The following is a 144,179-nucleotide window of genomic DNA, read 5'->3' on the forward strand; positions in this document are numbered from 1 at the left end:
CTTTAGAACTGCCAAGTGACCTATTAATGTGCCTACTGCTCAGATCCCCCAAGCAAGAGCAATGCCTCGTTTCTCAATCAATGCTGAAATTGAAAAATCGTGGTGCACAAGCCTGTCTTCAAACTCTGCACAGTAGAAGGGGACTGACCATCTGATGCATCTGAGAACATCTAAATCTACAACATTTACTCTGATTCTGGCAGAATAAAATGTCAGGGAGGATTTAAGCTTTGCAAGGAGAAAGGCAAGTCAATTAAAATCAATATTAAATAAAAACATTGCTTTTTCCCTAGCCAAAGTAAATAGTATTACTGTAAGCTTGTTTTTCTTACAGAGTGCTTTGTCCATGAAAGCACATACAATATTAGTTTATATATGACAGCTATTAAAAGCTCTTTTAGTTAAATCTTTGAAAATGTGTGATGGATTTCACTAGTCTAACAAAGAAAAACAATCAGTTTCTCACTAGGGTTACGTAGAATGGTCATGCTGGCATGCATCCTGTGGAAGAGGCTTTGTGAACCACCCCTTGCGGTCCACGGGGGGCCTGCAGCATGATGGAAAAATATGGATGTATTCAGAGGCATGGTGGTCGGGGCCAGGATGGGGCTGTGGGTGCTGTCAATGATCCCCCTGCAGTTGGGGAAGCCTATGGCGGCAAAGCCAGTGAAGATGGGGTCCATGTTGCCCAGCGTAATGACCTTCCGCAGCAGGAGGGCGTTGATGTCCTTGACCGCCTATAGAATTATAGAGACGTAGAATCATAGAGTTCCAAGAGACTTTGGTCACTGAGGTCCAATCCAGTCCAACCCCCTGCCCAAAGCAGGGTCAACCATTACTAAACCATCCCAGCCAGGGCTTTGTCAAGCTGAGACTGGAAAACCTCCAGGGATGGAGATTCCACCACCTCCCTAGGAAATCCGTTCCAGTGTTTCACCACCCTCCTAGTGAAATAGTAAAAAAGAGTCAAACCTGCACAAGCACAACCCTGACCGTGGGTCTCCCCATGCCAAATTGGTTCCTGATAGTGCAGTAGCTGTCTGGTGTGGCGAGCTTCCAAAGTGCAATGGTGATGCACTTCTGCAGGGGGATGGCAGTTCTCATCTGAGCGTCCTGTCACCAGAGGGCAGGGGTGGGCCAGTCACAGAGCTCCAGGATGGTGGCCTTCCACATGTGGAAGTTCTGGAGCCACTGCTGGCTGATACCCTATATGTTGCCCACCTCTCCTGGAAGGACAACAAGCAGATATCCATGTCTCACCTACCCCTGAGTGCCCAAACCCAAGGTCTGGTAGCCCATGGAGCGGTGTAAGGGGGATATTTCCCCCCCTTTTTATGACTCATCCAGGAGACAGGCTAGCCCTAAACATCTTCAAATCAAAATACAGAAACACTTAACATCCAGCAGGCTAGCAGAGCATGCAGGAACTAATTCAAGCACATTGAATCATATTGTTGAGTTAGTTTGGGGAATAATCACAAAGGGGGGCTACAACCAGCATGTACTTCCCTATCCCCTACAGTGACTGAGCTGACTGCACAGCCACCCTGCACATTATTACTGTAATTCAGCTTGCACCATGCACCTTAAGTCAGAAGGCAGGAGCTCCCAAGGTCAGACTAATGAGAGTTTTCTCTTTGCTGATCTAGGTTAAGCTCCTCTCAGCTGGAAGTTGTTTCTTTGCATGACTTACATTCATTTGCAAGTTCACAAGTATTGTTAGTGCTAATATCATCTCTTCAAAGCAGGGAACAGTTTCTGACCATGTACATGTGTTTGGAACAGTCCCACTTGGTTTTTAAAAATGTTTATTAACAGTATCCTGTGTCTATCCAGTGGTTGACATCGTGAATGATTCCAAAGCACATTACAAACTCATTGGCACGTATGTCAACACTCAGAGGGTGACTGGAGCACATGTACACCTTCCCAAGCTAGCTTTGATCTAGTTAGCTTGAATGACAAAGGCAGTGAAGTCGTAGCCACACAAAGCTAGCTTGAGTACACCTACACACGCTGCAGTCACTCCTCTGATTGCAGTGTTGATGTATCCTATGTGTATAGGAGCCACTTTTTCAGCCACCAAAATGAAGCCATCTCTGGGGTTGTATGCACCAGCTAATAAACAGAAAACAGCAACATTGCACAAGAGATTATGGCACAAAAAGAAGAAAGTGCAGTCAGTTGAAATCAGAAGCAGAAGGCTGTTCGGCAAGTAGGAGTTTACCTCAGAACATTTGCAAAAAGTGAGACGGAATGTTTAATGGACAAATGGTCAGGATTCCCAGTTTTACATCTCATCCAAAAGACAGCGTCTCCCCCAACGCAGCATTCCTTACCACTGGGGCACTGACTCAGCTCTGACTCAGAAGGAAGAGCTCCACCTACTGAATAACCAACATTCAAGTACTGACCAAGATGAATTGGAGGCTATGTCTAGACTGCAGGCTTCTTTCGGAAGAACCATTTTTGGAAGAGATCTTCTGAGAAAACTTCTTCTGAAAGAGAGCATCCACACACAAAAGCACATTGAAAAAGTGATCTGCTTTTTCGGAAGATAGTGTCCACACTGAATGGACACTATCTCGCATGTAAGTTGTGATTACTATGGATGGAGTGGCCACCAGGGCACCTGTGCTTTTTCCTCTTTCCTCTTCTTTCCAAAGAACTCTCTTTTTCCTGTCCACACACACCTTTTTCCGAAAGAGTTCTTTCGGAAAAAGGCTTCTTCCTCGTAGAAAGAGGATTACCAATGCCAGAAAAACCCCTCTGTTCTTTCGATTTACTTTCAGAAGAACGCAATTGCAGAGTGGATGTAACTCAGGTTTTGTCGGAAAAACAGGGTTTTTTTCAGCAAAATTCTGTAGTGTAGACATACCCTGACTTAGCCTAAGGTCAGAGAAGGGCACAGATTTCAGTGGTGTGGGAGATAATGACTTCACACCTCTTCCAGCCTTTTGACTGACGTCACTGGACTCTGTATGTGCCCAGCAAGGGTAGAATTTAATGAGATATATTGATGTAAACTCTGAATATATGCATGACCAAGTTACTGCTGTATATTTGCATTTTTATCTCAAAATTATGGGAGATTTATTGTTTCTGAGACATCTGTACAGGACATGAGTACTGCATTGAGAGATATGAGAAGGACAACTCTATTTTAGATATAATCTGGATGAATACTTTATAATTTATGAGGAATTATAAAAGTGGTTTGTTTTTGTTTCTGTCTTACAGTTTGTCAGAGTAATATCATCAACCTCATGCAGTTTGACATGAATTCTTCAAAACATTGCTGGAGATGCTACAGAAACTAGTAATACAGCTATTTCTTTCTGTATAATGAACCGATCATCGCATTAGTTTTCCTGAGAGTTACACAGCATCAACAAGCTAATGCTAGTTCTCCATCTGGATCTCAGAAGCAGCAAAGCATTTAGAGATACACAAAATTGCTCCAGGCACCCAGAAGAGTTAATCTGGCTCTGCTAGAGGATGGTCTAATTTGCACCAGCCTGCTTGGATTCCTGAAAGCACCATATACCCACTGGACACTGCTGGAGCACTCCATGTACGACTCATTCCCAATGTCTTCTGCACCAGGAGCTGGGAGAGGGAGGCCTTAGGAGCTGCCTTCTACCAGATCTGTGCCTTCAAGGGATCACCTTGCTCCCCACAAAAAGGGGTAGAGTGTGGCTGACAATCTCTCTCTTTATTGATATATACATACCTCATTCTACTCAATGGTATTATTTCAGAATAACTGACATTATTCCGAAATAACATAGTCTGCATCTACATAGCAAGCCATTATTTTGAAATAACATTGAGCAGGAGGACTTCTTATTTTGACTCCTGTAACCCTCATTTTACGAGGAAGAGTGCTTTAACTCGGATTTCCTGTTATGTAGGCAGCACCAAAAGCCAAAATAAGCTATTTTGACTTAAGCTACGCAATTGACATAGCTCAAGTTGCGAAGCTTATTTTGGCTTTAGCCCTGCTGTGTAGACGTGCCCTTATTGTCTTATTGTCCCAGCTGAAGCCAGTGGTAAAGCTCCCATTGACATTAATCAGCCCAGGAGTGAGGGAGGAATTTAATCAGAGTGCTGCTATAAGGGTCAGAGATGGAGAAGACTGATTAGTTCCCATATAATCCATCTCTGCCAATGCAGGATTGCTCTCAGCAATACATGATCTTGTATTTTTGGCCAGTCTAACTTAAATGTCCCATTGGATGGGGATTCCATAATTCTCTTTAGAGACTATTCTATAGACAAGTCAGTCAGTCTCTCAACAGTTTTCCTCCTCCTCATCAGAAATGAGATATCACTGTATAAACCAAAGTTGTTGCCATCCTTCCAGTGCTTGTATATTATTATTGCCATCCTTCCGCCAGGTGTTATCATCAGTGAAAAGAGCTAAACTCAGATATCATGGGGGTACCTCTTAAAGCTAATAAACAGCACTGGCTTCTGCTAACCCTGTATTCTATCCATGCCAAATGTGGATCAATATTACAGTCGAGGGATGTTGGTTGTACATGAGAGTGCACATGCTTTGCTTCCACTTCTGCATCACCTCTTGCCATGATGCTTCTTAATACTGAGTCTGAGTCCTCAAACTTCACCAGATCCAGATCAGTGGTGTCAGATAGGGAATTCCATAGCAAAGTTCACTCTGCACTATCATTAACCATTCTATGTTTGTGTGTGTGTGTGTGTGTGTGTGTGTGTGTGTGTGTGTGTTGTGGAATGGGAGTGAGGGGGTCAGTGGCATCATAGGATGCTTGAACAGTCTCCACCACCAGGGTCTCATTCCTAGTCAAAGGCAGCATTCCCTTTCCCCTGCCTCTTGTTTCTGTAGCTTATGTCCAGCTCTACTGGCCATCCATGCAAGGTTGGAGACTAGGACAACTCCTCACTCTTGGACTATTAAGTATAGTTATTTGCTCCCCGCCCCCTATAATATAGATAACAGCAGTTAACAACTTGAATGAATTTTAATCAAAACGACCAGAATGTCACAGTGGGAGGGTGGGTAACTTGCAAATAAGGCCGTCTGGTTCTATTCCTCACATTCGCCAACAGATGGCAGCAGACAACTGCGTCCCTAAATTACAGAGCAGCTGCAGGCTTGCATCTGTATTGGGACAGTGTTTAGGAATTCCAGTTGTGGATTGGGATGCATGGTGGGGGGGGGGGAAGGGGAGGTGCTGCACACTCTCAGAACAAAAAACACTCTCTATAGTGAATAGTTTACTGTGACTGTGCAATTAACAAAACCAATGATTGCCCATTCCCTGTACTTCTAGCTTGAAAAGGCTGAAGATAGGGTAGCAATACTAGTTACCCCAAACAGTGTATGTCGATGTTTAGGGTATCCACAATAGGTGATAGAATATTCCCCTTTACTTTGGTCACTGATTTCTAAAGCTATTGCTATTGAGCTCTTTTGATTTTTTTCACAAATCAATCCCTCCTTTCCCCTACTTATTTTAATTGCTGTTCTCTGAACTGTCTCCAGTGTTCCAATCTCTTTCTGATGATGTGCTGACAAAAGCCTTCACTATTCCTGATGCAGTTGCTCCAGAGGCAACTAGAGAGGACCTGTTACCTACCTGCTCTGCAAAATGCTGCTACTACCTGTGGAATCTAAATTTTCATTGGTCTTTTTTGCTTTCAGATTACATTGTGCACCTGTAGCTTTCTTCATCTCAGTCAGTATCTATGGTTGGTTTTGAATCTCAGATTAAACCTTGCTTGTTAATTTGTTTCCTGTATTTTCCCCATGTTTTTCATCCCTGCGTTTCATTTCTTACTCCTCACAGGAGTTCACAAATCCTTTTTAGTTTGTTATTTGTGTTACAGTAGCTCATGGGGCACTAACTCAGATCAAGGCCAGAAGGAGGAAGTGGGTGACAGGGGATGGATCACTTGATGATTATCTGGCTCTGTTCATTCCATCTGAGGCACCTAGCTTTGGCCACTGTCCCAAGACAAGATACCGAGCTACATGGTCCTTTGGTCTGATAGAGTATGGCTGCTCTTGGTTATTACTGAGCTAGATACAATACCAACACATTGTAAGAGACACTCCCTGCCTCAAGGAGCTTAGGGTGTGTCTAGACTACATGCCTCCTTCGACGGAGGCATGTAGATTAGCCAGATCGGAAGAGGGAAATGAAGCCGCGATTAAAATAATCGCGGCTTCATTTAAATTTAAATGGCTGCCCCGATCTGCCGATCAGCTGTTTGTCGGCAGATCGGGAGAGTCTGGACGCGATGCCCCGACAAAGAAGCCTTTCTTCATCGACACAGGTAAGCCTCGTGAAACCAGGTTTACCTGTGTCGATGAAGAAAGGCTTCTTTGTCGGGGCATCGCGTCCAGACTCTCCCGATCTGCCGACAAACAGCTGATCGGCAGATCGGGGCAGCCATTTAAATTTAAATGAAGCCGCGATTATTTTAATCGCGGCTTCATTTCCCTCTTCCGATCTGGCTAATCTACATGCCTCCGTCGAAGGAGGCATGTAGTCTAGACACACCCTTAGTGTCTAAGTAGGAGAGACTGACAAAAAGTGAGGCGAGAAGTACTGTTTTATCGCAGTGGACAGATAGGGAATTGAGGCAAGAGATTAGGAATTCAATTCTGTAAGGGGGGCTGAGATCCAAGCAAAGGTTTTAAATGTTAATGTTATGCATGTGAGTAGATCCACTGAAATCAGCAAATAAATTGAGCTAAGTAGGGCTGCTTATGTGTGTAGTTAAACCTGTGAATTGACTCTTGAGCAGAGGACAGGTTCCAGGAGGGAAATTTTTGGAGGATGGACTAATAATAAATTTCAAAAAATTACTTTTGCTCCTATGCAGAACAAAAATGAGACCTTGCAACTTTTTTTTTTTCAGGGACAGAGAGACCACCCAGTGTAGCAATAGCTAGATTGCTACGTAGGGGAACCAAAAGCCTGCACAGGTCCCTGGCAAAGTGTGTAGTGCCAGAAGGGGAGGCACCTTGGGTTGAAGAGGGGTTGCTGTGGGCAGCCAGATCGCCACACTGCCCGGAGTATGGCTGTCCCCCAGCCCTGAGTGCGGGGCTTGGTGCTTTGGCAGTGATTTAAAAGGCACAGGGCTCTGCCCACTGCCGCTTTGAATTGCCAGGCCTTAGAGCATCTGTCCTCTTTACTCCCAGCCCATTGACAATCCATCGGCAGGCCTGTGTTTTAGGTACTGAGCAGGGATGAGGGTGACACTGCTTCATATCCTTGCTCAACTGATTCAGGCCTTCCCCATCCCAGACAAGTGTCCCAAACACTAGGCTACTGAGTGACTCTCTCCCTTTGGGGCTATTCTCTTTTTGTCACTGGGAGGGAGAGGGAGAGAAAGAGAGAAAGAGAGGGTATGTCTACACTACCACCCTAGTTCGAACTAGGGTGGTTAATGTAGGCAACCGGAGTTGCAAATGAAGCCCGGGATTTGAATTTCCCAGGCTTCATTTGCATCTTGCTGGGCACCGCCATTTTTAAATGTCTGCTAGTTCGGACTCCATGCCCGCGGCTACACGCGGCTCGAACTAGGTAGTTCGAGGTGGTTCAAACTAGGGTGGTAGTGTAGACATACCCAGAGAGACTCTATAGCCTGATGCTCAGAGCACTTGCTTGGTTTATAGCAGACTCAGTACAAGTCTGCCTGATTTAGCACAGGACTTGAGCTGAGTCTGCCATGTCCCACCTGGGAACACTTGCCTGACCCTGGGAAATTCTCAGGAAATGGTAAATATTTTAATTTGGACAAAATGACCTTTTTCAACAGAAAAATGTTTTGTTAATTTTTTTATCTAGCCCTACTCTCCTGCCCTTATTTTTTAAGATTCTTTCCAGTGAAGAAGCAAAATGTATCTACAATGAATAGGGGCCTGCTTTCACTGAACAGCTTAATAAAATCCCACCACTGCCGGTATGTTAGTATAACCCTAAACCTGCTAGCAGAAATGTACAACGCTTGCTTCTCCTCTTACTTGCACTGGTATTAATGAGACGTAAACGCCATCCAAGTCAGTGGAGTCAGCCCATTTAAGAGCTGAGGAGAATGAAGCCCACAGTTCTGTAAGTAGTCCTTGAGCTGCGCTAGTCCTCCTGAGTACTATCCACTTATACCACAGGGAAAATGTAATCAACCATGTTGCAAGTGGAATTAAGAGAAAACATCTCCCTCAACTATATTAATTCGTTAGGCCAATTCTCTTAATTACAGCTAGATAAACCTTAACTTCATGTTCAGATTCCCCCTCAGGCCTGGCACTTAAGGGAAACTTCTTGTTCCACACTGCAATTTTTTCCTTTTCTTTTTGAATGGTGTTTTGCTCCATCTCATCCAGGGATGGAGAACTATGAAGATTAAAATGAAAAGCCTCCTGGAGTTCAGCTCCTCTATGCACTGGTTGCTGCAATGTTAGACTATCTTGTTGGTTGCTGGCACCAAGCTATCCTCTTACCTCAGGCTGATTGCTGGCTAGTTTATAAAAAAACAACCATTTCTCTCTGCTTCTGACACAGAGGCTTTTGGTGGGGAGAAGAATATATTAAACATGTAGAAGAAATAGGGAACCGTTTCAAGTTTCTTAAGAGTTGGTATAAAATAAAGGCAGGCTGCTAGCAGGAAAAAAAAATCAAGATCTTTAAAGGGCCCTTCTAAAGTGAATTCTTTCAAGTCCCACTTCTGCAGTTTGATATACAGTCCTAAGTGTGGGGGACTATAAATCTGGTCAACATACACTATTGCTGTGAGCAAAATAAGCAAGTTGGATCCACCACGTGATGGACAAGCTGTGGCATGCTGGTGAACTACTGTGCTGGCAATTAGCGGAGCTTGACTAAATATTCCATTTTTTGTAATGAGTTGTGGTGGAGGCGGAGCTAGAACTGAGTGTTTGGCTTTTTTGCCATCAGCTAGAGAAGAAAATAAAGCGAACCACGTAACTCTGCAGAAGGCATGGAAGAGGGCATCTGTGCATAAGGTATTTCACTCATCATCAATTATCCTAGAGTGCCATTTAGAACAAGGGCTGTACATTAGGCCTGAAATATTGGGCTTGAGAAAAGCAATTGTTTTGCTCCGATAGAAGATTAAATATAAGTAGTAGCGGTGGGATTTTCAGAAGTGCAGAGTAGGGATGTAATCAGTTACAGCCAAATGACTAAACATTAGGTTAACCGAATGTTTAACTGGTTAACCTACTAAGCGGGATCCTAGCCATGTGGAGTGAGTCACCTGCTGGGGCCCAGCAGGGCAGGAGCAGCTATCTACCCGTGACAGGCCATGGGTGGGGGCTGTTTCCAGGTAATGGGTTAACTGTTACCCAGTAAGCATCACCCAGAAAGGTTACCCATTCACCTCCCGGTTATCCATTCACATCTCTTGTGCAGAAGTGTTAGTCATTGAAGTTAATAGTCCAGCTCCCATTAACTATGATGGGAATGAGGCCAGTGCCGAGTGCTTTTGAAAATCAAAGGCCTAAGGTTCTGCAAATACTAACCATGAGGGTATTCCCCCTCTTGCACGGGTGAGTTTGCCAAGTCAGAACCCATTTCCTTGCTAGCATGTACATGATTTATTTACTTATGGGACTTCATTTAGCTTGTGCATTGATGCTAGACTAGTCTGCTTCTAATACGTTTCATTTTCTGGGGCTCATGCATTGGCACAATGCTGTCTTTGTGTTACAAGTGAAGTCATAATGTGCTGGTTTCCTGAAAAGTGGCACATTAAAACCCCCATCTGGACTTCTGGGTGATTTGAATATTTTCATTTCCATCTGCCCCTTCCTAAGAGCCACTCATTTACCATTTCAATACTGTGGTATCTGCAAGAACTGTAGTGCTAGAGCATGAGAAGTTGAAAAAGCACAGTGACTTTGAGGGGACCATTGTGATGGGGCGTTCCATATTCTCCATGGAGATGCGCTTATGAATATGACATCACTGGAAAAAGGGAGGAGGGAGGAACAAGGAGTCTGTGCAGCTCTCTTTACATTGAGAAAGATGGTGAATTTCATGAGTTTATACTGTGCAGATCTCTATCCAGCATAAGCCGGATTTACCTATGGTTCAGCTCCCAGACAGGCTGTGTACTGGAGTTCTGGGGAAAGGCCTTACACTAAGCTGCTTACAGTGAGTGTTTGCAGCCTTGGAAGTATGACCCTGTCCCTGTATCTGTGCTGAAGCAGGCTGGAGAGCTGGGCTCAAGAGAACAAGGTTACAGGGAGCCCAGCTGTCAGGGAAAGCAGGCTCAGTAGAGTTTCAGCACATCAGGTAACAGTCTCAAGAGGTATGTCTACACTACCCTCCTAGTTCGAACTAGGAGGGTAATGTAGGCATACCGCACTTGCAAATGAAGCCCGGGATTTGAATTTCCCGGGCTTCATTTGCATAAGCGGGGCGCCGTTATTTTTAAAACCCCGCTCGTTCGAACCCCGTGCAGTGCGGCTACACGGGGCACGAACTAGGTAGTTCGAACTAGGCTTCCTAGTTCGAACTACCGTTACTCCTCATTCCACGAGGAGTAACGGTAGTTCAAACTAGGAAGCCTAGTTCGAACTACCTAGTTCGTGCCCCGTGTAGCCGCGCTGCACGGGGTTCGAATGAGCGGGGATTTAAAAATGGCAGCGCCCCGCTTATGCAAATGAAGCCCTGGAAATTCAAATCCCGGGCTTCATTTGCAAGTGCGGTATGCCTACATTACCCCGCTAGTTCGAACTAGCGGGGTAGTGTAGACATACCCAAGGGGATCCTGACCTGTCACAACCACGTCGTCTTAACTTCTCCAAGTCAGAAGTCAGTCCAATGAAAGATATTGTCTCACCCACTTCATCTCTCTAAGCAGATGTCCTCACAGAAGCACTTTTTTGTTGGCTTCACTGCATGTACACTGGCGGTTTTGCCAGCATATCTATATCTGGTAGGTGGTGTAATTTTTACACACTTCTAATGAACATAGTTAGATTGGTAAAACTTTGCCATATAGATGAGGCTTGGTTCAATCATTGAACACATGTAGAAGAGCTCTACCTATCTCAGTACATCCCTGCAAGCAGAGATATTACCCCCGATCTATAGCTCTGGCTATTGCTATATTCCCTAAGACTGGGGAAGAGTTGTGGGCTGCTGTCTGTACATGCGCTACAATCAGGGTAGCTCAGGGAAGATGAATAAGTCTTTATTAACATACAGGCCCGCCAATGGCGAGGGGGAAGGAGGGAAAGAGGACAACTGCTCTGGAACCTGGCAATCTAATGGGGCTTCTGGTGACTGCTGCTGATCCGCTGAAGCCCTGGGACCCTTAAATCACCACCGGAGTCTAGAGTGGTGGGCTGCAAAGTCCCAGGTAGCGTACTCCAGATGGCACTGAGGGGGGAGGCAGTGCAGTCTGGGCAGCACTGTGGGCCCGCTATCCCAGCCCTGCCCCTTCCACTGAGGCTCCACCCCTTCCAGGGACATGGAGCTGGCTCCCCCCTACCTTGCCCAGTGAGTTTGTCGGCTCGCCTGTTAACATAAGCAAACTGCAAGGGGCAGATGTGGCACATTGCGTTGCACTGTGTGACCTTGCCTTTAGAACTTTCTGCCAGTGGGCAACTCCACAATGCTCTTGTATATGTGATTTTTAAAGCAATAAAATGGGAGACAGACAGCTATGATGCCCATCTTCTGTATATGTGAATGAAAAATATCTGTCATCCTGTGCAATGAAAAGTCACAAAACTTCATCCTTGTCTTGGGAAGGAACCAGCCAAGTCTGAGCTAGTTGATTTCTTTTTCCATTGCAGTTTTTCAATGATAGATTCTCAGCATGTTTTTAGGGGAAGCAGGTGGAAGAAGGGCAGCATATGTGCAGAATTGCAAAGGGATTTTTAAGTTGTTTTAATTTATCAGCGCCTACAGGAGTTGACAATTCAGGTGGCATTAAATAATGAAGTGAACAGTGCAAATTGCTGTACAAAAACAACTTCCAATCACTTGAATCCTGGTACCCAATTACTACCTGTGTGAAACATCTTGACAGCCCATATACTAGCCTTACACGTCATCCCATCAGAGACCAAAATTTTTCAGAGTTTAGAAACAAATAATATCACTGAAATATCTTAACCAAGAGAAATAAATCATGTCAAACCAAATAAATCAAAAGACATTCATTTATTTCACTTAATTCTCTTACAAATGCTCTAAGAAAATGGTGAAGAGGCGTGTTCTCTACCTGTGATGTATAACAGGCCTGTACGGTCTCAAGGCTGCGATGTTGACAGATTCCAAGGACAGAAGAGACTACTGTCATCATTTAGTCTGACTCCAGCACCTCACAGGCCATAGAATTTCTCAGAATAAATCCTGTTTGAACAACAGCATAGATTGTAGAAAAACATCCAATCTTAATTACCATCACAACCCTTAGCAGTTTGTTCCCACAGTCAATTACCCACTCTGTTAAGCCTTATTTCAAGTCTGAATTTGCTTCAGTTTCCAACTACTGGATCTTGCTGTACCTTTTTCTGCTAGACTGAAGAGCCCATTTACCACTTTTTTGTTCCCCACTTTGTTATTTATGGACTGGGATCAAATGACCCCATAACTTTCTCTTCGTTAAGCCAACTGGATATAGCTGTAAGTCTATCACCCCAAAATGTGATCAGATCCTTATCATTCTCATGGCTCTTCACACTTCCAGGATGTTGATAAATGGGAAACAGTTCAATGAACCCCAGGACTGGGACTGGCACTTGCTTTGCCCAGAGGGATATTGGCACATCCCCCATCCCTCATGAAGCCCCATCCAAATCAGTGGTCATTGATTTCAGCGGGATTTGGTTCTAAAAAATGGTTAGTTACAGTAGGACTAAGGGGGAAAGGAGAGCACAGGATTGATTAAGAAAACTCCAATAAAACTCCTTCCACTTATAACATTTTGGACTTTCCTTACTTTGAGAACAATTCTCATATGGATGCTTCATTTTTTTTCTCCCAGGCTATGTCTACGCTACAGAGTTTTTTCGGAAAAATAGCCATTTTTCCAAAAAAACTTCACTTACATCCACACACTGCAATCGCTTTCTTTCGAAAAAAAATTGAAAGTACAGAGGGGGGTTTCCAACATTGGTAAACCTCTTTCTATGAGGAAGAAGCCTTTTTCTAGAAGAGCTCTTTTAGAAAAAGGCATGTGTGGATGGAGAAGAGGGAGTTCTTTCGAAAGAAGAGGAAAGAGAAAAAAGCACGGGTGCTCTGGGCTACATCTAGACTGCAATCCTCTTTCGAAAGAGGCTTTTTTGAAAAAGAGCATCTAGACTACAACCAGTACTTTTGAAAAAGCAAGCCACTTTTTCGAAAGAGAGCACCCAAGCAGTCTGGATGCTCTCTCTTAAAAAAGCACAGTTTGCATTCAATAGTGCCTTTTTTCAAAAGAGCACTTTTGAAAAAAGGTGTTATTCCTTATAAAACAAGGTTTTCCGTGGTCGAAAAAACTGCTGCGTTCTTTCAATTTACTTTCGAAAGAACATGGCAGCAGTCTAGACGCAGGGGAAGTTTTTTTCGAAAAAACTCTGTAGTCTAGACACACCTGGTGACCACTCTGTCCATAATAATCCCAGCTGAAATGTGAGATAGCACCCATTCAATGTGGAAGTGCTTTTGAAAAAGCAGATTGCTTTTTGATGCACTTTTGTAGTGTGGATGCTCTCTTTCAGAAGAAGTTTTTTCAGAAGATCTCTTCTGGAAAAGCTTCCGAAAGAATCCTGCAGACTAGATGTAGCCCCACATTGTTATATTTGCCTGCAGTTCTGAAGATCGGTAAAACACTCAGACTTTTACCTTTAAGAGGGGGAGGGGAGGGGATTTTCTTACTCATCAAGAAACATCTCACTTCTCCAATCCTCCCGCCTCCTAAACCAAAAGAAACCAAAAAACCAAGCCCCGTGGTGTTACTAGCATTGCTTGTAATACTATTGAAAACACCGTCTTGGTCACAAATCTCTTGTTATGTTTGAGGAGCTACTGTCATATGCACAACTGCAGAGAAGTGGGTACATTCTGAGAACTGGCATTTGAACAGTGGTCAGAGCTGTTTGTGGTTATAAACGTCACCTGGATATCACATCCCCAAAGCCAGCTTACTTTGGGATCACACTGTGTAATGATTTTAATTTTTTTTTACTGCAGTTAATATGGCATGAACAATGCCTAGAGCTGCCATAAACTGGTAAAGAGAAGGTTCCAGGGAAAGTACAAAAATGAGGGCTTTGGCTTGACTGAGGTTTTCTTACAGTATGAAAGCTGCAAGCGACTGCTTTTCATGCTCAGACTGTCTTAGGGTCACCCTACTTTTGCTGAAAAGACACAAGGTCAAGATTCTCTGCTGTGGCTATGGGTAGGCATGGCCCAGCCAAGGAGAGGGCAATATGGCACTAAGCCACCATTGTGCCTCTGTGACCCTCTTCTAGAGTAATTTTTGTAGTAGCCCCAAAGGCTCCTCTAATGTCTCCTCTTTATACTGCTATCTATGGCCTGTCTATGGCCTGCTCCAACTCAGAATCCTCCTCCTTTTATTCATTGCCATGCCTCATTTGCATATCTTCTTGCGCAAGAATGCGCAATGTAGATGTAGCCTCTGAGTATAAGACATGTCCCTATACTTACACGAGCAAAGTGCTTCTTGTGTAGATTTGACTTTGATGAGCCTTGCAGGTTAGGTTTAATGCTCACTGAAAGAGCCAAAGTGTGTGGGAAACAGCTGCTGATTGTGTACACAGAGTAGCGATAGAAAACAGGGAGCTTCCACTCTGTCCATATATGCAATTCTTGTAGTGGACACACAGGGAACCTCCTGGAATTTAGATGCCATTTGAATTCAGACCTACCGTCTACTTTGCATCTCAGAATACTCTGCAAATACAAGCACTCCTGAATTGTGGAACCAGACTTCATAGCTTTTGACCCACTATTAACTGTGAGGGATAAAATATTTATCCAACATCATTTTAATCCTGTCATGGATTTTCCCATTTTGGAGGCTCTTTGCAACACTAATGATTAGCTTTATTCATTATATTTGTTGGAAACTGATACAGCTGTATCTATCAAATCTACCTACAAAGCCCAAGACACAAGAACATGTGCAAATAACGAAACAGCAAAAACACAATCAAATATACAAAGATCAAAGGAACTCCTTGAAATTCCACGTCTTATAGAAAAAAAACCTCAGGAAGAGAAAGAGAGAGAGAAAAGTGAGAGGAAAGTTCCATGGTTTCATATAAGTTAAGGCCAGAAGGGATCATTAGACTATCTAATCTGAGCCCCGGTATATCACAGGTCATTACATTTCCCAATGACTTTAGTTAAGCTAAAGCATTTCAGGACTGTGTCACAGCTGGAGAACAGGAGAGAGTGAGGGGTCACCAATGCCTGGGGCCCCTGCAATGGCAGGGAACTGATTAGATGAGATATGCCCTGATAATGCTAGCAGGAGATCTATGCTATCTATCTTATTTTGCAGAAGAAGGTGGAAAATGCCCAAAGTCCCTGCCAATCTGACCTGGGGGAACATTCCTTTTCAACCTTGAACATATGAGCAAGAGACACCAGGCAGGCATTTAAGACAGCAGATTCTCTGTAGTGCCTAAGCCAGTGTCCTGTCTACAGCTGTGGCCAATCTCATGCTTCAGAGATAGACAAAAACAATCCCCAAATACATCTGGTCTATTGCGCATCAGTTTTCTTGAATGATTTTCCTGTACAATTTTTCTAAGCATCTACTATTGTATTTACTCTCACTGGTGACAGACATGGTATAATAACGCTAACTCTTATTTAATGACTACTGCAGTATTACCTATAGACCACAGTCAAGTTGGGTCCCATTGTGCTAGGTGCTGTACAAACATAATAAATGACAGTCCCTGCCTGAAAGCACTTTCATCTACCTGTTACACCTTGCCTTTTAGATTGTAACACAAATACCCAGATAGGGCAAGAAAGATGGAGTCATAAATATAACAGGGTATACACATTTACAGCCACTCAGTAGTAGTGATCCCAGCTCTCTCCCTGCCCAGCAGTTATCAGAGTGTAATTTATGAGTTTTGAGAGGGAACCTGAAGGAAGACAAGGTGGTGGCTCTGCAGGGAACTTTTCCTACTTGTAAGTGACAGCATGGGAAAAAGGGCAGAAGTGCTTGTTGGAGAGGTGACTATCTGAGAAAGACACCATTGGCAAAGGTGGAAGCTGACCATTTGAAAAATTACTAGTCGAATAGGTAGTGGGTTGAAATTAATATTTTTCATCCCTGTGCAGAATAAATTTTATGTGCACCAAGGCATGCACAAGTGTGAACTGCCAGTAGAAACACATGTTGTTGGCAGTGGGTGCTCTGCTAATCAGCTGAATGGTATTAGAATATCTTCTGGATGGCCACCGAAGAACTGTGCTTACGGGAAACTGGTCTAAGTTTTGGATGGCTTTGTGAGGACAAGAAGTTTGCAGCTGGCACAATGGAAGAGGGGAAGTCAATGGAGAGGCTTAGAGAGGACTGAATAGTCAGAGCAGTGGGCCGAGATGATCTTAGCATGTTGAATGGATTTAACCAGGATTCAAGGCCTCGGTCAAGCATCAGTGCTGTGGAGTGGTTATACAGCTCCTGATCCTCTATAGCAGGGGTCTCCAAACTTTTCAGCCCGAGGGCCGCATTAACTATCAAACAGCAGTTCGGGGGCCGACTACACACTTGAGGTCCAAATAAAAAACAATCAAAACATGGATGTTGTTTTTAATTATTTATTTAATATTATTTTATTCAGTTATTATTTAATAACACATTGATACACTACACGTAAACACCTGTATTAGTGTGAATGGTGAAATTGTTTCCTGGATGCCAAAATAGCAGACATTTCTGGCTTTAGATTTGTTGTCCCTAACATCAACAGTGACCTGAGATTATCATCGGACAAGTTTGTTCTCAAATTGTTCTTCACGTATTTCATTCTTGAAAATGTTTGTTCACACAGGTATGTTGTTCCAAAGATTGAAAGGTACCTTGATGCAAAAGTTTTGACATTAGGAAAGTCTTCCTTGGGCAAAAACTGGTAAAAACCCACCAGTCCTATTTTGAACTTGTCCCTAAGGAGGTCATTTGCTTGCAACTCAATGACTTCCAGCTGCAGTTCATCTGGGCAACTGGCCACATCTGCTTCAAATGGGTTTTGAAACAATCTCACTTCTTCTGCCTTTGAATCCAAAAAGGTCTCCACGGGCCGGATGAGAGAGCCTCGCGGGCCGCATCCGGCCCCCGGGCCGTAGTTTGGAGACCCCTGCTCTATAGTTAGCAGGCAGGACCTGCTACTGGGGAAGTTTAATAAAGAAAGTTACTTCCTAATTAGGGAGTTTTCTAGTTACTGCTTAAGGCATGGCTCTTCATGGTTATAGCCTCACTATAAAGGTCAATGGAGGGAGCAATTACAAATAATCAAAGTGTGAAATGAGCAGGGCTTGGGCAAGAATTTTAGTAGCCTGGGCACTGAGAAACGGTCATATTTAGAAACATTGTGCAGAAAGAAATTGCAAGATATGGACACTATGTGCCTATGGCAAAAGTGCCTAAATGGTACAGTGTAAAGGAACATGCTCCTTGGACAAGAGAATTTACTGTCTGAGACAAAGGGAGTATTGGGCTGATTCAACTCCAGACAAGGGCAGTTGGATCAGAGTCACAGCCTGCACAGTTCACTGCAGAGCTGAAGGACTGCTGCTCATGATACCATTTTATGACTAATTCTATTACTATAGGGCTGTGTCTAGACTGGCAAGTTTTTCCGCAAAATCATCTGCTTTTATGGAAAAACTTGCCAGCTGTCTACACTGGCTGCTTGAATTTCCAGAAAAGCACTGATGATCTCATGTAAAATCATCAGTGCTTTTCTGGAAAAACTATGCTGCTCCCGTTCGGGCAAAAGTCTTTTTCCGAAAGACTTTTGCACAAAAGGGACAGTGTAGACAGCACAGTACTGTTTTCCACAAAAAAGCCCCGATCATGAAAAAGGCGATCGGGGCTTTTTTGCAGAAAACCGCGTCTAGATTGGCCACGGACGCTTTTCCGCAAAAAGTGCTTTTGCGGAAAAGCATCCTGCCAATCTAGGCGCGCTTTTCCGAAAACGCTTTTAACGGAAAACTTTTCCGTTAAAAGCATTTTCGGAAAGTCATGCCAGTGCAGACGTAGCCTAGTAGTACCTAGAAACCTCAACCAACAGGACTCCATTGTACTGGGCACCATGATGATGTAATTGTTGGTGAATATAGGGGACAGACTTTAACAAGGCCTGGCAATCAACATCTATTCTAACTCAGCTACCTCATTAGAGGTTGCATTTACAAGCCTTCCTGGTACGTAGTAGTTACTTCTTCTACTAACGTCTTTAGAGTGTTGCTATACCCTCTTCCAGGGGAACAAGATTTGACTACACTCTTCTCTATCTGGATGTTTGTTTACTGTTTAATCTGTGTCTGAGATCTTATGATGACAGAAGAAGTCATTTAGCTGACCACCATATTCCTCTTTAATAGCCTGACAGCTTCCTTCATACCCCCTCTGAAGCCTACCAAGTGCACTCCTTTTTCATACAGTAACTTAACTACTCCCCTTAAAAAAACCTAAAACCCCATAATTCTCCTGTGGGTCTTTTTTTATTTCCACAGTGATATTCTTAGTAAGATACTCTAATGTAGGCACAGGTGTCTAGAAGTAGTCTCCAAAGCACTTAGAACAATTTCCTCTGAGCTTGATTCCTCTTATACATAATGTAACCATAAACTGTATTGACAGTTTCATGGTATTATCTATTATCCATTCCCATTCTCATAGTCTGTGCATGAATTCTTAGCATATATTCTTTTCTCTGAAAACATATGAGCTCCTTCAAACCGAGGGACCCAGTGGTGCTGTAACATTTTAATAGTGGGGGGAGAGGCGGAGCTGAAAGCCAGCCACTGTACCCCTGTCTACCCCTCCTTCCCAAAGCCGGGGTCAGGAACAGGACTGTGTCTCCAGGTGCACAGGGGCAAGAGGGCCAAAGATGGGACCAGTAGCCAGGTGCCTGAGCAGCAGCTGGGAGCTTGTGTGTGGAGCGGCAGTAGAGCCCCGTGTAAAATGTGGGGGTGCTGCAGCACCTGTGCACCTAATTCCCAACCCTATGTATGAAATTGAGCAAGTCAAGTTGATATATTTGTCTGTCTTTGATAAGTTTCTGGAAATAATTTCTTCAATGTTGTTTGCTGGTCCAACCGGTCAGGAACGTATAGAATTCAATGCCACATTAAGCTGCATTTCCCTCAGAAGGCTTGCTCTTACCCCTATGGTGGGCTGTGCCAGCCCCACACCGGCTCAGAATGGGTTAACAAGAACTTGTAGGCTCAATCAAGGGGCTAATGGAAGCCTGGGCTCAATGAGACTTGCCCTTCTGCACCTGCAGAACTATCAAGACTGGAGGGGAGAATAAAAAAAGGCCTGAAGCCAGCTCAGCTGAGGGGGAGTGGAGCTGGATCTTTGGCTATCACTCAGTGAGTAAAGTGTGGTTGGAGTCAGGGAGTTGGGCTGGGCTTCTGGCAGACAGCACCACTCTGAAGAGAGTTAGGCCTGCAAAGAGGAACCCAAGGTAGTTGGGAAGGAAAACAGGAGGATGAGAGTTCACCTGGGATTCTCTGTGCTGGTGAGTGGAAAAAACTCCCCTGCAGCTGGATGGTAGAAATTGCCAAGAAGCTCTGCACTGAGCCTGTGAAAGAGGGAGGAGCTGATACTGAGAGTCTCAGACAAGGCACAGGACCCAGGCTGGGTAAGGTAGGAAGTGGGTGAGGGACTTGGCCAAGAGAACCTGTGTAGTCAGGCTTTGATATCTATCAACATGTTCCTGGTCCAGAATTCAGTGGAGAGAGGCCTGGGTTCCATTACCAGCCCATTGAAAAAGGAGGCACAGAACTCTGAAGGAACCTTAAACAAGGGGAAGGATTATTGAAAGCCCCCTGAAACTGGGCTAAGAACTAGTCAGTCTGGGCTTAGGCTGAAGCCTCTGTGGGAGGTCAATGGACTGATCATTTGTTGGACTATAGGTTTACCCCAGAAGAGTTGCAAATGTGATGATTGGCAGGGGGCTGAGACACTGGGGGGTGGGTTCTGAGGTAGGAGAGCCTGCTATGCCCAGCTGTGAAAATACACACTGACAGTTGAGTCATGCTTGCATCACTGTAGAGATCAGTGGCCATTTTGCTACTGACACTAGGAGCAGGGGCTGAGCTTTTAGAGCATGCCTACACAAAGAAAAAACCCATGGTGCTGAGTCTCAGCCTGGGTCAGTTCACTCAGGCTCATGAGCCTTTTGCTGCTGGACTGAAATTGCAGGGTAGACACTCCTGCTTGAGCTAGCAGCCAGGCTCTGAAAACTGTTGATCGGGGAGGGTCCTGGTGCCTGAGTGCAATATTTACACTGTCTTTAGTCCTGCACCCAAGAGCCTAGTCTATTAACCTTTACTCTTTAACCCTGTGTAACGGGTTTTTCCTTTCACGTAGACATACCCCAATAGTGACTCAGGTAGTACTTCACTTGTCACTCTTCCTCCTGGGCCCTGTGTTTATTGAAATACACCTGCTGCTTCCCAGCCATTCCTTAGTCACCCAAGGATAACCCCTTTCCCTGTTGTATTTTCTAACCTTATTAGCCTACTGTGCAATACAGTGTCAAATGCCTCTTTCTAATCAAACTAGATTATCTCTACAACATTGCCCTTTTTTCCCCCCCTCACCCTCTGTTATCTCCTTGAACAGTCCAGAGGGGCTTGCCAGGAGAGATTTACCTTTTATGAAACCTGGCTGAGTAGCTGTGACCAGCTCATTCTTTTCAGTGTTTTGCAATATCTGGATTTCTCCTGCATCTTCGATTGGATGAGCCAGTCAATCGGCTTTTCAGCATCTGCCTGTTCTTATCATGACTAGGTTAGGTTTGTCCCTCTCCAAAGAACAGCTCAAAATATTTGTTACTAAATGAGACCTTCTGGCATTTCCTTTGAGCTTCTAAGGCAGGAGTGGGGAACCTCAGATACACTGGCTGCATGAGGGTTAGCTGCTAGCAGGCTACCAGATGCTTTGTTTACCTGAGCGTCCATGGGTACAGCTGCTTCTAGTTCCCAGTGAATGCTGTTCACTGTTCCTGGCTAGCAGGAGGTGTGGGGAGTGGCGCAGGCTAGGACACTGCATCTTAAAGTGCCAATTGGCAAGAAATGGTGAACTGCAGCTACTGAGAGCTACAAGTGGCCATGCCTGTGGATGCTCAGGTAAAGAAATTATCTAGTGACCTGCCAGCAGCTACCTCTCGTCAACTGCATCCAGCTCATATGCCAGAAGTTCCCCACCCCTGTTCTAAGGAAATGATTTGCTCAGTATTGGGCCTTGACTGTGTGCAGTGATTTGATTTAGCCCCTCGAGGGGCATCTAAGTGTAACCCACACACCTAGTGAGGTTCACTGTCCCATAGTGGCACTTAGACCACAGCAACAGATAAGACCAAGAGACCTCTACAGCATGGGCTGAGAGTCAGCTGGCTTTTAGCCCATGCTGTAGAGATCTCTTGGTTTTATCTGTTGCTGTGGTCTAAGTGCCACTGCGTGGGACAGTGAACCACACTAGGTGTGTGGGTTACACAAGCATAGTGTAAGTGTCTGATGGTTTTTATACAGTGTTCCCGCTAAGATTTCTTTCCATCCATGAGTAACCAACATCCTCAGTTTATAGCCCTCTCTTAGACCCTCCCCCAGGATTAGATGATCTCTCAGGGTCCCTTCCCATCCTATGATTACTGTCAGAGTTCAAAATACCAAAAGGACATTGGTGGGTTTGCTACCAATATCATAAGTATGAGATCCAGCAGAAAAGTTTGAACTATAGCATCTCTCAACTGTTATTAGGATACCAAGATATGACCACAGTGTGTCAATGTTGCAAAAGTGAAAGAAGTATTTAAGCTTCCTCTGTACCTTCTGTATTGTCCATCTTGCCAGAAGCAAGTCCAGTTGCTGTTGTATGTTAGATTAGCCTCAAGGCTGCTCTAAGTCTGCACGACCCACAGTTCCACAGAAGTCATATGAGGCCAAAAATAAGCACAGTTCAGCACTGCTCTAGATTTCTTTAGAATGCCCCTATACTGGGAGCTTTGGGCAGGGGGCACCACAGACCCATTTCATTGTCTCTAAGAAAGCTAGGGTGGTCCCCTACCTACAGTGGGGGTAAGACCCAAGTAGTGAACTGAGATCAATGTCTTTAGGGTACTTTTGTGCCATTGGCATGCAAAATGGTTCTAGGGCATCCGATGGTGTGATGCCTTTGTGCCATTGGATCAAGAGCTACTGGGTTGTCCAGCCTTCTCCTTCACATGTTCACACTGCATAATGCTGCACAAATGGGGAGCAGGTTTAAAACTAATAAAAGAAAGTTCTTCTTCACACAGCGTGTAGTCAACCTGTGGAACTCCTTGCCGGAGGAGGCTGTGAAGGCTAGGACTATAATAGAGTTTAAAGAGAAGCTGGATAAATTCATGGAGGTTAGGTCCATAAAAGGCTATTAGCCAGGGGATAAAATGGTGTCCTTGGCCTCTGTCTGTCAGAGGCTGGAGAGGGATGGCAGGAGACAAATCGCTTGATCATTGTCTTTGGTCCACCCTCTCTGGGGCACCTGGTGCTGGCCACTGTTGGTAGACCGGATACTGGGCTAGATGGACCTTTGGTCTGACCCAGTACGGCCTTTCTTATGTTCTTACGTACAAGTAGCATGGACCCACTGGCACAACCAGGTGAATCCAGGGCAAAGCGCTCCTTTCCCCCCTCTGCAGTGGTGCCGGGAGCCTGGGGCACGCTGCTGCGGGAGTCAATGTCTAAAGAGAGATGCAGCACCCTACAAATGTAAAATCCAGATATTGGTACCAGCTGTACAGGAAGAAAAATAATAGTGAAACATATAGAAATAGCCCTTTTTCAATAAACATTCACACCATCCCCAAAGCCACATCCATCTGTAGGCCACTTCATATCAGGTATGGAACCTACACCACACCGAAGTTAATGGGAGGTTTGCTATTGACTTCATCAGTAAGGTCAGTATTTTTTTGCAGTCACACATGTTACATTATTGAACATAATGAGAGACAATAGACTGATGGCTAAAGAGATGGCTATGCAGAAATTGACATGTGCTGGCAGTTTGCTTTACTACACAAACACTTTTTTCTGCAATCATGTTAGTGCTTTAAAATTGCTTACAAGACACTGAACTAAGCACAGAAATAGCAGGAAAGAAAATTCAGTGAGAGGAAGTAGGGAATAGGGCAATGGTTAACTGCTTTCCTGGAAGCAGCCTCCCACCCATGGCAGGCTGCAGGCAGAGGATTGCTCAAGCCCCACCAGGCCCCCACATGGGGTTACCAGCCAAAAGCTGGTGGCTAGAGCCAGGAGTCAGACCTGGCAGCCTGCCCCATGCGGGGCTGAGAGCTTCTCCAGTAGGGTTGAAGCAGTCCCCCACCTGGGATCCCACTTAGTCGGTTAGCTAGTCAAACCTTAGGTTAACCTAACATTTAACTGGTTAACTGATTAATTGGGATTTTACATCCCTATCTCTAATCTGACCTCCCTGCATCATAAAGGCCATTGAATTTCACCCAGTGATTCCAGCAGTGGAGGGAACTGTTCTTCCCCTCTGTGTAAGACTTCATCACTGTGCTTGAAATTGTTTCATGCTTTACTTTCTGCATGTGAGGTGTTGATGAAACTGCTCACATCCCTAAAATTAACCTTGCATGCTTAAGTGCTTTGCTGAATCTGAGCCCATGTTGAACACTATGGGTATCTTAACAGGAAACCCAAATCAAGATTCTGTTTAACGCTTTATAAATCATGACTTACTGAGCCACTCAATTTTTTTAACGTAATGACCCTATATATTTAACCTCCAGAGCATTCCTTTTTCTTTTGCTTCTTTTATGGTGTAATTATTTTATTCCAGTTCCTTTGCCTGTATTACGCCACTGCTGAGAGGTTGTGTCACCTTAACTATCCTACAGTTAGCAGAAGTAATGCTTTCTGAAAACAAATAAGGATAGCTTCCTGCTATGCATCCCCGAAGGGAAAAATGGTCCAGCATACGGAATGCCATTATCGGATGGAATTCAGAGGCATATACACAAAGGGATTTAGCCAGGTTGCGGGGACACTATTTGCATATGAAACACTGAATCAGTAAAGCTTTACCAAGAAACCACTGCCCAGTAGATGGCATTAGTACCCTAAACACTCAGTCCTGGACTAAAAGTGCAGTGTGGTGCAGATTTTGCAATACATTATTTATGAAAGAAAATTAACTTTGAATCTGTGCATTTTGCCTCAGGCAATATTAAGCAATAAACAAGATTTTCACACCAACAGGTAACGAATAGTTTTCTTAACAAATTAGATGAACCCTGATGTCTCATTTCAGATTACTTTGGAGCTTGGTGTCTAATACATTTCTCTTATGTTCAAAATCTCTGTTTTACACAGAATAAAAGGAAAATGACTAGAGAGATACTGTTCTGGGCAAAGCCTCTTAGCACTTTGATGGCAAATATATTTTAGCTTTTAATATTGATTTGTAATCATAAGCATTTCAAACATGTAATTTTGGCTGCACTGTGCTACAGAATGGTAATTCTGAAATTATAGATCACCTTCCCTCAGGTGATTGAATGCCATGCAGATACCTCTTCAAAAATACCCCTGTGGCATACTCCAGGTCAGCATTACGATATACCCATTTTACAGAAGAGGAAAGCAAGGCAGAGAGATGGAGTGACTTGCCCAGAGACAGTGGCACAGCTGAGAGGGTAACTCAGGATTAATGACTCTTGAGCCCCTACTCTGACCATTAAATACAACTGCATCCAAATACCACATCCCTTTGGCCCTGGAACCAGTGAAAATGCAGTAATACATATATATACAAGAGGTTTGTTTTATCTGTAATTAAGACTATGGATCCAATTATGACATGACGTGGAAAAAAAGCTTCCTTTCAATATTCATTATTATTTTGAAACAAATGTTGGATACTCAATTCTGGTACAGCTACAGTTCTGTAGGATATTTTTACAGTTCTTAAAGCATGTTGGGTTATTTACAGTGCAAACAGAAAAACAGTGAGAATTGACAATTTTGTTGCTATGGCACTTGAATTCAGCCAAAGAAAACTGAGTTTGTCTATCTAAGGGGCTATTAGGGCTAACTAAAAAGACTATCAAAATCTTGGGATAATACAAATAAGTTTTCAGTCTGTTATTCTTTTGAAATGGTTCAATTTTCTGAAATTTCTATTGATTCCCTACCCCCCAGTATCTTTAGTTTCAAAACAATTTTCAGCCCAAGGTTCTGCTCACTCCCAGTGGTGAAAGTAATTTAAAATTTCTTACAGGTACTGTTGTATTGCAACCCGGGTCCCTCCTAGCTCTTTAAATAGCTCCCTGTTGTCTCTTGCTGAAGCTCAGCCAGCTCTTGCCAGAGCTGTGCACCAGGGAGTACCCACTTACTTCACTTCTGCTCACTCCCAGAGCAAAAAGATTGGGTATTTAAGAGTACTTTCATATTGCCCTTCTGAGATCTATCTCAAAGTGATTCTTTTATTGGAAGACCTCTGAGGAGGCAAGACTGTTACTTGCATCCTGTGTGACCTTCACCAAGTCACTTAACCTCTCTGTGCCTCATTTGTGTACAGAATAGATGGAAATGCTAGGCTAGGTTTTTGTTTCACTTCAGATCACTGGACCAATCTTTTGCTATCTTTACAAATGAAAGCTTGGCAAATACAAAAGTACACAAGATTTTTTTCCAGAGGTAGCATCTGGCTGCTTTGTAATGCACTGGCATCTTTGGTGTTACCTCTCAGGCCATCAGAGAGTTAGACTGTTAATGTCTTGTCTAGGCTGTTTCCCCTGGATACCACAGATTAAGGAATATTTAGTTATGCTAGATGTATTCAAGTCATTGGGGTGTGATGAAATTCATCCTAGTGTACTTAAGGAACCAGCTGAAGCTATCTCAGATCCGTTAGCAATTATCTTTGAGAATTCCTGGAAGACAGGGTGAGATCTCAGAAGACAGGAGAAGGGCAAACATAGTTCTCCTCTAAATGAGGAACAAAAAGGTACCGGGAAATTTATAGACTAGTCTGTTTAACTTTGTTCAATTTGTTCTAGTATCTTTCCAAGTATCAGTTTGTAAGCACCTACAGGATAATAGGACTCATATAGGACTATGAGGAATAGACCGCATAGATGTGTCAAGGGCAAATCATACCAAAATAACCTAATTTCCCTCTGACAGGGTTCTTGTTTGGGGAGAAAACAGAAAGACTTTATATATCTTAATTTTTAGCAAGGTTATTGACACAATGTGACATGACAGTCTCGTATGCAATCTAATGTAATTTCATATAGATCACTATAAGGTTGGTGCACAACTGGTTGAAAGACTATTCATGAAGTAGTTAGCAATAGATTGCTGTCGTTTGGTCAGTCCTAAGTTTGGTACTAGTGCACATTTTAAAAAAATGACCTGGATAATGAATTGGAGTGCATGCTTATAAAATTTGTAAATGAAACCAACCTGTGAGGTGTTGCAAGCATTTTGGAGGACAGGATTAGAACTACAAATGACATTGACAAATTGGAGAGCTGGTCTAAGGCCTTCAAGACAAAATGCAACGAAGACAAGTGCAGAGTATTGAAACTTCAGAAGGAAAAATCAAATGTCCAACTACAAAATGGGGAATAGTAAGGCTTGGTGGTAATGCTGCTGACAATGATTTGGTGCATATAGTGGCTCTCAAACTGAATATGAATCAACAAGGTTAATAAAGTTGCTAAAAAGGCTAATGTAGTTCTAGGCTGCAGTAATAGGAGTGTCATAGGTAGGACTCAATCTATTCAGAATGGGTGAGGCCTCAGCTGGAGTATTGTGGTCAATTCTGGATGCCACACTTCAAGAAAATTGTGGACAATTTGGAAAGTCCAAGGGAGAACCAGAAACATGACGCAGGTCTAGAAAACATGACCAGATTGGGCATGTTTGATCTTGAGAAAAGAAGGCTGAGGAGGGACTTGATAACTCTCTTCAAATATGTTAAGGGCTATTATAAAGAGGACGGCGATTAAGTATTCCTTACATCTGCTGAAAGTAGGACAATGTAATGGCCTTAATGTGTAGGAAGGGAGATTTAGGTTAGATAGTAGGAAATAGTTTCTAACAGTAATGGTCGTTAAGCTCTGGTATAAGCTTTCAAGGGAGGTTGCAGAATCCCGGATAATCACCTGTCAAGGACGATCTAAATTAACTTGGTCCTGCTTCAATGCTGAGGGCTTGACTTGACTTCCTGAGATTCCTTCCAGTCATAAATTTCTGAGATTCTATTATTTCATGCTGATTTTTGCAATTAAGGAAATTTGGAGGCTGCTTGTTTCATATAACTGAGAATCAGGCAAGGAACAAACTCATGCATGTATTATAATTAAAAATGCTGTGTCCTCCCTCCACCCCCAAAGTTAATGTACCATATTGATCTTTCTGTCCTGTCTATTGTCCTTAGAGCAAGATTCTCAGAGTAAGATACTTTAAATATCAAGATTAGAATCATGGACAGCACATGACTCCAGCATTTGGGGAGGCTGGGTCTGACCACTGGTGGGGGAGGGCCAATAGTGCCTGGACTGTGGCCCTGACCCCTGCTCATCCCTGAGGCTCATCCCACTAAGTCTTCTCCTGAGTCCCTTGTCAGATTTTTACCCCCACTCCATGCTAGGTCCCACTCCTGCTCAGCCACTTCCTCCGAGGGCTTGTTGCTTGTGCTCCTTTGCTCCCTAGAATCCTAGGGCTGGAAGAGACCTCAAGAGGTCATCAAGTCCAGCCCCCTACTCAAAGCAGGACCAATTCCAAGTAAATCAACTCAGCCAGGGCTTTGTCAAGCCGAAATATAAAAACCTCTAGGGATGGAGATTCCACTACCTCCCTAGGTAACCCATTCCAGTGCTTCATCACCCTCCTAGTGAAATAATTTTTCCTAATATCCAACCTGGACCTCCCTCACTGCAACTTGAGATGATTGCTCTTTGTTCTGCCATCTGTCACTACTTAGAACAGCCTCTCTCCATCTTCTTTGGAGCCTGCCTTCTGGAAGTTGAAAGCTGCTATCAAATCCCCCCCCCACTCTTCTCTTCTTCAGACTAAATAAACCCAAATTTCTCAGCCTCTCCTCATAGGTCATCTGCTCTAGCCCCCTAATCATTGTGGTTGCCCTCCGCTGGACCCTCTCAATGCATCCACATCCTTTTTGTAGTGGGGGGCCCAGAACTGGACACAATACTCTAGATGTGACCTCACCACAGCTGAATGAAGGCGAATAATCACTTACCTAGATCTGCTGGCAATGCTCCTCCTAATGCAACCTAATATTCCATTTGCCTTCTTGGCTACAAGGGCACATTGTTGATTCATATCCAGCTTCTCATCCACTGTAATCCCCAGGTCCTGTTCTGCCGAACTGCTACTTAGCCAGTCAGTCCCTAGCCTGTAACAGTGTTTGGGATTCTTCCATCCCAAGTGCAGGACTCTGCACTTGTCCTTGTTGAACCTCATCTGATTTCTTTTGGCCTAATCCTCTAATCTGTCTAGGTCACTCCTGATCCTATCCCTGCCCTCCAATGTATCTACCTCTTTCCCTTAGCTTAGTGTCATCCGCAAACTTGCTGAGGGTGCAATCCATCTCTTCATCCAGGTCATTAATAAAGATGTTGAATAAAACCAGCTGTAGAACCGTTCCGTGGGGCACTCCACTAGGAACCGACCTCCAACCTGACATCGAGCCGTTAATCACTACCCAACAGTCTAGCCAGCTTTCTAAGTGCTTCAAAAGAGGGGCAGGCAGTGGGGTGTCTTGAGGAAAGGGGTGAAGACACCTCATTGCCCCCCCGGTCTTCCCCTGCTGCTCATGCCTATCTGCCTCCTCCTTCAAGAAGCCCCCTTGCCCACACCTCTGCCTCTCAGGGGCTGAAAAGGTAGGAGTAGTGTGTGTTGGGAGGGAGAGGAGTGGAGTGAGGCTGCAGGGGAAAGCATTGGTGGAGTGGAGACAGGAAGGGTATGTCTACCCAGCAACATTATTTCAAAAGAACTAGTGTTATTTTGAAATAACTCAGTCCATGTCTACACAGTGGGCAGTTATTTTGAAATAATGTCGAAATACAGTCAAGCTGGAGGAATTCATGCTCCAACTCCCCTTACTCCTCATACAATGAGGCTAAGTCTACACTGGCCCCTTTTCCGGAAGGGGCATGTAAATTTCACTAGTCGTCGTAGGGAAATCCGCGGGGGATTTAAATATCCCCCGCGGCATTTAAATACAAATGTCCGCCGCTTTTTTCCGGCTTTTAAAAAAGCCGGAAAAGAGCGTCTAGACTGGCCCCGATCCTCCGGAAAAAGCGCCCTTTTCCGGAGGGTCTTATTCCTACTTCAAAGTAGGAATAAGACCCTCCGGAAAAGGGCACTTTTTCCGGAGGATCGGGGCCAAGTGTAGACGCTCTTTTCCGGCTTTTTTAAAAGCCGGAAAAAAGCGGCGGACATTTTTATTTAAATGCCGCGGGGGATATTTAAATCCCCCGCGGATTTCCCTACGACGACTAGTGAAATTTACATGCCCCTTCCGGAAAAGGGGCCAGTGTAGACGTAGCCTGAGGGTTACAGAAGGTGGAGGGCTCTATTTCAAAATAAGTGCTGTGTATATGCTCCCAATTTCAAAATAAGCTATTTTGAAATAAGCTACACAACTGATATAGCTCAATTTGCACAACTTATTTTGAGGTAAACCCTCATGTGTAGATGCACCTGAAGATGTGGACTAACAATGGGAAGAGGGGCACCATGGGTGGGGCTAGTGGTTCCTTTTCAATGGTGTTGCTTCAAAGACATCAGGCTGGTGGTGTGCCCCCAACATGTAACAGATTCACGTACTTTGTAGATCAGGTACAGAAGGTGATAACAGCTCCAGGACATTATGAAGTAATTGAAGCTTAACAAAACGTAAATTTTTTTAATCTCTCCTCGTAAGGAAGCTTTTGAATAGACTTAATAATGTATTAGCCCTTCTCTGTACTTTTTCCATTCTAATTTTATCTTTATTCAGATGGGTAACCAGAACGGCACATAATATTCAAGATGTGGGTGAACCACAGATTTTAATAGTGGCATTGATATCTTCCATCTTATTATTTATCCCTATCCTAAAGGTTCCCAATATTCTATTAGCTTTTTTGACTGCCGTTGCACATTGAGCAGAAGCTTTCAGAGAATGATCCACCATGACTCCGATATCTTTCTTGAGTGCTAACAACTAATTTAGACCCCATCATTTTGTATGTATAGTTGGAATTGTTTTTGAAGGTGCATTTCTTTACACTTATCAGCACTGAATTTCATCTGCCATTTTGTTGCCCTGTCACCTAGTTTTGTGAGATCTCTTTGTCAGCTTTGGACTTAACTACCTTGAGTAATTTTGGTTAAATTATTCATAAGTGAACACACTGAAAGGTTACTTACCTACTTAAAAGATAATGACAGCTTTTTACTTAAGAACTGCTTGTTGTGAATATAATTACTGCTCTAAGTGCTCTACTTCAGTGAGCTATTAATGGGACACTGTCAAGGTGTCTGTTCCAAAATCAGGCTTTTAAAAAAGCAAAAGCTAATGTTAATAGAAATATTTTCAACATTTATTTAGCTTTCGATTAAAATAGTTTAGTTTAAATATTACCATGCAGTATTGGGAGTCCAGAGAGCATCACACGAGGTCCTAGTGCATACAAACCAAGAAGCAACATTGACCATAAATGTACAGAACTTGCAACTGGATCTGTGCAGATGTTGCCAAGTGGTTAGACACTGACAGGTGTTTTAGAAAAAGCTGGCTACGTCTAGATTGCATCCCTTTTTCGGAAAAGGGATGCAAATTAGACCTATCGCAATTGCTAATGAAGCGGGGATTTAAATCTCCCCCGCTTCATTAGCATAAAAATAGCCGCCGCTTTTTTCCGGCACGGAGCTTGGCTGTAAAAAAGCGCCAGTCTAGACGCGGATCTTTCGGAAAATAAAGCCTTTTCTGAAAGATCCCGTTTCCCTCTTAAAATATGGGATAAGGGATCTTTCAGAAAAGGCTTTATTTTCCAAAAAAGGGATTCAATCTAGACGTAGCCGCTATGTATTGACAGGTGGATGGGAGCCTAATTAAGAGTATTATATGCTAAGATGTGTGGCTAATGCTTTTGGCAGCCTGGTATCATGCTAGAGAACACCCTCTTTTCGATGTGCAGTGTGAACTCCAGTAGATATGAGGGGAACCTGGGGACAAAACTCACACCTTGCTTGGCTACTTCTGTTCATGTTTACCTATAACAGGGATGGTCTGATACTGGCCCTTTAGATAGCACCGGGAAAGGAAATACTTTAGTTATTGTGAGCTGAGGTGCATCAGCTGATTGACAGCTGTGGTGTCAAACAATCAGACAAGCTGTTTACAGCACATGTCACCACTTACGTTTTGGAAAACTACTTTTCCTTACAAGTCAACAGATGGAAAACTGATTGACGGTGGAATTTCACCACTAACTATTAATATCCACTTTAAGGTGACCATCTTGCAATTGCCTTGAATTTTCTCCTGCTGTTGGCTGAGGGTTGTTAATAAAAAAGCAGGCACCCAAGAAAAGATCCTAATTAAGTCTCTTGGCAATATAGTTTCAACTCCACTCAAGTTAAGACATACTAATTTAACAGTGAACAGTTGCCTGAGGATATATGGACTCTTAACATAAGGTGAAGTTCATCCTGGCTCTGGTTTAAGCTAGTGTCTTATTTCTTTTGGCATAAAACCTAATGACTAAAAGTCTCATATTTTATGGAAAATGTACACGCATGCAACACCACCCTGAATTTGGCTAGGCAGAAATTGTGCCAAATTGGCAGCAGTGCATGCGGTGTTGCTAGGCATCTTAGAAATGACACACCATAGTGTAGGGCAGGGTTACTCAACTTTGGAAGCCCCTGGGGCCACAGAGATACTCACAGCACAGGCCGAGGGCCGCAACTTAAGTGTGTGATGTTGTTAAAGTGCAATATTTACCTGATTTCCACCCATATGACAACACTTTTAATGAGCATTGACAGTCCAGGAATTTAACTACTAAAATGCATATCAATAGAAGACCATTACATTGACTCACCGTTGTGGAGCGTGTTTCCAGTGGAGGCCAAAGGATCCCACCCGCAGGCCATGTGTTGAGCCCCACGTAAACCCGAACTGCACCGTAGGCTGCAAACAGATGGGCTGCGGGCTGCATGTTGAGTTGCCTTGGTGTAGGGGTAGGCAACCTTTTCTTCTGTGGGTCATGGGCCATTGACCCCCCAAAAATTGTGGGTCACTCATTGACCTGGGTGAGGGGTGGTGGTGGTGTAGGAGCTTGGGGCTTCCTCTTGCAGTGGGGCAAGCTGGTGCTCACAGCTCCAGCCGCATGGGGGGCACACAGGTTTGGGGCTTCCCCTCACAGTAGGGTGAGCCTGGGGGCACCACAGGTTGGATGAAATTATGACCCATGCTATAGTGATTTAACATTGTTTTTTTAGTCGTTGGGGAGAGAATGCTCTATTGCTAAGGGTTCAACGTGACCATGCAAGATGTAGGATTTACCCAAATACATGTTTCCTTTACTACATCTGGTAGCATTTGCTCTCATTTGAAGGGAAAAGCCCTCTGTGGTGGAGTATGATACTTCTGCCGTAGTGTGCTTATTTCATCACATGCACTCTGGTGGGCATTTAGACAATTTCACTAAATAGGAGAGATTTTTCTTTAAATAATCCACAATACTACTTTTGTTACTTCCAAAGAGCCATAGCTATTCCATTGAATACTGGCGGAGCGGGTTGTTGACTTCAGCTGGAGTTAAGATTATGAACAAACTTTTTGTTACAAGGTTGAGACTCACCACTGTAGTAACCCTTGCTGATCCCTAGGAATTAGCTTAGTCCTCAGCAGGATGTTCCCTTCTGGCTGGTGTCTCACACATCATTGTTCTGTACTCTCCCCACACTCTGCTTGAGACCCACATTGCTCCCAGGATCACGACATCCTCTTGTCTTCAAGATACTGTTCTCTGGCAGTGACCACCACACTGGTTTCTCACTCCCCCCCGCCTCAGGGGTATCAGCAGTCCTCTGTCTCTACCCCTTCCACTGTGGCCAGCTGCAGCCAGGGTCTAGTCCCTCACCTCAGAGGTAAGTTGCAACCTGTATCAGCAAATGTTCTTGGTGGCAAGGCTTGGTGTTTGGGGGGGGGGGGGAACGACCAAGCCCACTACTGTGGGGTCCAGGCCAGGGACCTCTGGTGGCAGCCTTATCCTGCCCTCCTTCACTCTTCCTTAACTGCCTCCTATTCTCTGTGACCCTGGCACACTTCTGGCCCCAATATCAAGGCCTTCAGCCTGGCAGGTATCAGGCTGGAGGGCCTCTCCTGCTCCCCTGAGCCTGCCCAGTACTACTCTTTCTAAGGTGCTTCTTCTTAGGATCCAGTCCTGCACCCTTCCTGGTCAGGACCTAACTGCCCACTGCTCTGCTGAGCAGCTCCTTATAACCAGGGCTGCCCCACTAAGCTGTCCTCTGATTGGCTTCTTACAAGCCTCTTCCTGATTGGGCCAAGGCAGGCTCCCTCCAGCCTGTCTTAACCTCTTTGGCCAGAGGGATGCATTTGCCCCACTACACTTGTAAATAGCAAGCAACCAACAGGGGAGGTCTATGGAGGAGTCCTCTAAGTGAAGAGTAGGTATGTGACCCTGGAGGTGAGCCTGTTTGTGTGCTTGCTGTGCACCTGCTTGATTTATGTTTATAATGTGGCCTGCTTGATGGGCTGTGTCCTGAGTCTAGAGACCTTCTATGAACAACTGGAGGTTTCCTCATGAAGCTCTTCTTCATTAGGAAGTTCTAGACTTCCATGCTTTGATTCCGAATCTCTTTAAGATCCTTTGATAAAGGGGTAAGATACTTTGAAGGGGATCAGGGGTTTAAAAGGCTAGCCCCTAAGAGATACTAGTGACCAGGAGCAGCAAATGAGAGTTTTGTGAAAGACTTTAGAGAGGGAGTGTGAGAGGCTAATGTACCCAATAAACATTCTTTGAACTTGGGCAAATCAACTCCCCCATCCCCCTGAAAAGAACCAAACAAAACCCTTTCTTAGAAAAAATAATGTAGGCAGAGTGGGGGCTATCCAGTTTATTGAACTGAATGCAGTATTGTGACGTAGTGGGGGTACTTGCTGGGCTGTGGTGACCCCTGCTGTCTGGAGCAAGACCCAGCAGGGAAAACCTCACTATGCAAAGGTAATGCCAAACTTGTTGAACCAGACACCCCCCATGGAGAGGAACAAAGGAAGGTGGATGCTGCCCTGGCTGGGGGGCAGGGCTGGAGGAGAGTTAGTTAGTTCCTGGCTGGAAGGCAGGGAAGAAGGAGCTGGGGAGGGGGACTGGGACTCCCCTATCTCAAGGGGGGCACTGAGGCCTCTTAGCCCCAGTTCCTGTAACCAGATTACATCTGTGCTGCACTGTGCTGGAGGAACAATAAACAACCTCCATTCTACTGGCTGGTGAAGTCTGTTCATGCCATTTCGGGGTGCAGGAGACGGGGGACCCCCAACGCGCCGTCACAAGTATGTATGATTCTTTGCAGTATGGGCAGATGGCATACGTGTGCATTTCATGAAAACAACACATCACCCTCAGACAGAGTACAGGCTGTTGAGATCACAATGGCTGAATTGGAGGAGCTAAGGGAGACTGACAGGAACATAGATGAGACTTTCTGGGACACAGTAGAGAGGTCCCAGCCCCAATCTGACAGTCTCTGTGCTCTTGAAAAGGATGAAAGTCTAGGAGACGGGAATACCAAGCCAGAGGGGAGGGAAACAATCTTATATTTGGGACCATCCTTCCAGATGATGTCATGGTATCCTCCTGCATTGAAGGTATACTTTGGGAGAAAAAACCCACTTATTAGGAAGAGACAGCTAATAACAATGGTGGATTCAATCACTAGAAATATAGATAGTTGGGTTTGTGATGGCCTGGATGGTAAATTGTCTGCCAGGTGCGAAGGTGTGGACTTCTCAAGATCCCTAGAAATACTTTGGTGCAGTGTTGGTGAGGAGCCAGTGATCATGAGCCAATATAAAACTAACATAAGAAAATACTTTTACATACAACACACAGTGCATCTGTGGAACTCATTGCCAGTAGACGTTGTGAAGGACAGAAGTATATATAGTCTCAAAAAAGAACTAAGTTTGTTCATGGAGGATAGGTCCACCAATGGCTATTAACCAAGATGAGCAGGGGCACCACCCCATGAGCTGGATGTCCCCAAACCTCTGACAGAAGCTGGAATTCGATGATAGGGAATGGATCACTCAATAATGGCCTTGTTCTGCCAATTCACTATGTAGCATCTGACACCAGCCACTGTGAGAAGTAAGGTTACTGGGCTAGATGGAGCATTGGTCTGACCTAGAATTGCCATTCTTATGTTCTTAATCTTGAAGGTGTATGTTCTTAATCTTGAAGGTGTACTCAGGACTAAGCAAGATAGTTCTAACAGAGCCAGCCATCCCAAATTATTGTTTTTCTTCAATGTATGTCTGTAAAGAGACATTGTTTGCAAACAGGTAGGATGTCTATTTTCCTAGTGGATGTTTCCTGTCTTTAGTAAAGAAATTATTTGCAAGCAGTTTCCTTGCCAAAATTCAAGGCAGGTTTTATCACTGCAAAAACATGTATCTGAGCAGAAGCATCATCCATGGATTGTCTCCAACATTATATGCCCTTTAACTTCAAGAGCTGTTGAACTGAGAGTTATCTCTGCTCCTATTGAAAACAGGACAATGTTGAACATTTCTGAAAATCCTACTTTGTACAAAGAGCTTCTCTCTCTCTCACACACACACACCTTCCTTTCCCTCTCCTCCGAAGCAGAGGTCTGTAAGCACATTAATCCCTGTATACTAAGATATTCCAGATGAACAACAATACACACTATTTTATGAATAATAATGCCTCCCATAGAGACAATAACTTTGGAACCACACTATTTACAAAGACACTTGCTTTAATACCAGCACCAAATATACATGAATCTATTTGCAATATGCTTAAAAATGTTACTGCTTCATTGATTTTTTGCTACACAGAATGAATGAATGAGACATCTGAGAATCAGACTTCTGGGTGGAGGGTTAATTAAATAGATTCTGTGGAAGAGAGATTTGGAAGTTAATAAAACAACTCGGTTTTTCTGCATTACAGTAAATGTTTATTCATACCATATAGGAGAATAAATGAAAAGGCATAAATCATAGAGAGACAGTACCAGAAGTAGAAATAAATTCAAATAATCCCTCCAGTCTGGAATATGGACCATATCTATAAATAATTCAGTATTTTTTTAAAGAATTTCTTTTAATCTTACCTATATACTTATAGATGCCTCACTTCAACCATAATATCTTATCAATCAGCACAGAAACACAGTTGAATGTTATCCTTACAATACTCTGTGAGATAAAGAAGTATTATCCCCATTTTACAGATGGAAAAATGAGGCATGGGTGATTTGCCCAGAGTCTCACAGGATGTGAACATAAATCACTGGATTCCTGCTTTGTTGTGTTAAGCACAGTGCTAACCTCCTCTGTTTTCATCTCCACCATAATCATACAATTAGGGAGGGAAAAATATATCCTCAAAGGTCTGAAGTTTACAATTTAAGCAGAGTTCAACTTACTAAATTTCCAACCATCTAGCATCATTCCATGATTGCTACGTTTGGGTCAGCTTGTTACAATGGTACCACCCCCTTGGTGCTGTTGCTCTCTAAATGTGATATCCTTTGTTATATTTACAAAAATCTACCTCTTCTTGATTAAAATGACCAGTTCACACGTGGACTCTAAAATAACTGGAAAAGACAATTCCCATACTAATGCTTTTGTTTTTATCAGTCAAGAGAGAGCATGGGAGAGTAGACGCCGTGAAAAGAAAAAGTCCAAGAACAACTTCGTTGCTATTATGGCGGATCTCATTACTTGTGCCACTTTGACTTGAAAAAATTTCCTAGGGGGTTAAATCAGGAAGTAAGGTACTAAAAGCTGATTGTTGAAAGCCTGATGCAAAGCCTCCAGAAGTTAATGGGAGTCATTCAGTTGAGTGCCTTAACAAAAAGACTTCTGCTAGCTAGGACTCACACCAGCCTGTCTCTTTGCAGCATATTTGGACCAGCATTGAGAAATGATGCCACTCTCATTCCAAAATAACCATTAGTCCTGTGACACCTTAGAGACTAAGGGCACGTCTAGACTATCCTCAGCTTCTGAAAGAGGATATGCAACCTCATTTTCTTTCGAAAAAGGGAGGGTTTTGTGCGAAAGCCCCCATCTAGACTGCTCTTTTTTTTTTTAAAAACCTCTTCTGAAAAAGGGATCAGAAGAAGATATGCAAATTTGTGCCAAATTTACATATCTTCTTTCGGAAGCCAAGGGTAGTCTAGACGTGCCCTCACAAAATATATATAGTATCATGAGCTTTTATGGGCAAACCTCACTTCGTTAGGTGAGCTGGAGTGGGATAACAGGAACCCAGAATTTATAACAGAAAAAGGAGAAAAAAGGTACCTGTCCATTGTAGGACTGGTGCTAATGAGGCTAATTAAGTGGCTTGGAAATTAGAAATGTTAAATATTGGGTAACTGAATAGTTGAATAATCACATGAATTCTTATCTGTTACTTAACTATTCTATAGTCCCCGGGGGACAGTGCACTACCGCACCACTCCCAGGGAACCCCTTGCTACTCCACTGATACCCCCTGTATCAGAGGCAGCAGTGCAGGATGCCAGGCAGGAGCCAGTCCTCAAACCAGCTCCCCGTGCAGTCCATCTGCCTGCCACCCTGTGTTGCTGCCTGTGATACAAAGGCAGCAGCAGGGGGTGGCAGCAACCCCTGTCCGTGGGGGGTCTGAGCTCCCCATGGACAGAGGCTGCTCAGTCTCCCATGGTGTAGCCTCTGTCCACAGCAAGCCCAGGTTTGCTACAGACAGAGGCTGCTCCATGGGAGGTTGAGCAGCCTCTGTCTGTGGGGAGCTTGGGCCTGTGCAGACAGATGCTGCTTTGCAGCAGCCCCTGCCTCTGTCTCTCCCCCTCCCCACCTGTACTGCTGCCTCTGAGTGATATGGATGCTTGGAACTGGAGAGAGGTTACAAAACTCATGCCATATGGTCAGTGTATAGGAACAGCTTTTGGTTATGACTGGCTTAGTCCTGCTTCTCATTGCAGTCCTCCTGAAGAAAGTTTTCACAACTCAGTACCCATCCCTTGACCCATCCACCCCAACCTTAGTATGGCTTAATAAAAGTCTTGGGGCAGAGGATTATGGATTTCTGTGCCTTAAGCCCCAAGATACCACGGTGGTGAGTGTGCTTTTAAAATGCAGCCAGCTATCGCGTGCTAGCTTTGCTCTCTGAAGTTAGGAAGGATGGGAAGTGACAGCTGGGCCTGAAACAGAACTTGTGTTCCTGAATGGAGGTTGGGTCCAAGGCTGAATGGAGGTTGGGTCCAAGGCTGATTTCTGCAGTTGGGGCCTAACTGTAGAATTCACACACAATGTAGCATTCACATATAAGAAATATCTGATAGGCCCAAACTTATACTCCTGTTTCAGAACCACTTTGGCCTTTGGGAATGTTCAGAACTGAATTTGAAACTGAACATTGTGGTTCATTATGTGTGGCACATTGTGGTCCCAGTTGTGGACCAGAGCCCTCTTTCAAAGTCCTGTACACATCTAATTAAAAGGAATAGTTCCTACCTCAATGAGTTTTCAATCTTAATTAAAGAAAAGTTGATAAAAGATTGACTACTGCAGGAGCTCATAGAGATCTCTCACATTAAAACACCCATACACAAATTTGAAAGGGATATTTTCCTTTGCAGATGAAAAAAGTCATTTGCATAAACTACATTTTATTTACAAATACACTATTAAGCATCCATTATTCTGGCCTGCTCTTCAAGTGGGTATTGCCACATGTCTGCTTCCCTTAGTCTAAATAGAAAGCAAGGCAGTGCTCACCAGGGAAATGCTAAGTGAAGTATGATGATTAGGAAGACATCCTAGCACAATGAGGAGAGAGATTTAAATATGATGGGATTTAAAGAAAATGGCATGTTAGTGTTTCTAAGTAGAGTATCTTTGCACTGTAGTGGAATGGCTGAAAAGTTTTTATGTCAGTGCTTGGATTTCAAAGTATCAGGAAGCAGAATTGATGTGAGGTCTTCGGAAATAAACAGAGATGAAGTCACTTCAGACCTGTTCCTTGTAGTGGTCTGAGAAACTGAAGTGGACTGTGTCAGTGGCTTGTAGCTGTAATTTTAATTTAAGAAAAATGGTAGTAAGAAACATAAGACGAAGCACAGGAAACAATGAGAAGACCTGAAATAGAGGACATTTTTTGTAAAGACTTGTGTAGAAAACACATCTGCTGAGGTCTTCCCACAAAAAATGCCTAAGCACTAGAGTTGGTTGAGAATGTTTTGACTAATTTTTGTCTGAAAATGCTGATTCACCAAAACCAAACTTTTCATGGAAACATAAATGTTGCATTGGAAAGCTTTCTCAATTCCAGGATGGAATTTCTGAGTGAGAGGGGAGGAGAGAGAGAGACTCCACCATCCCAGTATCCAATGTTTTGGTGGTTAGGGCACTCAACTGAGATTTGAGGGAGACAGGTCTGAATCAAGTGCAGAGCAGGGGCCTGTAGCTCTAACACTCACATCCCATGGGAGTTGTAAGCCTGTTCAGTCTCTCTTGGGATGGCTGAAAACATCAGTGCACGGTTTCTAGATCTGCTGTCGCTGCTCCCAGCTGTTGCTGATGGAAAGGGTTACTTCTTTGATGTCACCCTTGCCTTTCTTGTAGGCTCCTTAAGGCCATTCAGTATCATTTCTCATGGGCTGTGAACTGAAGAGCCTTGAATTCTTGGGGATAAAAGGGCTTTAGAGAATTAACGTGATATACCTGAGGCTTAAGGTTAGGGTTTGGGAATGCTATGAGGTAAGTAAGTGCTCCTATGCGCATTCGGACTGTGAACGGTCCATCCCATGATGCTTCCATTTTATTGGCCTGGAGCACCTTCAAGACCATGACTTGCTCACCACCCCTTAGAGAACACTCTCTGGCATGTTTATCATACTGGGCCTTCTGTTCTCACTGAGCATTCTGCAAGTTTTGTTGAGCATGGGCTAACGAATCTGATGGTGTTTTATAGTTTGCATATAAAATCCAAAATGTTAGTTCCTGGAGAAGGGATAGCCCTCTCCTATTGCTGTTTCACTAGTACAAAGGGAGAGACCTATCACACGGGGATGAATCACTTGATGATTATCGATTTTGTTCAATCTCTCTGGGGCATCTTGCATTGACCACTACTGGAAGACTGGATAGTAGGTTAGTAGATGGACCTTTGGTGTGACCCAGTATGGCCATTCTTCTGTTCTTAACCCAGCAGACATGTACTCTATGTTGAGGACCAGGTAGCCGGGTAGTACCTCAAGGAAGAAGGTCACCAAGGAATTGGGCAGTGAACAGGGCATCTGGACAGCAAGCACAGGGGAGTACAGGAAAGGAGAATAAGCAGGTGCAAAAGAGATATAAGACTGGAATAGGCAATCAGCCAGCAGTGTCTTCAGGGGAAGAGAAGGACCAAGCATGGGCAGGAGAAGAGGATGGCTAGAAAACTGAGAAGCATATGCTGAGAAGTGGGTGGCAGAGAAGCATGTGGAAGGGGAAATTAAATGAAGAGCAGAGGGAGATTTTCACCCTCTCTAATTACAATCAGTTGGACATCTGTCTATTCATGATGTTTTGGTGGGGGTCAATGATGAGCGATAATTTTGTCTATACACAGAGGGGTTTCATTTTGAGAAGAAAGAAGGTCTCTTTCCTTATGTTTCATACTTTTGGTTTAATTACCCTTAATGGTGTCTTCCTCAGCACATTACACAATAGAACAGCTGTCATGAGAGTAGGAACTTTCTACTTTAAAAGTTTAATGACATATCATTTAGCATTGTCTGTGGCAGTAGCAATATGCTGGAGTGAGCTAGTGCTAATTTCTTTGACTCTTTTTCGCCTTCTGTTATCCTGATGTAAATAGAAAAGTTGCCTCCTATTTTTTAAGAAATATTGTATAAGACTAGTTCAGTTAAGTTTAAACACATGAGCTGCTGTTTGCCCAGAAAACTGACTTCATAGATTAGGGTGGGGGATTGATTGCATGCCTTTTGATTTTTAAGTCCTACTTCCTCTGTCCTCATCGGGAGATCCATCGGGAATTAAGGAAAAGATAACTAATCTTCACCTTTCTGTTGAGGAAAAAGTAACACAAAGAAACTTCTCTCTTATATGAATTGTTGGTCGATATTCAGTCTTTTTTTAAAAAAAAAAACACTTACTTGCGTTGATGGTTTAAGAAAAAGCTAACATTCTTCGGTGTCTAAAAGTAGGGATATATCAAGGAGGTATTCGTAAGACTCTTCATGGAATATCGTGTCCAATGCTCAAAAAGGATGTTGGAAAAGTTAGTTCAGAGAAGAACTAACAAAAGTTTGTAGTTCAGAAAACACATCTTTCAATGAAAGACTGAAGAAGCTCAATCTTTTTTAGTGTATCAAAGACAAGATTAGGAGGAAAGACTGAAGAAGCTCAATCTTTTTTAGTGTATCAAAGACAAGATTAAGAGGAAACATGATGGGCTATAAGCGCACGTCTACAAAAGTGTTATTTTGAAATAACTCATATTATTTCAAAATAACAAGGTGAGCATCTAAACAGTAAGCCCATTATTTTGAAATAGTTTCGAAATAATGGTCATCTTATGCTGAATTCAGTAACCCTCATTCTATGAGGAATAACACCTATTCCGAAATAGCTACACAGCAGCAGCCATCACTGCCTTCCCTGCTGCTATGGCAGACCCCTGAGCCCTTCATGGCTGCCAGCAGTGCTGCAGGCAGTTCCCAAGCCCCTGTCTTGGGGCAGAAGAGATGGGCACCATCTTAAACTGGTGCAGTGATCCTGGATCTTGAGATCTGGGGAGAGGAGGCTAACATCCAGGATCTCTGCATCAGATGTAGGAATGTTGAGCTCTATGGCAGAATGGTTGGCAGCCTGGGCCAGAGGGACCATGTGCACCCAGGAGCTCAGGCAGGCCTACACAAAGGCTGGGGAGCGCAGCTCCCACTCAGGGGCGGCACCCCAGACCTGCCTCTACTTTGACCAGCTCCACCGCATCCTGGAAGGTGGGTCAGTTTCTTTCCCCACCTTCCCAAGATGTTGCCCAGGGATTGGACGAAGCTGGAGAAGGCCCATTAGGTGAGTTCCATCACTTTCCCTAGACACGCACAGGGGGAGGGGGCGGGCGGCTGCACACTTCTCACTTGCCCTTCTCAGCCTGGGCATCGCACAGCATTCTGTGCACGTGGAGTGCCAGTCTGGAGCACACAGCTATGAGGCTGCCTCAGAGGACCCTTGTGCTCCTGCTCACAGAGTTTCTGGAGAGGCTTGACTTACTTAGGTTTGCTGTCCCTTAAGGAGGTAAGCAAAGGTGGGGAGCTTGAGACACAACAGTATAGGGGTGTCCCTTTAAGCACGAGCCTCATATAGCCTCAGGAAGCAGCTACAGGAAGTGACTGTTGTCCTGATGCTCTGCCCAAAGTGCTTCCAGGAGGCTTTAAATGCAGTTGAGGCTCCAGTGAGTGTGGACTTCCTATTTTGAAATAGCTCAGTGCTGTTTTGATGGACATTTGCTTTGGAATAGCTTATTCCAAAACAAGCAGGCAGTGTGTATGTACCCTAAGTGTGTACACAGGAAGAATTTTTCTGGTATTTTCTAAACAGGCAGATTTTATTATGAACTGACTAAAAATTTATACTGGAAATAAGATGCAAGATTTTTTTTAACCATTTCTGTTGATTAGTCATTAAAATAACATACCAAGGGAAGGGGCAAGTTCTTCACCTGTTGGAGCCTTTATATCAAGGTGAGATGTAACTAGGTGATAGGTTTTAGAAAGACACTAAAAGTTATTGGGTTCAAAGCAGGAAGTATTGAGAGAATGTATATGGCCTGTGTTATGTGGAGGTCAGACTTGATGATCATATTACTCCTCTCTGGCCTTAAAAATCTATGAATTTATATATGAATCTGTGTCAAAAAGACAGTTAACCGGATCTTCTTCAAATGGCCTTGCCAGGTCAAAGGCAGACCTGTTGTTGCCTGATAGGTTATCTCCCACATAATGATAGCATGGCTACAATAAGTGAAAATGATTCCCAATGAAGTTTCTGCAACCATAACAAAAGACTAATTTTCTGTGCATAATCCCATCAAACTTCCTCTCCAGGAACAACCTTAGATGATGAATAAGTAGCTCTTGTGGCATGCCTTGAAGGTCACAGGTGTAACTGATATAAATAGATTCAGCCCCATTGACTTCTGTCTTCTCGTGACAAGTATTAATTAGCTAATGTTGTGCCGCTCTTTGAAGATGTAAAGCACTACGGAAACACTAAATAATAGTATTCAGGTACTTGTCAATGGGCTTAAGTGGTGCCAGCCATTGAATCTCATGATTAAAGTTGAGCACCTGCTCAGCAGCTTCCTGAATTTGGGAATGTATATCCAAGGGGTAGTAGTGGCAAGTGTTAGTGGGGAATCTGAAAAGAAGCCCAAGCAGAAATATAATTAATGAAGGATCTGAACTCAGAGGCAAACAATCAAGTATAGTAATATAATAAAAACCTTGAGTGAATCAAAGTGTTCCATCAATCTCTATAATAAAAACTTTATGCTTGAATCCGAAGAGTATAGCAGTATGAATCTACTACTGACTGCTTGTCAAATGGTCAGAGAGGTTAGAGAGACGATGGAAACAAAAAACCAAATACTAATGAGAGATTTCAGCTATCCCTGTACTGATAGAGCATACCTCAGAACTGAATACACAGATAAACTTTCTTGGCACCATTAATGATTGCTTATTGGAGCAGCCAGTCCTCAGTAATAGTGACTGTAAAGGAATTACATTTGACATTATTGCGGGAGGAAAATACTAAAAAATGCCCATCACAATAGCCTTTAACTTCAAAAAGGGGAACAGAACAAAAACAAGGAAGCTAGTGAAGCAGAAATTAAAAGGAAGTCTCATCAGAATGAAATGCCTGCAAACTGCATAGAAACTTTCAAAACTCCTAAAGAGAGGCTCAAATTCAATGTCTATCCCAAGTTTAAACATAAAATCATAAGAGGACCAAAAAAAAAAAAAGGCTATCACGGCTGAACAACAGAGGAAGCTAATTCCTTCTCCCCACTCCTCTCCAGTGACAAATCTGAACTGTTCCAGACAGTGGAGAGGAGGTTTTAGAAACAAATTTAAAAAATATTAAACATCAGTAAGTCACCAGGACCAGATGATATACCGTACTCAAATATGAAATTGCAGAACTACTGACTGTGATATGTAATCTATTGTCTAAATCAGCCTCCATACCTGCTGACTAAAGGATAGCTAATGTAACACTGTGGGTTTTTTTTGTTTTTTTTTAAAGGCTCCAGAGATGACCCTGTCACTTACAGGCTGGTATGCATAACTTCAGAGCCAGGTAGACCAGTTAAAACTATAGTAAAGAATGATCAGACACATAAGTGAACATAACATGCTAGGGAAGTGTCAACAGGTTTTCTATTGAGGATCCTCATCATTTTGTGGTGCAGTGTAGACCAGTGAGGGGCTATCACCCCTGCCTTCTAAACTTGGGTGCCTCACAATGCTATGCTGTGGTAACCGTTCCCAAGCCTCTCGCAAATAGCCTTCCAGCATGCAGGTAACATCCTTGATCTTTGTGTCTGGCTGCAGCCTGCCAGCCACACATCAGTCACACTCTGGCTCCCATCAGCCTTAGTTACTACTTGCAGCATGACCCAAATTCACTCCTAGCCCTGGATTTTCCCTCAAAACTTGTGTTCTGCACTATCTAGCCCTTCCCTTAACAGTCCAGATTTAAGAGGTTTATTGTCCCTCTATCAGTATACAACAGTTTGCTATACTAAATGGAGTTACCCACATAGTTCACAACACTGGGTAAGTTTTGATTAAAGCATAAAACAAGTTTCTTTAACTGTGTAATAAGTTTTAAGTGAGTGCAAGTATAAGGCATTAAAATCAAACATGGTTACAAAAGAAATAGATAAAATGCTTCCAAGGACTAAAAGGGTGTGTCTACACAGCAAAGTTATTTCGGAATGACAGCTATTATTCTGAAATAACTATGTGAGTGTCTAACTGGCAATTCTGTTATTTTGAAGGTTTCCTGACTTCTGTAAACCTCATTCTATGAAGAATAACGCCTATCCCAAAATAGCTATTTCAAAATAAGGAGTGTGTAGATGCTCCACTTCTGCTATTTCAAAGTAGCCCTTCACCTGGGCTATTCTAAGTTATTCTTCCAGGGGCTCTAAATCGAGATAGCACTTCTACATTAGGGAAGCCTGACTTGGACTAATTTTGAGGCTTCCCTGCAGTGTATACATGCTATTTCAAAATAAGCTATTTCAGAATAACTAATCCGGAATAATTTATTCCAAAGTAACTGTGTAGTGTTGTCATACACAAACTTAACATACTAGACTTAGTTCAAGGTGAAGTCCCATACCATATTTGACCAGAAACATTGCTGACCAAATTCTCTGACTGGTATCTACTCCCGAAGTCCAAAGACTATTTCTTTCGTCTTTGGTGAAAGCAAGAGAGGAAGAGGGAGAGACAACTAGAGGTGGTTTTCCCCCTCACTTTTAAAGCCACAGTATGGGATGCATGTTCTTGAGTGTTACCCCCTAGATAAAGATTATTCCTGCTATGAGGTTGGACTCATGAAGTCTTATGACAAAAGATGCTCCACACTCTTGTTTGCTAAGATGCAGATCGGCTTGTTCCTGACTTCCTTCTGTGCCAAAGAATGTCAACTTTGATTATCCCTGGCTATAGGTGTCAGCTTGTCCTTTGTCTTTGAGAAACTGGTTTACCCAGATTTAATTTCAGCTTAGGTTTATATCTTTATGTATAATGCTGCTACACACATTTCAGTGAGTTTTCAAATAACAGCTTACAAGGTGTGTTAAGTACAAGGATTATTGTAATAGAGTTTAGGTGTGATTACACGGATGCGTTCAGTCATAGGGTGTCAACAAGCACATGGAGAAGGGTGATCCAATAGACTTACTGTACTGGACTTTCACAGAGCAGTCACCAAAGGCTTGTAAGCAAAGTAAGCAGTCATGATGTAAGAGGGGAAGTCCTATCATAGATCAGTAACTGCTTAAAACATAGGAAACTAGAAGATTTACCCAGTACAACCTCTCCCTGACTTATGAACCGGTTACAGACCAAGCAATTGGTTGTAACTTGGTTTGTTTGTAAGTTGGACCCCATAGAGTTACACGCGACCGCGCTGTTTGTAAGCTCAGGGTCTGTCATTTACAACAGCTTCGGTCGTAAATGCAAACGGTCGTAAGTCGACCATTCACATCTCGGGGACCGGCTGTATTGCTTGGTCATTAATTCAAATATGTTTTTTTTCTTGATTTAAATCATCATTCTGGGGTGGGACTGAAGGGTTCAATATGTAGGCTGCCCTTGGGAGAGAGGACAACCCCCCCAGCCCTCTCTCTGAAGGAGCTTGGGGCCAGGCGAGAAGTGCCTGTCCATGGCTACTGCAGCAGGCACAGCTGGTGGAAGGCTACATGTTGCCTGGCTGGGGGATGGACACACAGACAGACAAACTCTCTGAAATATATAGTAGAGATATCTGTTCCTTTCTCCATCCTTGCCCCCTTCTGGGTTATAGTTGTCCCAGTCCCCATCTTTGGCTCCTTGCTGCTCTCCCTGTGGTCATTCTACAGTATAACTGTCCCTTTTATCAGACTCTTCCTTTCCATTTTATGAGAAACAATCAAATTCCATGAACATGCCATTATCCTGGCAAAACCAAACCCTTACCTTGTTATGATAAGAGGAAGCCGCATACCAAATTTGGAGATCCTAGCTCTTCATGTTTAGGAGGAGTTAATGAACAGACTCGCAATGGGTTGGAATACTTTGTCAGTTTTTCATGGATGGAGTAAGTAGAGGGGGTCCACAAGTATCTGCACTGAAATCAGTGCTCTTCAACATATTCATAAATGATCGTGGAAAAAGGGGTAAACAGTGCGATGGCAAAGTTTGCAGCTAAATCAAAATTACTCAAGATGGTTAAGTTCAAAGCTGACTGTGATGAGTTACAAAGGGATCTCACAAAACTGGGTGACTGGGCAACAAAATGGCAGATAAAATCCAATGTTGATAAATGCAAACATCCATTGGAAAACAATTTCAAAAACACATAGAAAAAGATAGGGTCTAAATTATCTGTTATTATTCAAGAAAGAGATCTTGGCATCATTGTGGATAGTTCTCTGGAAACATCTGCTCATTATGCAGCAGTAGACAAAAAATATCTAACAGAATACTAGGAACCAAAGAGACAGATAAGACAGAAAATATCAAAATGCCACTATGAAGTCCATGGTACACCCACAATGCATGCAGATCCGGTCACCTTATCTCTCTCACAAAAAAAGATATATTAGAATTAAAGAGATACGAAGTAGGGCAAGAAAATATGATTGGGGGTATGGAATGGCTTGCACATTAGGAGAGATTAAAAAGACAGGGACAGTTTAAGTTAGAAAAGAGTTGACTAAGGGGGAGCTTGATAGATGTCTATTAAATCAGGAAAGGTGTGAAGAAAGTGAATAAGGAAGTGTTATTTACTCTTTCACTTAAAGAACCTTGTTTCTAACTGCCAGAAGTTGATGACGGGATAAATAAATTGCCCTGTTCTGTTCATTCCCTCTGGAGCATCTGGCACCAACCACTTTTGGAAGACAGGATATTTGGCTAAAGGGACCAGTGGTCTGACCCAGTGTGGCCATTCTTATGTTAGATAATTCCTTTTCATGATATATGACAGCAGAGAATTATGTGTAGTCTATGTTGATATCATCAGAATTCTGCCCCATGTGAATCAACAGCTCAGATAATCATTTGAACGTCTAGGAAAGTTCCTTTTTATGGATTTTGGGTGTTTGTACTGCCATTACATGCAGAGAAATGGATCCAAAGCCCATTGAAGTCTATGGAAGGACTCCGATTGACTTCTGAGGGTTAGGGAACAGAGAGCTGATCTCAGGCCTCTCCAAAACAACTAACCCACAGGCTAAGCTCTTTCCTTGATCATCCCATGCACTTGAGCAGACTCCTCATCCTTATAAAACAGTGTTTCTTACCACTTTGAGGAACCTGTTAACTGGCCACTCTATTGTGTTTACTTACTGGTGCCATGGCCACAGTGCTTAGCGGTTCCTAGTGGTTCCATTTCACTGTCTGTGGCCAAGGGGAGCTGTGGGAAGCCATTCATGAAAGATATCTTGTAATTAAAATGAAATCCCAGGATGTTTAGCCCAGAAGGTCTCAGAGTTTGGGGAAAAAATTCCTTAGGCTCTTATGGAATTATTTTACTTCAGTGGTAGCTGAAAGCCCATACAGTTGCATGGGTGCAATTTGTAAAGTCAGGTGTATAAAAAAAAGCCAAAAAAGATGACATCTTCTTTCTCTGTGCTGTGTTTTAGTGAGCAAAGTTGTGTTTGTCCACATTTCCAGGATGTGCACAGAATTTCCTGATGGCTTGGGACATAACTACTTTTTTGTTAACCCACGTAGTTGTTATCCCCACCCTCCCTGATTGTCACATTACAGACTATCACGGTTCTCCTAGGACCCAGTGATGATTGAACATGGTGATGTCCTAATCCAAAAGCACTTTTAGCCTGCTTATAGCTGTTTCCATCATAAGAACATAAGAACGTCCATACTGGGTCAGACCATCTCTCTTGAGTAGTTGTAGCTAAATTAGTCCCCATCATATTGTATGTATAGTTGGGATTATTTTTTCCAATGTGCATTACTTCACTTTTATGAACATTAAATTTCATTTGCCATTTTGTTACCCAATCTCTTAGTTTGGTGAGATCTTTTTGAAACTCTTCAGTTTGCTTCAGTCTTAACTATCTTGAGCAGTTTGGTATAATCACTTCATGTTGATGATTCAGAATACATTCTAAGCCTCTGAGTGACACAGAGGCTGTGTCCAGACTCCATGCCTCCTTCGACGGAGGCATGTAGATTAGCCACATCGGAAGAGGGAAATGAAGCCGCGATTAAAATAATCGCGGCTTCATTTAAATTTAAATGGCTGCCCCGATCTGCCGATCAGCTGTTTGTCGGCAGATCGGGAGAGTCTGGACGCGATGCCCCGACAAAGAAGCCTTTCTTCATCGACACAGGTAAGCCTCGTGAAACCAGGTTTACCTGTGTCGATGAAGAAAGGCTTCTTTGTCGGGGCATCGCGTCCAGACTCTCCCGATCTGCCGACAAACAGCTGATCGGCAGATCGGGGCAGCCATTTAAATTTAAATGAAGCCGCGATTATTTTAATCGCGGCTTCATTTCCCTCTTCCGATGTGGCTAATCTACATGCCTCCGTCGAAGGAGGCATGGAGTCTGGACACAGCCAGAGAGAGTATGCAAGTCTTTAGAGATTTATGTTGATTTGTGCAGTGGTGAATCAGGGGTGTATACTCCTGTGTGTATGCTCGGGGTTATGGTATGTGATGGTTATGCTGTTGTGTTGGGTTATTTGGAAGAAATATGTTAGTTGGCCTAATAATCTACCATCTGTGCAGTCTCCTGCATACAACCAGTGAAATGATTGCATGCAAATTAGCTATAGAGTAAAGGTTGTGATTTGCTGAGAAACTTATGATGTTTCTGTAGTCGAGAACTCTTGGCATAGCCTAGATACAAGCTTTGCTGGTGCCAGGATGTAATTTGCAAAATCAAAATGGCTGAGGACTTAAAAATTGAATGGTAATGGACCACAAATCCAAGTGATGATTGAACATGGAATCATAGAATATTAGAACTGGAAGGGACATTGAGAGATCATCAAGTCCAGTCTATTCAACTTGCTCTTAAATATCTCTAGTGATGGAGATTCCACAACCTCCGTAGGCAATATATTCCAGTGTTTAACCACCCTGACAGCTAGGAATTTTTTTTCCTAATGCCCAACCTAAACTTCCCTTGCTGCAATTAAAGCTCATTGCTGCTTGTCTTATCAGAGGCCAATTTTTCTCCTTCTTCCTTGTAACACCCTTTTAGATACTTGAAAACAGCTATCATGTCCTCTCTGTCTTCTCTTTTCTAAACTAAACAAGGTCAGTTCTTTAAGTCTTCCTTCATAGGTCATATTTTCTAGATCTTTAATAATTTTTGTTGCTCTTCTCTGGACCTTCTCCAATTTCTCCACATCTTTCTTGAAGTATGGTATGTCTCAGAACTGGAAACAATATTCTAACTGAGGACTAATCAGTGAAGAGTAGAGCGGTACTCATTTCTAGACAGTCATTTCCCATTCTGTATTTGTGAAACTGATTCCTTCTTAAGTGAAGTACTTTGCATTTGTCCTTGTTAAACTTCATCCTATTTATCTCAGACAATTTCTCTATTTTGTCCAGATCATTTTGAACTATGACCTTATAGTCCAAAGCACTTGTGTACTCTCCCAGGTTGGTATCATCTGCAAACTTAATAACTGTACTCTCTATGCCGTCATCTAAATCATTGATGAAACTATTGAACAGAACAGATCCCAAAACAGACCCCTGTGGAACCCCACTTGTTATACCCTTCCAGCATGACTGTGAACCATTAATAACTACACTCTGAGAATGGTTATCCAACCAGTTTTGCCCCCACCTTATAGTAGCCCCATCTTAGTTGTATTTCCCTAGTTTATTGATAAGAAGGTCATGTGAGACCGTGTCAAATGCCTTACTAAAGTCTAGGTATACCTAGATTGGTTTGACATGATTTGTTCTTTGCAATTCCATCCTGCCTGTTATCTGTCACCTTATTATCTTCCAGATGTTTGCAGATTAATTTCATAATTACTTGCTCCCTTATCTCCCATGGCACAGAAGTTAAACTGACAGGTCTGTAGATTCCTGGGTTGTTCTCATTTCCCTTTTTACAGGTGGGCACTTTATTTGATAGCTAAAGGCTGAGATACCTCCTCTATCAGCTCCTTGAGTATTATAGAACACCAGAACATAAGAATGGCCATACTGGGTCAAACCAAAGGTCCATCCAGCCCAGTATCCTGTCTGCCAACAGTGACCAATGCCAGGTGTCCCAGAGGGAATGAACCGAACAGGGAATGATCAAACGATCTCTCTCCTGCCATCCATCTCCACCCTCTGACAAACAGAGGCTAGGGACACCATTCCTTACCCATCCCAGCTAATAGCCATTAATGGACTTAACCTCCATGAATTTATTAGGATGCATTTCATCAGGTCCTGATGACTTGAAGACTTCTAACTTTTTAAAGTAATTTTTAACTTGTCCTTTTTTATTTTAACTTCTAAACCTACCCCCTTCCCACTAGCATTCACTCTGTTAGGCACCCCTTCACCATCTACCATCAACTTGTTTTGGTTTTCACCAAGAAATTAAGCACCTCTGCCATTTCCGATTTTCCTGTTATTGTTTCTCCCTTTTCACTGAGCAACAGGCCTACCTGTCTTTGGTCTTCCTCTTGCTTCTAATGTATTTGTAGAATGTCTTCTTGTTACGCTTTGTCTCTAGCTAGATTGAGCTCATTTTGTGCTTTTGTCTTTCTAAGCTTGCCCCTGCATACTTGCATTATTTACTCATATTAATCCTTTGTAATTTGACCTAGTTTCCACTTTTTATATGACTCCTTTTTATTTTTAGTTCAGTTAAGACCTCCTGCTTAAGCCAAGGTGGTATCTTATACACATTTCAGGAACACCTAGGAAGTGCCATTATGCTTGCACCATCCCTACAGATATTAAGAGCGTGTACTTGCCCTGAACCTAAATAAACAGAGACAACAGTTGGGAAAAAGAAAGCATTATGAGCCTAATTTTATAGATGGGAAACTGAAACACAGTGACTTGTCCAAGATCACAAAAAAATCTGTGGCAGAACCAGATATTGGCCCTAGATCCCTGGCGTGGGAGATCAATTCTTTAACTTAAGGCCATCCTTCATCTTAGTCCATATGAAACAGTTCTCAGTGAGATTATGCCAAACCAGAGTCCTTTTATGATTCAGTGGTGTACCCCCAGAAAAGCCCTACTGCAAGTACACCTCTAGCACTTGCTAGTCTCAAACACGGTGAGCATGTGAGCATGTTGAATTAATTTTCCACTTGGAGCTAGTGTTTTAGAAGATGGGAAATTAAAATAAATTGCACAGTCATACTGAATATTGGTGGGGGTCAAAGTGCTCTTTAAGCTGTGCAGCAGCTCAGCCCCCCAGTTGCTTAGGGGCTCAGGGCTCGGCACACAGAGCTGCTTGGCTGGGTGGGGCTGATTAAGCAGCTGTTGGCTGTACTGCCGTTAAGTTTAGAGGGAACCTAGGTGAGGGTGGTTCTCTAAAGATTTTGACCTTTAGCTTTTTAGTTTTGTAGTGACATTTCACACTTTGTTATTAACCATCTAAAAAATCAGGTCACCTATGAAATTTTACATTCAACCAACACTTCAATTTGGAGGACGGCAGAGTCTTTCTGGTGTCCTGTTTGGATGGCATGAGATATCAGTCTTGCTAAGCACCTGCTATCAACGCAACTAATCATGCATCACATCATTATCGTTCATTAAGGCCAGCAAATTAAGAAAAACCCTCCATGATTTCAAAATGATGCAAAGCCATGGGTCCTCCATCCATCTCAACCTTAGTAAACAAAGTGTTTTTTCCTGAACTACACAATTATTGAGCAGCGTGTCCTTTTCTTTGTGATCTGCACATGCATTATTGAGCATAACTGCCTTACAAGGGAAGTATCTGGATAGAAGATTAGAAGGACTGTGTTTAGAATCTTAGATGAGGGATCAGGGTTCTCGGGTTATATTCCTAACTCTGTCGCTTGATCTTGGACAGAGCTGGATAAATACATGATGCAATAGTGTTAGCAAAATAGTCATTCAGCTTTCAAATAGTTGCTTGGTATGCTGATGGCTGAGCCACCCTTTTATGTGCTAGAAATAAGGGTTCAGGTTTGTGTGTGGGGAATGACAGAAAAACATCTGTATTCCCATTAGAATAAGGACCTAGCTGCATGTAGAAGATGTTTTCTTACCTGTGATAGGATTGCATTTGATTCAATATGAACCGTGCTGCTGTCTTAGGGTATGTCAACACAGCAGCGTTATTTCAGAATAACTGACATTATTTCAAAATTACATAGTCTTAGTCTTCTACACACAATCAGTTATTACAACAATGTCAAAATACTGTTGAGCTGGAGGTCTTCTTACTCCAACTCCACTAACCCTCATTGTACGAGGATTAAGGGAAGTCAGAGAAAGAGTGCTCTCTTTCGAAATAAGTGCTGTATAGATATGCCCAAATTCTAAATAAGCTATTTCAACTTAAGTTATGCAATTAGTGTAGCTCAAGTTGCATAGCTTATTTTGAGTTTAGCACTGCTGTGTAGATGTACCATTCATCTTCGCAATAGCTGCATCTAGTCTCCTGTGTGAACTAAATACTGCCCTTCTTGGGGCTTGGTTTATTAAAAAAAAAAACCCCACCTTTTAAATGTCTGTTTAAAACAAGTATTATCCTGACACCATAGTCTCTTTAGCACCTTCCTGGGCTCAGTAGTTCTTTTCAAAAGCCCAGATCCTACTGCCCAACATTTCCTTAAAACTTTTCACTTCTGGCTTCTGCTCCTGCTCTTTATTGCAGGATGCTCCACCCAGGTCTTTCTATCTGGCTAGAGCAAAAAAGACCTTCTCCAGTCCTCCTTTACTCTACACTCGATTGCAGGAATCTTCTCATTTCTTACAGGTCTTTCTTCTCTCTTCTCACTTATGGATCAGGGTCCCGCTTACTGTGAAATCCTGCCCCAGGGCTACTACCAGATAGAATCATAGAACTGGAAGGGACCTCAAGTAGTCATCGAGTCCAGTCCCCTGCCATCATGGCAGGACCCAGCACTGTTTAGATCATCCCTGACAGGTGTCTGTCTAACCTGCTCTTAAATATCTCCAGTGATGGAGATTCCACAACCACCCTAGGCAATTTATTCCAGTGTTTAACCACCCTGACGGTTAGGAAGTTTTTCCTAATGTCCAATCTAAACCTTCCTTGCCGCAATTTAAGCTCAGTGCTTAAATGATCCTGGTCACCTGAATCAAGCACCTGCCCAACCTCTAAACCATCATCTGGGAATGGTTAATGAGACAGTGTGAGAATAATGTCACGTTTGTAAATTGTTCTGTGTCCCAAGTTGATCAGGTGCTGGCCCTGAGGAGACTGCTTAAACAGTCTGAATAGGAAAAAGTAGGAAGGGTTGTTATTTATTTGTACAACCATGGCAGCTATCATCTTCACATGAGATTGGGGCCCCATTGTGCTAGGCTCTATATAGTGAAAGATGGATCTTGTCCTAATGAGCCTACTGCCTAATCAGGGAAGACACATAATAGATAGGAGGAAATTCAGGAACAGAGAGTAGAAATGAGTTGCCCAGGCCAACACAGCAGGTCATGGGCAGAGCTAAAAATAGAACTCGTGTCTAATACCTTAGCCACTGAAACACATGGTCTCTCAAAATGGTTACCTTCCAGACAAGAAGGGGGAGTGTTTAAATGTGTTTTTAATAGTTAATATACACAAGTCCTTTCTTCCAGATTGTTTCCTCCATTCGTACCTACAGCCGTTGATTAAATGTGAAGCAGGCGCGACAGATCCATCAACCTGATGTGTTTTCAAGGTGTAATCCCTTACCAAAAGGAGTCTGTTGCCATTTATTAATAAAACATTCCTCTTAACTATACCTTCTCATAGCAAAAATAATATAGTCTTTTATGCCCAGTGGTTTATCTTGCCCTTATAGCACAATCTACAAATTAATTTTGTAATTTGTTCCTGCAATATTCATTTTATTTATAACCCAGAAGCAATTACATTTGCTTTTATACCACATTGTCCTGGTGATAGATATGTGGTTGCCACTCAGATATTTGACAGCTGACATAAATCATCCCACGATCAAAGTGTCTGTCGACTCGAGAGTCTGTATTTGCAGCAGATGCCTCCACAGAGTGAAAAGGAAATTCTTCATGTGAGTCTCATTTGAGTTAACCATCTTGCTTAGCTCTGACTTTGCAGTCTGACAGCTTGGTTATCTTATGACAGCCGCGACTCTTCAAATGTACATTTACAAAGCTACCAAAAGTGTCACGTTATCACTTATACCAAATAATGCCTCTGATAGAAAAGTAATACATTAAAATATATAGGGTCACAGTGCTTAAGAAGCAAGAATAGACTGCATGTTTAACCATTCAACTAATTTATCCCCAAAATGAATGATAGTATTTTTACACACAACTTGGCACTAGTTCCTTCCCCCAGAGGGGAAGCCATTGCGCAGCATGGGAAATGAAGTCTGACCAACAAGCCCGGGCCAAAGCAGAGAAGGAAAACCATTTGCTACACTACAACTTCTGTGGGGCACAAAGGCAGCATTTTTAAAATGAAAGTATTTTGGTTTTTGGTCGGAACATTTCAGTTTTCATTTTTTAGAAACTTTCTGGGACAAGAACATGTCTATTTTTCACCAGGTGGTATTCAGTGACCTGAGTTTCTGAGGTGCTGAGAAATCTCAAATTTCAATAGATATGAGTGGGAACATCAGGAGCTCAGCACTTTCGAAAAATCATAGACAATAGCCTCTCCAGCTGCTTTACATGTATGGCTTTGTTAGGAATTCCTGGCTGCTGAAAAAAGGGACTTGTCCTAAAACACTGTGATCACCTCAGTAGATACTGAGTGCAGGGGAGGCTTCAGCATATCCATGATCCTTAAACCAAAGAGACTATTTTCTGCTTGACTGAGCGCTGTGGAAATTGGAATGTGTATCAAATTGAATTAGTACTGCTTTATGATGGCATGTGGCACCATAGTAAACAAGACACTGTAAATCTGTTTAATTCTCTCTTCATAGAATCCGCACAGGCACATCTAGTGGCAGAAGAAACTGTTCTGGGTGATAACAGTTCGATTGGCACTGTTGGACATTGTGTGGGTGATGCATATGATATTCAGGAGCCAAGTTCATTGCAATATTGTGAGTGAAGGAAGTGAATTCAAGTTGGATCTGATCGTTTAGAAGACAGATAAATATAGCTTCTGAATTAATATATCAATCTGCAATAAATTGCTTAATTTGTCTTTGTCCTCAGATGAATATTCCTGAGACAGACTACAGAAAATTAATTCCCAGTTAAACTACATTTAAATTCCCTTACAGCAGTCCTGTTTGTTTGCTGACCTCCATATCAATGACTTTCTAAACTTCCGAAAGGAAAAACAACTTGCAGTCATAAGTAAACATACAACATGTCTGCTGGAAAAGAAGCACAGTGTAGTGGTGATAGCAGGGCATTAGAAGTTACTGGAACTGGGTTCTGTTTCCTGCTTTGACCCTGATTTCCCATGTGACCGTGGACAAATGACATAACCATTCTGTGCCTCAGTTTCTTCTACCAGTCAAACAGGTATAATAATACTCTAGTGTACTTTAAAGTGATAATGAGTCTGGATGAGTAATTATGAAATCCTGAGATCCTTTGGTGATATAGAAGTGCAAGATATTATTGTTCTAGCCTTTAAAAGTTTAGAGTTCAGCTTGTGTCGAGATACGCACTTCAAGGTCAGAACAGTTATTCAAAATGCATCTAACCCTTTGGAGTCTGCAAAATTGAACTAGAGCTTCTGTAAAGAACAACCTCTATCAGGAGATTTCTTGGCCTCCCTGCTCATGGTATTTCAGAAAATCTAGTTCCAGGCCTGATGGGGACCATGAGATGTGGAGACTCAGAAATGACAGGTAACAATTATAAAAGTTCACCAGGCTGCTCAGATGATGCCAGCAATAGCTTGGCCTTTTACCTTTCAGCTAAGGCACTCTGATCACGCTGATGTTGAGCATGGGAGGACCGGGATATACTTTGGATCAGGCCCTATGTTCTGAATGGTAGGGAGTGGGAGATGGGAAAAGGGAAGGAAAATGGATCAAACTCAGGGCTTGTCTGTACTTAAAATGCCACAGCAGCACAGCTGTACGGATAGTGCTCTGCCATGATAGTGCTTCAGTGGCAATGCTACCTATGCCAACGGGAGGGCCTCTTCTGTCGGCACAGGTTGTTCCCATCTCTGAAAGGCAGTAGCTATGTTGAGAGAGTTGTCTACACTGGGGGTATGTCTAAACTACATGGCTCCGTCGACGGAGCCATGTAGATTTGTTGATTTGGCAAAGTCAAATGAAGCCGCGATTTAAATGATCGCGGCTTCATTTAAATTTACATGGCTGCCGCACTGAGCAGACAAACAGCTGATCAGCTGTTTGTCCACTCAGCTCACTAGTCTGGATGCTCCCCTGTCGACATCAAAGCCCTTTGTCGGCAGCCCCGTTATTCCTTGTGGGATGAGGTTTACCGGGGCTGCCGACAAAGGGCTTTGATGTCGACAGGGGAGCATCCAGACTAGTGAGCTGAGTGGACAAACAGCTGATCAGCTGTTTGTCGGCTCAGCGCGGCAGCCATGTAAATTTAAATGAAGCCGCGATCATTTAAATCGCGGCTTCATTTGACTTTGCCTATGTGTCTAATCTACATGCCTCTGACGACAGAGGCATGTAGTCTAGACACAGCCTGGGAGTTAGGCTGTGTGTCATGCAGGAAACTTAATTATGGTGACATAAGTTGCTAGTGTAGATGAAACCTCTAAGTTAATTAAAGAAGAAGAATCTGTGAAAGAGGGATCCTTAAAGAGTATCTTAGGGCAACTTTTTCTCCAGTGTGCTTCCCCTTTATCATTTTATTTCTTTAGGAAATCCATTAATTGTAGTCTCCCATTGAAAGACATGAATTTTTAACTCAAAGAGCAAAATTCCCCCTGCCTAGCATGATCCTGAGCTTCAGAGTTCAGATCTCCTTGAATTTGTGGATGAGAAGATCTCAGATATTACTTTGGAGCAATGTTTGGCAAATGCTGATTCTTGCATGTTGTATAATTGTGGTGACAGCAGTGGGCCAGATTGCTCCCTGCCCAGGAATTTGGGCAGAGGGAAACTAAGGGCATGTCTAAACTTCAACTAAAAACCCATGGCTGGCTTGTGCCAGCTGATTCAGGCTTACAGGGCTGTTTATTTGTGGTATAGTTATCCAGTTTGGGCTGGAACCCTGTGAGGTGGGAGGGTCCCAGAGCTCAGGCTGTAGTCCAAACCAGAGCATCTTTACCACAAATAACTCATTAAACTGAGTCCTGCGAGCCCAAGCCAGCTGGACTGGGTCAGCCGTGGGGGTCTAATTGTAGTGTAGACATACCCTGATGTGTAGTGTAGACATACCCTGATTTCCTCATGTGGCGTATTCCAAGCAGTTGTCCATTGTGGATGGGATTATAGGTAGTTCTGCATCAACTCATGACAAAACAAATCTTGGGGAACAGCTAGGAAGGGACCATTCACTATGCAGGACGAGGAGTTGCCTGTGGCGAACGTGGCATGGTCCAAATTATACTGAACAATAAGCTCTGAGACCAGGCCTACGAGTCCAGCTGTACACATTGCACAACTTTCCCAATTAACTAAAACTCAGACGTATTTTTCTTTCTCAGCCATTTTATGATGCCTGCTCTGGTGGAATCATTGTGGTGAGCTGTAAATGATGTATGAAATGGAAAAACTCCTATCCAATGCCTTCCCAGCGGGGCTCACAGGCAGGCCTTTGCAATAACTGCCTATAGCACTATTGGTTTGCTATTCACAGTAATCATCTCATAGCTAGATGGGAAAGTCCAGATGCCTCAGATAAAATGAAAACATTTGTAAGCACATTTTTGTGTCTTTTCCCACGTGCTTTTTATTCCTCCTCTCCTATTCACTTTCATCTAAGCTGCTGGCTATTTTTTTTTCTTTGAGGAGGGAAACACCCAACATTTCTATCTTTTCCAACTCATTGCATAGGTTACGTGTCTATGAAAATGCCTGGTCAAATTCTGCCTTTCATTTGCACTGATTTTTAAAGTCTCTCTCTCTCTCTCTCTCTCTCTCTCTCTCTCTCTCTCTCTCTCTCTCTCTCGTGTGTGTGTGTGTGTGTGTGTGTGTGTGTGTGTGTAGATGTTCTAGTTCAGCCACAAGTTATTGATGCTGTGTGGAAAAATGTTATGGCCTCTGTTACAGAGGAGTTTAGACCAAATGATTCCATCTGTTGTTCACATCTCTTAATGTAGATATGGCCCAATGAACAAGTTGGCTCCTCATCCCTTTCTAAACATTAGCATCCTTTAAAGATGCCTGAGTGATGGCTCCCAAACATCAAGGCTCCCTAGATTACAAGTTTACTTTTGAAAATCTTGGCCATAAGTGTGTATAATTAGGAGACTGAGAAGAGCATAGGGCCAGATTGAGAGCTCGCAACCTCATTGGTGATTACTTGCTCACTATTTGCATAACTGCTGTCCAGTAAGAGTCCAAGGTTCGCAATCTGATTTGCAGTGAACTATAACAGAAAATATGGCATGTGCAAATTGGACACATACAAGTCGCCCAGCCTGTGACTATAAAATCGGAAATAAGTTACTGAAATCCACATAGGATACAATCAGAAGCCAGGATAAGCACTCCAAGATAACAGCTACGTGTTGGATGAGAAGGCTGGCTGATGAATGCCGAATAAATTGGATTCTGCCAATCGATTTTGTAGGGAGGCTAGCAAACAGGGAATTACAGTAATCAAGTTCAGATGTTATCAAGATGCAAGTTAAAATCTCCCAGTCATATGAGAGGAGGAAAAAGTGTACTCTGGCAATATTCTTGAAATTTTTTTAAGAAAAGATCAAATCATAGCATTTTTAATAAGACTCAGCAAAGGCCTCCAGCCAAAATTAGATCTCGATTTATAATACAAGAATCCAATACTGTATCAAAATCAATAAATAATAAAGAGATTGAAGATGTAAAAATTAACTACATAAAGGAGCAACTAGGTTTTATTGTCATTTGTTTATAAAATGTATAAGAAATAGTCATATTTTTTTAAAAACTTGTCGTCATATAACTACTACAGAACTATGACTAACAACTATCAAGAGGAAAACATTAATTGGTGCAACTTCATTTTATGTTCAGAAAGAGAAAGTTCGCCTATCAAATTCAATGTACATTATAAGATCAAATAAAATTTGTATGTTTTATGCAGAAGAAAAAGTACTTAGTGTATGATCTTAAATTATCTCCTATTCGATCAAATTTATTTTACTGAGAGTTTCATAAGGCCTTAAATTAAGATCAGATTATACTTCTAAAAAGTCAGTAATATGACAACAACCACTTCCAGACACACTGATCCAAGCAGATGCAATGAGAGTGCAATTTAAAATTATAAGGCTTTTTAGTCTGTCACTGGGCATCTGGGGTTTGGTATGAAATTTCAGGGTCAAGCTCTGGTTATTAAAATGATGGTGTTTTCAATTTTTCCTTTCAAAATGAGATTACCCTGTGAGATGTCTCAGGTTGAGCATTTGAACTCACTAGATCTTTTTGAAAATGATTACTCACATGAAAATGATTTGATTACTCATATAGAAATGGATGCTGTGGAGTATAATTGGTATGGATATGTACGCCTTAAAGATGGGAACAGGTCAGTGCCCCATTGTGCTGGACAGTTGAAACATAATAAATAAGTCTTTGCCCCAAAGGACTAATACACTTTATCATTGTTTTTAGTTTATGGAAATAATAGCTTTTTATCGAGTCATAAAGTTAAAACAAGAAGCAATAGTTAGATCATCTAGTCTGACCTCCTCAGTACCACAAGCCAGTAAATTTCACCACTGTGTTGAGCTCAATAACTTGTGTTTGGCTAAACAAAAGCATCTCTTCCAGCAAGGCATCCATTCTTGATCTAATGTCATAATGAGATGGAGAATCCCCCGCTTCCTTGGTAGTTTGTTTCAAGGGTTAGTCATCCTCACTATTAAACATTTGTGCCTTATTTCTAATTTACATTTTTCTAGATTTAGCTTCTAGCTACTGTTTCTTGCTGTGTCTTTTAAACTAGATTGAAGAGTGCTTTAGTACCCTGTACTCTTCCCCCACTGAAGGTACTTATATAATGTAATCAGGTTATTTCTCAGGGCTCATCTAGACTGCGCGGAAGATTCGAAAGAGGATATGTAATTTCAGCAGGAATTTGCATATCTTCTTCCAATCTCACTCTCAAAATCAGTCTGGACGTGTTTTTTTGGCAACCCCCCTTGTTTCAAAAAATGTGCTGAAAAAAACCCTTGTCTAGACTACTTTCACTTTTGAAAGTGAGATCGGAAGAAGATATGCAAATTCCAGCAGAATTTGCATATCCTCTTTTGAATCTTCTGCGTAGTCTAGACATAGCCTCAGGCCTTGTTTTCACTACTGGTAGATTAACATGGTGGTGATTGATCCATCAAGGGCTGATTTAGAGCAGTGTTTCTGAAAGCGTTCCATGAAATCACTTTCAGAAACACATTAACTGACTGCCCTGGTTTGTTTATTTACTGATGCCGCGGCCATGGAGCCTTGCGGCTCCCTTTTGCTCTATTTCATCCTTTGCAGCCAAGGGGAGCCACGGGAAGCAGTGGCCTGGTCCACACCACTTCCCGCGGCTCCCCTTGGCTGCAGAGAGCAAAACAGAGCCAATTGGAACCATGAGGCTCTGTGGCCATGGCGCCAGTAAATAAATAAACTGGGGCGGCTAGTTAATGTGTTTCTGAAAGTGATTTTGTGAAACACTTTCAGAAACACTGATTTAGAGGGTCAAGTGAAGACTCACTAAATAGACCACCAAATGTGCTCCTGTCATCCTTGGTACAGTTTAAGGTGTGCTAATGGGAGAGTTTCTGTAGACACCACAAGTTATCTAAGTTATGTCAGTATCAACTACATTATTCATGTGGCTTGTTTGGAAAGGAGAAGACAGAGGGGACATAGTAGTGATTTTCAAGTATCTAAAAGTGTGTTACCAGGAGGAGGGAGAAAAATTGTTCTCCTTGGCCTCTGATAATAGGAGAAGAAGCAATGAGCTTAAACTGCAGCAAGGGAGGTTTAGGTTGGACGTTAGGAAAATATTCCTGTCAAGGTGGTTAAACATTGGAGTAAGTTGCCTAGGCAGGTTGTGGAATTTCCATCTCTGGAGATATTTAAGAGCAGGTCAGGGATGGTCTAGATCAGGGGTCTCCAAACTTTTCAGCCCGAGGGCCGCATTAACTATCAAACAGCAGTTCGGGGGCCGACTACACACTTGAGGTCCAAATAAAAAACAATCAAAACATGGATGTTGTTTTTAATTATTTATTTAATATTATTTTATTCAGTTATTATTTAATAACACATTGATACACTACACATGAACACCTGTATTAGTGTGAATGGTGAAATTGTTTCCTGGATGCCAAAATAGCAGACATTTCTGGCTTTAGATTTGTTGTCCCTAACATCAACAGTGACCTGAGATTATCATCGGACAAGTTTGTTCTCAAATTGTTCTTCACGTATTTCATTCTTGAAAATGATACACGTAAATTTCCGTAATTTTTTTTCCGTAGACAAAAAGGTCTCCACGGGCCGGATGAGAGGGCCTCGCGGGCCGCAGTTTGGAGACCCCTGGTCTAGATGGTGCTTTGTTCTGCTGTGATGGCAGGGGACTGGACTTGATGACCTCTCAAAGTCTCTTCCAGTTCTAGTGTTATGGAGTTGGGTAACTTATGCTGACTTTAGCCTGTAGTATAGAGTTGCCCTCAGTCTCCTTTTTCATATGATAAACAGACTGAGCTAGTTAAGTCTCTCAGTGAAAGGTCTTTTCTCCAGACACAAGTCATTTTTTGTGACTCTTTTCTGTACTCTCTCCAGTTGTTCAGAATCCATTTTAATATATGTGCTGCAGCTAAATGTGTAGTATTGTAGGAGTAAGCTCACCAGTGCCATAGAGCAACTGTTCCCAATCACTGGTCCGCGCACCAGCAGTGGGCTGCAAGCCCCTCTCTGCTGGGCCATGCCATGTACCTGGGCCATGCCCCCAGCTTTTATTTAGCCCTCCCTCTAGGGTTCCCCAGGGAATTCCCTTCCCATCCACTTACCTATGCAGCAGCAGAGTGAGTGGGGCGGTAGGTAGCTGGGTGTGTTGCAGCTAGAGCTGGGACCATGGTGAGGCTGTTCCTACTGGGGAAGCCTCACCATCGCCCGCTCTAGCTCCATGATGGGCAGCTGCCCCTGTGACCCTGTTCTCTTCCCTCCCTGTTCAGCAGGAGTCTCCCTCTGACAGCAGATACACACATTATTATTATTATGCATTATTAAGTGCATAGGAAAGTTTGAGTGTGGAGAATATGTCAGCACTGTCAGACCTGTTAACTTCTGCCTCTTTAATTCGGGCTGAAATTGAGGCAAAAGGTTTGCGCTGGAGAATACTCTTTAACAAGTATTAGCAACTATTTTATTGTTTTTTTTAAATGTGTGTGCAGCAGTTTTTCAGATTCTTGTTAACCATGTCACCCCCTCCTTTGATTTGCCTGATATACCGTGGGCTAAAATTACCACCATGAATATGCAAATAAATTAATTACAATAAATATGCAAATAGTTCCGTGCCAGTCCTCCAACAGTTTTTTAATCAGTTTGACGGTCCACAGTATAAAAAAGTTTGGGAACCATTGCTGTAGAGAGAAGTAAAATCACCCCTCCCTACTCATTATCCTGTTTTTATGTCTCAGGATCTCCTTAGCTCTTTTTGCCATAGCACCCCATTAACACTCATGTTCCACTTGTTCACTATGACCCATAAATCCTTCTCAATCACTTTTAATCAGTGCATAGTTCCCCATACTGTATGTATTGCCTGTATTCCAGATGTATACATTTGTATTTGTCGATTTTTAAAGCATGTTTTGTTTGAATGAGCTCAGTTTATCCGGGGATCCTGATTGTCTCATACAACTGCTTGTTCTCTGTGAGTCTTTGTGCCAGCTGCAGGCTTTATCAGCTGTGATTTTATATTTACTTCCAGATCATTGATGAAAATCCTGAGTAGCATGAGGCTTGGCACCAAGCCCTGGAGAACGCTACTAACCAGTTCTTAACTCAGTTAACACATTGTAGCAAATCTCTGGCCATGCCCCAATGGTCCTACACTTCCTGACAGTGTTTACCTCATAGACTTTCTGTGACCCTCTACACAGCCTTTGGCCCTTTACTAGAGGCAGGAGTCACAATCTGAGCCATTCTCATCATAGGCTAGTTCATAGTTTGGGGTGAAACCCCTCTGTAGTCCTGGTCCTTCCCTCTCAGACTCTGTAGTGGCATAGGGAGGGTTGAGGGGAACCCAGGCCCACCCACTACTTGGGTTCCGGCCCAGGAACCTTAAGGCAGTGGCAAATGGCAGTGTTTCCTCCACTCCCAGTTTTGCAGCCTTTCCCTGGGCCACTTCCCTGAACAATCCCTCTCAGTACCTTCTCCCTAGTAGCTGAGCAATTCTTCCTGCTCCTCCACAGCACTCTACCATGTTCCCAGTCCTTAGCTCTCTCCATGCACCTCCTCACTCTCAGTCCGTGGCCTTCTCTCCTGCCTTTCCTGAGGGGAAGCCTTTTAAACTGGCCCAAGCAGGCCTTAATTGGCTGCAGGTACCCTGGTTAGCCTACTGCTTCAGGCAAGCTCTTAACTGGCCTCAGGTGCTTGCCTGCCTTGATTGTGTGGCAGCAGTGTTTGTCCAGGTCACTCAGGGAACAGAAAACTACTCTCCCAGTTTCCTGTATATTTGCCCTCCATCAAGATACGGTAGCCAGCTGCCCGAAGTCTGTCACAATATGCTCTACTGATATTTATAGTGCTAATTTTTTAATCAGAATATCATATGGCATTAAGGCAAATGACTTAGAAAAGTCTGTGTGTATTATTTGTGCGCCTTTACCACCTTTATCAATCTGACTGAAAATCTCATGAAAAAATGCAATGTATATTTTTTTAGAATACCTATTGTCCCATAAACCCATGGAATCTGGGATTAATTATATTCCTATTCTTTAATTCCATATCACGTGAATCTCATATCAGCCTTTCCATTATCTTGTCCAGAATTGTTACCAGCTTAACTGCCCTATAGTTACCCAAGTCATCTCATTGTGAATATGGGCATAACATTAACACCACTCCAGTCTTCTGGAATTTCCCCAACATTCCATGATTCAATAAATATTTTAATACATTTATTTATATTCGATTATAAAATTTTCACTGTGCTCTGTCTGCCTCTGTTTGCCTTATTTATTATTATAGAATGAACAATACAATAAAAAATTGAAGTGAGCACAAATCTTTATAATAAATAGTAATGGGGGAAAAGAAAACCCTATTTTTTCTGGCCCCAAATATAGATACATTTGAGTGGGGAAAAAATCAATATCATGAAACCATTATTGACTAACAGGATTCAAATCAAGGTCCAGATAAAAAATTCACTCAGTTATAGATCACAGAATTACTTGGCTGTAATTTTCATCCCTGCTTCCTGGTTAGTGAAATACATTGCACACTGGATTCTTTAATTTATCATTCACTTGTCTCTTGGGAATAATTGCTGCTGTTAAATCAAACCAATTTTCCCTGGGAGATATACTACATCTTCTCAAAATAGCTTAAATATATATAACAAATAATTCACTCTATAATGCTTTTATCAGTATGCTTGATTTGTACCTTTTAATGGGTTAGAGAGGTGTCTAACGTGGCTTATTCTAATAATAGCGCTTTCTTTCTTGCCCCACAATGCTGTTTAATAAGCCAATTTTAGTGTCATCTTTCTAATTCAAGAAGAGAGATTAAAGACGGTGGCTTACACATGTTGCTAGGCCATAGGTTTTTAATTTATTATGTTCCATCAATAAATGTTGAATACTGCTTTTTTTTTGAAGACCTATGTCTATCATGTATGCAGTGTTGTTTTAGGCTGTGTCTTCACTATGAAATTATGAATTTATTATGGTTGATTTCTTACCACCCAATTTTGTAATGCTGAAGGTTCATGTCCCCACTGTGCGCAAGAATTCAACATAGTACAAAGTTGTGCATCCCCAGTAAAGAGATTGCCATTGACTTTGAGAGTGATGCACTATGGGTAGCTATCCCCTAGTGACTGTGCTGCTTTGCATTCTGGGTTATGCTCCCAGTATGCATTGGGACCAAAACTATAGCCGGTGGGTCTGGGTTCTTATCACTAAAGTGCTCATCTACTCCCTCCCTCCTTGCTTAGGATGAATGCAACACAGTCTTTTCATGTCCTTTCTGGCTTTGGTTACCCACGCAGATGCAATAGCAGCATGAGCATGGCCCCTGTTATGAATTCTGTTCTGCATCAAAGGATTGTGATACTGATGTCTACCTTAGGCTGTGTCCAGACTCAGGGGTATGGAACTGGGTGAGGAGGGAAAGTTGTTCTGCAAGAGGTGAGAGGGGACACTCACCTATCACACCACCATGCACTCCATCATTCCCATCAGGGACTAAAAGACATTCTCTTGGTGCTTCACTTGCAGCTCTATGCACGCTTTCCTCTCCTGCTGCTTCGCTGTCCTATCCTGTCGTTCCACTTTCATTTCCTCCAGTAGCATATTCCCCACTCCATTTGATGGTTACCTGTTCTGTTCATTTCCTTTGGGACAAGAGGCATTGGCCACTGTCAGAAAACAAGATACTGGGTGAAATGGATTTTTGGTCTGACCCAATATGGCTGTTCTTATGTAAGAATATTGAGTGGTTTATAAGCATCTCACCAAAGGAATTTGATCCAGTAAAAGATATTACCTCACCCACCTTGTGTCTCTGTCTATTGTGGTGAGATGGTGATCCTCAGAAGTGGGGGAATACATTTGTTTTCTGCTAACATTTGCTTGTTATTTTTCATTTGGAAAAGTAAAAAATTTAATAATTTTATGAAGTTTTGACCTCCCCCTTCTGAAAAGTACATGAACATATTTCTCAGTGTTAGGGTGTTTGTGAAAAAGCAGGGAGTCGCTTTAGCTCACATTCATCTACAAATGCTACAGCTGCTAAAAAATGGTGGCTATAAGTAAAAATCTGAAAAATACATAGGCTTAAAATTGTCCACAACCTCATATAGAGAGGTAAGCAGCATTATTCCCATATTACAAATGAGAAAATTGAGAGTGTCTTCAAGTGCCATATAAATGCCAGGAGTTATTAAGGCTGGTCATTAGGAATAATGATATTCACCACCATTGCAATACTGACCCATTACTTTATCATCAAATGGGGGTACTATTACCTGATATCAAAAAGATTAATACAGAACAAGGGCTGAGTATTGAGGCATATAGTCAAATCAGTTAGCTCCAATCCACAGCCCATTCTATGCCTGAATGAGAAAAGCTTCATTTAGTTTTTGTATGTGTTGTACTTCACCCTTTTACTTGAGAATGTGGAAGAAATGTGCTGGGGGAATGTATTTAGGTTACAATATGTTTGAACATTTTAAAGTCAAATCCGACATATGTATTTATGCAAAGAATGTGCCATAAAAAAAAAAGAATCTGACTTGAAAAGTTGTTATAACAGTGCACCACAAAGACATTCCTTCGAGACTGTTTAGTCCAGATTAAATCCACAGTTCATCTGCTCAATCCACATCTCCTCAGTGCTTTAATCACAAGGACTTTTTTCCCCTTTTCCTCAAAAAAATTGAATCCAAATGTCCACTAACCCCCTTTGTAAAAACTGATTACAAATCTCTACCAGCACATACAGAGTTAACTTCTGGCAGGTCAAATCTAAGATGAAAAATTAAAGTTTAATGTCAAATTCTCCTAAGTACAAGCATCTAGTCCTGAGAATCAATAGGTGAATGTGAATGGGACTTCATTGTAGAATAAATACATTTGCAATGGTGTTTAGCTGGAGACTATAGAAAAAGCATGAAGAAATTTCTTGTTTAACTGCTTACTTATTAGCCCAGAGTGGCATAATTGAAAATCCTTGAAATTACAGCAGGAAATTATTGACATTTAAAATGTAATTTCAGTCCCTGATAACCTGGCAGTAATGACCAGCTTCAGTTTTTTAATTCATGTATGTTTTTTTTAAAATCTTCCACTGGATGGTTTATATGCAAACACCTGGCTTAGGGCATTTAGCTATTAGCATACATGTGGCAATACAGAACAGCACCATCCCAGCGGGGTATTGGGGTGGGAAGCAATTTAGCTACTCCACTGTAACCAGCTCACTCAATGGGCTAGAGTAGAGTGGAGAGGATGGTCCTTTCCCAAATATCAGTAATTCGAATCCCTTATGTGGCAATTGCCATGCTGTCTAAGTGATAATCCTTCCCCTTTTCTCCATTATTCTGGTCCCATTGTTTCATAACAGATCTGCTAAAGATAGTTTTTATATTACAAGCATGTAATCCACATCTCTGAAGGGATTAATAACCCTGACAACTGGATACTTAGCTTCATTGTAGCTCTTCGTAGAACTTCTTTATTTGATCTGAGTTTATGATGATAGCTTTTTGGTGCATAAGGTCAGAGCTACAGCTAGTGACTTCAATGGACTTAGGCTGATTTAAACTATCTGGGATCAGGTCCATAGACTTCACATCAGGTTGAAATCTTTTGAGCCTTCTTTTCCTAGTTTGTAGTTGGTCATTGCCTTAAAAAGTGCTTTAGAAACACACAATAGTTTATTTTGTTAAGGAAGTAAAAAGGAAGATCTGCTTTAGTTCAAACAGAAATTAACTCAGGGAAGTCTTATGTCCAGGGTTACAAAGAAAATGAGACTAGATTAATAGATTCCAGGGCTAGAAGGCACTGTTGTGGTAATCTTATCAGATCTCCTGCATAACTCAGCAATAGAATTTCCCCCAAAATAATTACTAGAGTAGATCTTTTAGAAAATATCCACTCTTAATTTAAAAATTTGTCACTTTTGGTATATTGTTCCAATGCCTAATTACCTTCACTGTTAAAAATGTATACCTTATTTCCAGTCTGAATTTGTCCAGCTTTAGGACTACTCGGTGTTTTTCCAGCCATTGGATTATGTTCTACCTTTCCTAGTTGACTGAAGAGCCCATTATTAAATATTTCTTCCCTATGTAGGTACTTAGAAATTCAAGTCACTCCTTAACCTTCTTTTTGTTAAGCTAAATGAATTTAGCTCCTTGACTTTATCAAGGCAAGGCATGTTTTCTAACCCTTTACTCATTCTCGTGGCTTTTTTTTTCTGAACTCTCTCTAATTTATCAACATTCTTCTTGAATTGTAGGAGCCAGAACTGGACACAGTATTCCAGCTGTGGTTGCACCAGTGCCAATCACAGAGGTAAAATAACCTCCTTTCTTCTTGAGGTTCTCCTGTTTATGCGTCTAAGAGTCACATTAGTTTCTCTGGCTATAACTGTACATAGCTCATATTCATCTGATAATCCACCACAACCTCCAAATCTTTTTTAGAATCACTGCTTTGCAGGATAGAGTTCTCCATCCTATGAAAATGGTCTACATTCTTTGCTCCTAGATGTCTCTAATTACATATAAACCGTATTATAATTCATATTGTTTGCTTGCATCTATTTTATCAAGCAATACAGATTGCTCTGAATTAGTGACCTGTCTTCATTATTTACCAATTCTCCAATTTTTGTGTCATCTGCAAACTTTATCAGTGATAATTTTGTTTCCTTCCAGGTCATTATTAAAAATGTTAAGTAGCTCAGGACCAAGAACCAACCCCAACTGTACTTCACTGGAAGCACATCCACTTGATGTCAATTTATGACTACATTTAGAAATCTATTATTTAGCTAGCTTGACATCAATTTAATGTTTCCCATGTTAACTGTGTATCACTCTAGTTTTTTTAATCAAAATGCCATGTGGTACTAAGTCATGTGCCTTAAAGAAGTCTAAGTATATTACATCAGCACTAATACCATTATTATCTTGAAATATCAAGTTAGTTTGAGAGGATCTGGTTTCCATAAACCTATTTTGGCTGGTATAAAATATATTACACTCCTTTATTTATTATTTGCACCAGCTGCATCATCTTTCCCAGATTATAAAAATTGTAAATTTGTAAGACTGGAAGGGACCTGAAAAGGTCCTTCAGTCCCATACCCTGCACTCATGGCCAAACTAAGTACAGGTGTTCATCTAACCCTGCTCTTAAAAATCTCCAGTGATGGAGATTCCACAGTCTTGCTAGGCAGTCTATTCCAGTACTTTAACCATCCTGACAGGAAGTTTTTCCTAACCTAAACCACCCTTGCTACAATTTAAGTCCATTGCTTCTTATCCTGTCATCAAATGCAGCAGTCAAAAACCAGAATGTCGGGATTCATCAATAAGAGATTATCATATTGTCTCTATATACATCCATGGTATACTCACATCTTGAATACTGTGTGCAAATGTGGACACACATCTCAAAACAGATATATTAGAATTGGAAAAGTTTCAGAAAAGGGCAACAAAATGAGTAGGGGTATGCATTGGCTGCCATAAGAGGAGAGATTAATAAGACTGAGACTTTTCATCTTAGAAAAGAGACAGCTAAGGGGGGATATGATAGAGGTCTATAAAATCAGGACTGGTGTGGAGAAAGTAGATTAGGAAGTATTATTTAACCCGTCTCATAACACAAGACCTAGGGATCACTGAATGAAATTAATAGGCAGCAGTTTTAAAATAAATAATGGAAGTATTTTTTGTCAATCTGTGGAACTCTTTGCCAGAAGATGTTGTGAAGGTCAAGGCTATAACAGGGTTAGAAAATGAGTTAGATAAATTCATGGAGGATAGGTCCATCAATGGCATTTAACTAGGATGGGTAGGGATGGTGTCCTTAGCTTCTTTTTGCCAGAAGCTGGGAATGGGTGACAAGGGATGGATCATTTGATGATTACTTATTCTGCACATGCCACTGAGGCACCTGACATTGGCTACTGTCAGAAGAAAGGTGGACCTTTGGGCAGCTCCAGAATCGCTGTTATGTTCTTACCCTGCCCCTTGCTCTTCCTCTTGCTTCTAATTCATTTGTATTCTTGTTATCCTTTATGTCTGTAGCTAATTTAATCTCATTTTGTGTCTTGGACTTTCTAATTTTGTCCCCACATGTTTGTGTTATTTGTTCATATTCATTCTTTGTAAGTTAACCTAGTTTCCACTTTCTATAGGATTCTCTTTTGAGTTTCCTATCCTTAAAGATCTCTTGGTTAAGCCAGCGTAGTCGCTTGCCATGCTTCCTATCTTTTCTATTGAGTAGGATAGTTTGCTCTTGTTACTGTAATAATCTCTCTGAAAAATTGCCAGATCTTTTGAACTCTTTCCCGCCCTTTGACTTGCTTCCTTTGGGATGTTACCTATCATCTCCCTGAGTGTGCTAAAGTCTGCCTTCTTAAACTCCATTACCTTTATTGTACTGTTTTCCCACCTACCAATCCTTAGAATAATGAATGCTACTGTTTCGTGACCACTTTCACCTAAACTGTATTCCGTTTTCAAATTCTCTACCATTTCCTCCCTATTTGTCAAAATAAAATCGAGACTAGCCTCTCCCTAGCAGCTTTTTCCACTTTTTGAAGTAAAATAACTTTCTCCAATGCATTCCAAGAACTTGTTGGATAGTCGGTGCCCTACTTTTTAATTTCCCAACAGGTGTCTGGATAAAGTCCCATATCGCCACCATGTCTAATTTATGCTTTGGATGTTTTTGTTAGCTGTTCTGGAAAAAAAAAAGCCTCACCCACGTCTTCTTTCTGATTAGGTGGTCTGTAGTAGAGCCCCGCCCTGACATCACCCTTAGGTTTTTACCTCTTTCATCCTTACCCAGAGACTTTTAACAAATCTATCTACTATTTCCACCTCAACCTATATCTAAGTGTATACATTCTTAATGTATATAGCTACACCTCCTCCCTTCCACCTGTCCTGTCCTTCCTGAATAAGCTGGATCCTTCTATGCCAATAATACAGTCATGCATATTATTCTTTGTGATGCTAACTATCTCATAGTTGTGTTTGTTATTTAGTACTTCAAGTTGTTCCTGCTTATTCCCAATACTTTTTGCATTAGTATTTGGACAATTAAGATATTGATTTGATTTTCTTTTATGTTCTCCCTTGCCTCTCCCTAGCCCCTGCAATAACAGCTCATGCTCCCTCCCAGATTCTGACCATTCTCCTAGGACTCCATGTTTTTGACTTACCTGTGGACTTTTGTCTTCTGCCCCCATCAAAACTAATTTAAATCCTGCTTCACTAGGATGGCCAGTCTGTAACAAGTGGATCCCATGTCTACATAGCTGTCTTTCTTCCCGGGACAGCATCCTGTGGTCAAGGAAGCTGAAGCCCTCCTGGCTACACCGTTCTTACAGGCTGTGTCTAGACTGTAAGCATTTGCTTTTGCGGAAAAACTTGCCAGCTGTCTACACTGACCGCTTGAATTTCCACAAGAAAATTGACTTCTGATTGTCTGAAATCAGTGCTTCTTGAGGAAATACTATGCTGCTTCCATTCGGGCAAAAGTCCTTTTGCGCAAAGCTTTTGTGCAAAAGGGCCAGTGCAGACAGCTCAGATTTGTTTTGCGCAAAAAAGCCCCGATGGCGAAAATGGCGATCGGGGCTTTTTTGCAGAAAAGCGCGTCTAGATTGGCACAGACGCTTTTCCGCAAAAAGTGCTTTTGTGGAAAAGCGTCCATGCCAATCTAGACGCTCTTTTCCGCAAATGCTTTTAACAGAAAACTTTTCCGTTAAAAGCATTTGCGGAAAATCTTGCTAGTGTAGACGTAGCCACAGTCTTTGCCCTATAGTCTATTAATCTAGCAATATACTAACAACAGTAAATGGCTATATTTTACTCTGCCTGACCATTCAGAGCCCAGAGCTTGTGGGACAAATGCACCTGGATATCTCCAGGTGAAATAATCCAGTAACTCAGGACAAACCTGAGAGTAACACATTTCTAGAATTCTGAATAGAATAAAAACAGTAGATTTATATAGATACTGAAGGATCTAGGGGTCATAGTGGACCACAAGTTGAATATGAGTCAACAGTGTGATGCTGTTGCAAAAAAAGCAAATATGATTCTAGGTTGTATCAACAGGTGTGTTGTAAGCAAAACTCGTGAAGTCATTCTGCCGCTCTACTCTGCACTAGTTAGGCCTCAGCTGGAGTACTGTGTCCAGTTCTGGGCGCCACATTTCAAGAAAGATGTGGAGAAATTGGAAAGGGTACAGAGAAGAGCGACAAGAATGATTAAAGGTTTAGAGAACATGACCTATGAAGCCAGGCTTCATGAACTGGGCTTGTTTAGTTTGGAAAAAAGAAGATTAAGGGGGGACATGATAGCGGTTTTCAAATATCTCAAAGGGTGTCACAAGGAGGAAGGCGAAAATTTGTTCCTCTTGGTTTCTGAGGACAGGACAAGGAGTAATGGGCTTAAAGTGCAGCAGGGGAGGTTTAGATTGGACATTAGGAAAAAATTCCTAACTGTCAGGGTGGTCAAATATTGGAATAAATTGCCAAGGGAGGTGGTGGAATCTCCCTCTCTGGAGATATTTAAGAACAGGTTAGATAGACATCTGTCAGGGATGGTGTAGGTGGAGCTTGGTCCTGCCTTGAGGGCGGGGGGCTGGACTCGATGACCTCTCGAGGTCCCTTCCAGTCCTATTATTCTATGATTCTATGATTCTATGATTCTATGATATTGGTGTCAGTCTCAATATGTGGATTAGTTCACCTAGGCTATGTCTAGACTGGCATGATTTTTCGCAAATGCTTTTAATGGAAAAGTTTTTCCGTTAAAAGCATTTGCGGAAAAGAGTGTCTAGATTGGCACGGATGCTTTTGTGCGAAAGCACTTTTTGTGGAAAAGCGTCCATGCCAATCTAGATGCGGTTTTGCGCAAGAAAGCCTCGATCGCCATTTTCGCCATCGGGGCTTTTTTGCGCAAAACAGTTTTTAGCTGTCTACTCTGGCCCTCTTGCGCAAATGTATTGCGCAAGAGGGCTTTTTCCCGAACGGGAGCAGCATAGTATTTGTGCAAGAACACTGACAATCTTACATTAGATCATCAGTGTTCTTGCGCAAATTCAAGCGGCCAGTGTAGACAGCTAGCAAGTTTTTCCGCAAAAGCAGCTGCCAGTCTAGAAAAACTTGCCAGTCTAGACGCAGCCCTAATGCTTTATAATTCTGAATGCAGTAGCATGTAGAGACAAGAAAACATAACATATAGTGTTTCCATTTACAGTCCTGGCCTTTACATTAAAATATGTTATATAGTACAGGATAGAAATTTGGATCTCCATGGAAGTATTTTCTCATCTGTAGTATTATGCAGATTGATAGGAGACAGAGTGAGACCAGGAAAAACATTAAGAACATCTTTCTTGAAATGCGGCAGATGGGGTTTAATTTTACTTTTCCAGGTTTTCGTCTCCACAGAGCACAGAACTAGTGAAATATTTTAATTTTTTGAAATGTCCTTCAACTTGTTAATTTCAAGGCCCAGAGTTCAGTGTGATTCATTGCAGCAGTGAATAACGAATGCCACTGAAATAGTGAGATTGCTCAAACTATTTTAGAAATTAATGGACTGACTGTGATATACTGGAGCCTCTTTCATGCATCTATAATTGGAGTGCCAATTTATTTCCAATCATTTTAAGCACTGTAATTATAGTGCCTCAGTATTGCCTGTTTAACATTCATATGGGAAGCTAGCAAAATAATGCTGGCAGGAGACCAAATATATTACAACAGAAATAAATAATAAAAATGGGAGGTAACAGATCTGATTTTTTTTTTTTTTTTTTAGATTTTGTTTTGGTCAACATGCAACATGGTCATGATAGAATAAAAAGGAACAGAATAATGCTCATGAAATAGCATAAAACTGTCTTCTAAATACATTGTAACTCATTGTGGGGAGAAAATGGAAAACTTACAAATCTTATTTCTTAAATAAAAATCCCATAATCTGTAATATACAAACAGCCCTGTTCTTGCCAAATTCTGTAAGCAGATTCTAGCTCATACCAGGCCTCTGATACACTTACAAATTTCAATGGGTGCCTAATGGGTTGTGGGATACATAAAGCAATTTAACAGGTTAGGTTAACATTGATTGCAATACAAGTTAGTCACCAGAGTTGCTTAGGTGCTTTGCTAAATCTCACTAGGAAATTTATCTGCATCTTGAAGCACTTCAGTACCATGAGCATGAATTGCTGAGTTCAGTAGCAATATGAGTTCAGTAGCAATGCTTCACGGTTCAGGCAGGATATAGGTGTAAAAAGACAAAACATAGGTATTAAAAAACAAACTAAAACAAAGAAACCAAAACTAACAAACCAACCTCCCTCCTCCAAACAAAACCGTACTTAGGAGAACAGTATGAAATTTGTGAGGAAAGAAAAGATCATGCTGTGTGGCATGGCTGCTGATTAGAATTCAACTGCTGTGTTACCTAGCCCACAGAGATCCCACTTAAGGTGCGGCATAAGGTTATTACAGAGTTTATAAAAAACCACCACTACCATTATCGAGAAAGGTCACCGAAAGAAGCCAATTAGAATTCTGAAGGGCATGAATCGTTAATAATATCCTCCTCCAAGAGATCAGCCAAGAGTTCTGTAGCAGTCTCCTGTTCCCAAGCAGGTGAGGGCTGGATCCTTGCAGGGTGTAAATGGCATAACTCACCAGGAGCTTCATTGATTTACACCAGTGGAGGATCTGGGCCAATTTTTCCAAATATAGGCAACTCTTGACTGCATCAAAATTGGAAACAATAAAACAAAACAACTGGGAGGTTTTGTAGGGTTAAACACAAAGTATCTACTAAAGGATACACATTGAATTACAGAAAAACTGTCATTATCACAGAGCATCCAAGTAAGAATATCGAATATTTTCCGGCATGCTGGACATCCAGTAGGGTCTGCATCTTTCAAACTTTCTTGATGACCCAATGTTCAGACTCCTCATTGGACCAGGCAGGCTGGCTTAAGGTATGCCATCCATCTACACAAAATGCATAGCTGTGTTCGGCTTATCTTAAGCCAAGCTTCTGCAGTGTCTACACTGTGGGAGGCTCATGGGAGCACACACTCCCCTCAGCTTCCCTTACTCCTCAGAGAATGAGGAGTATAGGACGCTGCCCTCAACATTCAATTTGGGGGTATACACTAGAAACGCTAAATCAAATGCTAGAAGATCGGCTTCCAGAGGGTCAATCTTCTCTGTAGTGTAGACATGCCCTTGGAATTTTGTAGTAATTTTATTTTTTGGGTTCCTCCTTAAAGCCACAGAGACATATCCAATATCTTCCTACTGTGATGCCAGTAGCACAGAATCTCTGCTTGCTTTTTACATGCTTTTTTATTTAATTTTTAATGTTCACACTTATTAAAAGAAAGGGAATCACTTTGCCCACCAGTGAAATCTTAGTGCGATAGGAAAGAAATAATTAGGTGTGTCTTTTCCCTATTGCAAGGTTCCCTGTTTACAATGCTGTGTTTTATGTGGTGCTATGGACTACCAGCTCCCTGCAGTGACTGTACTGTTATTGAGATAGTTTATGGGAGTAGCACAGATACTTCCCTAGAGGTTTAAGTTCCCTAAGGCTGGAATGGTCAAAGATGATGAGAAGAGGACATATACAGATGGCAGAGCAAATAGACAATACTGTGGGTATGTCTAGACTACATGGCTCCATCGACAGAGCCATGTAGATGAGGTTTCTAGACATAGGGAAATGAAGTGGCGATTTAAATAATCGCCGCTTCATTTACATCAAAATGGCTGCCACGCTGTGCGATAGTCTGGACGCTCCACGGTTGACAAGGGAAGCCCTTGTTAACCGCCCTGTTAAGCCCGTTATGCCTCGGGCTTCCCTTGTCGACCGCGGAGCATCCAGACTATCGCACTGCGCCGCCAAACAGCTGATCGGCACAGCGCGTTAGCCATTTTGATGTAAATGAAGCGGTGATTATTTAAATCGCCGCTTCATTTCCCTATGTCTAAAAATCGCATCTACATGGCTCTATTGATGGAGCCATGTAGTCTAGACATACCCTGTATGAGCCATTTATCTAGATACAGCATAAGCACTCGAATTAGTCCCTTACCCATCTCACAGATGATTTTTGATGAGATGCCTCTCTCCTTGATAGGAGAGGAGATTTGATGGCAGAGGGAGGTACAAATGCTGTGAGATCAGGTTCAGGATTGGTGAGATTTATAGACAGCAATAAAACTCAAACCCATGTACGACTATGTACAGCCCCCAACACAATGGGCTTTGATCCTCACCAGGGCCAGTCCACAACATTTTGGCCCCTGAGTCAGGGAACTCAAATGCCCCCTCGCTTGGGCCCAAACTTTGAAAGGTCTCAATTCTGCCTTCTCCCTGTTCTACTCCTCTCATGGTACTGCTCTGCTCATTGGTGTCAGACCCTTGAAGGATTGGGTCCAGGAGGAACAACCCAAAGAGGAACTGTTGGGAGAAAGACAGGAGATGCTTCTTTAAACTCTATTGAAATACACTGGATTAAGGGAATTCTGTGGTGCTTTCTATAAAGGAAATTACATTGAAAAGAAGCTGTATCCTATCATGTAGTGGCTGCTGTCTTCACCTACATGGGCTTCAAGTCAGTAAAGAATGTAAGGAAATGCTTAGCTTTCATCATGTCCTTAAGTCCCTTTCTGAATCAGGCCCATAGTTTCTGTAGCGCCGGTACATAAATCATAAATCCTTTGGTATATATGGTTGTGACTATTTTCTTCCACTACAGGCAGTCCCCGGGTTAGGTACAAGATAGGGACTGTAGGTTTGTTCTTAAGTTGAATCTGTATGTAAGTCGGAACTGGCGTCCAGATTCAGCCGCTGCTGAAACTGATCAGTTTCAACAGCGGCTGAATCTGGATGCCAGTTCTGACTTACATACAGATTCAACTTAAGAACCCCAGGCATCCCCAAGGCAGCTGCTGCTGAAACTGATCAGCAGCTGATTCCAGGAAGCCGGGGGCAGAGCAACTCTGCCTCGGGCTTCCTGTAGTCAGCTGCTGGTCAGTTTCAGTAGCGGCTGACTTGGGGACGCCTGGGACAGAGCAGCTGGGGTGCTGCCGGGTTGGTCCAGTAGCGCCGAGGAACGGCGCTGCGGGACCAACCAAGCAGCGCTCCAGCTGCTCTACCCCAGGCGTCGTGGGCAGAAAAGCCTGGTCTGCTGGGGGGAGGGGGCACTAGCTGCGCCCCCCCCCCCCAGCAGACCAGGGAGACGCGAGCAAAGCCGCGGAGGACGCCCACAGTGGGACAGCCCAGATGCACCATGGCTGTCCCGCTGCAGGAGTCCTCCGAGGCTTTGCTCCCCTTCTCCCTGGTCTGCTGGTCAGACCAGGGAGACGCGGAGCAAAGCCACAGAGGATGCCCGCAGCGGGACAGCCCAGGCGCGCTGTGGCTGTCCCGCTGCGGGCGGCCTCTGAGGCTTTGCTCCCTGTCTCCCTGGTCTAACCAGCAGACCAGGGAGACGGGGAGCAGCTTTTCTCGCCCTGGAGAATGCGGGCATCTGGGCGTCCCGCCGCTCCCGTCCTCCGGGGCGAGAAAAGCTCAGTTCGTAACTGCGGATCCGACGTAAGTCGGATTCGCGTAACTCGTGGACTGCCTGTATTTGATCTGAGGAAGTGGGTCTGGTCCACGAAAGCTCATCATCTAATAAACCATCTTGTTAGTCTTTAAAGTGCTACATAGTCCTGTATTTTGTTTCAGCTACACCAGACTAACATAGCTACATTTCTATCACTATTCTACATAAATTATGTTGTTATTCAAAAACCCTTTTAAATACCTTGAGCATAAAAAGGGGTAAGCAAACTAAAACCTAGGCAAAAGCACATTCTAAATGGCAGCATCAAATTGAGTGATAATATGGTGTTGCAAAGCATTAATATGCCTATTAGTTTAGCATGCCCTTTTCTGCCATTCATGTTAAACAAATTTGCAGAAATGGCTCTTTCATTCGTCTATTTGTCACTTCCAACGTAAGCTGCCCCGGAGCCAGAGTAAGAGAACATTTCACTAAAAGATGATGCCTCATGATGTTCTCCAAAGGACTTACAGACAGTGAAGAGAAGGCAAATAGAATGCTGTTCTGTCCGTTAAACATAAGTATACTGAGGCAGAGAGTGAGAGAGAGTGAGTGGACTTGTGGTTACCTCAAAGGACAGGACTAGAATTCAGTAGACCTGGTTTCATTTCCTGGCTCATTTCCTAGATTGTCTGTGTGGCCAGAGGAGCTGACAGCTATGCTGGGGCCATGGGCAAGATGTGTATGTGGGGAAGGTGGGGGTGGGGTCTCTGTACTACTGGAAGTAGTGGGCCCTCAGGCAGAAGGGGTAGGGAGTGGGCATCGAGTGCACCATGCTGCCTCCCCACAGCCCTTAGAGCTGCTTGGAGTGCCTGTGTGGCACTCTGGTGGTGATTTAAAGGGCCCAGGGCTCTGTGCACCACAGCTACCATAGTAACAGTGGCTGGAAACCCAGGTCCTTTAGAATTGCCAGGCCCTGAGGCAACTGCCCCATTTGCACCCCCAATGGCAGGCCAGTGTGTGTCCTTGGGAGATTGTGGGTGCTTCAGCTGTACACCTGTAAAATGTGGTTAATATTTATTTTCTCCCACTCTTACTCTGTCCTGCTTCTTTACCCGCTAGTCCTGCCAGAAGTTCTGCACTGATGCAGGGGCCAGCCCCGCACAGCGCTCACTGAAGGGTCAGCCTCCAAACTCAGGGCTACTGTAACACTTGCAATATTACTAGACAGACTGTGACCATTCCTCCCAAAGCCAAACTCCAAGTGGATGACACAGCTGGGAATAGGACCCATGAATTTTGATTCTAATTTCCCCATAGTCTAAATTCTAGAAAATCCAGCTGCTCACTTATAAGTGTTCTATACATGTAAAGTGATCATTCAAAATGCAATTGACTTATCCCTGTCTAGTGAACTGCAACCATTGCTCTTTCTTTAGATGATGTTCACGGGTTATTTAAAAAAAAAAAAGGGAAAAGAAAAATTCATTTATATAAAATCAGTACCTCCAAAGAGCTAGTGATAGGCATTCACTGTAAGATCACTGGATGACATTAGAGTGCATCCCTGAAAAGGACTTCATAGTAATCAAGCATATAATTACTTAATTTTTATGCTCAGTATATGATTGGTCAATTAATGATACTGGAGCAGAAAGTTTTATCATTTATCAAATGCCATCTATGGATTTTGTAGACACTCATTTGAGGGGTTATGCTGCTGCTAATAAATTGCCTCCACGATACCAGGTTTGTCTGTTCTGCTAGTCATGCAGCAATATTTTTTATTTACATATTAACTTAGCGAATTAAGGAATGCCTAATATGGCATGAAAGCAAAGTAAAGCCGCCTTTGGGAACTAAAGAAATAAAAATGTTCTTCCTCAAAAAAGGCTTTTGAGCTACTTTTTATGTGGCCATAAACATAGAAACCATTTTTTGATCAGGAAAAAAAGTGTCAGAGATCAGAAAAAGCCATTTTCCAAAGAAGTTAGCATCTTTCGTCTGGATTGTGTTACTGCAGCAGCATAGCAAATAACGTATAATGGTTTAAAACATAAGATACACTATATTTGAGGCCAGATTATAGTATTACCAGCCCCAAGCATGCAAAAATCATAAGGTTACTTTCTCCATCTGCTAAATTAAGTTTTAAAAAAAACCCTCGTGATTTTAAGATAATAATAACGTGTGTGTTTTTGTATTTGCTTTCTGGGGTTTGTGCCTTTGGAGTTCATGATTCATGCTTTTCTCCACAACTGCAGTAGCTTTTAACATATTCTTTTAAAAAATTCTGAGATTTTTCTGCCATCACATGACTCCAGGAGCTGTGATATTTATATTTTTCTTAAAGTGACAAGTATTGGCGACAGTAAAGTTATCCAACCTATTGGTGCAGCTATAGAAGATGGAAAGCATGAAAATCTTAACCCTGCCCTCCATGAAGAGTGGGCAAACATTAGAGTAAATTACATCCACTGAACTTCACCAGAGCTACCTGCCATGCATGTCCGGAGGTATACTTGGCCCAAACTGGCAAAGCAGGTCAATGAGTCTACTCAAGCCAGCTGGTGGAGTGCCTAAACAGGCACAATTTACCCCTTAGACTTGAAGCAAATTACCTGAGTTTGGGAAACAGTGGTGGAAGGGTGCTCTTGCAAAGTTGTGAATAACTTTCCTTGCTATCAGTGTTTCTGCTGATATGTTGGGCATGACTTTCCGTCATCTGTTTGCATAGAGCCTAACTTTGCTTTGCCCAGTTCCTTTATAGCAGGTATAGATAGCAACTGACAGTTTTGAGCAGCATGTGGGGCTGCAGCAGGCAGGAAACCTGCCTGGGCTCCCTGCTGGGCTGCTGGGCATTAACAGCATGGAGGGTCATGGCAGGCTGGATCCAAATGTTTGGCAAGATGGATCTAGCCCATGGGCCACATTTTGCCCACCCTGGGCTAGATGGACTATTAATCTGACCCAATATAACTGTTCTCTTGTTCTTATGAGATTTGGCTCTGACTTAAGTCCAGTAGGCGTCACATCCACTGTGGTTCACACTCAGTGGGAGGCATGTGGCAGTGTATTACACAGACATCTTTATTTTGGATCCAAGGCTTACAATTTGTTGTTTGTTTTTCCATGCTGAAGTAGATGGATCCCACATGCCCCAGAGCAGTTACTGATGGGTCTAGTGGAGAAGAGGTAACACGCCCTATACTCAACACTCTACTCCTGGTTTCTAGTGGTGAGGCTACAAGGGACAGAACGCTATCATGGAATCTACACTGCCCCTAGGCAATGAACATCCACACTGAAGCAAGCCACAATCTGACCCTATGACTGGTGAAAACTGACACCACATTCTAAATGCAGTCCTGGTGTGACTCCATTGATGTCAGTGGATTTCCATCCGTGTCCACCAGCGCTGAACTTAGCCCTATTGGGTTAGGAGCAAATCAACAAGACATCCACTTCTGGGTGGTTCATCCTCTTGGTTGTTATTTTGTAGTCCCAGATTTATCTTTTAATTACTATTGAAATGATTAGAATTGTTCACAAATAGCTTATTTCCCTTTTTATAGTTCATTTAAGAGATGCTTGTGGAAGCAGTATATAGCAGCAATGATAAACAGACTTTCAGTGCAGTTTCCTAAGAAGCTTACCTTAATACACTCATAAATACAATTGCTGGTTGTTAATTCTTCCATTACTGGGAGCTGTGGTTTAAAAAAACAAAGCTCCAGTTAATCTGCAAATATTGTCATCTATATTTGAAAGAGGTTTTAGAAAATGTGGCTGGAGGTTGTCTCTAGGATTGAGGTTCCAGACTGAGCTTGGCAAACATTTTCAGAGAAGAAGAATGAACTGCCATACTGGGTCAGAGAAAAGGGCCATGCAGCCCAGTAACCTGTTTTCCGCCATTGATCATGATCAGGTGCCCCAGAGGGAATGAACTGAATAGGTGATCCATTCCATGTTGCCCATTAAAAATGCAGTCCTTAGTTGAAACTGTTCGTGAATTTGCCCAATAGTTGTGGCTGGGTAAAAGTCAGGGTCAGTCTCGGAAAAGTATGTGAAATTTGTGCCCTCCCCTTGTCCACTGATTAGGCCTCTTGGCAAGGATGTGGAAAATGCAGTTTTGAATTCCCATCCTGGAACTAGCACTTGGACTCAGGTGTCTCCACTCCCAGAGCAACCTGATTATTGGGCAGGCTTTTGTGTTCTCAGTTGTTCCTATTGTAGCTGATCCCCTGTATAAATATTGAACTATTTGCTGTGCCAAAGAGAAAAACTATATCCTGTGTTGTAGCTGTGTCAATCCCAGGATATTGGAGAGACAAGGTGGAGGAGATAAAATCTTTCATTGGGTTAGTCCAATAAAAGACATTGCCTCACCCATCTTGTCTCTGTAGTTTGGTGATTAAGGTACAGAACTGGAAGGTAGGAGATACAGATTCAAGTTTTCTCTCTGCTCGATTTAGAGGAAGAATTTTAATCTACATCTCTTACCTCCCAGGTGAGTGTCTTTATCACCAGGCCATACAGTTGCTCTCTGAGTTGTGTGTGTACAGAACTTGTACAATGGGCCTCTTGCTGCTACTACACTACACTTCAGTAATAATGACAAATTATAATATGCCAGGGCTGACTGAAAGAATTTTTCTTTTCAAATATTTCTTCCTCTCCATTTCTACTCCTCTCTTTGCAGAAGGTCTCTTGCAAGATCTTTGGAGAACATAAACAGTGACATGAGCTGCACCTATTCCTCCCTTAGGGTGTGTCTACCCAGTAGTCTTATTTTGGAATAACTGATGTTATTGGGCAGACATAGTCCGCGTCTACCCAACAAGCAGTTATTTTGACATAAGGCTGAAATAATGTCGAGCTGGAGGACTTCTTACTCTGACTCCTGTAACCCTCATTTTTTGAGAAGTAAGGGAAGTCAGAGGAAGAGTACTCTCTCAGACTTCCTGCTGTGTAGACCGTGTCAAAAGCCAAAATAAGCTATTTCAATTTAAGCTACGCAATTGATGTAGCTGAAGTTGCATAGCTTATTTTGGCTTTAGCCCTGCTGTGTAGACGTGCCCTTAATCAAACTCCTGTCCTCTCCCTCAGCAGGATGGGAAAAGCTGCTTTTCCTCATGTTTAGCCACTTACCTTATCACTGATATGCTCATTTTGTTTCCTTTCCCTTTTTCTCGTGTTCTCTTGCTCTCCTATTGATAAACTCATTCAACTGTTCCACTAACTTAATGTTAGCTACTAAAAAGCCTTGAATTTCCATCATTCCTAGAAATCTTTAATGTACCCGTTGCATGCATAATTGTCTGCTACTCGTGACAGCTTGGCCATGCTGAACTTTGCACTTACATAGAGGGAAAAATGCAGGACCTTATGTTCCCTAGTCCCAGAACTCTTCCTGAAGCTAAAGCAAAATTTCTATTAGTTGTACTAATACTAGGGCTTAAATCCTCTTTCTGGTCCAGTGAGCAGAGGACAACATGACTATGGAAACTTAAGCAAGACTGACGTTCTGCCCAGTAAAATAGATCTGCATGAACTATTCATTGTGAACAGTTATTTTCCCTCCAATTTGGTCCTTTTACCTGTTCATAATTCTGAGTTTTGCAAAATTGCTCCTCATTAACTGTTTTTTAATAGATTTTAGCAAAACATTTGGTCCTCTCTGTTTTTGTGCCCTGGTTACTAGAGCATGCTCATTTGAATATTCAGCGTCAGGCTAGAATTAGGTTAGTAACTCTTTGTGATACTTAAGGGTTTTTTTTGGTGTCCTTAGGCTGTGTCAACATGAACATTTATGTTATATTGTAGACAGCATGGTAAAGCATGTCCTGCATGGCAAAAGTCCACTAGCTTCAGTATGAGCGGTGAATGTTCAGCGCAGGCAGTGCCTAAATAGAGTAGACCCCCTACTTGTAGGCATTGAGGTTAAAAAAATTGGCCTATAAATGACTTATGCAATGGCTCTGTGGAAGTGCTAGGAACTCAAGAATCCCAATGCCCTTTCTCCAGCTTCCTATCAACAAATTTGTCTTCCCTCCAGCTGTAAGCCACCCAGTTTGTTCCTTTTAATTACCATGTTACCTGATTTCATGTCAGCTGATGAGTCTGATTTAGGGAAACCCATTCTTTCTGCAGCAGGCACTGCCATAGCAGGCCTGTGTGCACAATATTTTTTGGTGTGTGTGTGGTTTTTTTGTAAATGTGGACCTCAAGAGTGCAAATACACCTGTCCATGGTCCCCCAAGTATGCAGGGAAATCAGCCTCAGCCTTCCCCCGGCCGGCCAGAGCATGGGGAATGGAGGATTGGGTAGTGCGCTACTCCTGCCTTCCTCCAGCTGGCCAGCCGGAGCTTGCTTACTTGGGGGACCGTTCTGGGGGGATGCGTTCCCACCCTTTGCACAACCCCTCTGCATATGGGCCTGATAGATTGAATAATGGGAATACTGATTTTCCACTAGTGTCACAATTCAGACACATGCCTTAATGCCTTTTTTGCTGGCTTCTTTCTTATATGGCATGAACTTCGAGTCTTGAAGGAGTAAGCAATGCAGGCTAGAAAAACAATGGAAAGCATCTGGGCTCTGTGTACACAATACTATGCAGAAATCTCATGTCTCACTTTCAAAAAGCCCTGACAGCTGCTAGGACCAACTGCTTTGCTAACAGGATTGTACAGAATAAACAACAGAAAATATTATTATTTCCAACTATTAAAAGTGTTTGGATTCCTGCTCTCTCTCTCAAAGGTATCAGTACACTTTTGGAGAGCAATTCTACATCACCTCATTTCTTTTTTAATTTGGAATTTGAGGCATCAGATTTAGAATAGCGCTGTGCAAATGTGTGGGCTTTTTTAAAAATTAATTGGCCAAACCAAAAAAAAAAAAAAATTCATTTTGAGTTGCCCTGAAACAAAGATTTTTCAAATTTGATAAATCAAAACAGTTGGAAAAAAAATAATGTTTGTTTAACAACAAAAGAACAGTTGAACTGGATAAGATCAATGGTCCATCTAGCCCACCGGTGACACCACCACTGCTTATCTTGGCCAGGTAGCCAATGATGTACCTTTCTTTCATGAACTTATCAAGTTCTTTTTTGAACACTGATACAGTTTTGGTCTTCAAAACATCCCCGTGCAAAGAGTTCCACAGGTTGGCCTATGCCTATGCCTGTGAGAAGATGTACTTTGTTTATCTGCTGCCTATTAATTTCATTGGGTGACCCGTGGCATTTACTTGTTCACTTTCTCCATACTAGCTAAAATTTTATAGACTTAGTTGTTTAGCAGTTTCCCATTTGGAAAAAAGTCTTTTTAATCACCTGAATATGGACACTATTCCAAACCTCTAAACCTCTAAACCTTTTACTTACCCTACTCTGTGCCTTTTCCAGTTATCTTTTTGAGAGGGGGTGACCAGATCTGCGTGCAGTATCCAAGACGTGGGCATCCCATGGATTTATGTAGAGGCACTATGATATTCTCAGTCTTATTTATCCCTTTCCTAATGGTTCCTAACATTCTGTGTTTTTTTTATTGCTGTTACACAATGCATGGATGCTTTCAGAAAACTATCCCCAATGGCTCCAAGATCTCTTTCTAGCATGCTAACAGCTAATTTAGACACAGGGACTCAGAAAATGGGTGTGCTATACCCAGTACGACCACTGCTCCACTGAATTACCTTGAGGAAGTCATTTCCCCTCATGCTCTTCAACTGTCTTCTCTACTAAGAGTTATGTCTTCAGGGCAGCTCTTATGATGTGTATGTACAGTGCCTGACACCATGGAGCCCCATATCTTGTTCCAGGTGCTACTGTAAAATAAATAGCAAATAATAATCCATTTTTAAACAGGACACTTCACGGGGTACTCTCTGCACCCAGTCCAAGAATGGTGCATCTACAATGCTCCCTTACCCTTCTGCAGACAATGGGCTTACCTGAGGCACACCGGCTCCACAAGCCCATTCTGTTGCTGAGCCCTCCCTTGTCAGCCATGTTGTATTGACACTTTGAACTCTGGGTCTGAAATGGTAGCAGAAAGAGTACATCTAAACTACACCCTCTGTCGGCAGAGGGATGTAAATTAGACGTATCGAAAGTGCAAATGAAGCCGAGATTTAAATATCCTGTGCTTCATTTGTCTAATCACATAATGAAACTTTTGAAAAAAAGCGCTATTTCAAAATTGAAACCACAGTCTAGACGTGGTTCTTTCGAAAACGGGGCACTTTTTCAAAAGATCCTGTAAACCTCATTTACAGGATCCTGAGGTTTACAGAATCTTTTGAAAAAGCACCCCATTTTTGAAAGAACCACGTCTAGACTGCAGTTTCAATTTCGAAATAGCGCTCTTTCAAAAAAGCGCCATTACGTGATTATGCAAATGAAGCATGGGATATTTAAATCCCAGCTTCATTTGCACTTTCAATACATCTAATTTACATCCCTCTGCCAACAGAGGGATGCAGTCTAGACGTAGTCCCGAGGAGTACAGGATCTTTCGAAACAAGCCATTTCTGTCGAAAATGCCCTGTCTAAACTGCCTTTTTTTCCCCAAAATCCCCATTTTGAAAAAAAGCGGCAGCCGCCATTATGGAAATGAAGCACGGGATATTTAAATCCCAGCTTCATTTGTACTTTCGATGTGTCTAATTTACATCCCTCTGCTGCCAGAGAGGTGTAGTTTAGACACACCCAAAGTGACTGGAGGGAGTTGGCAGCAGCCATGGTTATTTTCTCGAGAGCAGTGGAATGACAGAGCTGGGTGTGAGATGCTTCTACTTGAGTTTGTTTGGCTATGGTGGTACAAAACAAGCCCCTGGGAACCGGGTACGGACTGACATTTTTGTTACCCAGTCCCTCTCAAGTTTCATCTGAATCATAGAATCATAGAATACTAGAACTGGAAGGGACCTCAAAAAGGTTGTCAAGTCCAGTCCTCTGCCCTCACAGCAGGATCCAGTACTGTCTAGATCAGGGGTGGGCAAGGTATGGCCAATGGGCTGGATCTGGCCCCCAAGCTGTTTGATCCAGCTCCTGGCCCACCCTGCCACTCCCCATCCCCCCAGGCCAAGTGAGACCTGGAGACAGGGGAGTGCACAAAGTCATTCACTGTTCAAAGTAGCTGGCAGCTTCCTCACCCTGCCAGAGGAATGTGGGACCTAGAGGGAACTGCCCCTTTCTACCTGAGGCCCTGCCCCTTCCAGGGGGCCAGAACTGGCCCGCAACTGCCAATCAACATTTGTGAAGTGGCCCTCTGGCAAAAATTATTGCCAATCCCTGATCTAGATCATCCCTGAAAGACGTTTATCTAACCTACTCTTAATTATCTCTAATGATGGAGATTCCACAACCCCTCTAGGCAATTTATTCCAGTGTTTAACCACCCTGACAGTTAGGGATGTTTTCCCTAAAGTCCAACCTAAACCCATCATCAGAGGTCAAGGGCAACAATTTTTCCCCCTCCTCCTTGTAACACCCTTTTAGGTACAAGAAAACTGTTATTATGTTCCCCCATCCCTCAGTCTTCCCTCTTCCAAACTAGACAAACCCAATTCTTTCAGTATTCCCTCTTAGGTCATTAATCGTTTTTGTTGCTCTTCTCTGTACCCTCTTCAATTTCTCCACATCTTTCGTTAAATGTGAACTAGACACAATACCACAATTGAGGCCTAATCAGTGCAGAGTTTCACAGCGAATCAAGGTGTCCTAATACTACACTGCTGTGCCTCCTTGGAGTGTCTCTGCATCTTGGGACAGGGACAAAGGCCTTCATTTTCACAGCCTTTGAATCAGTGGATTTTTCTGTGATAGTTGCAAGTGGACTAAAAATCAGCTGGTATCTCTTTCCCATTCTTTGAGGTCACTGAGCATAAAGGCAATAGAAATCCCTTTTGGGGGGTATGTTAAGCCTGATCCAATGCCTAGTTCATGTACTGGAAATACCCTCATAGATGTCAGTGCACTCACTGGATCAGGCACTTGAACGGGACAGGTTGTAACTGTGTCAGATAAGTGGCATCTTTGTTATCCCTTGTTCTTCTCACATCCATCCCTTGTGGATGGATTTCATGGGAGGTAACAGCTCTTTTCTAGAATATATTTGTATGAGCAGCAGCAGAGCATGTATGTTCCTACTGCCTGCAAAAGAACATTCAGCAATGTTCAGGTAGGTAATTTCTGTACAAGAACAAAATCCTTGTACATCTCCTGGATAAAGTCAGGTTCCTGGATGTCAGTATTGCTGATGGACAGAAAATGGAACCAGTTTTTAAGCTTTTCTAGGGTGGCATTAGTCTCTATGATCAAAAGGGAATCTTTTTAGATGTAGTTTGCATAAGCATCAACTGAGAAAGGGGAAAGATTGTTTTATTGGTGATGGGTTGGAGGGTATTACAGTAAAACTCCAATAGTCTGGCATTCAATAGTCCGGCACTCCTGATAGTCCGGCATCAAAATGGCAAGAGCCTAGTGAGTGAGCTTCGGCAAAAAATGAGTCAGGTAGCAGCAGCAGCAGCTGAATTGAGCAAAAAGGGTAAAAAAGGCTTAAAAAAACTAAACATTACAGTATACTGTATACAGTATGTACAATAAAAAGGGCTAGGAACACTTTATATACAGTATATAATGTATACAGTATATATATAACCATCTTATAGTACCTCCTGATAGTCTGGCATATCTGATAATCCGGTACCACCTCGGTCCCATAGGTTCCGGATTATCGGAAGTCTACTGTAATATGAGAGCAGTAGAGAATCCTTAAATAAATAACCCTGGTGTACTAGAATGAAACAGAAACATTTGAAAGCTTGCTACTAAAGGGAGATTTGCCTTATGCACAACCGATAGCTGAACAAAAATTTGTTCAAAAAACTACTATATTATTATGACCTTTAGAATTCCTTTATAGTTCATTACCATATATTCCTTGATCAAGGAATCTGTTTTAAAATGGGCGTTTTTCTAAAATTAAAGAAATATTTGGTAGATTTCACATTTTAGTCCAAGCTTTATAAAGACTGTCTGAAAACACTAGGCCAAATCTGCAGAGGTATAAATCATCATAGCATCATAGACAGGGCTTGACAAGTGGTGGCGAGCCCCGCTCACCAGCTGCGCGGTTTGGCATGCTGCTCATGCACTGATTGCGCTGCGGCGCCGTGCCGGCTTAAAATCTACTCACGCCGGGCAAGTAGATTGACTAATTTGTCGAGCCCTGATCATAGATATCAAGGGAGCTATATGGATTTATATCAGCTCAGTATTTGGCCCAATGATTGATCTAAATTTAAGCCTCCTCAACTAAATCATTTTGAGGATCTGCTTTCAGATCTTTCTATTTCAAATTGAGCCACATGAAAAATGAAACAAAATAGTCACAAAATATTCAGAAATTCTCTTTTTAATTTAAATTCTAAATTTGCTATGGAAAAAGTCAACAAAATTCTGAATTTCTAAATGTTTTTACTATCTTCAGTGCTGCTTGGGGGAAAAAAACACCTTTGATTTTTTCACAAAAAAGTTTGGTTTCTGTGGGACTTTTTATTTATTTTTATTGTTTTTTGTAGAACATTTTGAATTTTTAGATTTTTGTCCTACTCTGTTTCTCATCAGCTCCCTTCATCTGTCTGACTCACTCTTTCATAGCTGCCAAAATCCACAGAGAAGGTGGATACAGAAAGACAAACTTTAGGATTTGTATATACACTATATTGTGGACACTATGAATTTTTCTTTAATTTCCAAATTAAATAAATCTTAAAAATGTAAAATTCAGCTGAAATTTCAGATTCCCAGTTTGGGGTTTCAACAATGCAAGCCCATCAAAATTCCAATTGGATATCGTAAACCATCTGTGAATCATCTCAGTCTGGTTGCGTGTTCACTTAAAACTTAAGGTAGGCTTGTTTACAGTTCAAACCACTTTTGGTTTTCTTTAAAAAAGAACAAGTAAGCATGAAGTATTCATAGAAATGCAAGACTGGAAGTAACCTTGGCAAAGCAGTCCAATCTTCTACACAGAGGAATGATTAAGTATTGTTGTGACTGGGTTGAGTTTGTGGCATAAAATGTTTCTAGATGGGATTCAAATTAATCGAGTTATTATTACCAATGACTGTATTTTACAAGGCCATATAAAGGGACACTCCTTTTTTCCTCCTTTGTACTCCGTACAAGGCTCAGGCACAGTAGGAGCATTTAGGTCCTGATGTAATTCCTCTGCCCACCTCTGTTGGGTTGGGAATCTATTCATTTGCAATAGAACTTAGTTCTGTAAGCCCCCGGGCATATGATGGAATAGGAAGCAGCAGGAAGTGGCTGGTACAGCTGAGAGTTATTATCTAATAAAATAGTACAATTGCCTGAAAGTTGAAGTATTGAAGTATTATAAAGACCTAATATATATTTATTTCGCTGAACGTTTCAAATAAGGATAATACTGAGTTTTGGCTACAAAACCTTTGAGGAAGTCTATTAAGTTTTCTTCATTGAGAGGCAATATGGTCTAGATCGGTGATGGGTAACCTACGCTAGTGAGTGGGCTGCATGAATGATCCTCCTTCATCTCCGTGGCTTGCAAGATTTTCATATTCAAGACTGTTTCCCAAGACAGGGTAGTTTTGCTAACTGCTCTTGCATACTTAGCATTTGTAGGATGTGAGGACTGAATTGTAGCAGCACTTTGAATGGATGCAGAGGGAGTCTCTGCTAGGGTTGCCAGGTGTCTGGTTTTGAACCGGACAGTCCAGTATTTGAAGGTTCTGTCCAGGAAACAAATTGAGAAAATACTGGACATATAAAATGTCCAATATTTTCTAATTAGGTAAGTTTTATTATCATCAGGAGTATCAGTACCTAGTTGCGCACTGCCTGGCTGGCAGACACGCAGCACACAACTAGGGAGGGAATCCTCAGGGCCAGATTTACTCATGCTTCACCGGGACCGTGCATGGGATGGGCAGCACCTGGGATGTGTGCACCCAGTCAGTCCCGCTCCCTGCTGGCTGATTCTCTCCCCCCCACACTTCCCTCCCAGCCAGGCCCGCTTCCCATGACCCCCTCCTGGCCAGCCCTGCTTCCTGCCAGCTGGTTCTCCCCCCCCTCCTGCCCCGATCTCCCCTGGCCAGCCCCACTCCTCCCGACCAGTCCTGCTTCCCGCTGGCCGGTTCTCCCCCAGCCAGCTCCACTCCCCCCAATCCCCTCCCCACCAGCCCTGCTTCCTGCCAGCCGGTCATCCCCCCCATCTCCCCTGGCCAGCCCCGCTCCTCTCCTGGCTGGTCCCCGTCTCCCCATCTGAGATCAAGTATGTCCGGTATTTTTTTTGAAACCACCTGGTAACCCTAGTCTCTGCATTGCTGTCGCAGTCAATGCTGTGTGCAATCAGCGTGCTTTTCCCTTCACAAGCCCTTGCTTTATGTGTGTGTCACTTCAGTAATACTGGTAGGAAAAAAACTACGCAGACAGAAACCATAGGAACCTGTCAACCCTGCATGTAGAAAATGATAAACAAAATGTCTCATGGGCCATACGGTGGTGTAGAATCTACTGGATAAAGCACTCTAAGGAGACTTAAAGTCTATTTCTATCTTTGTCACTGGTCTGCTGAGTAACCGTGGCAAGTCATTTCAATCCCCGTGCCTCAGTTTCTCTGCCTGTAAAATGGAGACAATGATACTTCCCTTATTTGGAAAGATAATTGAAATCTACTCAAAAGAAGAGCACTTTATAAAAGTGTCACCCTTCTGCTAGGTGGAGCCAGCAGAAATCAGGGCCAGGTTTAATATCTAGGGCTTCTATTTCACTGAAACAACACAGAACCAGCTCAAGCCCGCACCCACTAATCTGGGGGAATTACACACAATCCATGGGCACCTCTGAGAGGCAATGTTTCCCTACTCACAAGCACGGAGTCCGAGTGTAGAAGAGAAACTTTCAATAAAAGGTGGGAGGTAACTTGGCAATAATTTGGGAAAATGTTGCAAATAGAGTTCATAAACATCAACCACAAGTACAAGAATTTCAGCTCTGATTGAACATTTTTGAGCCTCCTAATTAACCCTACTTAACCTTTTCTATAAAGGGGGGGCGGGAGGAGGGGAAGGGGAGGGGAGAGAGACAGGGTTAACCAGACTAGGGGCATCCTTGTAGAAAGTTCACAACCTCTTGGCTGAGACTCCTCTCCCACCTCCCTTTATTTTTATAGTGTATTAAGCCCTTGTTTAATCAAAATCTTTTCCGCTGAGGTTTGAGCCCCTCTTTTGGGACAGCTTAAGCATATTCCTGCTTGCCTGTATTCCTACAATAATTACAACATTGGTAACAGTGTTCACTACCCCTGTATTCAATCATAAATTGATTTGTAACCCAAAGTTGATTACTTTGAGCAAAACACTGCTCTATCAGTTGGCTATCTAAGCAGAGCAGGAGTAAACTGTATTTATATAAACACATCCAAAGTCTCTTCTGTCAGGGAAAAATTCATTCAGATCCTGAGTACAAAAGCTAGGTGGTACAAAGTGGAAAAAGAAAATGGCATTGTATATATAGACCTTATAGCAACAAAGTGTTTGTTGGGAAACTTAACAAAACTCAAACACTTGGCTTTTTCACTAGAGTCAGCTCCATATTTCTTTTTTGGCTCTAAGGCTATGTCTACACAGCAGCTTTATTTCAGAATAACTGACATTATTCTGAAATAACATAGCCCGTGTCTACACAGCAAGCAGTTATTGCAACATAATGATGAAATAATGTCGAGCTGGAGGATTTCTTACTCCAACTCCTGTATCCCTCATTTTATGAGGAATAAAGGAAGTCAGGAAGAATGCTCTAATTCAGACTTCCTACTGTATAGACAGCATCAAAAACCAAAATAAGGGTATGTCTACACTAGCTCCATAGTTCGATCTAGGGAGGCTAATGAGGGCGACTGAAATTTCAAATGAAGCGCAGGATTTAAATTATCATGTTCTCGGCTGGTCGCCATTTTAGAAATTGACTAGCTCGAAGTAACTGCCTACGTCTACACGCGGAAGTGAAACGGGATTCTGAATTAAAGCCCTTAAATTGAATTGGCTGGTTAACCTCATTCCAGGAGGAATAGCAGCTAATTAAATTTAGGGCTTTAATTTGGAATCCCGTTTCACTGCCGTGTGTACATGTGGGCAGTTACTTCGGGCTAGTCAATTTCTAAAATGACAACCAGCCAGGAACATGCTAATGAAGCGCAGGATATTTAAATCCCGCACTTCATTTGCAATTTCAGTCACCCTCATTAGCCTTCCTAGATTGAACTAGAGGGCTAGTGTAGACATACCCTATGCTATTTCAACTTAAGCTACACAATTGATGTAGCTGAAGTTGCATAGCTTATTTTGGCTTTATCCCTGCTGTGTAAACGTGCCCTCAGATGAGAGTTTTCCTCCTGTGCAGTTATCCTTTACCGGGAGATGGATTCAGAAGGCAAGAAGAAACAAAAGACGAAGCAAATGGCCCAGATGAGAGTTGGGAGGGGAAGACAAATCATGGAAAAAAAAAACCAAACAAAATAGGAAGTAAGAATGAAATAACAGCTGAGCATGAATGGGAAAGGAAAGAAAGAAGGATAATGGGAAAGAGAAAATGACTGGGCTATATCAAAAAATCAATCCAAGTGCTGTTTAAACTAGCACCATTGTTTGGAGGACAGCTGTGGGCCAGATTCTGATAGACTTGTTAAGGTAACATCTAACTGCAATGATATTATAAGAGCATTGCTAAGGAATAACCAGAATTTCTGACCTGTGGGAAATTCAGAGACTTTGACACTGATGTTGCTCTAAATTAGGTTTCATTTTCAGTTCAGCTTCTAACTTTTTGTGTGACCTTGGGCAAGTCAGCCTTTGTGTCTCAGTTCTTAACTTCTGCCTGCCGAGTTCTTCAAGTAAATGGTCACGTTGCTGTTTTAGCACCTGTAGCCAGACAGACCCCGCCCCATCTCATCCATCTTATTTGCCTCTCTGAGGTTCCTGAAGCATACAGGACAGAAAAGGAGCAATAAAATCAGCATAGTCTATGCTGGCTCATCTGATCCTGAGAAGCTGAAAACATAGATATGAGGAGAGAGTGATTAAGGCAATAAGCTGACCTCGAGGCTGCGAGAACTGCCCCGGCTGGCACCCATGTTGATACGATCACACACAGTCCCTGGGAGAGGAATCTCCCACTGAGAAAAGAATCCCCAGTACTTCCAATTTAGTTCTGTCTTACAAGTGTAAATTAAGTTCACAACTCCCTTGTAAGAACTGGTCTCACAAAAGACAGACCAGCACCATTTGGCATCACAGATAAGAAAGAGAAATACATGACCCCATGGATATAAAGATGGGTCCAGCAGCACACTCACTTTGAGTGTCAATCTACCCTCTACCTGCTGGTCGGGTTAGGTGTTTGACCTCCCAAGGTTCCATGGGGACGCCCACCTCGTATTTTCGTCTTTCCTAGGAATTGAGGGACCGGCCCTGGCCTGACACGCTGGAGTCGAGAGGCACAGAAGGGGGTAAAAATTGTACCTGGATGTGGTCCTTTGTCTTAAGTGTACACATAGACAAAGCTCTTTAAAGATTAAGCTGTCACTTGGTACCATTATTTCTATTTTCTATCTTTATTTTCTTTGTAACCATTTTTAAGATCTATATTTGCTAGCAGTTAAGAAATAGAGCAATAGCCATTGTAACCATATGATTTATAAGCTTCCTTAATAAACCTGTAGCTGTTTAAGCTTTAACCTGACTCCTTCAGTTGCTGTAACAGAACCAAGCACAATTTAAAAGAACTTCAGCCGGTCATAAGGGACAGGTATAGGAAGAGCTTGGGCATTTGGATCGTGTCACTCCCAGGTGACAGATCTGTTGGGGCATCTCTCAGTCTTCCCTAGACTGCCCGCTGCGAAGGGATCCTGTATCCTAGCAGCTAAAATCTGAGGTGTAATTTGCTCTTCCTATAAACTCAGGGCGTCTGTCAGCCTGTTGGCTGCCCTCTGCAACAGGACCCCGGTCCTAGCAGTAAAGTCATGGACGTTAAACCTTTTCCTCTGTCACACACACACACACACACACACACACACACACACACACACACACACACACACACACACACACACACACACACACCCTGTCCTGACCATCGGCTGACAGCACCTGACTCACCAGTGCCTGTCTAAATGTTGCTTTATTTCCCATCTAGATGCAAAAATGAACCTTCCGGTCTCCCTTTTCCGCTACAAGTTCTAAGCCCCAGCATAATCAATCACATTTACTCCTGTACTGTACTTGACTCACATCTCTGCTGCGTGCACTCCATTTCTCCACATTTCTGGTTCATAACATGCTCTGTTGCTATAAAACTCAGCGGCTATGCATTTCATGAGTCAATGTATATTCACAATATATTGGTGAGAGACCAGCACACATTCTGCATCCTTGACTGGCCAATAAAAATTACCAGAGACGTGACCCATCTATTACACTGACACACAAAATCGAGTCCCAGGCTGTCTATTATTCTGAGTTTGTCTACAGAGATATGAATTCATTGGTATTTGTTTTTCCCCTTTCCCTTTGAACAGTGGCTGTTTTGATCATTATTTGAAGGTTTTTGAATGCATAGATATTAAGTCTTGAAGTATTTTGCTTCATAATATTTGTGTTCTGTATTTATTATGATGATTATTATTATTAATAATAATTTTCAGTTTGAGTCTTAGCTTTCCTGGTGCTTTAGTGATTTTAAATATTTTTGTTCTTAAATGCTGCTTACTGGGAGCTTGCATTCAGAATGTGACTAAACCTTCGGATCACTACCTCTTCCTGCTTCTCCATGTAGGAACTAACGATATGGCCAAGAATGACCTTGAGCGTGTCACAGCAGATTATGTAGTGCTGGGAAGAAAGATCAAGGATTTGACGCACAAGTGGTGTTCTCGTCCATCCTTCTGGTTGAAGGAAAAGGTCCAGGTAGGGATCATCGACTTGAGAAAGTAAATGCGTGGTTGCTCAGGTTGTCGTCGGAGTGAGAGCTTTGGTTTCTTCGACCATGGGACTCTGTTCCGGGCACAAGGATTGTTAGGAAGAGATGGGATCCATCTAACCAAGAGAGGAAAGAGCATCTTCGCGGGCAGGCTTGCAAACCTAGCGAGGAGGACTTCAAACTAGGTTCACTGGGGGATGGTGACCAAAGCCATGAGGTAAGTGAGAAAGTCGGATACTGGGAAGAATCACAAGGAGGAACAAGCAACAAAGGAGGACCCCTGATTCAGATGGAGAAGGTAGGGTGATCAACTGGTTATCTAAGGTGTTTGTACACAAATGCGAGAAGCCTGGAAAACAAACAGCAAGAATTAGAAGCCCTGGCCCAGTTGAAGAACTATGATTTGATTGGAATAACGGAGACTTGGTGGGATGACTCGCATGACTGGAGCACTGTCATGGAAGGGTATAAACTGTTCAGGAAGAACAGGCGGGGGAGAAAAGGAGGAGTTGCATTGTATGTAAGAGAGCAGTATGATTGCTCGGAGCTCCAGTATTTAGAGGGAGAAAAGACTGTTTAGAGTTTATGGGTTAAGTTTAGAGGTGGAAGCAACAGGGGTGATGTTGTGATCTGCTATAGACCGCCAGATCAGATGGATGAAGTAGACGAGGCTTTCTTTGGACAACTTAGAGAAGCTTCCAGATCGCAGGCCCTGGTTCTCACGGGCAACTTTAATCACCCTGGGTATGTCTACACTACCCCTCTAGTTCGAACTAGCGGGGTAATGTAGGCATACCGCACTTGCAAATGAAGCCCGGGATTTGAATTTCCCGGGCTTCATTTGCATAAGCCAGGTGCCGCCATTTTTAAATCCCGGCTAGTTCAAACACCGTGCCGCGCGGCTACACGCGGCACCAACTAGGTAGTTCGGACTAGGCTTCCTAGTTCGAACTACCGTTACTCCTCATTCCACGATCGGGAGAGATCCAGGAAGATTGGAAAAAGACAAATGTAGCACCCATCTTTAAAAAAGGGAAGAAGGACAATCCAGTGAAATACAGACCTGTCAGCCTTACCTCAGTTCCCGGAATAGTCATGGAGGGGATCCTCAAAGAATCCATTTTGAAGCACTTGGAAGAGGGGAAAGTGATCAGGAATAGTCAACATGGATTCACTAAGGGCAAGTCATGACTGACCAATCTGATTAGCTTCTATGATGAGGCAACTGGCTCTGTAGATATGGGAAAGTCAGTAGTGATATACCTTGACTTTAGGAAAGCTTTTATATGGTCTCCCACAATATTCTTGCCAGCAAGTTAAGGGAATATGAATTGGATAAACAGACTATAAGATGGATAGAAAGCTGGCTAGACTGTTGGGCCCAATGGATAGTGATCAACAGCTCGCTGTCAAGTTGGCGGTCGGTTTCTAGCGGAGTGCCCCAAGGATCTGTTCTTGGACCAGTTTTGTTCAACATCTTTATTAATGATCCGGATGAGGGGATGGATTGCACCCTCAGCAAGTTTGCGGATGACAGTAAGCTAGGGGGAGAGGTAGATATGCTGGAGGGCAGGGATAGGGTCCAGGGTGACCTGGACAGATTAGAGGATAGGGCCAAAAGAAATCTGATGAGGTTCAACAAGGACAAGTGTAGAGTCCTACAATTTGGATGGAAGAATCCCAAGCGTTGTTACAGGCTGGGGACCGAAAGGCTAAGTAGCATTTCAGCAGAAAAGGACATGGGGATTACAGTGGATGAGAAACTGGATATGAGTCAACAGTGTGCCCTTGTAGCCAAGAAGGCTAATGGCATACTGAGGTGCATTAGGAGGAGCATTGCCAGCAGATCCAGAGAAGTGATTATTCCCCTTTATTCAGCTCTGGTGAGGCCACAGCTGGAATATTGTGTCCAGTTCTGGATCCCTGTGATGGGGCTGGCCTGCCCTGCACTGAACGGGGGGCAGAGAGCCCGTCTATTGGGTGGAGTATGCCCCTCCCCCACAGCCCTGTATAAAAGGCTGCCGGGCTGCTCAGTTGGGGCTGACCTCTGGGGAGAAAGGAGCTCCTGCCCAACCCCCCGAGCCACAGCTGGACCTGCTGCTGGAACCAGAGCCGTTGGGACTGCCGCCGTTGCTGCTACCATCCCTGGGTCGAGCATGCCCACAATGCCAACTCCGGGGGGCTGCCTGCCCTACCGCAGTGGACAACCCCTTCACTGCTGCCCCAGCCTCGGGACCTGCCAACATTATGGCCGCCACCAGCCCAGCTTCGCCAGGTGGGGTCTCTGTCGGCCACAGGGCTGGGGTAGGAAGCAACCCAGAGCAAGGGGCAGGGAACCCCTCAGTGGGCTCAGCGCATTTCGGGGAGAACACCCCGCCGAGCTGGTAGTGGGAACCATCCACCACTAATAGGGCCCTGGGTTGGGGTCCGGTGGAGAGGGAGGGCCTGGGCCCCCCATACTCCATCCACTCAGGGCATGGACTAGGCCTCAGGGCCTGCTTTAACCTTGGGGAGAAGAGGGCGGGGCTGGGGCCCCCGCCACAATCCCCCATTATAGAAAGGATCTGGATGCATTGGAGAGGATCCAGCAGAAGGTGACAATAATGGTTTGGGTGCTGGAGTGCATGACCTATGAGGAGAGTCTGAAGGATTTGGGTTTGTTTAGTCTGAAGAAGAGAAGAGTGAGGGAGGATTTGATAGCAGCCTTCAACTTCCTGAAGGGAGGTTCCAAAGAGGATGGAGAAAGGTTGTTCACAGTAGTGATGGATGGTAGAACAAGGAACAATGGTTTTAAGTTACCGTGGGGGAGGTCTAGGTTGGATATTAGGAAAAACTATTTCACTAGGAGGGTGGTGGAGCACTGGAATGGGTTACCTAGGGAAGTAGTGGAATCTCCATCTCTAGAGGTGTTGAAGTCTCAGCTTGACAAGCCCAGGCTGAGTTGATTTAGTTGGGATTGGTCCTGGTTCGGGCAGGGGGCTGGACTTGATGACCTCCTGATATCTCTTCAAGCTCTATGATTCTATGAATATATAGCTTGTTGATTTTAACGTTTCCTAGCATCATAGGTCAATATTCAGGGCTCAGAAGCTGGGAAGAATCAATCCCAGCAATAGGTCCTACTCTATTTTGGGGGAATTTGTCCACGCAGTAGTAAATCAAGCACAGAAATAGCACTGAATAGCCACATATGCTCACTGAACACGTATGCCTTCTTACATCTTGAGCAAGATAGAGGTTAAAAAGGTCCAAACTGTAAGTTAATTCAAAAGAAATCCAATGCACTTTATGTAAATATAGCTTGCTTTTTTTAAAAAATGTTTATCACAAACTGTTTCACCATCTTTGGCTTTGACATGCTCCTGCTTACTATTTTTTTTGTTTGTTTGCAAGCAGCTGTTTTCCTCCTATTGTGGTTTAGCTGAGAAATAATTTAACAAATATGATGCTAAACTGAACAGAAATTATGCTCCAGCTAAGAACTCCCCAAAGAAATATCAGAAATATTTACATCATAAACATACAGCATTAAAGCAAGCGCACATCTGCTTTTGAATAGTACTAAATCCTCCAAGCTATGTTCAAAGACATTGTCAACATAATTAGCATACTAACAGCTAAGTCAGGTATAAACTGATTTTTCAGGAAAAAAAGGACTGGTTGCTTGCTGTGAGAGATTTTTAAGAATAGAAATCTACATTTATAAGCAATATTACAATTGAAACCAAACATTTGTTTATATCTTAATGGGTTCTAAACTGTGCAAATATCTCTTATAGTAATAATCCCCCTTTCTGGTGGGGTTACAACCTGAACTTTCTGGATCTCTCCTGCTTAAGTAAAATGAGTAGTTCCATCAGCTAGTAGTAGTAATAAGCTGCTATCAGTGTTTCCTCTAACATTTTATATCCTTTGGTGGGATGAATCTTCTTTTGGGCTGCATGAATTTTCTTATGTGCAACACCAATATTTGAGGTATTATGTGGATGTGTATCACCAATACAAACAGAACACACACACATTTATTGAACAGTCTATATGAGTGAAAGAAAATATATTAAAATGAGATACCTGTGTCTAGTTGATGTAAGGTACCCTTAGTGACTACAAAGGTGCTGAACAAAGAGAGGAAATTAGCCTTCTTTCACTCAAGGAAGAGTAGAAGGCCCAGAACATATTAACACATGGCTTCAGGGTTTGTAGACAAATGCATGTTTCAAGGAGCTTGCAAACAAGGTTTCATCCTAAACAACTAGCATCACACCTCTTAGTTGCTATTTCTGACTCAGAAGAGCCAGAACTCTACCACATAGTAAAGATCTGGCCTTAATGCAGTACAATTTACCATGTATTAATTATTAACACAAGATTTAAAAAAATCATTAAGTTCAGAGTTTTAGATATCTGCAACACTCCAAAAAATCTGTTAAAAGAATCTCTTTCTTTCTTAAGCTGTTAACACCTATGTAAACTTTGTTTGAAATGAAATCATGCAAAAATCTTCCTAGCACGCCCCATGCAGCCTGCTTTCCCCCTTCCTCCAACCCAGCCAGCCAGAAAGGACTGCAGCAAGTGAGTCAGGACACCCAGAACAAACTGCCCCCTGCCTGCACCTCACTGCACAGATGGCAGCACCCTCTCTTTCCCCCCATGCAGTCAGCCCTCTACCTCCCCCTTCCCAGCCCAGGAGTGTTGAAGAGACTGCTGGGTTTTTGCCCCTCTGTCTCCCCACAGACGGGACTCTCCAAGCTACCCTCCCCTCTTACTTCCCCCCCCCCCAACCAATTAACTAATTACTCCTTCCCTTCCCCCCAGCCACTTATCCCCTGCTTTTATCATCATCTTATCTGCTCTGGTAGCTCTTCAGTTCAGCATGCAGCAGCTCCATTTAGCTGTTGAGCTGTTGTTTACAGATGCAACGCCCTCCGCTGGGCAGCTGAGCTCCCTGCTTGTATGGGAGCTTTGAACCTGAGAAAATAGCTTCACGATCATGCAGCCATACAGCTTAGAGGGAACCTTGGCTGTTGTTATTTCTAATTAATTATGCGATAGTATCTGACCTCAGAGCCATGTTGTGCTAGGTGCTGTTCCAACACATAATAAAAATCAGTCCTTGCCTCAGAGTTTATAATCTAAGTAGACGAGACAGACACATTGTGGGAGAAATAACTTATCATTTCCAATTTATAGATAGGGAACAGAGGCAGAAAGAAATTATATGCCACGCCCACTGTAGCAGAAGTGCATATTTAGGTCACAGTTACTGAGTCTCCTTCCACTGCTTGTAGAAGAACTACACTTTTTCCACTTTTCTGAAGAACAACAAGTCTCCAGTAGGGCATATAAAACACACTTTGTTGTGCTTCATTGTTGCCAATCCATGCACGTGTCAATGCAGCTTGCCATGACTACGAACAACACATTCAGGAGTTTTAGTTTGTCAGAGGAAGATTTTAATCCCTCCGCTGATGTTAACATATGAACGACCAAGATGTATAATTAAATTAAAAACCATAGTGTCAGACCCATCTAGTTTGGAGAGCCCCTCAATGTTAGTTTTAAAACTTTAAAAGCACATCAAGAACAGATGGTTCTACTTGCACCCAAAGTGAGTGGAGGATGCTGATGGGAGGAGCGTGGATATGTGTTTATTTTAGGTACTTATATAATCGCTATCCCCATTGTGGAAGAATATCTCATATTTTTGTGTATACAATTTCACTACACTCTATGAGGAAGGGCAGTTATCACCATTTTATAGGTGGAGAACGAGGTATAGAGTCTAAGGGTGCATCTAGACAGTGGTGTTGTTTTGGGATACTTCTGGTATCCCAAAATAGGTATTTCCTACATAACATAAGAACGGCCGTACTGGGTCAGACCAAAGGTCCATCTAGCCCAGTATCCTGTCTACCGACAGTGGCCAGCACCAGGTGCCCCAGAGAGGGTGGACCAAAGACAATGATCAAGCGATTTGTCTCCTGCCATCCCTCTCCAGCCTCTGACAGACAGAGGCCAAGGACACCATTTTATCCCCTGGCTGATAGCCTTTTATGGACCTCACCTCCATGAAATTATCTAGCTTCTCTTTAAATTCTGTTATAGTCCTAGCCTTCACAGCCTCCTCTGGCAAGGAGTTCCACAGGTTGACTACACGCTGTGTGAAGAAGAACTTTCTTTTATTAGTTTTAAACCTGCTCCCCATTAATTTCATTTGGTGTCCTCTATTTCTTCTATTTAGGGAACTAATAAATAACTTTTCTTTATCGGCCCTCTCCACACCACTCATGATTTTATAAACCTCTATCATATCCCCCCTCAGTCTCCTCTTTTCTAAACTGAAAAGTCCCAGTCACTTTAACCTCTCCTCATATGGGACCCGTTCCAAATCCCTAATCATTTTAGTTGCCCCTTTTCTGAACCCTTTCCAAGGCCAAAATATCTTTTTTGAGGTGAGGAGACCACATCTGTACACAGTATTCAAGATGTGGGTGTACCATAGTTTTATACAGGGGTCAGTAAGATATTCTGTGTCTTATTTTCTATCCCTTTCTCAATAATTCCTAGCATCCTATTTGCCTTTTTGACCGCCGCTGCACACTGCGTGGAAGTTTTCAGAGAACTGTCCACGATAAAGCCAAGATCTCTTTCCTGATTTGTTGTAGCCAAATTAGCCCCCATCATACTGTACGTATAGTTGGGGTTATTTTTACCGATGTGCATTACTTTACACTTATCCACATTACATTTCATTTGCTATTTTGTTGCCCAATCACTCAGTTTGGTGAGATCTTTTTGGAGTCCCTCACAGTCTGCATCTGTCTTGACTATCCTAAACAGTTTGGTATCATCTGGAAACTTTACTACCTCACTGCTTACCCCTTTCTCCAGATCACTTATGAATAAGTTGAAAAGGATTCCTACCCTTTGAACAAGACCATTATTTCAAAATATTCTGACAATCCTTTAAACCTCATTCCACAAGGATTAAGGGACATTTTGGAATAGCAGTTTATTTCAAAATTAACTCAAAATAAGATACGCAGATTGTGTAGCTCAAATTGTGCAGCTTGTTTTGAGATGTGTGTGCAGTATAGAAGCTCCCTCAGTGATTTATCCAAGGTTACACAGGAAGCCTGTGACAGAGCAGGGAATTGAATCCAGGAATCCCAAGTGCAAGATTATCACCATAACTACTGAACTATATTCCTGGGCTGGTGTACAGTTGCCTCCCCGTTATTGCATTTCAGATGAGGACGACCCATAACTGAGCTCTCAAGATGCATGCGATTTGGGAGGTGAGACACATCCCACAATACAAGGCCATCTGCAAACTGCTGAGATTAAATGAGCCTAATCCATTTATATAATACAGAAATGGGAGCATATTTTTATCTGCAGCTTGATATGAAGTAAATGATTTTAAAACGCTACCTAGAAGAAAGTAGCTCCGTAATAAATTCAGCAGGGGCTCAAGTCCTATTTCCATATATATTGCTGGTCTTATCAGTGTTTTGTCTAAAATGTTCAAGTAATCTTAATTATCTAAACTACAATCAAAAATAAAAATCAGCACTGTGCTCCATCTTATTAAAATGCAGCGTTTGGGATAATGCTACTTTGGAAAGCCTCATGTGTATGCCATAAATTAAACTTGGAAGGCAGAAATAAATTACTTTTCCAGCCAAATTATTTTCTCATGTGAAAAACAGAAGCATCCAAAAAAAACCCCCACTCTTTCCTTATAGCAGGCACATTTGTAGCTGATTTCCAAGCAGTGTTAATTATTTATAGCAATTATCTACTATTACTATACTATAAATGAATATACATGGCTTTTCTTGGTGCATTATCTAGGAACTGGTGTGTGTGACTTGCATATGCAAAACCAACTCTTTCCTACAGAGCTGGAGCCAATTGATTTTTAAACACTTCACTCGACTGGATGCATATGTCACAGCTTCCACACAGTGGATGCGTTCATGGCATTGAAGTGTGAATTTACAAGGTTAATAAGTGTGCCACATCATGCTGGTTCGCTTTATGACTGTTCCCTCAAGGTGAGATGGGGAGCATTATGAAGCTTCACTTGACATCCTCTTTCCACTCTTCAGGAGCTTTGATTTTTACCTTTGCTAGTGTTTCAAATTCCGAAGCATGGCAGATACAAAGACAGCCTGGTGAAATATATTCCTTCTAGTTATCCTTTTATTTGAGCTGTGATCCAGTAACAGAAGCAGAAATTTGTGAAGATACTATGGATTTGCTGTCTAAGAAGTGAATAAGTTGATAATTACTTTGCATGTAACTTTTCTCCCTGACTAACCCATGCTACTACTGTTCTGTATTATTTGTGATACAATAATGCTTAGTGAACCCATCTGAGATCAGAGGCTAGATCCTGCAGTTAAGATTTCATAATTTAAATAAAGGATGAGAGAAAGGAATTATTGTTATTCTCATTTACATGTGGGGAACTGAAGCACAGAGAAATTTCAGTGACTTCCCCAAGGTCATACAAGACTTTAATGCAGAGATGGGAATTGACCCCAGATCCTACGAGCTCATTGCATAAGCACCAAGACTATAGTTTGATGAAAAGAGAGAAGCACCACATGTATATTAGATCTGCTGAAACATTTTGCTCAGATTCATTGGCATTTTCCAATGAAATTAAGTTTAATAAGAACATTTCTGACCAGCTCTACCCCAAGATATCCTGTCCCTCTTTTTATGAGCTCATCTTTGCTGAGGTGCTAGGTTGAGCAATAACTCTAGTGTTGCCCCTTGTCTCCACACAAAAAGTTGTAACCTGAGTGAAATGGCTTGTTAAACTTCAGCTTGCTGGCCCATCAGGCTAGGGAGGTTGGAGCTCAAGTGATTCTGAAGTTGGAGTTAGGAATGCAGCGAAGAAGCAGTAGTTAACAATAGTTCATCACTTGCCAAGTCAATTATTCTTTATACCTGGGGTTGGAGCTCTTTTCCCATAGCTCTATGGGGCCAGTTAACTAAAACATCCAACCTGCTGTCACCTGCAAAGAAATTAAGTCATTTACACACCTGACAAATTGTTTTTACATAACCATTCTGATCACTCACTGCATCTGGATTGAATAAAATCCTACTTAAATTTAATATCAATGTTGTCTTTAGACCACCTGCGAGACTAGTATAATGATCTTTAAATGAGTATATCCCAGTCCCTCAGTCAGTCTGAAGATACAAGCTGCTTCCCAAAGTTTGCTGTCCTATTCACTAATTTAGAAAGGCAAAGCTGCAGAAATAGTAACGAACAGATGAGCATTAATTAGAATGAAGCTGCTGGTCTATGCAAATTAGGAAGGAGGTGTTTTTTGTCTAGCTAGAGATTGATTCCTTTCATAATCAAATGCCATTTTCAGCAGTTTCTTTTTAAAACGAGCTAGGCAAAAGTGAGATAAGCCCAAAACACAGTATCTGTTGCTTTGGATTCTCTTAGATATCTGCCCAGAGTGACATGACTTACATTAACAAATAGGTTAGGGGTTTTCAATACCAATTAATTTAGTATTTGAGAACAAATAGGAGTGGATAAATTTCAGAACAAATTGAAATGTTTCAGATATGTGAATAAAATCTGATCTTAACATAAATACTATAGTATTTTGCATTTCCTTGGTATCATTTATCCCAGAGGCCTAAAGCACTTGACAGAATTTGTCTGCATAAGCCTCACAAACTGCCATCTGTGGAAGATTATTTCAGTAATATACATATAAAAAGCGCTTACCTCATGCTCTGTTTTTGTTTATTCTATTCTACAGTCATCATTATGGGTCCTGAGCATTTCTATGATATCTGGCCTCACTTGTCTCACCACTGAAATGCAGCCATCACCGGAGTGGAAGATGGTACCTCTCTGGTAGCAACAATACCCTACAGGTGCTCAAATTAATAGGACCATATAAGAGAGACAGAATGGTAACTGTGCATGGTAATTAGTTATAGAAATGTAGCTGTGTTAGTCTGGTGTAGCTGAAACAAAAAACAGGACTATGCCGAGGGGTGCAGTACAAATAGATACATGTACTAGAGGAATCATTTTTACAATTTATAGATTTTTTTTTTTGTCATTAGTAGTTAAGGACAGTTGTGTTTAAAAAGATATTTGCTAGTTCGGGGGAATCCCTAGGGTTAACCAAGACCACCTACAAACTGTGTGTTCACTCCAAATAACGGTAGTTAAAATATATTTAACACGATTTCTAACACAGCACGTTTTCCCCAGAAAGATCTGGCCATTGATACATGCCATTGGTGGTTTGGGATGAGCAAGCTGATTTAGAGAAGAAAGGGGCATTGGATGACTCTGAAGAAGACTTCACCTTGGTTAGCTCATTGTTATTACCATCGAACCTCAGGATTACAAGCACCTCGGGAGTGGAGATTGTTCATAATTCTGAACAAAACTTGACTGTTCATTCAAAAGTTGACAGTTGACCCTTAACTTCATACAGTTTTGGAAGTTTGTTTGTTCTGTAGAAAAAAATGCTGTTTTAAACTATCTTTATGTAAATGAAACAAACACAGAAAGTTTCCTTACTTTGTCAAATATTTTTTTCAGTTTACGTTTAACACAGTACAGTACTGCATTTGGTTGGTTGGTTGGTCTCTGCTGCTGCCAGATTCCATACTTCCACACAATGAGGCGTGTGGTTGATCGGTCAGCTTGTAACTCTAGTGTTCATAACTCTGAAGTGCTATTGTATTATTATTTCATATTTCAATAGTGCCTATGGACCGACTGAGAATAGGACATCATTGTGCTAGGCTCTATACAAACACCCTGAATGAGCTCTTCCTTGACATGGCTGGATAACCGTAGTCAGAGAGTTGTTGTTAACGGTGCTAAATCCTGCTGGAAAGGGATAACAAGTGGAGTTCCGCAAGGGTCTGTTTTGGGACCCGTACTGTTCAATATCTTCATCAATGATGTAGATCTTGGGATAGAGAGTACGCTTATTAAGTTGGCAGATGATACCAAACTGGGTGGAGTTGCAACTTCTTTGGAGGATAGGGACATAATTCAAAATGACCTTAGCAAGTTAGAGAAATGGTCAGAGGTAAACAGGATGAAGTTTAATAAAGAGAAATGCAAAGTGCTCCACTTAGGAAGGAACAATCAGTTCCATACATACAAGATGGGAAGCGACTGTCTAGGAAGGAGCATGGCGGAAAGGGATCTAGGGGTCATAGTGGACCACAAGTTGAATATGAGTCAACAGTGTGATGCTGTTGCAAAAAAAGCAAATATGATTCTAGGTTGTATCAACAGGTGTGTTGTAAGCAAAACTTGTGAAGTCATTCTGCCGCTCTACTCTGTACTAGGTAGGCCTCAGCTGGAGTACCGTGTCCAGTTCTGGGCGCCACATTTCAAGAAAAATGTGGAGAAATTGGAAAGGGTACAGAGAAGAGTGACAAGAATGATTAAAGGTCTAGAGAACATGACCTATGAAGCCAGGCTTCATGAACTGGGCTTGTTTAGTTTGGAAAAAAGAAGATTAAGGGGGGACATGATAGCGGTTTTCAAATATCTCAAAGGGTGTCACAAGAAGGAAGGAGAAGAGTTGTTCCTCTTGGTTTCTGAGGACAGGACAAGGAGTAATGGGCTTGAAGTGCAGCAAGGGAGGTTTAGATTGGACATTAGGAAAAAATTCCTAACTGTCAGGGTGGTCAAATATTGGAATAAATTGCCAAGAGAGGTGGTGGAATCTCCCTCTCTGGAGCTATTTAAGAACAGGTTAGATAGACATCTGTCAGGGATGGTGTAGACGGAGCTTGGTCCTGCCTTGAGGGCGGGGGGCTGGACTCGATGACCTCTCGGGGTCCCTTCCAGTCCTATGATTCTATGACCTCTAGTGATGAGCTGTGGAAGAGGACTTCAGGATCTAATCTTGTTTGCATGGGCACACCCACCTGGCTTAGGTGCTGAGTATGATAGGATTTCATTCCCATGTCACTTTTGGCTGATGAGGGATCCCCAATCTCCCTGTTATTGGGGCAGGAGTAATAAATGGGTGTTATCCTTGTTGAATGAATCCAGGGTACCAGAACTGTACTTGGCATTTCCCAGTTTAAGGATTCACCCTCAACTAAATGTCACTCACTAGGCAGGGAACATGGGTTCCAAAATTCAGTGAGTTGAAAGGGGCTTGGACAAGTTCTTGTAGCGGGTGGTGTGGGTGTTCTGAAGAGTTCTGATACCATTTGACCCTTCTATCCACTATATAACAACAAAGCTATTTGGGAGTCCTGTTACACATGCAGAGCTGCAATTACTGATGTCTAATTCTAACTACTAGACCTGCTTTGGGACAGTGTCTCTGATGAAAGAGACTGTTCAGTGTTCCCCAGCAGCAAGGCTTCCCTCCACTAACTGCTGATATCATTGAGAGCTGTGTTAAGCTATGGGCCCTGAAGCCATCTTGGCTCTGGTCTACACTATTTTGAAATAACAGGCTGGTTATTCTGAAATCTGTACTCCTGCTTTGCTCAGGGAATAACGCTTATTTCAAAATTGTTATTTCAAAATAGCGTTAGTGTGGACGATCTGCTGCTGCTAATTCAAAATAATTGGCATCCAGAGGCCTCTCGCAGCTGCACTTCTGACTGCTCTGGCTACACCTGCCATCTCCACTGCTCTTTCTCCTGTGGAGCTTAAAACTACGGGCAGCTGAAGGGCTTGTGCCACGTGGCAAACTTTGCCAGCCCCATGCCACACAGCAGGATCCCTGGAAGCCATGACAGACCCCAGTGCTCCCTCAGCTGCCACTGGCCAGGGACACAGGAGAGCTCTGGCCTGGACTGGTGTGGAGATCCTGGACCTTATTGAGGTCTGGGAAAAAGAGACCAACCTCCAGGATCTTCACACCAGAAAGAGGAAAGTGAACATGTATGGCTGGATTGCCACCAGCCTGCCCGACAAAGGCCACAGCTGGATGCTCAACCAGGACCAGATGAAGCTGAAGGAGCTCCAGAAGGCCTACCACAAGGCCAGGGAGCAGAGCAGATGCTCCGGGGCAGCACCACACACCTGCTGCTACTTTGACCAGCTGGATGCCATTCTGAGAGGGGGGGACCAGTTATCCCCCCCGCATCATCATGCAATCCAGCCAGGACATGCCTGGTGACAGCCTCCATGGGGGAAGGGGGTTTGCGGACAAGGAAGAGGAGGAGCAGGAGAGGGAGGAGGAGGAGGCCAGCCAGCTGATCATGCCAGTCAGGACTTGCTCCTTACCCTGAGCCACCTCCCAGGATGTGTCTCGGGCCTTGGACGATCCTGGGGAAGGCACTTCATCTGAGTGCTATAACTTTTCCTGTCTACACATGGGAGCAGGTGGCGGGCTGTGAGGAGCTGCATGCTCCTCACTCAGCCTACTTGGCCTAGGAGGGCACACAACAGCCTGTGCACTGATGGTGTTGGTGTCTGGCTGCTCATCCATTCTGGCCAGCCGTTCAGCCTCTGCCCTGCACTCTAGCAGTAAAATCTCCCCCTTGCTCTCACAGAGGCTGTGGAGCACACAGCAGTCTGCCACTAATGTTTTTAAGTACATTAGAAGCAGGAAGCCTGCTAAAAAACCTGTGGGTCCCCTAGATGATCGAGCTATAAAAGGAGCAATCAAGGACGATAAAGCCATTGCGGAGAAACTAAATTGCTGAGCTATTATCTGTGGTTTGTAACCTACCCTTTCAATCGGCTTCCGTACCTAATGACTGGAAGGTAGCCAACGTGACACCAATATTTAAAAAGGGCTCTAGAGGCGATCCTGGCAATTACAGACTGGTAAGTCTAACTTCAGTACCGGGCAAATTAGTCGAAACAATAGTAAAGAATAAAATTGTGAAGCATGTAGAAGAACATAATTTATTGGACAAAAGTCAACATGGTTTCTGTAAAGGGAAATCCTGTTTTACTAATCTGTTAGAGTTCTTTGAAGGGGTTAACAAACATGCGGACAAGGGGGATCCAGTAGATATAGTATACTTGGATTTTCAGAAAGCCTTTAACAAGGTCCCTCACCAAAGGCTCTTGTGTAAATTACATGGCCATGGGATAAGAGGGAAGGTCCTTTCCTAGATTGAGAACTGGTTAAAAGACAGGAAACAAAGGGTAGGAATAAATGGTAAATTTTCAGATTGGAGAGGGGTAACTAGTAGTGTACCCCAAGGGTCAGTCCTGGGACCAATCCTTTTCAACTTATTCATAAATGATCTGGAGAAAGGGGTAAGCAGTGAGGTAGTAAAGTTTGCAGATGATACCAAACTGTTTAGGATAGTCAAGACAGAAGCAGACTGTGAGGGACTCCAAGAAGATCTCACCAAACTGAGTGATTGGGCAACAAAATGGCAAATGAACTTTAATGTGTATAAGCGTAAAGTAATGCACATCGGTAAAAATAACCCCAACTATACGTACAGTATGATGGGGCTAATTTAGCTACGACAAATCAGGAAAGAGATCTTGGAGTTATCGAGGACAGTTCTCTGAAAACTTCCACACAGTGTGCAGGGGCGGTCAAAAAGGCAAATAGGATGCTAGGAATTATTGAGAAAGGGATAGAAAATAAGACCCAGAATATCTTACTGCCCCTGTATAAAACTATGGTACGCCCACATCTTGAATACTGTGTACAGATGTGGTCTCTTCACCTCAAAAAAAGGCAACTAAAATGATTAGGGATTTGGAACGGGTCCCATCTGAGGAGAGGTTAAAGCGACTGGGACTTTTCAGTTTAGAAAAGAGGAGACTGAGGGGGGATATGATAGAGGTTTATAAAATCATGAGTGGTGTGGAGAGGGCCGATAAAGAAAAGTTATTTATTAGTTCCCTAAATAGAAGAACTAGAGGACACCAAATGAAATTAATGGGTAGCAGGTTTAAAACTAATAAATGAAAGTTCTTCACACAGTGTGTAGTCAACCTGTGGAACTCCTTGCCAGAGGAGGCTGTGAAGGCTAGGACTACAATAGAGTTTAAAGAGAAGCTAGATAATTTCATGAAGATTAGGTCCATAAAAGGCTATTAGCCAGGGGATAAAATGGTGTCCTTGGCCTCTGTTTGTCAGAGGCTGGAGAGGGATGGCAGGAGACAAATCGCTTGATCATTGTCTTTGGTCCACCCTCTCTGGGGCACCTGGTGCTGGCCACTGTTGGTAGACAGGATACTGGGCTAGATGGACCTTTGGTCTGACCCAGTATGGCCGTTCTTATGTTCTTATTCCACCATGAAGGGGAGGTTGCACTCTGAGGTCCAGACAGGAAACTCTGGAAACTCGCCTTTAAATGGCTGAATGCACATTCCACCACCTTGCGGCACCAGCTCAGCCTGGTATTAAAGTGCTCCTTGGTGGGGCCAGGCTGCCCATGTAGGGCTTCATGAGTCAGGGGAGCAAAGGGTAAGCTGCATCATCCAGGATGAGGGTGGGCATGTCCATGTCCCTGACTTTGATGGTGCAGTCAGGGAAAGAATTGCTGCTGTGCATCTTTCAGACCAGGCAGGAGTTCTGGAAAATGTGGGTGTCGTATGTCTTTCCCGACCAATCAACGTTGATGTCGGTGAAGTGGCCCTTATGATCCATGAGGGCCTGCGTCACCATGGAGAAATACCCTTTCCTGTTGTAGGCCAAGGCACAATGGTAGGGGGCCAGGATGATGATGTGCATGCCATCTATGCCTCTCCTCCCCACAGCTGAGGAAGCCTATTGCAGCAAAGCCATCCACAATGGTGTCCACATTCCCCAGAGTGATGACTCTCCGGAGCACCACATGGTTGATGGCTTTAGCTACCTTCAGGAGCACGGCCCCGACTGTGCATTTTCCCATGCAATACTGGTTCCCGACAGAGCTGTAGCTGTGTGGCTTGGTGAGCTTCTACAGAGCGATGGTGACGAGCCCTTGCACAGAAATGGTGGGTCTCGTGCGGGTGTCCTGTCACCCGAGGACAAGGGTGAGCCACTTGCAGAGCTTGAGGAAGGTGGCCTTCCACATGCAGAAGTTCTACAGTCACTGCTGCTTGTCCCATAGCTGCAGGACCATGTGATCCAACCAGTCCGACCTGGTCTCCTGCTGCCAGAAGTGGATTTCCATGGTGTCCAGGGGATTGAGAGGCATGTGCCACAGCAGGAGTGCCTGGACCTGTGTGATCAGGGCCTACAGTCAGGGCTGGTCCTCATCCTGCTGGAGCAACATGCGGGCCATCTGGTGCAGCACTAGGTCTGTAAGCCTGGCACATGGCAGGTTCCATGTATGGAGTCCCGTAGTGTCTCCAAGGGCAACCAGAGCATCCATTTTGTGTCCTGTGATGGGGAGGCAGTGGAGGAATAGCATATGAGATGCAGCTGTAGAGAGGAGCCCCTGAAAGCATGCGTCACAGATTGCCTGAGCAAGCAGCCACCGGAAGTATCTGCCCTCTTGGTGCCCTCACCAGAATGCTTCCAGAGGCTCTAAATCCAAGGTAGGCTCCGATCAGTGTGGACACACTACTTTGAAATAATTCTGACTAATTTTGATGCTCCCTGTAGTGCGGACATGCGATTTCAATTTTGTTAAATTGGGAGTTATTTCAAATTTAGTTATTTTGAAATAATTTCCTAGTGTAGCCATGCCCTCAGGAAGAGACCAGCAGGGCTGCTGGTGGAAAGACATGGTAAGTGACCAACACCCTATTGGAGGGGCACAGCGAGTAACCAGAGAAGTGGCTGGTGGAGAAGGCCAGGGCAGTGGTGCAAATAAGGTACTTCCTTATAACCCTCCACACAGGGGGGAAGCTGAACTCTACAGCTGCACCTCTGAACTTTGGGTTTGCACTGACCAACTGTTAGTAGGGTGCAGAGAAGGGATGGGCATGTTAAAGGGACTTTTGTGCTGCTGGACTTAAAGATCTGAGGGGAAAAGGGCACTGCCCAACCTACTTGGGGGTGTGTCTTTTGCTCATGATTTATGTTTATGAACCCTCTTTGTAGTGTTTTCCCAAATTAACACCAAGTTACTTCCCTCCTTTTATTAAAAGATTTTTTTGCTACACTCAGACTCTGTGCTAGCAAGAATGGAAGCAACGCCTCTTACATACCAGCCCTTGAGTGCCTCTAATTGTCCTACGTCATTGTGTGGGGGTTCAAGCTGATTTTGTATTATATTGATAGTAAGAAACCCTTAGCGTGTGTCTACACTGCACCTGTAACTCGAATTAGCTTCACAATTTGAGCAATGTAAATAGCGTAGCTTATTTTGCGTCAATTTTGAAATAGCTTATTTCATAATTTGGCACTGTCCCTTACTCCTTGTGGAACGAGGTTTACAGGGATGTCGGAATAGCAAGCCTGTTATATTTCAAAATAACATGCTTGCTGCTAAGACATGGGATAGCTCTTTTGGGATACTAGAGGTATCCCGAAATAGTGCTGCAGTGTAGACGTAGCCCTAGATACCGAACATGGCCCTTGTTGCTACCACCTCTGACTAGAAGCTTTATGTCAAAGCCCATGTAACCAGCTGTGTCTATGGTAACGAGAAGACTCATGCTCAGTTATGTGTCAGCAATCGCTGGCTGAAGGGATGTGTGACGGGAGTCTGGATGCCAATTATTTGTCTTTATTGTTTATATTAAAATGTTTGTAAAATAGGAGAGAAGTGTAATGATGAGTGGAATTGGAATCAGAAAGACCATGCTTCCTGGAAGGATTATTATTGAGAAGACTCCAAGGCTATATCTAGACAGCAAGCCTCTTTCGGAAGAGGCTTTTTCGAAAGATACTTTCAAAAAAGCCTCTTTCAAAAAAGAGTGTCTAGAGTACAACCAAAATACAGGACTATGTAGCACTTTAAAGACTAACAAGATGGTTTATTAGATGATGAGCTTTCGTGGGCCAGACCCACTTCCTCAGATCAAATAGTGGAAGAAAATAATCACAGCCATATATACCAAAGGATACAATTAAAAAAAATGAACACATATGAAAAGGACAAATCACATTTCAGAACAGAAGGGGGATGTGGGGAGGGGGGGAAGGAAGGTGAATGCCAGTGAGTTAATGATATTAGAGGTGGGGAAGGGTAGATGTCTGTGAGTTAATAGTATTAGAGGTGATAATTGGGGAAGCTATCTTTGTAATGGGTAAGATAGCTGGAGTCTTTGTTCAGCCCCCCCGCGGAGAGTGTTGAATTTTAGCATGAATGCCAGTTCAGAGGATTCTCTTTCAAGTGCAGATTTGAATGTCTTCTGGAGTAGGATGCAGGTGAGTAGGTCATTGAGACAGTGTCCTTTCTGGTTGAAATGGCAAGCAACTGTTTTTTCTTTGTGATTCTGTCTAATTATATGGCTGTGACTATTTTCTTCCACTATTTGATCTGAGGAAGTGGGTCTGGCCCACGAAAGCTCATCATCTAATAAACCATCTTGTTAGTCTTTAAAGTGCTACATAGTCCTGTATTTTGTTTCAGCTACACCAGACTAACACGGCTACATTTCTATCATTAGAGTACAACCAATACTTTTGAAAAAGCAAGCCACTTTTTCAAAAGAGAGCACCCAGGCAGTCTGGATGCTCTCTTTTGAAAAAGCACAGTTTGCATTATGTAGCATCTTTTTTTGGAAGAACACTTTCGAAAAAAGATGTTCTTCCTCGTAAAACGAGGTTTTCTGTGGTCAAAAAAACTGCTGCGTTCTTTCGATTTACTTTTGAAAGAACGCAGCAGCAGTCTAGATGCAGGGGAAGTTTTAAAAAAAAAAAGACCACTTTTTTTGAAAAAACCCTGTAGTCTAGACACACCCCGAAGGAATGAGAACAGTGGGAGTTAGGTTGGAAGCAGCCCAGCTACAAGGACAGAGCTGTCTACAGGGTTTAATTAGCTTACACTTGTTCAGCTTGATGTGCATTCAGCTTCAGGCTTTTCAAATGGAACACGCAGGTCTGGATAACTCATTCAGGGTCGAATGGATGTTACTCCCCCTCACTGCCTTGCATGGGTGTGTAGAGCAAACCACAATCTAGCCCACGCAAGCCAGGATTTCACCTGTTGGCATTTACCATTTATGCTTATTGAGAGAGAATTCCAGGCTTGCTACTTATACCAGTAAACACAGTGTAAGTTGGTTCTGTTTCAGCCCTCGTGTGCTGCTGTCTCCTACACACATGATTAATTTACTTCTGCCTTTTATTATTTTTGTTACAAGAAAAAGCACCCAAGAGCTGAACATGCGATTCCCCTGATTATTACAATATGCTCAGTGATGTAGAAAACTATATTGAGGGAGTTTATTCATTTTCCAGATTGCTTCTACTGAGATTCATGAGATCAGTCCTGGTGCTTTAATGCTGTGATCCACTCTGCAAAAAATGTGGCCCTGGCAACACTGAAGGGCTGTAGAATGGAAAAGACTATTTGCAGCTTCTTCCAGAGCTTTTTAAAAATCTATCTGTTGCTACTTTTATTCTCAAATAATAATGAGAATCGAAAATAAGATGTGATGAGTTAGGAGAAAGGGACCAGGGAGGGTGACATTTTAGCAGTTTTAGATGATTTGGTGACATTGGATGACTACATGATTTAGGAGTTGAGGTTTCATTTTTAAAAGTGGTATAAGCACTAAACTGTCTAAGGGTATGTCTACACTGCCACCTTAGTTCGAACTAGGGTGGCTAATGTAGGCATTCGAAGTCGCAAATGAAGCCCGAGATTTAAATATCCCGGGCTTCATTTGCATCTTGCCAGGTGCCGCCATTTTTAAATCCCCGTTGGTGTGGACTCCGTGCCTGCGGCTACACGCGGCACGGAGTAGGTAGTTCAAATTAGGTTCTCTAATTCAAACTACCGGTACATCTGGTTCCACGAGGAGTAACGGTAGTTCGAATTAGAGAGCCTAATTCTAACTACCTACTCCGTGCCGCGTGTAGCCGCGGGCACGGAGTCCGCACTAACGGGGATTTAAAAATGGTGGCGCTGAATTTAAATCCCGGGCTTCATTTGCAACTTCGAATGTCTACATTAGTCACCCTAATTCGAACTAAGGTGGCAGTGTAAACATACCCTAAGTCTCACTGAAAATCAATGGGATTAGGCACCTGCGGCCACATTTTAAAAATATATTTAGATGCCTAAAGATGCAGATAGGTACTTCTTAGGATTTTTAGAAGTGCTTAGGCACCTAAATCTCACTGAAGTGATTTTAAAAATCCTATAGGCACCATGTTGAATCTTTAGGCTCTTGAAAAAAAAATATCCTTAGGTATCTCAATTCACAGAGGGTATACCTACACGGCAACATTACAGGCAGTCCCCGACTTACGTGGATCCGACTTACGTCGGATCCCTAGATACGAACGGGGTGAAGCAACTCCCGCACATGCGCAGCAGCATTCCCGGGGCTCGCTCACCTGGGTCCTAGGATCCTCCTCCTCCTCGGGCCGGCTCCGACTGGGGTCCTGCAGAGCTGCCGGGCAGAGGAAAAGTGCCTCCTCACGCCCGCTGCCCCCCCCCACCCCCCTGCCAGCAACAGGCTGCCCCCTCCCCTGAGCAACAGGCTGCCGAACAGACAAAAGCAGCCTCTCTGCCCCTCCTCCCCCTATACATGCCGGGCTCCGGGAGCACAGCAGCGTCCCGGGGCTCGCTCACCTGGGTCCTAGAATCCACCTCCTCCTCCTCTTCGGCCGGCTCCAACTGGCCTCTGCCTGCAGCAGCTGGCCACAGGGACAGGGATCCCGCAGAGCTGCTGGGCAGAGGAAAAGTGCCCCCCCACGCCCGCTGGCCCCCCCCCCCCCGTGGCCTCGCATCCTGCACGCCTCCCCCCTCCCCCCCTGCCAGCAACAGGCTGCACCCTCCCCTGAGCAACAGGCTGCCCAACAGCAGACAAAAGCAGCCTCTCTGCCCCTCCTCCCCCTATACATGCTGGGCTCCCTGGGCAAACAAAGACTCCACCAAAACAAACAAAGTGCTGGCCTCACTGTGTTAGCAAAAAAAGGACCCTCCTCCTAGAACCCTGGGTGGTGTGTGGAAATAAAGCTATTAGCTCAAAGCATGGTGCAGAGCTGTTTGGTATTTGATGAGTTACTCCTTTAGTCCTGAGTTTGTCACAGGGACAGAAATAGATGTGAAATCTTCTGAACAGGGGAACAGACAGCAAAACAAACATTAGAGGGGAGTTAACCTTTCCCTATGCTATCCACAACTAAAAAAAATGTTTGGCTAGAGTTTCCCCTACAATATGTACCAGTTCCGACTTACATACAAATTCAACTTAAGAACAAACCTACAGTCCCTATCTTGTACGTAACCCGGGGACTGCCTGTATTTTGAAATAACACCAGGTAGCTATTTTGAAATAATGTCAAAATACTGTCAAGCTGGAGGACTTCTAACTCTAACTCCCTCATTGTACAAGGAGTAAGGGAAGTCAGAGGAAGAGGGCTCTATGTCAAAATAAGTAGTGTGTAGACTCTCCCAGTTTCGAAAGAAGCTACACAAATCGAGCTACGTCAATTGTGTAGTTTATTTCAGAATAGCCTATTTCAAGTGAAGTCCTGCTGTGTAGACACACCCTAACACTCCAGAAGGAGACAGTGTGGTATAGTGGGTGTTGCATGGGCTAGGGGCTTAGAATACTTGAGTTCTAATGCCATCAGTTTGCTGGATGACTCTAGGCAAGTCATTTTACCTCTATGTCTTGTTTGTGAAGTATGGATAATTATACCTACTTTGCGAGGGAGGTACTGTTGTTTATGAGTTGTGCCATTTAAAAAAAATTGCCCCAGGTCTAGTGAGGCACAAATTTATCATTTGAATAATTTGCAATTATTTTTTTCTATATAGATAAATAAAAGCAACTCCCATTATCTCAATGCTCTTTGGACTAGCTAGCATTTGTCAACTGATCTCCCACAGGGACATTGAAAAATAAATCAGCTAAGTAATGTTGAAGGGCATTCGGAGGGAGCAGCTTTTATTCCTTTTATTTATTTTTAAGATTAAAAAATATTTCAAGCAAATTGGAATTGTAACAGAGTATTTTTCTTATCTTTGCCGTCAGCCCTCCTCCTGCTACCTGTTACTCATTTATTGTATCTTCTTTTAAATCAGATTATTAGCTTGTAGGGCAGGGACTGAATGCTCTGTGTTTGTACAGTGCCTACCACAATGGAACTCCAGTTCTGACTGGGTCTTTGAGGGTTACAAAGAAATAATATATAGTTAAGATAATAGCACTAAGGATTTTTAAAAGAAACTCTTCAAAAACACTTAAGATGCAGACACATCTTTCCTCATTTCTTGCAAACTTGTTCTCTTTGGCTTCCCTGATACCCAAAATGCCTTATTCCATCAATCAGATTATGTTAGTCCTCTGCTGGAATTTCCTTGATAGTATCAAATTTCACTTATTTGTTTTGCTTTTTAGGTCCCGCACAGCTGCTCCCTGTCCTAATTCCTTCTTGTCATGTTCGACTTCCTCCCCTTTGCTCTTGCATGATGCTAGTCTGAACCTCTGTGTCCTTCTCCCACTGCAAGTCTTCTTCCAGGCTGCCCTTATGCACAGGTATGACAGAGCATTGAATAGCCTGAAGCTGACTCACCTCTGTTTCCTTCAGTGTCCCCGGGGGTAAATCGATGAGACAATAGTTTAAGTTCTATGTGATTAAGTAATTAGGTGAATGATTTAGCTGTAAACAGTTGAAAGAGAGGCAGGAACAGACAATAGAGAGGAAGAAGAGCCGACAGACAGGTGAACTGACCAATAGACCAACCCACTGACCAGGGAAGCTCAAGATCCCAAAGAGGCTAGTGATCTCTGCTCTCTTCTGGCTTGGGTGTAGGTAAAGACATGGGGGAAAGCCTGGTGTTGAACTTACTATTGGCATGTTTGAAGACTGCTGGCAAAGAGAAGAAACTTTGCCCTGTGACAAGTGGGGAATTTCCCAGGATCTTCCGCCAATGCAAAAGTGCCAGACCAGGCAGCATTGAGGAACTCATACGGTGGGTACTGGGATAACAGAAGTAATGACACAAACCCAGCAACAAGAGAGATAGTCCTTGCTAGTGTGGTAGGCAGAACAGCAGAGCCTATAGCAATTCATTAAGGGCCAGGTGCAAGTGTAACAACAGCTCATGGAGAAGCTGATGAGCCCACTGGCCGGGGGTGCTGAGCAGGTGGGGGACACGGGACTATGCAAAATGGGTCCAATAGATGACCCTGATACTTTTTTATTAACAGTCAAGAGCAGCAGTGGGCAGCCTGTGGCCCATGGGAATTCTGCATGTGGCCCGTGAGACATTTTGTTTCCAGTTGCCCATAAGAAGGGTTGCCAGATTCCTCTGGTTTCCGTCTGTGTTGTTTTTTTTCCTACCAGTATTATGAAAGTGACACATACATAAAGCAAAGGCATATGAGGTAAATGCATGCCGACTGCACGCTGCATTGACTGTGGGAACTGGGGGCTCCTTCTGCATCTCATCAAAGTGCTGCTATGGCTTAATTGACATGCCCCACAAATTCTAGGTACACAAGCACAGTTAGCAAAACTACCTTTCCCCTGGAGACCATCTTGGTTATGACAATCTTGCAGCCCACTGATCTAAAGGAGGGCCAGGCGTGTGGCCTACTCACGAGTCTAGGCTGCTCATCACTGGTCAAAAGAGTGGCATCAGTAGTGGGTGGAGAGAAGAGGGTATGGGGCCTCTGGTTGCCTTCCGATCTTGAGCAGGAGCCTGGACGTGGTGCTTCTCAAGATCCCTTCCAGCCCTAGATTTGTGTGATTACACACAAAATTATGCTAAAGGAAAATTAAGGTTGTGAAGTGAAGCACTGACAGACTAAAAAGTGCCAGAGTGAAGGGTGCCCATGCAACTTGAATCTGGCCCACCCCCTTCTGCATAATGATGCAGACTTTATTTCATGATCATATCTGTTTTTTTCCCCCCACAAAACCCGTGCCTCACTTGGCATGCAGCAGGGATAGTGCTCTGTTAATTGGCAACTTTTCATATTTTATCTTCTTCCTAGTTTTCAATAGGTGGGCCCAGGAGAGTGAACAGACATGCTGGGCCTCTGGGCAAGGTGGTTGGCGCCAGCTCTTAATTCCCAGAAGGAGCAGGAACTTGGGCAGAAGGGGCAGGTCAGGGGGCAGCCAACTCTGTGCTGCCCAGAGCACACCATGCTGCCCCCCTTCATCCCAGCCCCTGTCCAACCCTTAGAGCTGCCAAGAGCACACCCTGCAGGGCTCTGACAGAAATGTAAAGGGCCCAGAGCCTTGAGCACCACCACTTAGTTGTAGTTGTGGTAGCAGCTGAGAGCCCTTCAGAATCACCAGGGCCCAGGACAGTTGAGCCATCAGCAGGCCTGTTTGGGCCTGGCTTTATTTACTGCTCCCTATGTAAGCCCTGCTTTGAAGAATTATTAATTCATGTTTAAAGGTTATGAGAGACAAGCAGCTGGAAAAGAGCCTCCAATGTGATGCGGTGGCAAAAAGGGTTACTGCAACCCTTGGATGTATAAATGGGAGGGGCGTAGAATATAGAAGTAGGGAGGAGATTGTTACCGCTATCCACGGTTTTGGTATGCACGTTTTAAATCTTTAGCAACACAGAGTTTAAATAAATACTTGGCATTAAAGATCTCTGGAAATGGCAGAGAGGGGCTAAATAAGAACAAATAGTTGGAAATTCAGATCACAATCCCCTCGTTCACTCAACCTCTATCCCAGATCCTGCATCCCCTCCATTAATATCACGGAAGAGCACAACCTTTCACCACTTACCAATTTCCTGGAGTGGCTCCTCCATCAAAAATTATTGCTCACCCCTGCAATATTGGTTAGGATTGTGTTCATCTGAAAGGGGGAAGGTAACCTCCAGGAACTAAAAGTGTGTGTGTGTGTGTATTGCAATTTTGGGGAAATGCTGTAGTGGCATAGCTGCAGCTTTGTAGTGAAGACAGGGTGGCAATGAAAAAGGTTCTTTCCTTGCTGCAGTAAATCCACATCTTCATGGGGTAGTAACCAAGGGCATGTCTAGAGCGCATCCCTCTGTCGGCAGAGAGATGCAAATTAGGCAGGTTGACATTGCAAATGAGGCAGGGATTTAAATATCCGGCACCTAATTTACATAAAAATGGCTGCCACGTTTTGCCGACTCAGCACTTTGTCAGCAAAAAGCAGCAGTCTAAAGGGGGGGCCTGTCGAGAAAGAAAGCCTTTTTTGACAGATCCCTTATGCCTTCTGCAAGGAGGTTTACAGGAACTGTCAAAAAAGGCTTTCTTTCTCGACAGGTCCCCCTCTAGACTGCCATTTTTTGCCGACAAAGTGCTGAGTCAGCAAAACGCAGCAGCCATTTTTATGCAAATTAGGCACAGGATATTTAAATCCCTGCCTCATTTGCAATGTCGACCTGCTTAATCTGCATCCCTCTGCCGACAGAGGGATGTAATCTAGACATACCCCAAGTGGTGTCTGCACCAGGGCTTAGGTTGGTTTAATTACATTGTGAAATGAATCATTCTTGAATGATGACGTTAAGATGACTTGACTCTGTAGTGTACATGAGGTCTGGTACTGTAAACAACTCCAAAGAATTATTCCCTGGGGTGGTTTGCGTATGGTTGTTCAAACAGCCATCAAGAGGCCCAGGCACAAAGACAGGACCTTTTGGCAAATATGGGCCAGCTTTAATTGAGAAATGAACTGGTTTTTGGTTCAGCAAATGTACACAATTTATTGTCCAAAGGAGCAGACAATTCAGCTGAATTATTAGTGAGATTGAAACTGACCAGGATCTTTACAGGACTGCCGGGAAGCTACTGGCAAAGCATTTAGATCCTGTTTTACATGTTTTATTTGCATGCTCTTATCCTTGAATAAACACATTTTGTTTTGAAAGAGCTAGTTGAGATCGTTCTTGGAGAGACACTATCATCTACATTTTTTGTTAGTCTCTAAGGTGCTGCAGGACCGTTCGTTTTTTAAAAGTTTTTTTTAGTTACAAACTAACACAGCTACCCCTCTGATCCAAATACATTTGCTAGTCCTTAAGGTGCCACATGATGCTGTTGTCTTTGCTGAAACAGACTAACATGGCTACCCCTTGGAGACTTTTAAAGAGCAAGAGTAGATGTTAGCCAGACCTGCTTGTGATAATCACAGTGGAGTGCAGTAAAGCTGCAAGCTAAAACCTCCAGGTCAGGAGGGAGTGGGATGTGGGATCCTGCCCAGAAGGAAGGGACAACTAGAGGCTGAAAAGATTTCCTGGAGCAAATGATTGCAAGGGGCTAAAGATGTAGTTACCCTAAATCTCTGACACCCCCTTCTGACTTCAGCAATGAATGAGCCAGGCATCCTATGGACAACAGTCTTCTGGACTGCACAGCCCTGATTCATCCACAGAACAGACGCATCCTGCATACTGAATGAGGCAGAGGCTTGTGGAAAAAAGTCATATGTGAGTGGAGATGGTAAGAAAATAGATATGAAAAGGGGGCTGAAATAAGACCACAGAGTTCTGCCACAGAGTTCCTGGGTGACCTTGTATAAATCATTAAAATCCTTCCAGTGCTCACTTGTAAAATAGGGACAATAGTACTTTGTCTTGTCCATTTAGATTGGAAGCCCTTTTGAGGAACAGAAATTGTTTTTTACTGTAATGTAGGGCCAGCACGATGGAGCCTTGATCTTACTTGCACTCTCTAGGTGGCACTGTAATACAAATAATGCACTTTTAGTGGGATTGGGGAATACTTTATATCCCAAGAATCTTACCTAGTACAGGTGTATTCGTGAGCTGCCTTCTTTCAAGAAAATTGGAATGGCCTCTATTGAGATGGAAACACGAACACATTCTGTGCAACTGCTTGTAGCATCTCTAATAAGATTATTGAACTAGAGTTGCATATTTGCAAGGATAAGTATAATGTTATGGGAATAACAGACACATGGCTGAACCAGCAAAATGATGGGATTTGAAATACCGGGATATAGAGTTCACTTGAGGGGTAAGCAAAAATAAAACAGCTGCAGGAGGAAGGATGCGACTATTGGCTGGGGATTATACTAAGTCTGCAGTGAGAAATTATATCAGTATTTAGGGCTGACACAGCAGAGACTATATAAACTAAAGCCAAGGACAATACAAAGAGGCAGCTTATTCCTGAAAGTTACCACAGAGAGAAAATAGATTGTGAAATGCTCTGCCTGATAAGACAGGTCTGCAAGGAGATCAGAAGAACTTTAATCATGGGGAATTTTAATTACTTAGATATTGATCAGAACAACTATGGATCCGCCTCCCTTCCCCATCACAAACACTAGAGAATGGTTCTTGAGGTAATGAAAGCTGACTTGCTCCTGCACGTTGTAGAATGGTCTACAAAGCACACGGTTAGTTCCTATTCTGAGCTTGGCCTTCCTCCTAGCAAAGGAGCCAAGTAGGAAACATCAGCTAGAGCTGAAAGGCCTGTTATGGCTGGCGCATCTGGACACGTGCATGACTTTGGGAAGGGGTCAAGGATCCTTTGCCAGTAGAGTTGCTTCCTCTCCCACAACTTACTCCATCAGTCCTCATTTTAAAGGAAATGGCCTGTGTCTTCCCGACATAACCTAATTATCATATTGAATGCTAGCGTTTTTATCTATCATCTAGCTTCATTTAGGGTGCGTCTAGACTGCAGAGTTTTTTCCAAAAATACTTCACTTACGTCCACACACTGCTATTGCGTTCTTTCGAAAGAAAATCGAAAGAATGCAGGGTTTTTTCCTACATTAGTAAACCTCATGCTACGAGGAAGAATGCCTTTTCTGAAAGGGCTCTTTCGGAAAAAGGCATGTGTGGATGCAGAAGAGGGAGTTTTTTCGAAAGAAGAGGCCTCCAGGAAAAAGCACAGGTGCCCTGGTGGCCATTCCATCCACAGTAATCACAGCTTACACGTGAGTGAGTGTCCAATGAGTGTAGACGCTCTCTTTTGGAAAAGTAGGTTTTTTGATGCACTTTTGAAGTGTGGACGCTCTCTTTCAGAAGAAGTTTTTTCAGAAGATCTCTTCCGAAAAAGCTTATTTCGAAAGAAGCTTGCAGTCTAGACGTACCCTTATAGTGCTGCCCATCACCACTAGTATTTAAGCATCGAAGAAAAGTTTATAGCAATAACAAAGGCCTTAGTGGACTACATGGAATCTCTGGTACTTCTTCCTTTTCAGGGTAAAATCTCTGTTTGGATAGGCGCTTTGTTTTAAAACCACTTTGGCTGGTGAGTGTCATGGTGATTTTGTTTCCCTGTTTTAGCTAGTAAGGGTGTATTGGGTAGAAGTGCCTGTGTTTTGTCATTGTTACAGCATAGAGGTCTTTTCAAAAGAACCAGGATTTGGGCAGAATTTCTTAAAGGTGGGCAAACTCTGGATTTGCCTTGTTTCTGGAAGTTTGTTCCATAGCTAATCAACTGATCCCCAGCTCTCTTAGGCTTTGTGATTTGCATTGTCCGAGAGGAACGTACTGTATCAGTGGGTTAGAGTGAAATTCAGTCTTTGAATTTGTTTGCAGCACGGCCTACAAAGCACACGGTTAGTTCTTATTCTGAGCCTGTCCTTCCTCCTTATAAATGAGTAACTTGGGCTGGATCCATTGATGAGAGCTAAAGCCTTGAAAGCTGAGTGGGAGCCAGGGAAGGGAACTGGGGTGCTCATGGAGAAGATGGTCAGCCACATTTTGAACCAGGTGATGCCCGTGCATTAAATTTAGCTTCAGACAGGCCTGCCAGCAACAGGGGCCAAAGTGGGCAACTGTCCTGGTGGCCAGCAATTCAAAAGGGCTCAGGGTTCCCAGTTGCCACTACCACCCTGGACTGTGTGGTGCAGGCAGCACTGAAGGGCTGGTGGGCAGAGGCTAGCTCTAATGACTCACGCTCCTCCCACCTTAGGCCCTACCCCTTTTAGGAGTATGGAGCTGCCCCCGACCCTCAACCATGCCTAGAAGCCTAGCACTTCGGTTGGCCCTTCTGGCTTCAGATGTAGGCCTGGAGTCCCGACACATCAGGGTTGAGTTTTGATGGCAGGGTAATATGAGGGAATTTGCTGTGCTGGTGCTCTACTGTGGAGAAATAAAGTATTTAAGTTTACAGGGCTGTCGATCCAGCACTTAATCACACACACGTTATTTAAAAACATCCACCTGTATGTCACTTGTAAAATTGCATCACTCTCCTCTCTGTACGTTAGTGGGCCACCTTTCTGTTTTGCTTGACAATTTTTACAGGTGCTGCAGACAGCACCGAGTGAAAATATTCACTGATTGTTCTTGGAGTTGCTGCACTATACATTCCAGAACCCCCTCTGTACTTGACAGAAAATGAAGGGAGCAGATAAGCTGCCATCCTTTTGTTTTTGTCTCAGTTGTGTAGCTTTTGAATGATTTACTCTTCATTTGCTGGCCTGCTCTGCAATAGGCTACACTGAGTTATTTTTTTTTGGTTGCTGTCGATTGCATTGCAAGGGGTAATAGATAGTATGCAAGGTTTTCTCTTGCAAGAAGAACGACTTGTATTAGTGCACCAAAAGGTGGATGTGTGGGTCATAGCAATGCTAATAAAGTAAGATTTACTGCTGCTTACCTAGCAAGACTAGAGGATAATGGAGCAGCAGCAGCAATGTATCATCATCTCTAGAGGCCTTTGGCAATACAATACAAACTATTCGGGCCAGCTGCTGCAAGGTGCATAGTGCCTCTTGCAAATTGCCTAAAACTCTCAGTGCCCACTGATAGGACTTGACACTGAGGATGCTCAGTACCTCACAGAATCAAGCCCATCCAGGTAGCACATGAGTCACAATTTTATCTCAAGGCATTTGACAACATGATCAAACCTCACCAATACAGTATTAAACAAGAACTTTAAAAGCACCACTTTAAAAGCTTTGCTTAACCATAAATTAGAAACAATAACAGGAAACACTCAGGAGTGAACTCCATACATGTGTAACATGAACAAAGGAAATTCTTCATCTAGTTGTCTATAGCTAACATTAGTGGAGTAATATTTTAAATCAGGGCCCTGATTTTGCTCTGTTACACCACTACAACTTCCATAAAGCCACAGGGGCTGTAATGGTGCAAGTTAGATCAGAATATGGCTCCAGAAGTTTACAAATCACTGGTGCAATTTAGTCTGATCTGTAAATACTGCCCATGTCTCTTGCTGATATACAACTCATTTTTTAAAATTGAGTAGTCCTGTGGCACCTTAGGACTACACAAGAGCTCCTTAGGAATACTCTATAGAGAAGATCAAAGCTACTGCTGTTGATCTTCCAGGGTTCAAACTAGCGGATCCAGTGAAGACACGCTAATTTGAACTGAGAGAGGCACTCTGGTAGATGCCGGTAGTTCTGCTTCCACGAGGAGTAAGCAAAGTCGAAGGAAGAGTGTTCTCTCTTCAATTTCCTGCAGTGTAGACAGTGCCAAAAGCCAAATTAAGTTACTTAGACTTCAGCTATGCAATTAACATAGCAGAAGTTGTGTATCTTAATTTGACCTTATCCCGTAGTGTAGACGTACCCTTAGAGTCCAACAAAAATATATAGCTTTCATGGTAAAACCCACTTCCTTAGATGAGTCCCTGAAAACTCATTACTCTACATATTTTTGTTGGTCTCTAAAGGTATGTCTACACTATGGATAAGGTCGAATAAGATACCTGAAATTGGGTATGTTAATTGCATAGGTGAAGTGGAAGTAGCTTAACTCGATTTTGAAATAAGCATTATTCCTCTTCACAAGCAGGAGAAATTAATAGCAGGCTTGGTAGTGTGTACGCTCCGCTTGTTATTTTGAAATGAAGTGAGTTATTTCAAAATAACTCCCCAGCATAGACATGCCCTTAGTATCCAAAGTAAAACAAAAACTGGTCTTCAGACCCATCATGTGTAGCCCAACCCTCATGGGTCTGTCTTGTTCCCCAGGAGGCTGAAGCTCTTCTGGTGGCTCAGCTACCAGGCCTCCTGAGGTCCTACACATCCTTTCTTCTGTCTCTTAATCCAAGGTATTCTTAAAGGGCAACTACAGACACATCACAGATCTTACTATGGTCTGTTTTGTCATACTAAACTAGACCAGTGTGTGAAATGCATCTGTCTCCTCTGGCAAAGGCCTGTGCCTGATGCTTTATGGAAGGTGATGAGCACTCATCTTAAGCCTGACCATACATTCATAATAGGCCCGCTGTCTCTGAAGGACACATTCTTTTCGACCTTTGGGGCAAAGAGCTGATGTCCTGAAACACAGGACTGGGTTATTCGAATCTAGTGCTTTCTGTATCCGTAAATTCCACTGGCCGACTATGCGCTACGTGAAGACAGATTTTCCTTCTTTTGCTTGTTTGCAGTGTTTGCTTGAGAGTGTTTGCAGTGTTCGCTTCCCACTGGGGGCTACATTTATGACTTCCTTGTTCTCATGGTATGTGCTAGCATTAAAGGGAAGAATGACCAATTTTAAAGTAAACCTTTCAAAATAATAAATGCCATGACAAAATAAATACATTGGATAGCCTTAATGAACTTCTGGGATCCAATCCTTAGTATAAATTGACATGTCTTTCATGTCTGGCAACCAACAGAAAGACACAAGCTATAAGTCTGTTGGACAGATCCTCAGATAATGTAAATTATCATAGCACTGACTTCAAGAAAAGTAAGCTGATTTACAATAGGTAAGGATTTAGCCCAGTATTCAGATCAGAACAAGCAGGATCTTACAAAAAAATCTTTAGTCAAAAATACTCATGTTTCCCCAGGTCTAATTTACATTAAACTGGAGCCGAGAAAAGTTTATTAAATGCTGGAATGTTTCCCCAGAACAAGATAACTGTGCCAAGATGAGGTGGACCAAATTCCCAAATAGTAGGTCAGATAGCTTGTACCAACTGGTTTACTTTGCCCATAACGATTGTAGAGACTCATTCTGGTGTATCCAAGTGGGTCCTTTCATTGGCCACCAGAATGTAGCAATTAGAAATTAAAGAATAAGATAAAAAAGAGCAAAATCTTGGCAGAGGTTTGTCCCTAAAATGTCAGCCAGTACTTTTAGCAGAAAGAACTTGCATTAACAGTCATCCCCAATCCAATGAGTGTTACAAAATGAATTTCAAAGACTTTAAGGTGACTCCAGTGAATTGTAGAGCAGATGAAGAGAACATATGGAAGGCAGAGCTAACATGAAATGTAAAAATAGACTCATTAAGTCAAACAGGCAGGCAGGATTGGCCTCATACTTCATCTATATTTCATCAGGTCAAACACTGGTTAGTATATTCAGAATATTCTGCGTTTCTATAAGGCAGAGTACATCCAGCAAGTCTGCAGTGCAAAGAAATATTATAATAAAGATGAGGTGCTTAGAGACAGGATATAGCAGGAGTTAAATCAGGAATAGAGTTGAGATGATGGAAATGATGGCCCATTATCAACTATTAGCACACCAAATGTCTTCTCTCAGTTCTTCTCATACATCTTGATCATGAGCAATAAGAAGTTTTAGAAAAACTTGGTACAAATTTCCCTAGGTTTTTATAAGGCTTTCTTCCACTCTGCTGGGTGAGTGCAAAATTTGGACTATCTGTGCCCTTACTGCTTCACACAACTAGTTTTATTTTCAATGCAGAATGTGTATTTTTGTGTGGAATTTTAATCATAAAATTCCACTCCTATAAACTTAATGATTAAGTTACCACTGTATTTATTCTTCATTTTCACAAATACTTTGTTTGGCTAAGAAAACGTATGCATATGGTCTTTATTACATCCAGTCTAGTCTGACGTACACATCTTTGGACTATTCCACTGTGCTATACAAGATTCCACAAAGTTATATCTTTCCCCTTTATTTGTAGAACCGAGTAGTAGGGTGCCATGGAATTTAGCCCTCTCTGATATTTTGCTTCTAGGCTGCCTGTTTATCTTTGCCTGTCTTGTCTAATTATAATGTAAGCTCCTCAGGGCTGGTACTAACTAGGACACTGATCTTGCAAAGACATAGATGTTTTAGATGGTGAAAAGTCTAGTTAATCATGCATGTGAGCCTCTAGTTAATCATGCATGTATGAGATCAAGGTCTGTATGTGTGTCCATCATAATAGGATTGCTGCCCAAATGGGGTCTTTGAGCAGCACCAGGATATATAATAATGTAATAAAGTTATTGTGGTGGCTGGGTAATTTTTTTGGTCACAGTCACCGATAGCCCATAAAGTGTGTGACTCCTCCCAAATGGTAGGGTCCTGTTTTGGAAGTTATTCAGTAAGAAAGTTCAGAGGTGGGTATGTGAGCTTCTTGGCTTAGCCAAATTGTTCTTTGTAGCCATATCAGCACAGGAGGGCAACTGCCTCTACCCTCTTCCATCTTCATTCTTTGCTTCCTTCTTCATTCTGGGGACTCAGCCTGGTTGGGCTAACTCATCAGAAGTAGATCATGAAGTTGTATTTGAATCCAAATCCTACCTAAACAGTCACATTTAGCTTAGTGCATGAACATGGTCACACCATTCCTCTCTCTGGGCCATTCTTTGTTGTTAAGTCCCATACATTTTCCCTCCATGAGCTATATCCAATAGAGCGATTCTTTTGGCTAGCCCCTTTTATTTGTTCCTCCAGCTGCCCCCGGCATACCTGCTATGGCCGATGCTCAGGCTTTATTCTTAACACATCCCAGATATCTCCACTTTCTCGCCTGGATAATTTTAGGGATAAGAGGTTTTTGAGATGGTGGCATTGTATTAAAAGAAAGATGACTATGATTACACTAACATATCATCACTTGTGTCAATACTGTTGCAACCACTGATGTATTGACACTTGTGCAAAACTGTGATCAGTCTTATACAAAGTATGTCTTGTGAGATATCATTGAATGTAATCTGTTGAAGAATGTAATCCTGTTTATATATGTATGCATTGTTCTATATGAAGTAATGAATCTGCTGTGTGTTGATATTTCAAACTGTAAGAGGGTCCTTTGGTTGTTCCCTCTTTTTCTAAGGGCTCACCCACCTAGCGCCTGTTCAGTCATGTGCAGTTTGTTTGGTTCTCTGAACTCAGTTATTGTCAGGGTGTCTTGATCTATACCAGGGGTTCCCAAACTTTTTGACATGGGGACCAGTAAATCCATTCACGAGCTTTTGGAGGACCAGTAACATTCATTTGTATATTCATTAAGCAAATTATGAATATTCAAATAAGTTGTTTCTGGTCCTCCCAAAGCCCCCAGTGCCAGCGTTAGCAAAGCTTTTGATATGGTCACCCACAATATTCTCGCCAGCAAGTTAAGGGAATATGGATTGGATAAATGGACTGTAAGATGGATAGAAAGCTGGCTAGATCAGGGTTTCCCAAACTTTTTACTTTAATTGGCACCTGGTTTTTTTAGTACTGTTTTTTGCAGCCCAAAAATATAAACGCAAATAAAAAAAAGAATGAAAAATGAATAAATTTTCAGTTTTCACCCGACTGCATCCTCCACCCAGACTGGGCCAGGGCATGGGGGACCTGGCGCTGCATGGGCACTCCAGGAGGTGGGAGCAGGAGCAGGAGCAGACTGGGGGTAGGGTAGCTGTCAATGAGGGAGGATGCAAGGAAGGGTAGGGTTGCCAGGTGTCCTGTTTTGTACCGGACAATCTGGTATTTGAGGGTTTTGTCTGAGAAACAAATTGAGAAATTACCAGACATATAAAATGTTTGGTATTTTCTAATTAAGTTTTATTATAATTAGGTGTATCGGTCCTTAGCTGTGAACTGCCTGGCTGGTAGATGTGCTCATGCTGCCTGAGTGTGTCTACCTGCCAGGCAGTTCGCAACTACTCGAGGGAGGGCATGGGGGGGGGGCAAAATGGAATCCCCAGGCAGACTCACTCCTCTGCCAGGGTCTGTAGGGTCTGCACATGCCCAGGTCAATCCCGCTTCCCCCACCCCTTCTCCTCCCGATCTCCTACTCAAGCCCTGCTTCCAGCGGCCAGTTCCCCCCGCCTCCCACCAATCTTCCCTGGTCAGCCCTGCTTCCCCAACGACCCCCTCCCACCAGCCCAGCTGCCCCCATCCAGCCCTACTTCCCGTAGCTGGTTCTCACGTCTTCTTCCTCTTGTTCTCCCCTGGCCAGCCCCCAGTCCCCTATCCAGCCCTGGTTCCGCCGCCTGCCCTCCCCGATTTCTGCTGGACAGCCCCACTGCCTCCAACTCTGCTTCCGTCACCTGCCCGCCTGTCCCCCCCATCTCCGCGGGACAGCCCCACTACCCCCAACCTTACTTCTGCCCCCTGCCAGCCCTCCCATCTCTGCAGGACATTCCCGCTGCCCCCAACCCTGCTTCCGCCGTTCGCTCGCCCCCTCCCCCACCACATCTCCATGGGACAGCCCCATTGCTGCCAACCCTGCTTCTGCCTGCCGCCCGCCTGGATCTCTGCAGGACAGCGCCGCTGCCTCCAACCCTGCTTCTGCCGCCCACCTACCTGGATCTCTGCGGGACAGCCCTGCTACTCCTAACCCTGCTTCCACTGGCTGCCCACCCGCCTGCCCTGATCTTTGTGGGACAGCCCCGCTGCCCCCAACTCTTCTTCCTGGCAGCTGGTTCTCCCTTTCCCCCACTGTCACCTCCTCCCAGCCTGCCCCACTCTGCTCCCCTACTGGCAGCTGTGCTGAGGCCTGGTATTTTTTCCCACGGCCCGGTACCGGGCCGCGGTTCATAGTTTGGGAAACGCTGATCTATATGATAGCTCCACTCTTTCCCCCTCCACCTGGAGGATTGCCCAAATGGGAGGAAAGGGGGACCCGGGCCCGCCCTCTCTCACAGGTCCCAGCGTAGGGCCCTAAGGACCAGTACTGTCACGGTTCGGTCTGACTGGTGGGACCCCTGCTGAAACACACCAACCCGCTAGCCTAAACAGTGAACCCTGCCCTGGGCTGCTTCCAACCCCTACTGCCCTAGCTCAAACTTCCTTGGCTTGTTCCTCTACCCCCTCCTGTCTCCTTCCTCCTTGCCTCCCCCCTTGGATGTGTCCCCCTCCCATGAGTTACATTGGGGCACTCCCCCACCACCCCATGCCTCCGTAACATCGCTGCTCAGCTGGGTGGCGGTGTGGGAACGGGCGGCACAGGCGGGGGGAGGATGCGCCAGGTTCCCCGTGTAGTGCGGAGATTGGAGCAGCATGAGTGTGGGGTGGGCTTGCTCCGTCAGGATGGAGCGTAGCCGCCCCATCACACAAACATGTTGTGTTCCCGGGTAATATCCACAAGACAAATTTACATCAAGACCATCCAACCATGGTTGACAGGCCCTTAAGGAGAATCAAGTCTCCCAATGGGCTCCTTGTAAGCACAACTCAAAGCATGTAGACAAGGATGGCTCATGACTCAGTAAGGACATGTGATCCCTGACTCCATGCTTGTGCCAGTAAATTTCCACACACTGAGAGAATAAATTGGAGATTGTGACACCATCTTCTTGCCTTTTTCCTGTTCCACGTCTCTGGACTATGATTTCTAACAAAGGAGCTTTGAACAATCAACTGAGGTTCCAATGTTCGGGATAAACCAGGGAGACTTCTTGAGAAATGGCATACTTACCATCACTCCCATTATCCCAATCTATCTACAGACTCTGGATATGTCTACACAGCAAAGTTATTTCAAAATAACTTTATTAGCATCTACACAGCCAAACCGCTATTTCAAAATTAATTCGAAATAGCGGAGCGCTTATTTCGAATTTGGTAAACCTCATTCCACGAGGAATAATGCCAAATTCAAAATAGCTATTTCAAAATAAGTGCTGTGTAGACACTTACATCAAAATAGGGGGCCTCCAGCCTTCCCAGGGTACCCTGGTGGCCACTTCAGCCTCAAACAAGAACACTCCTCTCTCTTCCCCTTCCCCAGAGTCCTTAAAGGGGTTGACTCTGGCCACAGTGCCTGTGCCAGCTCCAAGCCTGCCAGCCCAGAGCCAGCAGTCACTGCCCTTGACCCAGTGGCCCCAAAACATGAGCCATCAAGCCACTGGCAGCCAGCCCTCCACTGCTCCCTGGAGCCTGCCAAGGCCCGGAGAAGGCAGGCGTCTTCCTGGTCCAGGGTGGAGATCATGGACGTTATGGTTTGGGGGGATGCCCCAAACATCCATGATCTCTGCACTAGACAGAGGAATGCAGCCATCTATGGCAGGAAAGCTGCCAGCCTGGCCACCAAAGGACACATGCAAACCCAGGAGCAGGGTCACATTAAAATCAAGTTGGTCTGGCGAGACCTCCAACCCTGAGCCCTGAGCTTCCCCTCCCTCTTCTTCCCCTTGCTTCCCCCTTCCAGCTCCCTCCTCCCAGGTTTCTCCCTCCCCTCTCCCACCCTCTCTCTTCCCCTCTCTCACCTCCTTTCCCCAGTCTCACCAGAGTTTCATTCCCTGCCCCCCAGTTTTGTTAAATAAAGAGAGTTTATGTTCATGAAAATACTTGTATTTTATTTGGCATCAGGAAGGGGGGTTAGGGAGGGGTAAGAGGAAGGACATGAGGGAGGAACGAGGCACAAGCCCCCAGTGGGGCAGAGCAGGGAGGCTTTTATGCTCCTCAGGGTGGAAGCTCTCCTGCAGGGCCTCCTCGATACTGACAGCCCCCCAATGGACCTCCCAGATGGCAGCCTGCGGAAAGTGCAGCCAGGCTTGCAGCAACTCATCCACAAGAAGCACCAGTATCCAGAGCAGCTCTGGTTCCATGTGGCAGAGTGCTGCGGTGTCCCAAGTGAGGGCAACCAAAGCATACAGAGACAAAATGCTTTGCTGTCCCTCATCGAGGTAGGCAAATAAGCAGGGAAAGCTGAGAACTGGCTGTCCAGGGGGGGAGGGGGGGGATTCCTTTAAGCACAGGCCTTAGCCTCAGGCAGCAGCCACACAAAGTAACTCCTGACCTGATGCCCTGCCGGACCTGGTTCTGGCTGGCCTTAAATGCAACTCAGCATCCACTCAGTGTGGGCGCGCTATTTTGAAATAGCAAAATGCTATTTTTAAATGCATTTTGTGTGTAGATGCGTTATTTTGAAATAAGCTACTGTATTTTGAAATAACGCTGTAGAGTAGACATACCCTCTGAAATCAGCTACAATATATATGAATCACATTCCCCATATAATAACTCTCTCTCTTTTTTTTTATGAATAAACCTTGAGTCTAGTTTGGCTGCAGCATGGTATTTGGTGAGATCCTGATGTTCATATTGTCCTGGGATGAGCGTCTGGTTCTTTGAAATGAAAAGAACCTATTACAGATGTGGCTTCTAGTTTTAATAAACAACCACCACAGAAGTATCATGTGTCTGGGTGGTGTATGAGAGGCTAGAGAGCCCGAAGAGAACTATTTGTGGCTTCATCATAATTTTGAAATCACTCTTTTGTTACTGGCTTAGTGAAGTCTTTTGATAGGGTATTCCACCAATGCTCTCTGTTCTCACAGTCTGACCTGAGATTGGTGCTCTTAGCTGTGCCCCATACCAGACACCATGACCAATCTCTCTAACAAATCTTGACAGTTATACATTAAGTCATTCTAAATAGTGTGCTTTCAAAGACATTTGGACAGTGGATTTTACCTTTGAAAGATTTCCAGCATTCATTCCCTTCTGTTAAGAAGGAAATAACATTTGAATTGAAAATTTGTCATTTGGTCTTTAAGTTGTAGATTTGCAATGAGCAAATCTTGGTTAAATTGGTAAATGCAGATTGTTGCCTTGCCAATTTGTTACCTTATTTTCTGCGGGATAACTGCATTGGCTTTCATGTTACTGACAAGGTATGTGAATTGATTCACCTCTTGTATTTCTTTGCCTTCCTGAGTTCTGCAGTGTTGTAGTTCTCAGCAGATTTGTTTTTTCATAATTGATAATTAACCCTATCTATTTTGCAGTGTCATATAACAATAAAGTATTAGTATTCCTGCAGTTACAAAAGCCCTGAATAATAATCAACATCTATAGTTTATTACAAGAATAATAAAGTATGGATATTTGGGCATAGAGTGACATCTACATGATGGAAACTTTTCCCTGATATTTTACATGTTCCATCTGGGACACACGCCAATTCTTTTTATCCAATCTTTACAAAATGGTCTTATATCCTTCAGATTCAGAAGCATGTTTTTGATGTGGATTTAAGTTTGGATGACATGTAGAAAATTGAAAATGTCAGGGAGGTTGCTCCAGAATAAACCCATTTCAATCCAAAAAGATGCCAGTTGTTGAATAACAAACAGGGACATTTTAATTTTTTGTAGCAAGTTTGTAAGTTAGTAAATCAGGTGCTAGAATCAGGTGCTTCATCTCTTTAACTTCTGGTTGATTTTCCCTTGCCCCACCCATGTTTACAAATAAATATGGTATGGTTTTACAGATTCATGCACCTTAAGTTCAGAGGTGCCATTAGAAGCAGTGTGACCCACCCTAACACAGGCCTCTGACCCCTGGATTGCTGCAACTGGGCCAGCAACTTGTTGAACTACAGCATATCTTTCACAGAGATGCCCACTCTTAATTAGAAGACTTCCAATGAAGGAGAATTTGCCACATCACCAGATAGTCGGTTCCAATGGGTATGAGAAATGAACCCATTGTATGCAGTCAGCAGTTAACAGTCATGTCATTACAATATGTAGGCTATCTCTGATTAAATATGAATAGTAGACTTAGAACAGAGTCACTTTGTCTTAAATGAAGCTCTGATCATGGAAGCAATAGAGTGAACCATACTAGATGTGCCCTAATGTGGTTCACTATTGCATGTGGAAAAACTGTGGTGTCCGGTCAGTTGATTCAGCAGGGTGCCATGCGGACTCAGCAATTCACCTGTGCCTATCAATTGCAGGATTGCAGCTTACATTGTAAGTTCTTTTTGTGGAAATCGGTCTCTTACTATGTGTTTGCAGAGCACTCAGAACAACGGATCCACGCTCTGGTTAAGGCTTTCGAGTGCTACTGTAATACAAATAATACATTATAATATTACATCAAAGTAAAAGTCCAAAGTAGCTATATGTGTCTTAGCCTAAAGCGCGTGTCTTGAACTGTGAGGCCATTATTTCCAGTTCTTTAGTAGAAGGAAAGACACAAAGGCTAAGCTACATCTTTTATCGAGTCTTACAAAGAGATGATCATTATCAGAGGATCACATTTGCCATTTCAGACGAAAGGGAACTAGGAAAAGAACACCTCATCTTTCAGAGAAAATAGAAGTTCCATCTGCATACATAAATGTTATAAGGCTTTCTGCATTCAGCACTGAGACTTATTAACAAGAAGAAAAGGACAGGAGGAGAGGTAGGGCTGACCCTTGGAACACTGCTACACATAGACAAATTGTGACAAAGAGCTCCAGTATAATGACATTGTTAGGGGGAAGAAAAGGATTTTGAAATTATGGCTTGGCCTACAACACAGAAATAGCACCAGGTTATGATGCTCATGTCAGAAAGAGAGCACACGTACTTTGCCATGTCACACACTCGCTTCATATAGCTCAGCGAAGACACTGGTTTGAGATGAGTTTTGTTACAGAGGGATGCTTCTGTAAATGGAATCAGAGATGCAGTAGTTGGCTGTCAGAGAGTATGGAGAAGGCAAGGCTGTTGAGGATTCATTGTTACTTGTGATAGAACTAGTTTTCAAGCTGTATTCGAACATGCCCTGCTTTGGGCTTCAAATAACATGAATTCGTGGGTGCCCCACAGGAGAAACTTCAAGCAGTTTAATAAATAAATACATAAATAAGACTGGTAAAGCCCTGAGATTCCATATAAGCATTCCCGCTCAAAAAAGGGAAGGCAATTCATCTTACTTGATCCTCAGCAGTCAGAAACTTACTTATGGAAGGCTCCTCGCTATTTGGTCTGTCACATTTGAGAGATCTTAAAAAACCAACAATGGTCCTGTAGCACCTTAGGGTATGTCTACACTTGCACCCTCTTTTGAGAGAGGGATGCAAATGCAGCTGAGCGAAATTGCAAATGAAGCGTGGATTTGAATTTCCCGTGCTTCATTTGCATATCCACGTTATGGTGCTATTCCGAAATAGCGCTATTTCGAAATAACAAACACTGTGTAGATGAGGTTATTTCGAAAGAAAACCCTTCTTCCAAAATAACTGGTAAACCTCGTTGTAGGAGAAACAAGGGAATATTTCAGAAGAAGGGTTTTCTTTTGAAATAATTGTGTCTACACAGCATTTGTTATTTCGAAATACCACTATTTATAAATAGTGCCATAACGCAAATATGCAAATGAAGCACCGGAAATTCAAATCCACACTTCATTTGCAATTTCGCTCAGCTGCATTTGCAACCTTCTCTTGAAAGAGGGTGCAAGTGTAGGCATACTCCTTAGGCTGCAGGTTTCTTTTTTAAAAAAGTAGCCTTTTTTCAAAAAAACTTCACCTGCATCTACACTACAGCTGCATTCTCTCAAAATTAAATTGAAAGAATGTGGCTTTTCTTTCGATGGCGGGACATCGAAGTAGGAATAAGATTGTCCGGAAAAGGGCGCTTTTTCCAGAGGATCGGGGCCAGTGTAGACGCTCTTTTCCGGCTTTTCTAAAAGCCGGAAAAAAGCGGCGGACATTTTTATTTAAATGCCGCGGGGGATATTTAAATCCCCCGCGGATTTCCCTATTGCGATCTCTGAATTTAACATGCCCCTTCCGGAAAAGGGGCCAGTGTAGACGTAGCCTGAGAAAAAACTATGTCCAATAAACAAAAGATTTTATATATTTGCAAAATTTCTACATTCTTTCAGTTATTAATATTTACAATAATAAAACAGAAGTTATTCTTTTCAGACAAAACCTCGTGTTTACTATTTCTACAAACAGGATCAGGGTGAGGGTTCAGGAGGGAAGGTTGTATTGGGCCAGGACTAAGCTCCCAGACAGGAGGCCGTTAGGAGTCAGTGGCCTCCATTAGAGGATCGCTCCCATAGGGCCTCCCTGATGTGAACAGCAGACCGGTGAGCCTAGCAGATGGCAGCTGTCCGGGGCTGGTCAAAGTGCCTCTCTTGACCATCAGCACCTGTCCTCCACCCTGGTAGGAAGGCCTCCCCTTTCCTGTCCACCAGGTTATGGAGAACTCAACATGCGGCCTCCACCTCAGGGATGTTGCGTTCCCCCATTTCTAGCTGTGTGAGCAAGCACCGGAATCTCTCTTTTAAATGTCTGAACGCACATTTCACCTGGTCGCAAGCCCAGTTAAGATGAGCATTAAACTGCTCCTTGCTCGCATCCAGGTGGCTGGTGTAGGGCTATATCAGCCACCGCATCAGGGGGTAGGCGGCATCAGCCACTATGCACACCAGCATGTGCACATCCCCATCCACAAAGTCACGATGCGGGAAAATTGTTCCTGACTGCAGCCTCTGGTAGAGGTACGAGTTCCTGAAGATGAGGGCATCATGTGTCCGCCCCGACCACCCAACACAAATGTCAGTAAAATGGCCATGATGGTTGACCAGGACCTGGAGGACCATTGAAAAGTAGCCCTTCCTGTTAATGAATTGGGCTGCTCGATGGTGCGGTGTATGGATTGGAATGTGTGTCCCATCGAGCGCTCCTCCACAGTTCAGGAAGCCAAGAGCAGCAAAGCCGGCCACGACGCTGTCCAGGTCTGCTAGATGGATGAGCCTGTTCAGTAGCTCAGAATTGATGGCCCTCACCACCTGCAGAAAGAGACAAATAGACAACAAAATTTTAGAAGGGGTGCCTGATCTCTTGGGAGGAGAACCCATTACCCACCATGCCCCTCAAATACCCCGGGAAGCCCCTCCTTAGAACTCCCCATTCCCCTGGCAGCTCAGGGTGAGTGGAGGAGCTCCCACCCCACTCCCACTCCCACTCTACCCTATCCCCCACTCCGCCTTGCCCTTTCCTGACAGTCTCCCTTTTTTACTCCCCAACTGTGACTGTCCCCCAACAATGACTTACCTCCATCAGAATGGACCCAACAGTAGACCTGCCCACTCCAAATTGGTGTCCCACGGAGCGGTAGCTGTCGGGGGTGGCCAGCTTCCAGAGGGCAATAGCGACCCTCTTTTCCAGGGGGATGGCAGGCCGCAGGTGGGTGTCCTGCCGTTGCAGAGTGGGGGCGAGCCAGGTACACAGCTCCCGATAAGTGGCTTTTCCGGAAGTTGCGGAGCCGCTGCTGGTCGTCCCACAGCTCCATAATGAGCCGGTCCCACCAGTCGGAAATGGTGTCAAGCTTCCAAAAACTCCTCTCCACGAAGAAGCTTGGAGGCAAGGGCAGTGGGTCTACATGACAGGCAAACCTTTTGTAGCTCTGGTCTGGGTCCAGATGGGGAGGAAGCCTCATGACTGTGTCTTGCAGTTTGATGGCGTGGGGCCATCGTCTGCCCTGGGGCAGCTCTGGCTCCATGGCAAAAAAAAAAGGGATCCAAATCAGAAAAACCTCCAAACAAAAAAACCTGTTGTGCTGTCCCAGGAAGCTGGGCACTCCAAACAAGCACTGCAATACCTTGCTTATCTCCTAGAGGGACAGCAAAGGCAGCTGCAGGAGCAGAGCACAAGGTGTTTGGGGTGGGGTCCCTTTAACCACACGTCTCTGCAAAGGGCAGGCAGCAGCACCTGGAGGGATCTGCTGCCTCCATGCCCTAGCAGAAGCGGTTCCGGGTGGCTTTTTCTTTCGAAAGCGCGTCCAGCAGTCAGGATGCTCTTTTTTGAAAAAGCGGATCGATTTTAAAATCTGCATAATGTAATCTAATCACATGCATCTGACGAAGTGGGTCTTTGCCCACGAAAGCTTATGCTCCTACACTTCAGTTAGTCTATAAGGTGCCACAGGACTCCTCGTCGCTTTTGCATAATGTAATCTAGATACTCTTTTTTGAAAGACGCTTTTTCAAAAGTTTCTTTCAAAAAAGCGTCTTTCGAAAGAGGCGTGCAGTCTAGACGTACCCTTAGAGACTAACAAAAATATATACGTAGTATCATGAGCTTTCGAGGGCACAACCCACTTCTTCAGATGCTCCATATTTGTCATCTGAAGATGTGGGCTGCGCTCATGATACTATGTATATATTTTTGTTAGTCTCTAAGGAGCTACAGGACAGTTGTTGTTTTTAAAGTTTTTTTTAGTTACAGACTAACATGGCTAGCCCTCTGAGACTTTCAAACATTTGAGAGAGAGGGATATTTGCATTGTGCATCAAGCCCTGAATTGGGACTGGAGAATCTGACACAGGCATCGTGTGTGACCTTGGGCAAATCATTTAATCTTTTTGTACCTCATATCTCCACCTGTAAAAGAGCGATTACAATATTGTTGTCTGACTTGTTTAGTAAGACTCCGAGCTCGTTGGAGCAAGGCCTTTCTATTAGTATTTATATTATGTTGCAGGGTTCCTTCTAAGTTGTGCGCCTGTGTGGGCACGCACCAAAAATTTCAGTCCTGCCCACCTTCTCTGCCATGTGGTGCATGGCTGCCCCGCCCTGGGAACAGCTGGGTGCAGGGAGCTAGAGCCTGGGCTGCAGTACTAAAAATAGCACCATGTCCCCAGCTGCGGTCCTGGCCCTAGCAGCTGCCACACAGCCATGGCCCCAGCTGCTCCCAAGGGTGCAGTATTAAAAATAGTACCATGACTGCAGCCCCAGCTGATCCCGCAAGCTGGGCTGCATGGTGGGTGTCTGCCCCAAGTTCCAGGACTGCTGCTGGGACCATGGGGAAGCTGCTTCTGGGCCAGGGTGGCCCTGCGTGGGTGCACCTATCACATGGCCCAGGCAGAGCATGGGAGTCCCAGGATCCTGTGGGTCTGCTAGGGAGAATCCCTGGCAGCATTGAGGGTCAGCGTGGCAGGGGCGATGCTCCAGCAGCTGGGGGGCTGTTCCGGCAGCTTGGGCTGCATGGCAGGGGGCTGCCCCATGTGCCAGAGGTAGAGCGAGGCTGTGGTGAGACTGTGCATCTTGTGCACATGACATCAATATTGGTGCACAAGAAAAAACTCCCTCTGCTCACGGATGGAAAGTCTGAGCAGGAACACTGTTATGTAGTACTTAGTACAATGGAGGTCTTGGCTGGGACCTAGAGGTACCACTGGTGCCATAGCAGAAATCATAATGTTGAGAGGAAGGGCAGCCAAATAAAGATCTTAAAACTGAAGCCCCAGGTAAATCACGTGTCATAATAACTAAGGTTGGACTGGAACCAAACTGAGACCTGTGTATCCTTAGGAAAGGTTTAGGCTGTAGGGAAGTGACTGCTTTGTAACATGCTCCCTCCTGCTCTGAGCTTAGGGTATGTCTACACTGTGGGATAAGGTCAAATTAAGATACACAACTTCAGCTACATTAATTGCATAGCTGAAGTCAAAGTAGCTTAACTTGGCTTTTGGTGCTGACCACACTCTCTCCCTTCGACTTCCCTTACTCCTCGTGGAAGAAGGGTTACTGGCATCGACTGCAGTGCCCCTCTGAGTTCGAATTAGCTGTCTTCACTAGACCCACTAATTTGAACTCTGGAAGATCGACAGCGGCAGCTTCAATCTTCTCTGTAGTGTAGACATACCCTTAGGGTCCCCTCCAGTGCAGTTAGTTTTGTGAGCTGGGAGTGAGGGGAGGCTGACAGCAGGAGGGTTTGGAGCTGGTGTTGTACATGCACAGCAGGGACTCTGCGGGAGCAGGGCTAATGAAACTGAGGTGAGTAACATTACCCACTCTTTGCATTCAAAAATCACCAGTAATTCCTCTCCGCCCTCAAACTCGTGAGGCCAGCTTGATATCCAGGAGATTAAAAAAATACACATAAGGGGTTTCTTTTTATTTCTCCTCTGGTTTATGAACCGTTAGGGTACATTGGGGGTCACAATTTCAAGCTTCTCTCTGATGCCTTGAATGTTAGATTCTTTTTTTCTATATGGAAGCTGAGATTCTCACACTGTCATCTTACTCCAGAAGCAGCGCATATCAGGAGACATATTTGGTGACTGTGGGAGAGGGAACAGAGGAACACCACAGTGGGGCCTCACTTCATGCTTGACAGCTTTGTGAATCCATGCAGTTTGCTTACAAATTATCAAACTTTGCAAAATGTATCGCTAGCTGCTCTATGGGACCTCAAATTCTTTGCTGTGGATAGGACTTAGTAGCACTAATTCTGGCTGTAAACTACACCTGCAACTCCCCTAAACCTGTCCCGTGACCTTGCTGGGGGTCAGAACCCTCAGGTTGAGAAACACTGACCTGGATGAGTTGAGTACCCCCTTGGAAGACCTTCGCATACCCCTGGTTGACAACCACTGCTTTAAGGCATTGGCATGTCAACAAGGGTCTAATAACTTATGATCCCTTTTGTACTTTTTTTCTGGGTGCCAAACCTCACAGGCATTTTTACTAGAGGATGCAACAGTAGGATCAGAAAGTAGCTCAGAAAGCAGAGAGGCAACCACTAGGGCACACTGGGTATGGCTGACTCCTGAGTCCGGAATGCCTGAGCCCTTTCTCTCCAAAACAAAGGCTCTAGTGTCCACACAGGGGCTGAGTGGGCTGTCTGCCAGCTGCTGAATTTCCCCTAGGATGGATCAAGTCCCTTGTACATTTCGGCTCTGTTACTTTATTTTCATATAAGCCACTCAGAGAGTATGCTGCCCTCACCAGAAAAGAGCACTCTGGCTTTTCATCCCTGTCAGCCCCCCACTTGGATCTGTAACTGTCCTAAGTTGTGGCATGTATTTTTTAGTCCTGTTGTAATTAAGTTCCATCATCTTTTACATTAATGAAGCCGAAACGTTAATGACAGATGCCTTTGTGTCATCACAGCTGACTAAATTAACAGCAGCAAACATGTCAATTCATTTTAAAACATACAGATTTTCCCCTTTATCATTTAAGGGGTGCTAACGCAGACAAAGAAAGGCAGAATCATTTAACAGCAATGCCAGGCATCGCCAGTGAGACATGTTTAACTGGTTAGAGATGAGTCATCCATATTAACTATGAGAGGGTATGTCTACACTACCCTCCTAGT

General features: G+C 43.3%; 1 long non-coding RNA gene across 1 annotated transcript; it reads left to right on the forward strand.

Moving 5' to 3' along the window:
* Nucleotides 1-19,585: 19,585 nt before the first annotated feature.
* On the forward strand, nt 19,586-107,714 carry LOC142827158 (uncharacterized). Its single transcript, XR_012901627.2, has 3 exons — nt 19,586-19,744; nt 106,959-107,076; nt 107,423-107,714. It is a non-coding gene; the product is annotated as an uncharacterized LOC142827158 (long non-coding RNA).
* The last annotated feature ends 36,465 nt before the right edge of the window (nt 107,715-144,179 follow it).

The sequence above is a fragment of the Pelodiscus sinensis genome, chromosome 1, assembly GCF_052426305.1.
Source record: "Pelodiscus sinensis isolate ZL-2025 chromosome 1, ASM5242630v1, whole genome shotgun sequence".
Lineage (NCBI taxonomy): Eukaryota > Metazoa > Chordata > Testudines > Trionychidae > Pelodiscus > Pelodiscus sinensis.